The sequence below is a fragment of the Delphinus delphis genome, chromosome 15 (genome assembly GCF_949987515.2).
Source record: "Delphinus delphis chromosome 15, mDelDel1.2, whole genome shotgun sequence".
NCBI classification, from domain to species: domain Eukaryota; kingdom Metazoa; phylum Chordata; class Mammalia; order Artiodactyla; family Delphinidae; genus Delphinus; species Delphinus delphis.
In genome coordinates this window covers 66552386-66673291 of record NC_082697.1, presented here as the reverse complement: position 1 = coordinate 66673291, position 120906 = coordinate 66552386, and the positions used below count along the sequence as shown (strand labels likewise).

Sequence of the window (120906 nt, the reverse complement as noted above, 5' to 3'; positions counted from 1 at the left end):
TCTGTATGACAGACTCTAGGTCTATCCACCTCATTACAAATAGCTCAATTTCCTTTCTTTTTATGGCTGAGTAATATTCCATTGTATATATGTACCACATCTTCTTTATCCATTCATCCGATGATGGACACTTAGGTTGTTTCCATCTCTGGGCTATTGTAAATAGAGCTGCAATGAACATTTTGGTACATGACTCTTTTTGAATTATGGTTTTCTCAGGGTATACGCCCAGTAGTGGGATTGCTGGGTCATATGGTAGTTCTATTTGTAGTTTTTTAAGGAACCTCCGTACTGTTCTCCACAGTGGCTGTATCAATTTACATTCCCACCAACAGTGTAAGAGGGTTCCCTTTTCTCCACACCCTCTCCAGCATTTATTGTTTCTAGATTTTTTGATGATGGCCATTCTGACTGGTGTGAGATGATATCTCATTGTAGTTTTGATTTGCATTTCTCTAATGATTAGTGATGTTGAGCATTCTTTCATGTGTTTGTTGGCAGTCTGTATATCTTCTTTGGAGAAATGTCTATTTAGATCTTCTGCCCATTTTTGGATTGGGTTGTTTGTTTTTTTGTTATTAAGCTGCATGAGCTGCTTATAAATTTTGGAGATTAATCCTTTGTCAGTTGCTTCATTTGCAAATATTTTCTCCCATTCTGATGGTTGTCTTTTGGTCTTCCTCATGGTTTCCTTTGCTGCGCAAAAGCTTTTAAGTTTCATTAGGTCCCATTTGTTTACTTTTGTTTTTATTTCCATTTCTCTAGGAGGTGGGTCAAAAAGGACCTTGCTGTGATTTATGTCATAGAGTGTCCTGCCCATGTTTTCCTCTAAGAGTTTGATAGTTTCTGGCCTTACATTTAGGTCTTTAATCCATTTTGAGCTTATTTTTGTGTATGGTGTTAGGGAGTGATCTAATCTCATACTTTTACATGTAGCTGTCCAGTTTTCCCAGCACCACTTATTGAATAGGCTATCCTTTCTCCACTGTACATTCCTGCCTCCTTTGTCAAAGATAAGGTGACCATATGTGCGTGGGTTTATCTCTGGGCTTTCTATCCTGTTCCATTGATCTATATTTCTGTTTTTGTGCCAGTACCATACTGTCTTGATTACTGTAGCTTTGTAGTATAGTCTGAAGTCAGGGAGCCTGCTTCCTCCAGCTCCGTTTTTCGTTCTCAAGATTGCTTTGGCTATTCGGGGTCTTTTGTGTTTCCATACAAATTGTGAAATTTTTTGTTCTAGTTCTGTGAAAAATGCCAGTGGTAATTTGATAGGGATTGCATTGAATCTGTAGATTGCTTTGGGTAGTATAGTCATTTTCACAATGTTGATTCTGCCAATCCAAGAACATGGTATATCTCTCCATCTATTTGTATCATCTTTAATTTCTTTCATAGTGTCTTATAATTTTCTGTATACAGGTCTTTTGTCTCCTTAGGTAGGTTTATTCCTAGATATTTTATTCTTTTTGTTGCAATGGTAAATGGGAGTGTTTTCTTGATTTCACTTTCAGATTTTTCATCCTTAGTGTATAGGAATGCCAGAGATTTTTGTGCATTAATTTTGTACCCTGCTACTTTACCAAATTCATTGATTAGCTCTAGTAGTTTTCTGGTAGCATCTTTAGGATTCTCTATGTATAGTATCATGTCATCTGCAAACAGTGACAGCTTTACTTCTTCTTTTCCTATTTGGATTCCTTTTATTTCCTTTTCTTCTCTGATTGCTGTCGCTAAAACTTCCAAAACTATGTTGAATAAGAGTGGTGAGAGTGGGCAACCTTGTGTTGTTCCTGATCTTAGTGGAAATGCTTTCAGTTTTTCACCATTGAGGACGATGTTGGCTGTGGGTTTGTCATATATGTCCTTTATTATGTTGAGGAAAGTTCCCTCTATGCCTACTTTCTGCAGGGTTTTTATCATAAATGGGTGTTGAATTTTGTCAAAAGCTTTCTCTGCATCTATTGAGATGATCATATGGTTTTTCTCCTTTAATTTGTTAATGTGGTGTATCACGTTGATTGATTTGCATATATTGAAGAATCCTTGCATTCCTGGAATAAACCTTACTTGATCGTGGTGTATGATCCGTTTAATGTGCTGTTGGATTCTGTTTGCTAGTATTTTGTTGAGGATTTTTGCATCTATGTTCATCAGTGATATTGGCCTGTAGTTTTCTTTCTTTGTGACATCCTTGTCTGGTTTTGGTATCAGGGTGATGGTGGCCTCATAGAAGGAATTTGGGAGTGTTCCTCCCTCTGCTATATTTTGGAAGAGTTTGAGAAGCATAGGTGTTAGCTCTTCTCTAAATGTTTGATAGCATTCGCCTGTGAAGCCATCTGGCCCTGGGCTTTTGTTTGTTGGAAGATTTTTAATCACAGTTTCAATTTCAGTGCTTGTGATTGGTCTGTTCATATTTTCTATTTCTTCCTGATTCAGTCTTGGCAGGTTGTGCCTTTCTAAGAATTTGTCCATTTCTTCCAGGTTGTCCATTTTATTGGCATAGAGTTGCTTGTAGTAATCTCTCATGATCTTTTGTATTTCTGCAGTGTCAGTTGTTACTTCTCCTTTTTCATTTCTAATTCTATTGATTTGAGTCTTCTCCCTTTTTTTCTTGATGAGTCTGGCTAATGGTTTATCAATTTTGTTTATCCTTTCAAAGAACCAGCTTTTAGTTTTATTGATCTTTGCTATCGTTTCCTTCATTTCTTTTTCATTTATTTCTGATCTGATTTTTATGATTTCTTTCCTTCTGCTAACTTCGTGGTTTTTTTGTTCTTCTTTCTCTAATTGCTTTAGGTGCAAGGTTAGGTTGTTTATTCGAGATGTTTCCTGTTTCTTAAGGTAGGATTGTATTGCTATAAACTTCCCTCTTAGAACTGCTTTTGCTGCATCCCATAGATTTTGAGTCGTCGTGTCTCCGTTGTCATTTGTTTCTAGGTATTTTTTGATTTCCTCTTTGATTTCTTCAGTGATCACTTCGTTATTAAGTAGTGTATTGTTTAGCCTCCATGTGTTTGTATTTTTTACAGATCTTTTCCTGTAATTGATATCTAGTCTCATAGCGTTGTGGTCGGAAAAGATACTTGATACAATTTCAATTTTCTTAAATTTACCAAGGCTTGATTTGTGACCCAAGATATGATCTATCCTGGAGAATGTTCCATGAGCACTTGAGAAAAATGTGTATTTTGTTGTTTTTGGATGGAATGTCCTATAAATATCAACTATCTCTATCTCGTTTAATGTATCATTTAAAGCTTGTGTTTCCTTATTTATTTTCATTTTGGATGATCTGTCCTTTGGTGAAAGTGAGGTGTTTAAGTCCCCTACTATGATGGTGTTACTGTCGATTTCCCCTTTTATGGCTGTCAGTATTTGCCTTATGTATTGAGGTGCTCCTATGTTGGGTGCATAAATATTTACAATTGTTATATCTTCTTCTTGGATCGATCCCTTGATCATTATGTAGTGTCCTTCTTTGTCTCTTCTAATAGTCTTTGTTTTAAAGTCTATTTTGTCTGATATGAGAATTGCTACTCCAGCTGTCTTTTGGTTTCCATTTGCATGAAACACCTTTTTCCATCCCCTTACTTTCAGTCTGTATGTGTCTCTAGGTCTGAAGTGGGTCTCTTGTAGACAGCAAATATATGCGTCTTGTTTTTGTATCCATTCAGCCAATCTGTGTCTTTTGGTGGGAGCATTTAGTCCATTTACATTTAAGGTAATTATCGATATGTGTGTTCCCATTCCCATTTTCTTAATTGTTTTGGGTTCGTTATTGTAGGTCTTTTCCTTCTTTTGTGTTTCTTGCCTAGAGAAGTGCCTTTAGCAGTTGTTGTAGAGCTGGTTTGGTGGTGCCGAACTCTCTCAGCTTTTGCTTGTCTGTAAAGGTTTTAATTTCTCCATCAAATCTGAATGAGATCCTTGCTGGGTAGAGTAATCTTGGTTGCAGGTTTTTCTCCTTCAACACTTTCAATATGTCCTGCCACTCCCTTCTGGCTTGCAGAGTTTCTGCTGAAAGATCAGCTGTTAACCTTATGGGGATTCCCTTGTGTGTTATTTGTTGTTTTTCCCTTGCTGCTTTTAATATGTTTTCTTTGTATTTAATTTTTGACAGTTTGATTAATATGTGTCTTGGCGTATTTCTCCTTGGATTTATCCTGTATGGGACTCTCTGTGCTTCCTGGACTTGATTAACTATTTCCTTTCCCATATTAGGGAAGTTTTCAACTATAATCTCTTCAAATATTTTCTCAGTCCCTTTCTTTTTCTCCTCTTCTTCTGGAACCCCTATAATTCGAATGTTGGTGCGTTTAATGTTGTCCCAGAGGTCTCTGAGACTGTCCTCAGTTCTTTTCATTCTTTTTTCTTTATTCTGCTCTGCAGTAGTTATTTCCACTATTTTATCTTCCAGGTCACTTATCCGTTCTTCTGCCTCAGTTATTCTGCTATTGATCCCATCTAGAGTATTTTTCATTTCATTTATTGTGTTGTTCATCATTGTTTGTTTCATCTTTAGTTCTTCTAGGTCCTTGTTAACTGATTCTTGCATTTTGTCTATTCTATTTCCAAGATTTTGGATCATCTTTACTATCATTATTCTGAATTCTTTTTCAGGTATACTGCCTATTTCCTCTTCATTTTTTAGGTCTGGTGGGTTTTTATCTTGCTCCTTCATCTGCTGTGTGTTTTTCTGTCTTTTCATTTTGCTTATCTTACTGTGTTTGGGGTCTCCTTTTTGCAGGCTGAAGGTTCGTAGTTCCTGTTGTTTTTTGTGTCTGTCCCCAGTGGCTAAGGTTGGTTCAGTGGGTTGTGTAGGCTTCCTGGTGGAGGGTACTAGTGCCTGTGTTCTGGTGGATGAGGCTGGATCTTGTCTTTCTGGTGGGCAGGTCCACGTCTGGTGGTGTGTTTTGGGGTGTCTGTAGACTTATTATGATTTTGGGCAGCCTCTCTGCTACTGGGTGGGGTTGTGTTCCTGTCTTGCTAGTTGTTTGGCATAGGATGTCCAGCACTGTAGCTTGCTGGTCGTTGAGTGAAGCTGGGTGCTGGCATTGAGATGGAGATCTCTGGGAGATTTTCGCTGTTTGATATTATGTGCAGCTGGGAGGCCTCTTGTGGACCAGTGTCCTGAAGTTGGCTCTCCCACCTCAGAGGCACAGCTCTGACTCCTGGCTGCAGCACCAAGAGCCTTTCATCCACAGGGCTCCTTAATTTGGGATGATTCATTGTCTATTCAGGTATGTCACAGATGCAGGGTATATCAAGTTGATTGTGGAGCTTTAATCCGCTGCTTCTGAGGCTGCTGGGAGAGATTTCCCTTTCTCTTCTTTGTTCTCACAGCTCCCAGGGGCTCATCTTTGGATTTGGCCCCGCCTGTGCGTGTAGGTTGCCGGAGGGCGTCTGTTCTTTGCTCAGACAGGACGGGGTTAAAGGAGCCGCTGATTCGGAGGCTCTGGCTCACTCATGGGGTGGGGGGGGAGGTGGCGGGGGGGTAGGGAGGGTCACAGAGCGTGGGGCGTGATGTTGCTAGCCTGAGGCGCGCCGTGCGTTCTCCCGGGGCAGTTGTCCCTGGATCGCGGGACCCTTGCAGTGGCGGGCTGCACAGGCTCCCCGGAAGGGGGTGTGGATAGTGACCTGTGTTCGCACACAGGCTTCTTGGTGGCGGCAGCAGCGGCCTTAGCGTCTCATGTCTGTCTCTGGGCTCCGCACTTTTAGCCGCGGCTCGTGCCCGTCTCTGGAGCTCTCTTAAGCAGCGTTCTTAATCCCCTCTCCTCGTGCACCAGGAAACAAAGAGGGAAGAAAAAGTCTCTTGCCTCTTTGGCAGGTCCAGACTTTTCCCCGGACTCCCTCCCGGCCAGCCGCGGCACACTAACGCCCTGCAGGCTGTGTTCACGCCGCCAACCTCAGTCCTCTCCCGGTGCTCCGACAGAAGCCGGAGCCTCAGCTCCCAGCCCCACCCGCCCCGGCAGGCGAGCAGACAAGCCTCTCGGCTGGTGAGTGCCGGTCGGCCCTGATCCTCTGCGCTGGAATCTCTCCGCTTTCCCCCCCGCACCCCTGTTGCTGTGCTCTGCTCCGCGGCTCCCAAGCTCCCCTACTCCGCCACCCGAAGTCTCCGCCCGCGAAGGGGCTTCCTAGTGTGTAGACACTTTTCCTCCTTCACAGCTCTCTCCCGCTGGTACAGAACCCGTCCCTATCCTTTTGTCTCTGTTTATTTTTTTCTTTTGCCCTAACCAGGTACGTGGGGGGTTTCTTGCCTTTTGGGAGGTCTGAGGTCTTCTGCCAGCGTTCAGTAGGTGCTCCGTAGGAGTTGTTCCACATGTAGATGTATCGGCAGGCGGATTCTTAACCACCGTGCCACCAGGTAAGTCCCACCCCATATTTTAAAATAGGAGTATACTATATCTTCCATTTTTACTGAACCATGTATCTTTTGTTTTGAACCATGTATTTTTTAAAACATTTTATTAAAGTATAGTTAATTTACAATGTTGTGTTAGCTTCTGGTGTACAGCAAAGTGATTTCCGTTGTACCTATATTTTTCATATTCTTTTCCATTATGGTTTATCACAGGATATTGAATATAGTTCCCTGTGCTATACAATAGGACTTTGTTGTTTATTCATTCTGTATATAATAGTTTGCATCTGCTAATCCCAAACTCCCAATCCATTCTCCCCCACCCCCTTCCTCCTTGGCAACCACAAGTCTGTTCTCTATGTCTGTGAATCTGTTTCGTAGATAAGTTCATTTGTGTTATATTTTAAATTCCAATATAAGTGGTATCAAATGGTATTTGTTTTTTTGTGACCTAACTTCATTTAGTATGATAATCTCTGGGTCCATCCATGTTGCTGCAAATGGTACGATCTCATTCTTTTTTATGGCTGGGTAGTATTCTATTATATATATATACCACACCTTCTTTACCCATTCATTTCTTGATGGACATTTAGGTTGTTTCCACGTCTTGGCTATCGTACATAGTGCTGCTGTGAACACAGGGGTACATGTATCTTTTTGAATTAGTTTGCTCCAGATACATGCCCAGGAATGGGACTGCTGGATCATACGGCAACTCTATTTTTAGTTTTTTGAGGAACCTCCATACTGTTCTCCATAGTGACTGCACCACTTTACTTTCCCACCAAGAGTATAGGAGGGTTCCCTTTTCTCCACACCCTCTCCAGCATTTATTTGTAGGCTTTTTAATTACGGCCGTTCTGACTGGTGTGAGGTGGTACCTCAGTGTAGTTTTGATGTGCATTTCTCTAGTAATTACCAATGCTGAGCATCTTTTCATGTGCCTGTTGCCATGCCAATAAACTTTATGACCCTTGTCAAACTAATAGAAGAAAAAATGGTGTTTCCTTTTAATTTTGTATTTTTTATTAATAAGGTTGAATAGATTTTAATCTGTTAAAAGCCATTTTCGTATTGTCCTTTGCCTCCTACTTTTCTTATTTAAGAGCTCTAGTATTTAGGAAATTCACTTTTGCAATGAGAAATTACAAATATTCTATTTATCTTAATTTTTACCTTGTTACTGGCATTTTGCCAAGCAATACTTTTATGTAGTTATATTAATCTTTAAACACTTTTCTTTTTGTGCTTGACGATTGTTTGGGGCATCTGAACTTCAAGTTTTTTGTTTTTGTTTTTATTGTGGTAGAAATACACAATTACCATCTGGACCATTTTTAAGTGTACAGTTCAGAGGTATTAAGTACATTCATGTTGTTGTGCAACCATCACCACCACCGTCCATCCCCATAACACTTCCTCTTTAAAACTGAAACTATACCCATTAAACACTAACTCTGGGAGGCGGGATCAAGATGGTGGAGTAGGACCCTGGGCTCGCCTCCCCCCACAAACACATCAAAACTACAACCACATAGAGTTCTCGTTGAGCCATCTGAAGACTAGCAGTGTGGCTCTCCTACAACCAAGGCTGTAAAAAAAGAACCACACAGAGTCTGACAGGGAGAAGTGATGTAGTCCAGGCCTGCACCCATAGCGGGTGACCCAGAAGAGGGGACGTCACAGGGCAGGCTCAGGGATCCGCCCTGGGGAGCAAGGTGCTCAAGCCACATACTAGGCACCCCAGCCCTGGGGTCGGACACTGAGATGAGCCCCATTAGCTGGCTTGAAAACCGGTGGGTCTCACCCGACGGCTGTAAGTAACCAGGATTCTGCTCTTGAACAGTATGCACACTTGCTTGCTCCCAGTCCCAGCGTGGGGGCCACAGATTGAAGACCACCTAGTGCTCTGGCTGGCCCGCCAGGACCACCTCAGGGCACCCCCGGCTCGTACCAGGCTTTGAATAAATGTCTGCTCCAGTCCTTTACCCATTTTTGAATTGGGTTATCTTGTGGAGTTTTAGTTCTCTATATAATCTGGATATTAATCTCATTAGATGATATCATTTGCAAGTATTTCCTCCCATTCTGCGGGTTGCCTTTTTACTCTGTTGAATCTTACGATGCATAAAAGTTTTAAATTTTCACCAAGTCCAATTTGTCTATTTTTTGTTACCTGTGGCTTTGGTGTCATAGCAAGAAATGACTGCCAAATCCGGTGTAGTAATGCTTTAGTTGTTTTCTTCTAACAGTTTTGTTTTAGATCTTCCATCAAGGTCCTTGATCCATTTTGAGTCACCTTTTCCTATGATGTTAGGTCAGGGTCCAAACTTACTCTTTAGCATGTGGATGTCTAGTTTTCCCAGCACCGTTTGTTGAAGACTGCCCTTTCCCATTTGACAATATATATGAAGGTTTATTTCAGGGCTCTCTATTCCATTGGTCTATTTGCCTTTATGATCACTGTAGCTTTGCAGTAAGTTTTGAAATCAGAAGTGTGAGTCCTCCAGTTTTGTTCTTTTTCAAGATTGTTTTGACTATCTGGTGTCCCTTGAGATTCCATATGACTATTAGGATGGGTTTTTCTATTCCTGCAAAAAACATCATTGGGATTTTGATAGGAATTGCATTGAATCTGTTGACATTTTAACAATATTGACTCTTCCAATCCATGAACGTGTTTCCGTTTGTCTTAATTTCTTCCAGCAATGTTTTGTAGTTCTCATTATACAAATCTACCTCCTTGGTCAATTACTAAATATTTTATTTTTTTTATGCCATTGTAAATGGAATTGTTTTTGTAATTTCCTTTCTAGATTGTTCCTTGTTAGTGTGTCGAAATGCAACTGATTTTTGTGTTGACTTTGTTTCCTGCTACTTTGCTGAACTCATCGGAACAGACTTTTTGTGAAATCTTTAATAGTTTTCTACGTATAAGATCATACCATCTGCAAACATAATTTTACTTCTTCATTTCCAATTTTTTTCTTCTTCTTGCCTAGTTGGTCTTGCTAGGATTTCCAACACTATGTTAAACAGAAGTAGTTATGGTAGGCATCCTTGCCTCGTGCCTGATCTTAGAGGAAATGCCCGGATATCACCCTTGTATAGACGTTTTATGGTTGACTGACTGACTTACTTCTTTAACATGCCATTGGAATCCACTACTTAGGATTTTTATTCATATCATGCTATCTTTGTCAGGTTTTTAAATTAACCCTTTGATAAGAATTTGGGGGCCTATTACATGCTGAAGTTTAACCCTTGTGTTACCTCATAAAGATGTGATATAATTCAACTATGATAATCCCTGGCCCTTTTCTTCTCTAATAATTGCTCTACTGCAATTTCTTTCCAACCACTTTTAGTAATTTATATTTTCCTTATAAATCATCTAATTCCTCTAACTTTTCCCATCTCACTATCTATACAAGCTTGTGCCATTTTCCTTCACTGGTAACTATTGAGATATCTTACTTTACATTCATTTTTTACCTCATTTTGTTTTTCAGCATTTCCTATGTTATCATTTTCCTAGCTATTGGAATTCAGTGTTTAACTCATCTCTCTTTATTAGTGTTCAAGGCTTTGACTCCCTACTGAGCCTGACTCCCCCAACCCCTGCCAGTTCTGCTCTGCTCAGTCTCTGCTGTACCACAAGGGGCCTCCCCTTGGAAGTATTATATGATAGCTGGACACACTCCAGAAAAATTTTGGAAGATATTTTACTCTTTTCAGACTCATATATGTTAACAGTTAGAACCAAGAACATAATATACAATCAGCCTGCTAAACTACATTCCCAAATAATAGATGTTCCTTTTTTTTTTTTTTTTTTTTTGGTGGTTGTGGGGGGTGTGTACGTACACATAGACCATCATCTAAACCTTCAGATAGTAGTGGCTCTATTGCCCAAAATAGACCAGGGCAAACGTCTTAACTGTAGCAAAATTTCACATCTAGCCCAATCCGGCTTACCCTTATTTTTTCATAATCCTCTAAGGGCTGCACTGTCCAGCAGTCACTATGAGCCACATGTGCCAAGTACTTAAACTGTAGCTAGTCCAATTGTGCGTGTTATAAGATACCAGATCTTGAAAACTTTGTACCAAGAAAATATTAATATTTTTTATTACAAGTTGATGTTTTAGTTATATTAGGCTAAATCAAATATATTAAAACTTAACCAGTTTCTTTTTACTATCTTAATGTGTCCACCAGAAAATTTTACAATTACATATGTGACTGCACAGCACTACCGTGCAGTGCTGCTGGCTCTCTTCCCTCTGGTGTACATACAAGGCTTTGAAACCACAGAGAGCATTGCCTTCTCGTAACCATTTGAAGACAACAGCACCATGATGCCACGTTAGTGTTAGCATTTATTTTAAAAATACACAAAATATAAATTCTTTACATCAAAGTGTGATGACCTCACTTATACATTGTTCCATACTTACCTGGTTTTGCTTGCATCCTTATGCAAACATTAAGAATAAATGGATTTGATTCTGATTTTTTGCTATGGTTCATGTAAACAGTTGAGACTGCTACATAAAGTAGGTTGTTTTAAAAGGTAAAATGGCCACAGGAACCCAACAGTAAAACAATTCAATTTGGATTGTTTAACGAAATTGGCAGAAGTCTTAGCAGATAGATAATTGAAGACTTAATATTGGCTTCTAGGCATTTAAAATATTAAAAACCTTGAGGTTTTCTTGTAAACATAACCTAGACCTTGTTGGCATGAAGTTTGAAAGTAAAATATTAAACCATGATTTTCATCATCCTGCCCATGTCAGTATACACTCTCTTTATTATGAGAATGAAACCAAATAATAAACAAAATACATCAGGAATTTCAAACCGTACTGCAGAGAAGGTCCCAGCTGCTCTCTTCTGGGAGCGGTCGAACTTAAGCTGACCCTGCCACTGGCCGAGTATGATCCCCTCTGTCCTCTGGACAGTGCAATGCCACAGGCCACGAGTTGGTCAGTTCCTCTTGCTCCAAGTCTTCTGAAGCAGTCGAGACTCTACTTCCACCTCTGCTGGCTCTGCCGTCCTTCCTTGGGCTTGAATTCACTGGGTTAGTGGTTTGCAACTATTGTCAAGACTGTACTGTCCCTTTAAGGTACCACATGCCACCATAGCTTACACAGCAGTCCTATGAATAGAGAAACATGTCAAGGGCAGACTTTAGCAGGAAAAGGAGCTACTTACATTCTGTGTAGAATATCAAAACTTGATTTATGATTAATGGAGAGAACACAAATGGGAGATCAAAATCTGCCTGACCACATCACTGTGGTCACCGCCCAGCCTCCTCCACGTGTGGGCCTCAAGCCCCTCCTCTCCTCAGGGGTTATCTTAAGAGTGAGGGACTATAAATGAATGTGCTCTATAAACACAAAATACGAGAACTGAATAACCTGACCAGAACAAAAGTGCTTCACAAATAGCATCAGCATCTATGGACCTGGAATATAAGGATACTAGAATATAGGGGATTTGTCATCAGCTGTCAGTGTTCCAATGCTTCCGCAAGTATGATATTTGTACCACAGAGTCAATCCATAAAGGCATTATAGGTAATGCTTAACAGGAATTAAGTATTTTCATATACTAGACAAATGATATATTCCTTTTTAAACTAAATTTTATTTAAAAATTGTTCTACTAAAAGCAAGTAGCACAAGAGTGAGTATGTGGCTATGGCAAAAACCACGAAAGTGGTACACGATTCAAACAAGCGGGGTAAGGATTCTAACCTAGGCCCTGGCACTGGAAAGGATGACTGTATTTTTTTAAGAACGAGTGGGGTAAGGATTCTAACCTAGGCCCTGGCACTGTAAAGGATGACTATATTTTTTTAAGATGGAGCTTACGTCTTATTCAATTTAGTCCTTTTGCATATACCAACCACACCGATGCCAATTATCTGTTGCTGAAGACCCGACCGGCTGGGGAGGAGTCCAGAGGAAGCCTGATTTATAAACACAGCAGTAGGAAACGCACGAGACTAGGTCCCTTTCCACACACTGTCAGCCTCTATCTAAGACAGGGAGGAGGCAGCTGTGGGCGCCCTGGTCTTAAGCTCAGTCAGCAAAAGCCTGGCGCCTCCAGATATTATTATACACAAAATGGATGTACCTTTAGCACTTTATCCACCTCCTGTTTACTCAGATCTTCTCCACACTCTTGAGTCAGCCGAGACTGGATCATGTTCCGGCGTACCCGGTAATTTTTGGAAAAAATTTCAAGCAAAACCTGTCGATGCTTTAGTAGCAAAAACATGTTATTATGGGAAATAATCACCTAAAAGAGAAACATCCCCAAACAAGAAACCCAAAGGCTTTGGACCTAACTCCATGCTGCAGTCTTTGATCAACGTCCTTGCTCAGGACTTCTGGTTAAAGACAAACACGTTTGGCCAATTTGTCACCTCTTAAGACCCCAATAAAATGAAGAAATAAAGGTATATGCCCACAAGAACAAAAACCCAGTGAAGCATCGGCAGAGGATGAGTGATTCAGACATAGTTTTTCGTGATTAAAAAACGAGTGGAGGGCTTCCCTGGTGGCGCAGTGGTTGAGAGTCCGCCTGCCGATGCAGGGAACATGGGTTCGTGCCCCGGTCCGGGAAGATCCCACATGCTGCAGAGCGGCTGGGCCCGTGAGCCATGGCCGCTGAGCCTGCGCGTCCAGAGCCTGTGCTCCGCGACAGGAGAGGCCACAGCAGTGAGAGGCCTGCGTACCGGGGGGAAAAAAAAAAAAACAGGAGTGGTAACTGATTCAGTAGGCAGGTGAAGCCACCATCTAAACTGCGTGAAGACAGAACAGGATGAGGAGTGAGTGGCTTAAAGTCCTGGCCCACAAACAAGACAGGATGCCATGAAAAGCATTACGTCCCAAAGAAAAACTAAACAGGGAGGATAGAAGATAGTCAAAATCTCCACCCCCTGCAAAGTACAAAAGGTGTTAAATGAGAGAAAAAAGATTTGATCCTCTAGTTCCAACATATGACCTAAGAATTCCGGAAGAACAGAATAAAACAGGCACAGGAATTACAAATCTATCACAGAACTTCGTAAGAATGACTCAACTGTCCAGTACAGTAATAATCCACACCAGGGTGCCTCTGGAATTGCACTGATGTGCTATATGTGGAGTGAGGAAAACCGTAGTTTGGTTTAAGGGAAGGGTGTGGATCAAACTGAAAAGACCAAGGAACAGAGTGTCAGTGCACGAAAACCCTGAAAGCTTGAATACAATGGAAAATGATCTTAAATTCAGAGGAAAATGATTTGCCCTCCAAAATCCTAGTCCCAGACAAATAATAAAACCGGAGGACAAAAGAAAGCCATTTTAAGACATGGAAGAATGCAGACAACTCCTATGGGCCCTTAGAAGCTAAAATTAAGCAAGAAGGAAGACAAAAGATTGCAAGCCAGCAAGAGACATGGAGCTGGTTCTGCGGGAGAGGCATCCAGGGAATCAGACTCAAGAATGGTACTACTCTTGGTATCTATGTGTTCAGAAAACCATGTAAGTGAGAATAGGAAGTAGTATAAAGAAGAAATGATGTCAATTATATTTCAATAAAGCTGGAAAAAAGTGAAAAAAAAAAAGAATATAATCGTAGATACTACTGGCATTTGGCTCTACAATGAACAAATTTCCAGTCATGATGCTATAAGCATTGATACATGATTTAACAAAAAAATTGTCATAACACATCCCACACCTGTCTACATTCTCCCATAGCTGAGAACTAAATCCTCATCCACCACAACAGGAAGCCCATTGATAACATCAAGTTGAGACATCAGAGAGCAGTATAAGCACATTTTGCATATATATAATAATTTTTAATAATGGAGGAACTCTTTTGGTGGTATCTCGTAGTTAAAAAGTGACTGCCTCTGAAGAGTGGGAATCAGGTCAGGCAGGGCAGGAGATGGTTTCCCATACAGCTTCAGTCTTACTTATTTTTAAGAACATGCGCTTATACTTTTTTCCTTTTAATTATTGGAGTACTTCAGGAGTAGGAAACCCAGATGCCACCTATTCTGGCCAAAAGCACACAGAGACTGTTCCAGTTTGCTCTCCATCTACGGCACCATCACAGAAGGCCCTGCCCCTTTGGTATTCTCAGCCTGCCTGTCAGTCCCCTTCCAAGAGGCAAAAGGGGACAGAGAACTCAGTGGGGGCCTTTGCTCACTCCCCTTCTCCCCACCCCTGAGGGACAGGACCTGGAAAAGGACAGATCAATTGGAGTTTAGCAATTAAATCTTAATCTTTAAAACTCAGGCAAGCTCATGATTTAAGGAAAACTTCTGGACCTCAGGTGCTGCTGGCTGCATTCATATTCTGTTCACTGGACACCCGTGACCCTTCCTGTCTGGGTGTGACTAGAGGCAAGATGACCAATTTCTCTAACCTGAGATCTGATAAGGAATCCTTTTAATTCCTACCGCCATCAGCCACCTGAAAAATGTGGTCTGTCACAGGTTCACAAGCCTGCCGGGGCATCAGAATCATCTAGAAAGCTTTGCAGAAACTTAAATACCTAGGACCCTACCCCATTCCTATGGAACTGAACTGAATCTCTGAGGTCAGTCCTGGGAATCTCTGTATTTTTTAAAAGGCGATTTTGATGCCGATGGTTCAGACTGGCATTTGGAAACCACTGGTTTTGGCCCACACTACCAGCACATCCAGCATGTCTGAAGTACACAGAGACACAGAGCCAGAATATTTAAAATTGGGAGCGGCTGGAAAATCTGAAGTGGACACAACCGCACTTTGGGTCTCCCCGAAGGTCTAACCCTCTTTAGGACACCGACCTGCTCCTGGGAGGACGGCAGCAAAGGTCACCTCACCTGGTCACTCATGTCTCCAGACTCCCAGAGGGCGAACACCTTCTGCTCATCCGGGGAAGCAGCCGTCTGTGGGGGAAACTGACCAAGGCCCAGGTGTGAGCTGGCTGATCTCGTGTTCACCACTTGGACCCTCCCTCCCCCGGGGCCCTCAGTCTGCACCGGCCCATTTCCGGGAACAGAGTTCCAGTCCCAGCTCCTGCCTCCCACCAGCCGTGGACCGTGGCACACCTGCCTCTGCGTCCTTCTCCTCGCCAGCCAGTCCCCACGCGGAGAGGCTCCTGTGAGGAGCCGGATGCACTGGCCCGCGGCCCGCGGCCGTGCTCGGTAAGGCGGGGAGGAGGCTGCTCCTGTTTTCCTATCAGCCTGGCATTAGCTCTCCTCTCTGCTTTAACATCCTGTGTCCTCCCACCCTAAATATCAACCCTCCGACGTGTCCTGAGAAGCACTCCCGCCCCTGTAACTCCTTAGGAATATCCTGGGGATTCCTTTCAATCCCTCCCACAAGGGCCGTGCTCGTACGGGTTAGAGGGGCTGCCCGACCCTAAGCGGCCCGTGCCTCGCAGCTCAGCAGCGTCCGAAGGTGGGCCGAGGCAAGGGTGGCCCGGGCTCCTGGTTCCTGGAGAAGGGGGATGGAGGAAGGGGCGCCTGGTGGAGTGGCACCGCAACACAAGCAATAGTAACAGTTCCTACCACGTAAAGTCCCAGGTGGGGCTCTAAATATACAGTCTCGTTTGCTGCCACAGAGGAAGCGAGGTGCTGCTGCCTCCACTCTCCATGAGAAAAGCCCGGCTCGGAGAGTTCACTCAATGTCTGTGGTCACACAGCTAATAGGTGGCAGAACCAGGAGTTAAACTCAAGTCTTTGCGAGTGTACTTGCTCTCCCGGGGCCTCAGCTCCCTTACATAAAGAAAAACAAGGCTGGACAGGTCTAGGAACATTCCACCTTGGACATGACTATGATACAGGATCACGGGTCCCGAGGGTGGCCCACTCCATGCCCCTCGCCCTCTATCCACTCCAACAGCACAAGATGGCCTGGCCAACATCAGGCAGGCGCCTTCCCCTTGCCTCGCTCAGTCAGTCAGCAAAAGGCAAGTCTGCAGATAACCGGACCTGTTTGCTACGTGGACAAGGGTGGCTCCGAACAGGGCAGGGCCCCCAAACCCCAGTACCTTCTGTAGAGAGCTCACCAAGGAGGCTCCTTGCCACGAGGGCCAGATCCCCCGGGACACCCCAGCCAGCCTGGGACCCAGGGCCTCTTGTCCTAGTTTCTGCTCCTCACGTACACAGGGATGGGCCTTTGCCTCACATCACCCAAGGCTGCAGGTGCCTCTGACCTTAGACTGCAGACGTCAGCGCTCCCTTGTTAAGAGGCAGACACAGCCCCACCTCACCCCACGTGCTGCCAGGTCTGGACAGAGCCTGGGAGAGAGAATGACGAGCACAGCCTCCCTGGGACCACAGCCTGGCACGCTTCACCCTCAGCGCAGGGAGATGGTCTCCAAGGGTCCCTCTGCTCTTGCACTTCCACCCCTCTAGGGCCCCTTCCAATGACAGGACGAGAAGCCCAAAAGCCTGGGGGGAGGGGGGGTGGCCCGCCCCTGCACCTGCAGGCTTGGCACCAGAAATGCTAATGGAAAGGCCACAGAGCCACGCTAGTCAGCCAGCCTCCAGGGCAGGGAGGCCCACTGGCAGGAGCCCAGGCATAGCTGGGGGCTCTGATGAGCAGCTCTGGCCAGCTCATCTCAGCTGAAGCAAAAGGATTTAAGACTTGGAGCCACTGTAGAGGTTCAACTTCCAGCTCTATCACTTCCTGGGTACGTGACCTTTAAACAAGTTCATTCTACTTCTTTGAAACTTGGGTTTCTTCATCTACCGTTGCAAGAAGATCAAATAATACTAGAAGTGAAATCATCTTGAAAAACGGCAAAGTTGACAGGAATGAGGGAGGTGCCGGCACAGGAGGGGGCTAGACCCTGGGACGGGGGGCCGGCGTGACCAAGGAAGGCCCTGCTGTGTGCCAAGCCAACAGGTGATGGCCTCAGGCTCCCACTCAGCCCTCACCAAAGCCCCGTGACACAAAAACTAACATTCACCCACTTGAGATGAGGGTGCAGAGCCGAGAGGCTGACCGGCCCGCGGTAAACCCGGCAACCACGTGGGAGCCGAGATTCACACCGAGGCCAACAGTCTCCCGAGTGCCCCTGCCCCGTGCACCCTACAAACAGCTGTTTCCCCAAAGCCGGCAGGGCTCAGGCCGCTCTGCTACCAGGTTCTCTCCACAGCCACTTTCAGCCAGGAAAGATGCTGCCGACCCAGGAGCCCTCCGAGGGGGCGTGTGCTGCCCACCCAGCAGGCGCTACTTACAGGCACCAGTATCTGCTTGCAGCCGGCGGCCAGCACCGTGTCCTGCAGCATGCGGTCCGAGATGCCGCTGAAGAGCATGTGGCCGGGGGGCAGGCTGGCCAAGTGCAGGTTGAAGAGGCGCTTGAGTTCGCTCAGCGTGAGCACAAACTGTCTCTGAAAGGTGGCTTCCACGAAGGCCCTCAGTTCCCGGGCCACGGGGGTACCGGCAGAGCCTGAGGGCGGGTGCCCGTTGAAGCTGTCCCCGCCTGCCGCCCGCGCAGCAGGCAGCCCGTTGGCCAGCCTGCTGTGGAGGCCACCGCCGGGCGAGGTGTCCATGGGCTGCTCATCCTCTGCTCCCCGCTCTTCCTCTTCCTCCCCCTCCTCACTCACGGGCTCCTCCTTGATCCGCACAGCGGGCAGGACCGAGGACGCCCGCAGCTGCTCCTTCCTCCGCTGCAGCTCCCGCTCCAGCAGCGCATGGTTCTGCTGGGCCTGTCTTTTGGCGACTTGGACCCGCTGGTCCCCAGAGACTAGCCCGACAGGCCCTGCGGAGAGACACAGGGCTGCTCAGGACAGTAGGGACCGTGCAGGGAAGGGCCTGAGATGAAGGGCCCCGGTCCCTCTGCCCCACAGACGTTCCCTTCCATCCTGATGGGGACACCCTGCTGACCAGAGGAAGGGGACAGGGAAAATGCAAGCCAGCTGGCACAGAAGCCAGGGGCCCAGCTTGCCTTTCGCCCCCACCTCACCCAGAAGGAATGTGGCTACCCCAACAATGAGGGAAGAAATAGAACCAGGAAAAGCAGATTCCCACATGCAGAGACCCAAGCCAGGGTGGGTTACTGCTGAGTCCCTGCCACCAGCATCCCTGCCAACCCAAGAGGGCGAGAAATCTCAGAGGCCTGGAACCCAGACACAGCCCTGGAACCCAGAAGCCTCAGTCCCTGAGGCCAAGGCTCTGCCACTGGACAAGCCTCCAGCTGAGGGAAGAGGGCACAGAAGGGCAGCCAACAATGAGCCACGCCCCCTCATTTCCCCCCACAGGCTGAGCCCTGACAAGTTCCAGAAAGTAGCCCTTCTGGAGCCAGTGTCAGGGTTAGGGGCCCACCCAGCCGACACCCCTCCACACCTGATTGTCCATCCGGCTTCTTTGGCATGGTTTCCTTCACAAGATTATAAACTTTTTCTAATCTGAAAAGAAGAGTGAACCCTCTTAACTTTACACCGTGTCCCCTTCTGCTGGGAGAGATTTCTGTCTCTCCCAGCAGAAATACCCCCTTAAGCCCTGGACATCCTAGTCCCTGAAGACGCCGCACGCCTGGAGCTTCCACGGTCTCTCCCCGCGGCTCGGAGCCCCACAGCGGGGGCGCAGAGCGCTGGCCCGCCCTCCCTTCCCCAGCTGCTCTCCCGCCAGCCTGCCTGGGGCCACACAAGCCCCCGCTCCTGCTGCTGAGTGCTTCCCCCTCCTTCCCGACCCCTCAGAACAGACGCGGGTCAGTTCGAGTCAGCTTGGATCAGCAGGCGTGTCTGTGCCAGGTCTCTGCCGGGGGGATTCTGGGACCGAGCAGCAAAGTCCACCTGAGTGGGGGAGGGGTGCACACAGCCCCAAATTTGCATTCCCGCCCCAGATGCAGCCAGGCTGTGCTCCCCGCTGGAAGCAGGTGGCTGGGGACAACCTGCTGTTCCTCTGCCTGGCTCCCCCTCATCCCGCCCAGCAAGCTCTTACTTGGCCTGGATGCCCGTCCACAGCATGTGCTGCCGCTGGACCACATCTGGATGTTTCTTGATGAACTCCCCGTCATACGGCAGGATGAACTCCCAGCCCTTGTTGATCCTCACTACGGCCATGTGCTCTAGAAAGTCCTTCACGTCTTCCGCGCAGAGCTGGGGAGAAGGGGGCAAAGGTGAGGCACGCCCAGCCCCCACTCCTCCAGTAGTGGGGCTGGGCCTCTCGGATCAAGAAGAACTTCACTTACTTTAGTCACCGCTGCCACCTCTTTCCTTACCACCCACCGGCTCTGCGTGAACTTCCACATCTAAGGGAGAAAAAGAAGCCTGTTTCTAGGAGGCAGGGATCCTACCAGGATTGTCCCCCAAACCCCTGCTCTTGTCCTGGGGGCCTGGGATGAGGGCACAAAGTGGCGGCTCTGAGCCGGCCTGGGTGTCAGGCAGACTGGGCCTGGGGCCTGGCTGAGGGCAGTCACTTCAACTCTGAGCCTCCTTCTCCTCCTCTGTAAGGGACCTCCTGGGCCACCTCTTCCAGGAGGGCAGGTGGACCCACTCCACACCACATAAGCTCCCTGGGATGGGGGATACCTTGCCCGTATGTCACCTACAACAACTCAGATTTGACCAGACCCTCTCCCAGACCCCCAGATGTGACGGTGCCTGCGCGAACAGAGGAGGGCTGACAGGCAGCTGAGGGTGAGTGGCACACATGTGGAAGGCGAACCTGGGAGTTGAAGCCACTGCACCCTGACCCCCAGAGACGAAAATAAACCACACAGGCATCTAGACGCTAAGTACCCACAGGAGCTGGGACACCCAGCTGGGAAAAGAAAAAACAGAGGCACTCTCTGAAACAGCTTAAGGGCTGCCTGGTGTGATTAGGTCTGCACATGAGCTCACCAAGGTCACCACGGACAGCTCCAAGGAGACAGACTGCAGCAAACTCAAAGCACACTGCCAAGGTCAAGGGAGGCAGCACAGGTCCCAGCAGCTCAGGGGTCAGGCATTTGGGAGGGATGCCTTGGCTGGGACTTAAGCTCTGGATAAGGGCTGGGGGGCAGATAGGGTGACGGGGTGGAGGCATGAGCCAGCTCAGGAGCTGCAAAAAGCCCACAGCAACAGTGCAGGAAACACGCACGAGGAAAGCGGTTGTGAACTGGGGAGCATGAGCCCCACTCAAAGAGGGTGCTGTTCGGGGGTGCGGGTCCAGTGGTACCAGACTGTCCAATTATTCATGACAAGACAGAAATCTAGTTTGAATCATGACTGTGATTTGTAAAAACAGACAACTAAGTCAACATTTTAAAAACACCACTCAGGTCAAACGGCTCCTTGGCCAGAATCTACCTATGGGACTCCAGTGTGCAACCTCCGGGCTAGGAACTCAAAGGTTCTTATGAAGCTCAAGACTCCAGGGTCTGAGAGGAAGGAGAAGAAAGGCACAGAGTCCAGAGCCCTCCACTGCCCCCAGCCCCACCCTGGCCACACATACCTGCCCTTTGCCCGCTGCCTGGACACTCAGTGCTGCCCCAGTCCTCCGCCCATAATGCCCCAACCCGGAAGGCCAGAGAGCCTGGGCACTTACAACAAAGTCTCGGCCCCTGCAGAGCACCTCAGCAGGCACGCCGCTGTGAGGGCTAGAAGAGTCCTTGGGGTACAGGATGTCACTGCCAATGAGACAGGGTGGCAGGTCAGTCCCTGTCCTCAGCCCCTCTGCCCCCCACTCCCTCAGGCTCCGAGTGGAAGCTCAGGCCTCTTTACAACACGGGCGAGGGCCGGCCTGGGCCCCAACCGCTCCCCTCAGACCCTCCCCTTTTCCCCGGGAGCCTGGCTCCAAGAGTTCTTCCCCCTACCCCTTTCCCAACGCCCCCCTCACACACTGGCCCAGCCCCAAGGCCCCTGACATAGTTGGAGGGGCCAGGGGCTCAGAGACAGACAAGGTGAGCCCAGGACTCTGGCAGACAGCAAGTCGCACCTGTAAAGCAACACACAAGGCCTTACCACTGGTTGAAAGGGAGCGGGGAGCAGTGTGAGCTGAGGCAGGAGGGGTCAGGGACTGGGGTCCAGACAGACCCCAAGCACGGGCGAGGCTGAAGCCTTTGGAGAGAATGGGACCCGCACTCAAGGCTCAGGGACCTTCAAGGGCAAACGAGCAGGCACCACGGCTTAAAGGCGTCTCCTGACCCCAAGTCCAGACGCAGACCCCGTCGCCCAGGAAAACACACACGTCCCCGGCCATCCGTGCCCAGGGCACCTTTGCTCTCCCCGCCCCACTCGCCTCCTCAATCCCACCTGGCAGCCAACTACTACTTTCCTTCAAGGTTGAGCTCTGTGTCCACCCTTCCTGTAAGCTCTACGGGACAGGGCCCTGGCCCCATCTCTGCCACACGGAGAGGAGGTACCCACTAAGTACACAGTGTGGTCCGTGCACTGGGCTGTAACGGTGCCTGCCCCACCCATCCCCCCGGCACACTTTCCTGAGGACAGGGACAGCACTGAATGAGAGCACAGTGCAGGGCACAGAACAAGCCGTCCAGACACATTTACTCAACAGATGGGAGCATCCTGTATCGCCTCCTCAGGGCATGGAAGGACCACTGCCCACAGGTGTGGCAGAACACACAGGGCCCAGGAGGGCCTACCTTCAAGTCACAGGGACAGGCAGACCATAAGCTGAATGCGGCAGCAGCACCAGGGCATGCGCGGTGCTGGGGGAGCTCAAACCCCAGCTCTGTGGCTGCCCGGCTGCCAGACATTTGGCAAGTCTCCGTGCCTCTGGGCGAGCATCCTCAGGGGGCTAATGGGATGCGCCCTCCTGGATTTCATCCATCCGCAGCATAAATACACATAAGTGTCCCATTTAACAAGTGATGTGCCATCATGAAGGTCCTCGTACTTAAACACTTGTGTCACATAAGACAATAGCTGCAAGGACCCACAAGGCATGTTGGGCATCGTTTCCCAGGGAAAGGCCGTCACCACGTGGCAGTGACATGACTTTGCAGTTTACCTGGCCAACCAACTGTGAAATGACGGACTTTTTGCAATGAATAACTTTTTTAAAAATTTGGAACAATTTACATTTTGACAGATTGTTCACTTGACATCACACTTTCTAAAAAGTGAGTATTCAAGCATTTTATATTATACAATTTAGAAGTAATATAATTCAAGTGTGCGTAAAACATAGCCACACCGTATTTACCAAGGGTCTACCATTTGCCAGGCATTATACTGAGTACCACGGATAAAGGGAGAGTCAAAACAGACAGTCCCTACCCCTGACAGTCTAGGGAGGAGGCAGGGTCTAGAGGAGGAATCACAGGAGGAGAGAAACTACTGAAGGACAGCAAGCCACAGATTCAGGACCTATGAACCCCAACAGGATACATAAAAAGAAATTCCCACTTAGGCCCATCTTAATGAGCCCTGGGAAGCCAAAGCAAGAGAAAATCTTAAATGCAGCCAGAGGGAAACGAAGGAACATGTATTAGACAGACAACAAAAACAATGGAAGTCAAACTGCAATGAAATTACATCAGTGTGTGGAAAGAAAATAATCAACCTAGAATTCTATACTCAGTAAAAAATACCCTTAACACAATATTGTAAATCAGCCATACTTCAATAAAATTAAAAACAAACAAAAGTATCCTTCAAGAACAGAGGTGAAATCGACATTTCCAGATTAAAAAAACCAAAGAAATTCATCACCTGAAGACCTTCACTTTAGCAGAAGGAAATTATCTCAGTTAGGAACTCAGAGATGCAGAAAGGAATGATGAGCAAAATAAAAAGGCAAATACGTCGGTAGATCTCAAAAATATTGACTGAACAGTATAATGTCTTATGGGGTTTAAAACAGAATTAAAATATATAAATACAATGACACATGAGTTGAGAGGAAGATAAATATAAAATATTCTAAAGGTCGTTGAATCGTCATGGATGAGGGTAAAAAGCGGCAACTAATATTAAACTGTGAAACCTGCAGGGTAATCACTAAGTCAAGAAAGGATAACTTCCAAGTTAGTGAGGGAAACGGAATAACAAGAAAAGAAAGTAAAAATGAATATAAAATGCAATGTAAGCTGGACAAATAAAAAGCACTAAGGTAGACTTAAATCCAAAACATCAGTACTTAACATTCAATTTAAATGGGTTAAGCGCTCCCAACTAAGGGACTAAAATGAACTTACCTCTTCACCACCCAGTTTCCTTGGACTAACATCGCCACCTTCTGGATGCCACGCAGAACAGCCACAGAGTCGATGGAGGGGCCCAGGAGGCTCATCAAGTTGGCAAAAGGCATGACCTTCACTGAGGAGGGCACAGGAGCCATCAGACAAGGCAAGAGGGGCCTGGGCTCACATAACAATCCCAGCATGACAGTGCTAACAGTAACAGCTGGCATTCACTGGCTGCTTACTCTGGGCAGGCACCCGCCTCTCACTGAGCCCTGGAGGAAACACCCACTGGAAGACCGAGGCGTGCCTCATGAGGAAGACTCAGCCCAGGAAGGTTTCAAAATTCACCCATGATCACTTGGCTAGTAAGTGGCATGGCCAGGACTTGAACCCAGGCCATCTGGGTCCAAAGTTCATGCACTTCATCACCGTGCTCTGCTCTCCCCCACACGAGCCCCTAGCCCAAGTGAGAAGGGGCAGGGCCTGGGGAGGCCTCGTGTCTTCTGCAGCAAGGCCAGCGGCCTGGCTCTCCCCGGGAGCACCCCTCTCCACTCAGACCCCGGAGCCCCTGGTGCTGGCATCTCAGAAGAGCCCAGGGCCTGGGACTCCGCTCTGAGGTTCAAGGCTCACGTCCACTCTAAAGGTTCTGGCCTTCAGCATCCCCACGGTGCAGAGCCTGGCGAGGGCACCACAAAGCAGTGCAAGTGAACGCACTTCGCTGTGAAAATGAACACAGCTCACGTTCACATGCAAGGCTCTGTACAGTCCCTTTAGGGGCCTCACCTCTGAGGCCTCCCCTCAGCCCCAGAAGCTGTCTTAGTTCCTTTTTATAGATGAACAATCTAAGGCTCAGGAAGGCCAGTGGGCTGCCCAGGCTCACACAGCAGGTGAGTGGCAAAGGCGGCAGGGACCCGCAGCCCATCTGAGGTAGCCTGCCACCAGCTCTAGTGCGCCTTCCAGACAAGGTCAGAGGTGTAAAGCTGGGCGGGCTCTGGGTAGTGGGGCCTCTGGTCTCGCCCCTTGGTCCTTAACTCTTTCCTAACTCCACTTCCCCAGGAGGTGGCAGGGCTGGGGCCCCCCAGAAGGCAGGGAAGGGCTGCCCACCCACCATTCTTCATCAGGATCTTGATCTGATCAGCTAGGGGCAGGGTGCGCAGCTGAGCCATGGACAGGACATTGCTGGGGGCCACGGGTTTGTCTCTGTTGAAAACAAATGCAAAGGGTTAGGGGGCCGGGGCGCGTTAGGGGGTGGGAAGGGGAAGGGGGGTGAAGGCGTTCAGCCCCTCTACTCACTTCTCCTCCTCCTGGCTGGGAGGCATCAGCATCATGAGGTACTCACTGTGGCAGGAGAGAACGGGGTCAGCAGCTCCCAGGGCTCTGTCCTTGGCCCACCCAGCCCCCAACCAGGCTGTATCCAAGCCCCCCCAAACTCCCACACCCCCTCCTGGCCCTCTCCAGAGGATGATGGGCTACTCCACATCCCTCCCCCATGTTACAGAAGGGGCCACAGTCCCAAGGGAGGACCCACAACAGAGGGATCCTCCTGGGGCCAGTGTCGGGCTCGGTAGCCCTTAGCAGCCCTGGGCTGGCCAGTCTCACCTGGGTGACTTGACAAGCTCTGTGTTCTCAACCCCACTGGAGCCCTGGCACAGCAGGTACTGGCGCTCATGCTCAGAGCGGCTGTCCTGTTGGGGGGGAATAGGGTGTGAGAGGAACCTCAGCCAACATTCCAGGCCTCCCTCTGTGATCCAGTTCTCACCCCTGCATCACCTTCTGCTCCAGACACCCACTGTCCTGCTCTGAGGCCAACCACAGGATCAATCCAACCTCCTGAGCATGGCACTCAAGGCCTCTGCGATGTGGCCTCAACCAACTACCCTCCTGCCTTTATGACTACACAGCCCCAGCACCCGCGCCTCAGTGCCCTGTCTGATACAGGAACACTGAAAGCAATGATAAAAATAACAACTAACATTCACTGAGCATCTATGTGCCAGGCCCTGCTCCAATGGCTGTATACATACTCTAACTCATCTCATCCCCAAAATAACTATGAAATTAGGTACTCTTATTATTATTCCCATTTTACAGATAAGGAAACTGAGCCTCAGAGAGATTAAGTAATTTGCCTAAGGTTACACACTAGGAAATAGCAGAGCTTCTGGAAGTCTGACTGACCCAAAGCGTAAGGCTCTGTCAACACAAATCTCTTTCAGGAAGGTTTCAGAATAATCAGGGGTTGCTCCTCCCCCAGAAAAACGCTGGGGAGCCCTTGTCTATGGTGTCTTTGTGAGCTAATATTCAATTGCTTCCCTTACTCAACACAGTTTCGAGGACTGCGCTCTAAGTACAGTAAAAATCACCCTTGGCAGGTGCACAGTGAACTCAGCCATGGGACAGATGGCTGATTCTCCACAGAGCAGCCGATGAAGCGTCTAGCCTTCATTCAGGGCCCACGATACTTAAAAGTACGTAACCAGGGCTTCCCTGGTGGCGCAGTGGTTGAGAGTCCACCTGCCGATGCAGGGGACGCGGATTCGTGCCCCAGTCCGGGAAGATCCCACATGCCGCGGAGCGGCTGGACCCGTGACCCATGGCCACTGAGCCTGCGCGTCCGGAGCCTGTGCTCCGCAACGGGAGAGGCCACAACAGTGAGAGGCCCGCATACGGCAAAAAAAAAAAAAAAAAAAAAAAGTACATAACCAAACAGCCTCACTGAGCCCGCAAGATGCTCACACTCAGGGAGTGCCCGGGGGGCCACAACCCCCACCAGTGATGTGGCAGACTCACTCCCTTGGGGCACACAGTAGGTGGGAAGGGAGGACAAACTGCTCACAGGGCTTAACCTCTCTCCCTGTGGCACTACCAAGTGGCTACGACTGAATCTGAAAGAAGTTAAATGTGAGACAATGAGGCCACCAGGTAACACTTCCCAGGCACTGGGGCTTTTCTCCCAGGACCCCACCCTGGCCAGTGTCAGCACCGCCCAGGGACCCCAGCTCACCCTCAGGCCATAGTAGTGCAGGTGGACCCAGGGCTCCTCAGCATGCTTCTTCTGCAGGAACTCGTAGGACTGCACGCGGCGCTGGCGGGCCTGCTCCGACTCAGGCCGGGAGAACCGCACCTGGTTGGGGGGCGGGGAGGGGCGGGTCCACAACCTCAGGCCTGGGGCGTTTCCAGGCTGCTGCCCCAGCACCCACCAGGAGGCCAGAGAACCTCACATCTGGGGCATTTCCCACTGCCACCCAATTCAGGCTGGGCAGAGGGTAGGTTATCCCTCCAGGTAGCCCAGCAAGGAGGCTCTACGGCATGGACTCTGTTTCTGTATGTTTCACCCCAGAGCCCATGTTCTCTGCAGACCCTCCCACCCCTTGCTGCTTCCAGGAAGCTGAGCTACAAAGCTGGCCCTGCTGCCTCCCAGGCAGCACTCTCTCTCAGGGCCAGAGCTCACCGTGATCTGTTTCACATCTTCTTCTGCCTCGTCCTGTGAAGAGTCTCCCGCTGCAAAAGAAAAGGCCTTGCTTGCAGCTTCTGTTGGAGGCTCTGCACCCCACCCACCAGGCAGGTCTCAAGCAGCGAAGCCTGTGAATTCTCCTTCTGGACCGACGTAGCTGCCTAAGTCAGTGGTTTTCAATTAGGGGCAATTTTGCCCCCCAGGAGACATGTGGAAATTCAGAGACATTTTTGGTTGTCGTAATTGTGGGGGTGGGTGCTCCTGGCATCCAGTGGGTAGCAGCCAGGGATGCTGCCAAGGATCCTATAATCCATCCCTTTAATACTTCTTGCCATGACCAACCTATCCTGCTAACGTATACAGACAGACAGACAGACAGCAGGGCTGGGGGTCCAGAGCTCACCCTCGTTGGCTGCCTCCCTCTCACGGTGCTTGGCATCTGCCTTATCCAGGTAGGAGAAGCTGGGCCGCAGCTGCAGGATGCCATGTAAAGGTGTCAGGTGGAGCTCACCTGGCAGAGGAAGAAGGGCTTGGACCTGACTCTAGGAGCTGAGGCTGACCCACACAGCTTGGCTCAAGGGAGATACCAAGGGCCCCAGACTCCCCTAAAGGCCTCGGCTCACTGCCAAACCACCTCCCACCTCTGCTCTAGCCCCCAGTCCTAGAGCCTTGGGACCACCAGGCCGATGGCCATTCCCAACCCGATCTGGCTGTGCCGGACACAGGAAGTACACAAACCAGATGAAGACATGAACGCAGACTCTTCCACCCAATGTCACTTCCTTAAGGCTTGCCTGCAAAGCCTCCTGCTCCAGTATTCAAGGGCCTCCCAACCCCGGTCCCCAATGCCCTCCCACACTCGCTTGTTCCAGCCACGCCGGGCCACTCATCCACACCAAACACGCCCTGCTCTTCCCCCGCCAGGCCTCTGCCAGACCACCCTCAGCGCCTCCCTAACCCCACACAAGCCCAGACCTCTCCTCCTCATCCTCCCACCTCTTCCTGTCAAAATCCCACCCGTCCTGTTAAGAAGTTGGCTAGTGCAAACGGGGCTGGAGAGGAGGCCTGGCGGAGCCCGGTGGAGGAGTGTCTACGCCGTCTCTGGCAAAGATCGTGACTTTCTCTTGTGAATCAGACCTGTGCACTGGGAGGCAGTGCAAAGGTAATCAATTTCAATCAAGCCAATGCAGCCTTGAAAGAAAAGAAATCAGACAGACACTAAGGCTCTGTGGAAGCTCTCTGGGACTCCAGAGGGAGCAGAATGCTTGAGACGAGAAGTAAGTAAGTGACTAGGCCTGGCTGCAAGGAATGTGGCTTTAAAGAGCTCTATCCTTGAGACTGGGGTTCAAAATAGAAGAGTATAGTTATTTGACATTACCTTTATTCTATCACAGTTTATTTCCTAAGTGCTCAAATTTCATTTATTGCTTTATAAACTCTAAATACTTATAGAAACCTTGTACTTTTTAATTGCTTTACTGAGATATAATTCACATACCATATAATTTACCCATTTCAAGCATACAATTCAATGTATTTTAACATATTCACAAACTAGTAAACCAGCACCACAATCAACTTTAGAACATTTTCACCACCCCAGAAAGAAACCCTGTACCCATCATCAGCAGTCGCTCCCCATCTACTCTCCTCCCAGCCTCTGAAACCAATAAGCTACTTTCTGCCTCTACGGGTTCGCCTATTCTGGACATTTCATATGAATGGAATCACGTAACACATGGTCCTTTGCGCCTGGCTTCTTTCACTTAGCCTAAAGTTTTCAAGGCTCACCCATGCTGGAGTGCTTATCAGTACTTCTTTCCTTATTATGGCTAAATAATATTCTAACGTGTGGCTATACCATATTTTGTTATCCGTGCATCAGCTGATGGAATTTGGATCATTTCCACTTTTCACTACCATGAATAATGCTGCTATGAACACCTACATACAAGTTTTTGTGTGGAGACGTGTTTTCATTTCTCTTGCGTAGATGGTTTCTAGGAATGGAATTACTGGGTCCTAAGTACCTCGTATTTAAGACAAAATTCTACCCCATCCAAAAGGTTATGCTGTGTGTGTCTGTGTCGCAGGAGGACAATGACCTTTGACCTCCACCCCATCGGGCATGGTAGTGTCAAGCTAAAAGTCCCTTGAGGTGCCAAATTCCATTCCCCTGACAATCTGTCATTTCTACAACCTGTCTGGCCTCTGTGGGTATCTAGCATTCGGGGTGTCCTCTTCCTGTCCCAGTCCCCATTCTGCTTCCCTCCCACCCACTCAGCCCTCACAAGCCATGGCAGTCAGGGATGTCCAGCGCGGGTACCTTGCCTGTAGAGCGCGGCAGCATAACGGGATGTGTTACTGGTGGTCTGGGAAGAGCAGAACGTCTGCTTGTCCATCAGCTTCCTACAAGCACAGGGAGGACAGACGTCAAGGGGAAGGAAGCTCCAGGCCTGGGCCTGTAGGCGGAGCCCCCTCCACCCCAGACACCTAAAATCCAACTGCCAGAGACCAAGGCCACAGGACAGGCCACAGGTGCCGCAGGAGGGGAGCTGGGGATGAGGAAACCTCATGTGCAGCCCAAGAAACAAGCAGTGGGTGGGAGCTCCCTCTCCCGTTGAGGGGCCAGCTTGCCTCTCAGCCCAGGAAGAACTTGGTCAGAGGAGCCATCTCGGGAGGGAAGACGTTTCCCACGGGGACGAGTCTGCGCCAGGCCCAGCCATGCAAAGACGGGACGCTGGTGGGAAGCTTAGCTGTAGAGCACAAGGCCTAGGTATCTCTGAGGGCTCTGGAAGGCTCGTATTTGAAAAACGTGAAGCTCGGAGGCCTTGGGGAACTCACGAGGAGTATGTGCTGGTCTCGTCAGTGCAGGCCCCGTCCACGTTCAGCGCGATCTGCTCCCCTTTGCTGCGGCAATAGTTGGGATTCAGCGTGTCGATGGCCATCTCAAGCTCCACCTGGAGGCACCAAACACCCCCAGCATCTATGAGGACCCCAAGGCACAGCCCTCAGGGGATCCCCTCAAACCCACCATGCCTATCTCCCTAACCCCAGTCCCTGCCCAGAAGCAGGACTGACACCATCCCTCTCCGAGGGCCCCTAGGCTTCAGTCTACACAAAAGCCACAAAGCCAAATTCCAATAGAAAAGCCAGAGTGCTTTCTTTGGGAGGGGGTTCATGTAGTTTTGCTTGCCCGCACCCACAATTCCACTCCCCCAAATCTAAATTAGGTGCCAACGTTTAAAAATCAAGAGCTTTTCTCTTTTATCCTTATTTCCAACTTCTTTTGAAAAGTCAGCAGAATTGGCAATACTGGTACAGCTTTTTACATGGCAACAGGGCCTGGAGCGGCAGGTGCCCGAGGAAAGGCATGTCTCCTGTTCCGTCACCCTAGCCCTGAGAGGCACTAGATTCCCCATATCGTGCTCTCTTCGCATTGGCCCTGCCCTGTCCTGTGAACGTGGGTCCACCCACCCCATGTTCTAGTTCATCTCAAGCCTCACTCCTCCCTGGCCTCTCTGGAGCTGCCCACCCCCCTTCTTTCTGGAAGTTTTTCCTCCTGCAGCTTTCAAGGCCCTGCAAGCTGCTGGTTTTCTTCCTAACTCTCCAATCACTCCTCTGCGCTTCCACCCCCAAAAGGTCTGTCTCCTGGATTCTTTCAGCTCCCACCCTACCACCCCTCCCCTCCCTCCACCTCCACCCAAGAGGGTAGCCCCACCTTCTGCTGCTTGGGCTTGATCCTGGCTGAGAGGTGCGGAATGTCATCATAGGTCATCGAGACTGGACGCACAGGGTACTGGGGAAGGGAAGGGAGTCGTCAGTCCACCCTGCCCAGCCCCAGTGAGAGCTGAGCTTCAGAGGCGCTGGCCAAGAATCAATAGCCACCCTCCACGCCCACCCCAGACCAGAGGCCCTCGCTGGTCTCTGCCTGCATCCCTGCATCCCATTCTCACTGGCTCCACCTGGTTTCCTTCCAAAGAGCAATTTTCAAATGTCCAAGGGACATGCCTAAGCATCAGACAGGCCCCAGCATGCATAGCCCCATGGGCCCTAGGACGTCAAGTGCACCGCCATGGGAGTCAAGAGGAAGGGTCCGAAGTCTAACTGCTAGTTTACAGGTCAACCAGGTGGAGAAGGACAAGGGAAACGAGACCACAGGAAGCAAAGAGGGAAAACAAAACTGGCGAACACTGCTCACTGCTAAAGCCTGACGATGGATCTGTGGACAAAGGATATCACCTGCCACAAAGGATGTTGTGGCCTTCAAACCCTCTGCCTTGCAGCCACTCCCCCTACAGTGCACCCTAAGGGGACTCAGGATGGAGAAAACAGGAGACTGGCCCTAGATAGTTAAGGTGCATAACAAAGGAATGATTTCAATTAGCCCAGACTCCTGCCACTTCCCATACATAGAAAAGTGCTAAATTCATTAACTCGGAGAGTCTGGATTTCTTTAACAAACAGTAATCCGATGTTCTGACTCCCTGGGGTTTTGTTGTTGTTTTGCAAAAACTCCTGTAAGTCCTGACTCCTCTCTTACCTCTTCAGAATAGCTCCTCAGGGCTACCTGAGAGGCTATCTCCCGGACTTAAGTCCTCAGAACGACCGCCGAATAAAACATAATTCTCAACTGTTTGTGCTTTTTTTTTTTCAGCCGACAGATCTATGGGAATCACTATCCCATTCTCTCTCCTTTTGCTGATGTGTGGACTTTTCCATAATAAAAAGTTGATGACAGAGAAGGGAGCTGGTCTGCCAGTGACCTGCTCAGAGAGCTCTCTCTGGGCCCCAGTGTCATCAGGTGTGAAGTTATGTCACATCTGAGCATACTGCTCTGAAATCGCTTCTTTTCTCTGAACAAAGAAGGATGTAGAGACATCCTTCCCCACAGACGCACTCTTCCTTTCTTTCTCCCGTGCTTTACATATGCCACTGGGTGGATGGATGAGTCATGGTTTGGACTCACTTGCAAAAGGCTGTGACCATCGCTATGAATGAGCCTGGTGGAGGTGTGGCAGTGCATAAAGGAACCCTCCTTTGGAGGCCATTTGAGATCAGCTGCATTCTAGCCCAAGGAAATGGCTGTTTCCTAAAAGCTCACTTAAATAGCAATACAATGACTCCTCCCTGCTTCCTGGGCTGAAGCTTGGGGCAGGAACTTGGAACTTAGGTCCAGGAACGGCCTGGAGCACAGCTGGTCTGGGCTGAGCCCTGAGCTGGGACAGGCTAGCCCACGACAGCCCAGGAGGCCCCTGGTCTGCCAAGGTCCAGGCAGCTCTGTGATCTCCTGATGGCCGGGAAGCGTGGTGGGGAAGGGTGCCAGTTCTAGAATCAGACGGTCCTAACTCTGCCACTTGCTCCCTGTGTACTCAGGCAAGCTCCTCGCCTCCCAGACCATTCGGAGCAGGGAATGAGGCAGGTGGAGCCGACACCCGGCACTGGGCCTGGCACACTATGAACACACGTGGGTCACTGTCACCACCATCCGTTCCATCCCTCTGCAGTCAGTCAAGGAAGCAGGTGCAGACAACAGCCCCCAGTGCCACGGCCTGTAAAGGCAGATGCCAGGGGCCCAACACCGGGCCTCTTCCCAGCACATGCTTGGAGGGTGCTGCCACCCTGTTCCAGGCCCCTTGTGCAAGTTACTAGCCTCCCTGGGCCTCTTTTTCTTATATGCAACGTGGGGACAAAAATACTTAACAACCTTACTGCTAGGAATGTAAAGTGGTTCAAAACAGTCTGTCATTTCCTCAAAATATTAAACATAGTTTCTATAGGACCCAGCAATTCCACTCCCAGGTATATACTCAAGAGCAATGAAAAACTCTCCACACAAACACTTGGACGGGAATGTTCATAGCAGCATTGTGCATAATAGCCAAAACATGGCAACAACCCAAATACCCATCAACTGATGCATGGAGAAATAAAATGTGGCATATAGGTCCATACAGTGAAGTATATTCATCCATAAAAAGAAATGAGGTGCTGATACATGCTATTACACGGAAGAGCCTTGGAGATGAGGTGCCGATACATGCTATTACATGGAAAAGCCTTGGAAACGCCACGTTAAACAAAAGAGCCAGACACAAAAGGCCACATATTACATGACTCCATTTGTATGAAATGTCCAGAACAGGCAAATCCATGGACAGAAAATAGGTTAACGGTTGCCTAGGACTGCAGGGAGCGAGGGCAGAGCAGCAGCAAACACTTCCTAAAATAGACTGGGCCGCTGGCTGCACAACCCTGTGGACAGACTAAAATCCACTGCATCTACACTTAAACAGGGAAGCTGCATGGGTGTGAATTAGATCTCAATAAAGCTGTTATAAAATTACAATAGTAACCACCACAGGGATGTTGTGGGAGGAGATGAGTTAACATATGTAAAATGCTTTGAATGGTGCCTGCAGACAGTCTAGGGTTAACACCTGTGAGTGACTATGATTAAACTCAGCCCAGCTAAGAGGGGAGGGGGCAGGAATAACAACTGGGGGGACTCACAGCTAGCAGACAGAGGCGCACCCTGCTGGCGGGAGCTGCCCCAGAAAGCTGCTCCCCGAGTCTCAGTTACAGCGGTGGGGATCACTCTTGGCGCTAACCCTGCACCAGGCAGGTGGTGTTCTAAGCACTTTAATACGGACTCACCTGATCCCCGTGGGGACCCTATCAGGCAGATATTATTACTATCACCACTTTGCAAATAAAGAAACTGAGGCACAGAGAGATTTTTTTTTTTTTTTTTTAAAGGAACTTGCCCAAGGCCTCACAGCCACGCCTCAAGGCCGGGAGACTGTCCCCAGGGCCCAAGCTTTATCCACTACACTGTTCTGCCTCTTAGGGTTGCCTTGGTTTTCCCATCTTCAAAATGAGAGATTACTATTGACCTGCCCATAAAAGCAAAGAAACTGTCTTACAAAACACCCTCTGTTGCCAAGAATTCTAAGCAACGTGGAGGTTTCAAATTGTTCCTGGCCTACCACTTACTGTGTCTCCACCACCCACCAACACTTGCTTTTTTTTCCCCCTTTACCTTTATGTCCTATAATTACCTGAAACAGATAGAGCTTCTCTGCCAGACTTTTGGCCAAGTACACGTCGATCTGGGAACAAGGGAAGAAGACTTAACCAGGAGACAGAACCCAATTCCCAACCTGCCCCGGGCACAAGCATGCTCCTCAAATTTCAGGGATAATGGCTCTGAGGTCATTTGGGGAAGACGAAATAGCTCAGCTGATGCTAAAAATAAAGGGAACCAAATCTCCAACCTGGGTATGTCCAGAGCCCCCTGCCCAGGTCCACCATAACCCAATAAAAACATACTCCGAGGCTGCCCAGATCAGGATGCATCCCAGAGGGCCCGATTAAACGCTTTTCTGATGAGGATGGGGCAGGGGAGGACTTCCTCCCTGTGCCCTCCATCACCTGTCCTGGATTGGCCTGTCTTCAGGTGGTGTGACTTGGCTCGCTCTTCTCAACCCTCACCGCCCCTGCCCCACCTGCAGTTTACCTTCCTGCTTCCTAGCTCTTCCTATGAACCATGTTCTCGCCCACCTCCAGGCCTTAAGGATGAATGGAGGCTCATCAGGCACAGGGGAGGCATATGTGACGGAAAGAGCATGTGCAAAGGCCCAGGGCCTCTAAGATATGTCTTGGTCTGGGCTGACTCTGGAACCACCGTCTGCATCTTGAGACCCCTTCCTTGTCAGTCTCGCCTCACAGATCCTAAGCTTCCCAAGGGCAGAACACTGCCTGGCTCCCTGCTGTCACAGCCCCCAGCACATCATGGATTCAGTGAACAACTGCTGAATGACCGAATCTGCATAAGAGCGTGAAGAAGAGGGAGCTGTCAAACCCATTCATTCATTCAACAAATAGTCACTGAGTATCTATTAATTGCCAGGCACTGGACTTGGCTTTGCAGACACAGCGGTGAACAGGACAAAATCCCTGCCCTCATGAGGCTTACACTTTAGTGGAAGGAAACTTATGTGTAGGGGCTGAGAGGTGTTGTGGCCAAACGCAAGGTATGGCCAAGGTAAGGGGCTAGGGAGGGTGTGCAGGAGAACGTCACATGAGGCAGGAGGGTCAGGGAATCCTCTCTGACAAGGTGATGCTGGATCAGACACCTGAAAGAAGTGAGGGGTCGGCCAGGCAGGTATGAGGAAGAGAGGACGCCAACAGGTCCCAGGCTGGCCTGAGGATGGATGGAAGGGACCCCATCCCGGCAGAGGGTGGGGAACAGCAGTTACCTCTTGTATGACTGGGTCATCCTCTTCATTGGCCATACTAGGGGGGAGCCAGCCGCGCGGTCCTTGGACTCGATCTGCAAGGAGAGCAAGAGGCCTGGACCGTGAGTCAGTTATTCAACCAACACACCTAGGTACCCATTCTGCAAGCAGCCCTCCTCTGGGAGGGAGGAGCCTGAAGCAAACAGAAACTGATCTTATTTCTACATCTATCGTAGAGTCAAAAATGGACAGCCCATTATACACCCCATCGGCCAAAAAACAAAAAGAAAGCAGGCAGAAACCACCAAGCAATGGGTGTAAACAGGTCACCACATGTCAGCTACACCCATGGGAAGGAATAAATGACCAGTTTTGGGAGTTTCTGACCACTCACAAAGAATTCACCACCAGGCAGGAGGATGGAGGCTGGCTGGTCCACAGCCGTGATGAAAACACTCGAGAAGTAATCGGGGGCCATGGGGAATCTTTAGAGAGCCTGATGCACAGCAGGAAGAGCAGACAGTCCCAAGACTTGGATTCCAGGGTGACTCCATCTCTGATATTTGATTTTCAAGCTGACTTTAAACCCAACCCCGAGTGAGATGACCTCCTTTCTGTGGTTTTTCTGTGTGTGTGTGTGCGCACGTCTAAAAATGACCCTCTTCACATACATACTCTTCTCTTAATTGTCCCCATTTCATAACGAGGAGACTGGAACTCAGAGATGCTTTTATGTGTTTTACCCAAAGCCACACAGGAAGCAAGGGGACCCACTGGACCTCAATGCCAGGCCATCCAGCTTCAGGTCGCAGTTACAGGTAGGGGAGTTCAGAGGAAGGAAGGGCCTTCCTGCTGGGGGAAGGGGCATTTGGGCTGGGCCTTGAAGGACAGAAGGATTTGGACAAGCCAGGATAGCAGAGGGGAAGAGGGACTCCAGGCAACAGGAAGCACTTCAAGTACCTGAAGGAGGGAAGGCGGCAGGTCGCCATGGTGGAGGGTGAGTACACTGTCCCTCGGTATCAGTGGGTAAGGGGGGATTGGTTCCAGGACCCTCAAGGATACCAAAATCTGTGGACGTTCAAGTCCCTTACATAAGATGGCACAGTATTTGCATATAACCTAAGCACATCGTATACTTTTCTTCAATAAAAAAATTTTTTTTTATTGGAGTATAATTGCTTTACAATGTTGAGTTAGTTTCTGCTGTACAATGAGGTGAATCAGCTATATGTATACCTATATCCCCTCTCCACTAGACCTCCCTCCCACCCCACGCCCCCCAACCCACCCATCTCGGTCATCACAGAGCACCGAGCTGAGCTTCTTGCGCTTTATTTATAGCATGTTCCCGCTAGTTAACTATTTTATGCATGGTAGTGTACATACGTCAATCCTGGTCTCCCAATTTGTCCCACCCTCCCCTTCCCCCCCACACGTCCACACGTCCGTTCTCTACCTCTACGTCTCTATTCCTGCTCTGCAAATAGGTTCATCCGTACCATTTTTCTAGATTCCACGTATATGCGTTAATATACAATATTTGTTTTTCTCTTTCTGGCTTACTTCACTCTATATGACAGACTCTAGGTCCATCCACGTCTCTACAAATGACCCAATTTCGTTCCTTTTTTTTTTTTTTTTAATTGGGGTATAGTTGTTTTACAATGTTGTGTTAGTTAGTTTCTACTGTACAGCGAAATGGAGTTCCCTGTGCTATACAGCAAGTCCTCATTAATTATCTATTTTATACATATTAGCGTATATATGTTAGTCCCAATCTCCCAATTCATCCCACTCCACCTTACCCCCTTGGTGTCCATATGTTTGTTCTCTACATCTGTGTCTCTATTTCTGCCTTGCAAACCAGTTCATCTGTACCATTTTTCTAGATTCCACAGATGTGCATTAATACACAATATTTATTTTTCTCTTTCTGACTTATTTCACTCTGTATGATAGTCTCTAAGTCCATCCACATCTCTATAAATGACCCAATTCCGTTCCTTTTTATGGCTGAGTAATATTCCATTGTATATATGTACCACATCTTCTGTATCCATTCATCTGTTGCTGGACGTTTAGATTGTTTCCACGTCCTGACTATTGTAAATAGTGCTGCAATGCACATTGGGGTACATGTGTCCTTTGAGTTATGGTTTTCTCAGGGTATATGCCCAGTAGTGGGATTGTTGGGTCATATGGTAGTTCTATTTTTAGTTTTTTAACCAACCTCCATACTGTTCTCCACAGTGGCTGTATCAATTTACATTCCCACCAACAGTGCAAGAGGGTTCCCTTTTCTCCACACCCTCTCCAGCATTTATTGTTTGTAGATTTTTTGATGATGCCCATTCCAAAGCAATCTACAGATTCAGTGCAATCCCTATCAAATTACCAATGGCATTTTTCACAGAACTAGAACAAAAAATTTTACAATTTGTATGGAAACACAAAAAGACCCCGAATAGCCAAAGCAATCTTGAGAAAGAAAAACAGAGCTGGAGGAATCAGGCTCCCAGAATTTAAACTATACTACAAAGCTACAGTAATCAAGACAGTATGGTACTGGCACAAAAACAGAAATATAGATCAATGGTACAGGACAGAAAGCCCAGAGATAAACCCACGCACATATGGTCACCTAATTTATGACAAAGGAGGAAAGAACATACAATGGAGAAAAGACAGCATCTTCAATAAGTGGTGCTGGGAAAACTGGACAGCTACCTGTAAAAGAATGATATTAGAGCACATGGTATATTTTAAATCATCTCTAGGTTAATTATAATACCTAATACAATGTAAATAGTTGCCAGGCGCAGGGCAAATTTAGTTTCTGAGGTTAGCTGAATCCATGAATGTGGAGGGCTGACTGTAATTCAGCTGGGATGACCCTTCATATTCCCAAAGGGAGGGGATGGGCACAGTTAGAAAGGCACCTGCGCACCCTCCAATCTCAGCAGTTCCCAGACCTCTACTTTTAGGTAAGACCAGCTCGATTCTTGTCTTATCTACCTAACATTTGAATGGTTTAATACTTAAAAGAACATAAATATTTTCACCATGGGATTCAATGGCATCTAAGCCCCCTGCCCCAGCCACCAAGCGGAGTCATCTCGCTTATTCCAGATATACATTCCAGGCGCTGAGAATGCTCAGGACAAAACAATGGCATCATCCTCAGTGCTTCTCTTCCTCTCGCCCCACACCAGCAAATCCTGTCAGCTGTGCCTTCTAAGTATGTCGGGAATCTGCCCACCCCCACTGCCACCTCCATCTCCTGCCCGCCTTAGAGCAGCAGCCTCCTAACTGGTCTCCCTGCTTCCACCTTTGCCTCCTACGGTCTTTGCTCACCCCACAGCCCACCCCACAGCCGGCAATCACATCACTCCTCCGCCCTCAAAGTCTTCCCATCTCACTCAGAAATAAAAGACAAAGTCTTTTTCATCCCATGTGAGGCCCTAGACAACTCCCTCCCTGACCCTTCTCCTTTCAGACCTCATCTCCCACAGGTCTCCTTCCCTCCCCCATCCCTCACCTCTGGGCTTTTGTAACTGCTCTACCAGCCCCCATAACCTCATGGCTCCCTCCTTCACCTCTTTCAGGTTTTTGCTCAGATCCTACCTCATAGCTAAGACTTTCCCCGTCCACCCAATTCAAAATCACAACACCCCGCCCCGCCAGCTCCTTCCCTGCTCTGGTTTTCTCCGTAGCACGTATCACCATGTGACAGTTTATAGCTCTGTATTTATTATCCATCCTCACCCCCACTGCCAATAAGTGGTAAACTACATGAAGGCAGAGATTTTCATCTATTTCGTCCCTTGCTGGCCCCCAGTGCCTAGCACACAGCAGGCACTCAATACGTACGTGTTGTCTGAATAAGTAAACCACAGGAATGCCATTTAATAGGGAGCTACCATAGGACTCTGAGCAGAGGAAGACAGTAGAGGGAAGCAGGCTACCTCAACAGTTCGATATTAGAAGACTAGAAGAAAGTCATAAACCCCAAATGCCTGTTACCGCCCGGACAGAGGGCAATGCATGGGAGAGCCTGAGACCCCACCTCACCTGCCAAGGATCATAAACGTATGCAAAGTACCTACCTTCTCTCCAGCTGGCTCTGTGGACAACTGAGAGATTGGGGACTTCTGGGTGAACCAGGGAACCGACGTAGGTACTAAAAGGGTACGGCCTGGGAGGATCCCAAAACAGGCTTTCTCAGCTCTTTCTCTATTGGCCTCTCCCCAGTCAAGGAGGAGCTGAGGAAGGATGGTGCTCCTCCCTCCAGATAGAATATATGATTCGGTTAATGCAGGGATTATCACCTCCCTTCATCCTCCCAGGCAACATCATCCAACTCAGGGGCTTTCAAGTTTTTCAGCCTAAGACCCACAGTAAGAAATCCATTTCATATAAACGACCCGGAATATACATACAATTACCTCACTAAAACAAGGTTTCACATAACCATTCATTGTCCCTACTATATCTGATGCAGTGATGATTTTTATCCTCACTCATTAAAATTAAAAATACTGGTTACAAACCCCCTAAGCTGATTTCACATCCCACTAATAAATCTTGATCTGCAATTTGAAAAGTACTGCTTCAACAAGTCTTTCCTACCTCCAATCCTCCCAGAAACACCCAGAGCTATCCTTGCGGAAAAACAGATCACATCATTCCCCTGCTCAAAACCCTTCAACTGTCACATAGAATAACATCCAAATTCCTTTCCATGGCCCCAGGGCCCCATACGATCTTGCTGGGCCTACAACAAGCTAAGCCCCAGCCTGTCTCAGGAGCTTTGCACACCACCTATTTTCCCCAGGTCTTTTCAAGGCTGGCTCCTTTGCACTAGTATCACCACCCCCACCCCCTCCAGGAACAGACAGGTTCCCGGACTATCCACCTTAAAGAGCCCCCCACCCATTTCCAGTCACTACCACATCCCCATTTTATTTCCTTCATGGTTCTTATCACAATCTGGAACTACCTAGTCTATTTGCTTATGTGTGTCTGTCTTCTGCACTAGAACGTAAGCTCCATGAAAGCCTCTCAGTGCTTCAACCATAAAATGGAGATGATTATATTTACTTCATCAAGTTGATATGGGGATTATTATCTTTTTAAAAAACTGAACAATGCCTGGCATGGAGTAAACACTCAGTATAGTACAAAGAATGATGGAGTGAATGAGTGCATGAAATCAGGCAGTTACAGACCTTTTACCCAGTGAGCCTAACTCAGCCCCATCCAGAGACGAGTGGCCTCAGGGTTTGGGCCTTGTGGACACTTGAGGATAGAGGTGTGGCCTATCCTCTCAGGCCACAAGACAAGCTTCCCCAGCAGCAGTGACCACCTTGGCCTCAACAGGGTGTCCTGTGGCCACAAGGGTACTCCCTGGTAGTGGCTCCACGCCATTGAGCACAGAAAACATCCCCTGCCAGGGGCTGCTCAACAAACGGAAAGGGGACAAGAACATCAGGTGAATCTAAGGAAGGGTCCAGAGCAGACGAGGTGCCTGAAAACCACAGCTGGGTGCATCAGTGCTGCACCCAGCAATCCAACCTGTCCGCCAATCAGAAAAGCAGAGGCAACTCCAAATAATCTCCAGTTACTAGAGGGAGGGAGACAAGGTGAGGACAATATACAATGTGAATTAAGAGGAAAGGGCCCCGGGGCAAATAGTCTCAAGGTCTGGATTCTTATTGGCTGTGTGCCCCTCGCACAAGGCATCTCCCTCTTTGGGTCACCCCAGTTTCCACCCCTGTTAAAAGGAGAGATGGCCTAGGGGCAGGAAGAATGAACTCAACTGAGTCGGACCCTCCCTTCTCTAAGGACTTAATACTCAATCTCATTTAATCTGCTCAATAGCCCTTATAGGGCTGTACCATCCCCAATTAAGAAAGAAGGAAACTAAAGTTCAGAGAGTAAGTAACCTACCCAAGGTCACAGGGCTGGAGAATGGCGGACTTAGGACACAAACCTGAGTCTAGCTGATGTCAAAGAGCCTTATTCTCATTCTTAACGACTATGCTGAACACTTTTTTTAAGAGGAGGCAGGATGGCATAGTGGGTAAGAGCCTGGACTCTGGAGCGGAACTGTGCAAGTTCAAATCCCAGGTCCGCTGTTTGCTACCCGTGGTCCACCCGGAGCAGTAGTACTGCTCACTATTTTCATCCCTAAAATGGGGATAACAAAATTACCGACCTCAGAGGAATGTGGTATAAATAACCTATGGGAAGGTTTGTTACTACGTGGCCCAATGTTTTCTTCCAATATAAAAAGGCAGGAAACACAGCCACGAAACTAACTGCAACCTGGGGCTTCTCCCGTCTTACCCTATTGGGCCCTCACCACAAACCTATGAGGTAGGTAATTCTATTATCCCCACTTCACAGATAAAGAAACTGTGGCGACTGCTAAGATCTCCTCTTTCTGCCCCCAAGCCCAACGATTCTAAAGGTAACACAACAGAACGACCTTTTTTATTTACTGGTTTACGTGCTTACTGACACCTCCTCTGATCAAATGATCAAGGCCCTATCCGCCGCACGTAGCTGGCTCCCAGTTAGCCCTGAATGGTGGCCGGAATAAATGAATGAAGAATTCCGGGCCTAGCCGGACGGAAGCTAATCTGGGGCGAGGAGGGGGCCCGGGCACCCTTCCCCTGCCCATCAGGGCGGGCCGCCAGCCCCGAGCCACACTGTCCAATGGGTTTCGCCTCCCTCGCGGGTGGTCAGGCCCCCTTCTCACGCCCACCAAGCAGCCACTGCCACGAGCCGCCACGCCGGCAGGACATCGGCTGCCTTCGGACAGGTGCTCCCGTAGGAGGCCCGTCTGAGCCGGGCGGGGCAAGGTGGCTGGACCCTGAGTCACCGCCGGCAGCCTCGGCCGCGGCCTCACCGACTGCCGGGCCGAGGCGAGGTCGGAGCCTGCGGCCAGCCCTGGTCTACTGGGCCAGGCTGCCCGTCCTTCCCGCCCGAGTCCCGGGAGGCCGCCGGCCCCTTGGCACCGGGTGGCGCGGGCCTCCGGGCCTACGCGGCAGCCCCGCCCAGGTCCACCTCGAGAGTGCGGCCCGGCTCCAGCCTGGGCGGGCGCTGCCACATCGGCACTCACCTCTCCGACGGGCCCGCGCGCGGGCGGCGGCAACGGCCCAGGTACCCGCGGGCTACACAGGCGGCGGCGGCCCGGCTCTCCTCTCAGGCAGCGGCCATGTTGCTGGTGGAGAAACTCGGCGGACACGTGGGGGGAGCTAGCGGGGAGGGCCCTCGCGCTTCCTTTTACCCACAATGCCCCGCCCAGGCGCGCGCGGGCCCGCCCCCTCCGCCGCTCCATTCATGCGGGCAGCCAGCCGCGCCTGGCAGCAGGGGGCGTCGTTGCAGCCGCGGAACAGAGATGAACACAGAACCAGACACGGAGGCAGCAGCAACAAAAAAAAACTCACTTTGGCAGCGGTGGGATTCGAACCCACGCCCCCGAAGAGACTGGAGCCTTAATCCAGCGCCTTAGACCGCTCGGCCACGCTACCCAGCTGTGATTAGGCTCTTCTAGGAAACTACTTAATACATTTATTTGCAATTGCAGTTCATTTCTGTGGGAGTTTGTTTCATATGTGCTTTACCTTATCCCTATAGAACTATTTTAGAACATGCCAGGTACTAAAAAGAAAAATATTTGCTCAAATATTTAGACCCACACTTCTGAACAGGTCTTAGACCCACACTTCTGAACAGGTCTTAGAATGAAAAGCACTTTAAGAATCTGTATTCTGGGTAGGACGTTTAACTCGGAGACGTCAAGTTAACTCACATGGGAGAAATGATGGATTTCAGCAGCAACCCGCACCAGGGGCTTCAGAAGCCAAACCACGGGAACTGGTGGGGCAGTTTTCTCTAAAAAATTATGTGTTTTAATTTTTAGTTACACAAATACTATGTGAATTGTTGCAAATATGAAAACTTTGCAGATACAATACAAATGTTCTTTTACCTTTGGCGTCTATCGTAAGTCCGCAGAGGTAACCATTATACAGCTTAGCATACTGTATATCCTTCTGGATCTTCTACTGTGAATTTATATGGATATATATGGATATATTCATAATAGATATATCCATAGAAAATAGATGTTTTGGTTTTATTGTTATGGGTTTTTACATAAATATAAATATTATCATGCTGTTAGTATTTATCTGCAACTGTTTTTTCACCCGACTATGTTTTTTAAATATCTATTCATGTTGATATATAGATATTTAAAAATACAGAAAAAGTACAAAGAAAAAATAATCATCCACATTCCCACTACCTAATATTGGTGGCATTTCACTTCCAATTCTTTTCCTATGTATATGCTTTTTATTAAAAGTGTGAATACGTTGTCCTTTTAAAAATCTATTAAAAATATTAGACAATTACAAACAAAAAGAATTAGACTATTACAAATGAAAATATAACCCCTTCCCAAACATCTCCCTTGGCTATAACTATTATGAATTTGATGTGTATCCTTCCAATTCATTCTTATACTTTCATATCTATCTATCTATCTATCCTTGTGTGTGTGTGTGTGTGTGTGTGTGTGTGCATACACCCATGAACAATACATAGTATGATCTTCTTTTTTTGCTTTTCATTTACATAAACCTTACTACGTTGTACCAATATCATTCTGCAACTTGCTTTTCTCCTCCAACATTATGTTTTTGATTTATTGTGACACATTTAGATCTAATTTATTCCATACTATGAATATGGACATTTAAGTTGTTTATATTAAGTTGTTATATTCAAGTTTCTGGTTAATATCCAGTTGGCAGACACCTTGATATTTGGGCATTCCATATTCCTCCTCTGCAGTTCCTCCTTAACCCATTTTTTTCTCCAGCTACCTTTAAAATAAGTATTGATATGCAAAGACTTCATTGTACTGGGAGAGTTTGTTACTTTTAAAGAAATCTTTAAAAAAATACAGAAGCAGCCATCTCTCTAGGCCAGGCATTGTTGGGGGATCTATAGTTCTTGAGATCAATAGAAGCACTGATCTACTCACAGTGTTTCAGTACCAAGAGGCACTGTGTTTGTGAGTTATGTGGCGGGTTTTCCAAAAGGAAATATCCCCATGGTGGAAAATAATTGCTGGAATCTCCGCCTAATCCCACTTTTCTAGGAATTGCCTGACCAGCCGAGAGGGTGGGTCCACCCTCTGGGTAGCCACCATCCCCAAACCATGGCCAGTGGGCTCTATAGTAAACATAGGACAGAGGTTGGACCAATCAGATTCTCTTTTGAGAATCTGAACTGAGACATGGTGAGTTCCTGGCTTGTTATTTTCACTGTGTTAAGTGTTGGAGTTAGTCTCTGAGATTGACTGACTGGAACTAGGGAGAACGTGGGATTTGGGGTGGTCATATTCTGTGAGATGGACTGGAGAAGTAGAGAAAAATAATGATAAAATGAGAAGAAGAGCAGAAAGTCATAGAGAAATTCTGATGGTTTTGTGGCTCCCAACTCAAGACTCTTCCCGGGGCCCAGTGGAATTCACATTCTTGGAGACATCCCTTTATCATTGTAATAAATTCCTCTTTTCTGCTAAAGATAGGGTTACCTGGTAGCTGTAACAAATGAACTATCCTTGCGTGGTAAGGGCTCAAACAGAGCTAAAGGTATTTCTGCCAGAACATTTGCAGCAATTCAGGTCTGTCCCTACCAGAATGCTTAACAGGGATGCAGGCTGATCCTGGAAGACAGAGCCCAGGGCCTCCTTTTGGGCATTTCTTGCAGACCTGCAGTCCCATTACATAGCTGGCTTATGAAAATCAGATGTGAAACTAATAAGCAGGAGAAGCAGAATGTTGCATCAGAACTCCTGAACTCACTGGTTCCCAGCAGCTTTATGTAAAAGGAGAGAGGGAAGGGCTGAAACCCTGACTGTCCCTTGGCATGTCTGCTCTGTCCCTTGAGGTGGAGGGGGGGAAGGACAAGCACCACAGATCAAACACTGCCCCTGTCACCCACCCTCAATTTAGAGGCTGTCAGGTGAAGAGTGTCTGTCTCCAGATCATAAACCCTCAGCTGTGGGCAGTGGGGATGGACATGGAGGCTCTGTCCTGGATCCCCTCCAATCTTCACTCCCTTGGCCCTGCAAAAGGAAAATCACCCCAAACCCGGTCTGAGACCAAACTGCACTGCATGAATCTCCTTCTGGAAAGAAATTAACATTCCTGATCAAATGCTTAACGATTTTTCTTATGAAATTTACTAGCATTAAGATTTATACTGAGAAACTTGTTTTCTACCCATCAACCAGCTGACTGTTGTTTGTCAGTCAAGAGAGTAGTGAACTTTAATGGAACGTTCCCTCTCTCTCTCTCTCTCCCTCTCTCTCTCTCTCCCTCATCTAACAATGATGATTTAATCATTCTCTCGTCCTATAAAGTGTCTCTACCAAAATAGAGGTCAGAAGAATGGTCACCCTTGTTGGAGGTGGGGAGGGGGGCTGAGGGAGCTTTCTAGAGTTCTGCAAATGTTCTAAAATTCAGCAAGCTCTACACTTAAGATTGTACAGTTTACTCTATGTAGGTGATACTGTAATAAAAGGTAATTTTTTAAAAATGTCCCTACCAAGTGTGGATCTGTGAACTAGCCTCCATGAGGAGTTACACTGGCAGGAAGGCTATAATAAAATTTTGGCATAGGCTTGCAAAAAAACCATTTGAAAAGTTTTCCTTAACACTTGCCTCTAATCTTCAGGGCCCTTTTCCTCTTCCTCCCCAAAGGGAATACTCTCTGAGTGGGAATCTGTTGTTTTTGTCTTCCCAGGATCCATCCCCCACTTTTCTGGTTCCAATGCTGATTTTCCTTTGAGGAAACACTCCTCCCTGTCTTTTTTTTTTTTTTAATTTTTATTGGAGTATAGCTGGTTGTCAATGTTGTGTTAGCTTCTGCTGTACAGCAAAGTGAATCAGTTATAAATACATATATCCACTCTTTTTTAGATTCTTTTCCTATATAGGTCATTACAGAGTATTGAGTAGAGTTCCCTGTGCTATACAGTACGTTCTTATTAGTGATCTATTTTATGTATAGTAGTGTGTATGTGTCAATCCCAGTCTCCCAGTTTATCCCTCCCCACCCCACCACAACCCCCCTGTGGTCTTCAAGGAACTGCCAATCAAAGTACAGAGTGGGCAGGCACAAGATCCAAATTAGGCCATTCGGAGGCTTTATCCTGGAAATCTGAATCTGGACACCAGATACAAGGATTTTTAGCTCACTAGTGGGGCTGGGAAGGAAACTTCCAGACTCTTACCTTCTGCTAGATCCCCACATTTGCCCTGGGACCGCCCTTTCTGAGGCCTATTTCCCTTTTACCTTCCAGTATATAAACTACCTCCTTCTCAAAAAAATTGCTTCTTCGCTGATGTTGGCTAGCGTTCATTTCTGTTACCTGCAACCAAGGAAACCCCCTGATCACCTAGGCCTCCCCAAAAGGAACCTTGTTTTTGCAGAGGAGACAGTTTAGTTGCTTTTGCAGAGCACACCCCCTCAACAAGGTGACCAGGCCACTTCTGTCAGGAACAAATGCTTAATTAGAAGGAGAACTGGGACCCTGGAGTGAACCAGGACCCTCCCTGGTGGACCACATGCAGTCATCTTACACCTTGACCACTTAAAAGTCCACAGAAATGGACAGACCTGAGTGAGATCTGTCAAGTTAAGCTGAAGGCTCCACTACTGCTGTCACCCTTCCTTCGATACCTTTAAGTTTCAGCTGTTCAAACACACTCCTGTGTCCTGTGCTGGAGGATCATGGGAATAATGCAGCAGCAGCCACAGTTGGCATCATTTATGTTGAAACTATGATGGTGTTTGAGCTTCAAACCTCCACCCTTCCTTCTTGATGAATAAAAACATTCTTATCAAATACTTTCGCTATGGGATACCTTTAAGCCTCATTTTTCTCATCTGTAAAATGGTCACAATAATACTGAGGTTTGTTGCAGGGTTAGAAGGTGACTGTGTACGTCCAGCCCAATGTCTGGCATGCCCTATATCATTATTTCTAAGACATTTTTTTCCACATTTTAATATCTCTAAAATTGACCTGCATCTTATGATCGATGGCATACAGTTTATTTTCAGTGGTTTTTTTCTTATTAATACAGAAAATAACGGTGCATCTTAACATCAGTGGTGTCTTAGATTCAACAAAGCATAGTAGCAGATGCTCAATCTATGAATTACCATAATGAATTTTTAACTTAGCAAATTTAATTTAGTATTTTTAGCTTAGTAAACATTTAAAATTCTTACTTTGAGCTCTGCAAGCTGTCAATCTCTAGAGAGGAAACAGAGCCTCCTGCCAATTTGCCCCCCGCAAATTTCTCTTGCGGTTTCTTCTCTAGCTGGACATACTGGCAAGGGAATTCTTGAAAATGAGGTTCAGCTTAGCCAAGCTGACGTCTAGAACCACCACAGGCTATCACTGAAAGCCTAGCGAATGCTGGCACTAGCCTATGGAGTCAGGCTTTATGAGATGGAGGTCAAGATAACTGAGAGATTGTACCAATTTTCTAGGAGCCTGGCAGCAAGAGGACCAGACATAAAATGTAACAGGAGGCTGTGTTACTCCAAAAATATCGCAGGATCGGATGATGTGAAAACCTTCACGGAACATTGGACCATGACACCATTCGCATCGGGATGAGCTGCAATGAAGGAAACATCAAATCTACTAAAGGAAAGACAGTTTGCTTGATTCTATGTAAGACTCAAAGTAGTATAAAACATGGCCCTCTCGTTATGGATCTTACCATCTCACTGAGGAGCTAAGACATATGCAAGTGAAAAATTAAATGCTGAAAAATAAACGTGTATACAAAGTAATAATAAATAAAATTCTTACTTTGATAATTTTATCAAAGTGCTTCATGTGTATATCAATTCTACAAGGCTTGTTATCAAAATAAACAGTACGCCTACTCCTTCCACTCCAGGCAACCACTTTCAACTTTTAGCTGATCCTTCTTGTGTTTCTCTCCATGTGTCTAAACAACATATTGCTGCTTTTTTTGTTTCCTCCCTCCCTCCCTCCCTCCCTCTCTCTCCCTCTCTCTTTCAACTTTAGGCCTTTCCTATTGACTTCCTGCTAAGGAAGATAAGAATTTAACCTTAATCATCCCACCTCTGCCATCACAAACACCTCAACCCTCCTAAAAGTGTTGTCTTGTAATTTCATTTGAACAATAATTAGTAAATGCTACTCACTAAGTTTGAGCTTAGCTATGTACTCAACTATGATTATTCTTCCTTTTCTGGAAAATATTTTTACCTTATTCTTTACTTAATAATTACCTTTAAAAACATGTACCTACTTTCTATGAATTCATCCCTAATTCAACTTCAAACTGTCCATCCTTGCCACACAGACACATGAGGTGTTCTATCGCTTCAACTTTTTGAAGACGTGTCTCCCACAGCATCCTGACAGGGGCCCTAGACTCTAGGTTTATGGTAAGACCACCATGTTGAGATGGCCCTTCACCCTCACCTGGGCACTGACTTTTCCTCACTCTTATGCTGGACCTCACACATTTCTTGTTATTCCCCCAACACTGGCCTTCCTTTGATAGAGCAACTCTTCCAGTGGCTTCCGGAGGAACAGTATTTGAGAGGTTACTTTCTTGAGAATTTACATGTCTGAAATTGTCTTTATTTCACCCTTATGCTTCATTAATAGTTTGGGCATATGATTCTAGGTTAAAGTGTATTTTCCCCAGAATTCAGAAGCCATCAGCTTCCAACTTCCAGTGTTACTGTTGAGTTGTCTGATATTATTCTGATTCTCAGTTATTTGTATGAAACTTGTTCTTTCCCTCTGAAAGCTTCCGGGATCTTTTCCCTGTCCTCAATGTTCTGAAATTTCATGAAGATGAATCTTGGCATAGGTCTAATTTTATCAGTTGTGCTAGATACTTAATGGGCCCTATTGTTCTGGAGACACACATCTTTCAGTCCCAAGAAATGTTCTCAACATTTTTTAAAGACTCTCTTGGGGAACTTCCCTGGTGGTCCAGTGGTTAAGACTCTGCACTTCCATTGCAGGGGGCATGGGTTTGATCCATGCTAGGGGAACTAAGACCCCTGCATGCTGCGCAAAAAAAAAAAAAGATTCTCTCCCCTCTACTTTCTCTAAGTTAGGTTCCTAGACTTATAAAACATTTTTTTCTTTTATTTTAATTAAGACTACTACATTTATTTTTTTCCAATAGATACTACTTAGTATTAAGAGCTCTATTTCTTTGGAACTAATTTCCTTTATAATTGGAAAAACTAAAATTGTTCATGAAGTCAGAAAGAAATATATGTAGGAAGAAAAACAAATGGATACCTCAAACGGCTCATAAAAGGAAAAAAAACAAACTCAGTCGTAACCAGACTTATGAATTCCTTTTGGTGATCTTAAATACTGATAAGTATGTCAAGGTAGGAGAAAAGAAAGCAAACCTTTCTGGAACCTTCATTGTAGTACAATGAAAGCATTTGCTTACTTCTAAATGATTTGCATACTGGTAGGACTGAGTTACACTTCTTTACATTTTAATCTATATGCTAAATATAATTCAGTAAAAATGTTATCTATATCTACATGCACGCTTACTTTCTAGTAAAAGGCTATATGAAAATTTTGGCTTTGAAACTAGGATCGTAGAATTCTGGTCCTAAATTTTAAAAAGCCAAGGAAAGACCATTAAAAACTACACATACATAATCTTAGGCTGTTCTTAGCTAATTTCTCCACAAAGCAAAAATGGTAACGATTATAATGGTTCCATCGTGGAACAGTTGTACAGCCCAGAATGCGTGCTCCTCTAGCTCCTAAATTTCCTCTCCAATTCTTTAGCTTTTTTGTTCTTTTGTTCCACTTCCTGGGAGATTTCCTCAACTTCATTTTCCAACCCTTCTATTAAGTTGCTCATTTTTGTAAGGGTATATTCGATTTACAAGAGCTCTTTGCTGTGTGATTTTTTTTTTTAAAAAAACATCTTTATAATTGCTTTACAATGGTGTGTTAGTTTCTGCTGTATAACAAAGTGAATCAGCTATACATATATATATATATATCCCCATATCCCCTCCCTCTTGTGTCTCCCTCTCACCCTCCCTAAGCCACCCCTCTAGGTGGTCACAAAGCACTGAGCTGATCTCCCTGTACTATGTGGCTGCTTCCCACTAGCTATTTTACATTTGATAGTGTATATATGTCCATGCCACTCTCTCACTTTGTCCCAGCTTACCCTTCCCCCTCCTCATGTCCTCAAGTCCATTCTCTATGTCTGTGTCTTTATTCTTGTCCTGCCTCTAGGTTCATCAGAACCGTTTTCTTTAGATTCCATATATGTGCATTAGCATACGGTATTTGTTTTCTCTTTCTGACTTACTTCACTCTGTATGACAGACTCTAGCAAGACCTGTATGCAGAAAGCTATAAGACACTGATGAAAGAAATTAAAGACGATACAAACAGGTGGAGAGATATACCATGTTCTTGGATTGGAAGAATCAACATTGTGAAAATGACTATACTACCCAAAGCAATCTACAGATTCAATGCAATCCCTATCAAATTACCAATGGCATTTTTCACAGAATTAGAACAAAAAATTTTACAATTTGTATGGAAACACAAAAAGACCCCGAATAGCCAAAGCAATCTTGAGAAAGAAAAATAGAGTTGGATGAATCGGGCCCCCTGACTTCAGACTATACTACAAAGCTACAGTAATCAAGACAGTATGGTACTGGCACAAAAACAGAAATATAAATCAATAGAACAGGATAGAAAGCCCAGAAATGAACCCATGCACATATGGTCACCTTATCTTTGATAAAGGAGTTAAGAATATACACTGGAGAAAAGACAGCCTCTTCAATAAGTGGTGCTGAGAAAACTGTGTGAATTCTTAGAATCGCATCTTGATCCTTTTTTCATGGACACGTTATTTTATCTTAGGATATTGATAGTTTTTTATTACTTGAAGTTTTCTTCTCCAGGCATATTGTTTCCTCCCAGATGCTGTCTGCTCTTGGTTCTATTTGTCTGTTATATGAAATGCCTTCCTTACATATGGATCTTTGGGTGCCTGTTCAAGTTTAAGAACAGGGCTCTAATGTTATCTGGGAATTTCTGTAGGTGTGGGTGGGACTTGGTGGGTGAGGCTTTTTTTGTGAGGTGCTCTGGCCAGCCTGTTTCATTAGGGGGAAGTACCTTAAGTCTTTTATTTTAGGCTAGTCAGATTCCCAAGAAATTTCTTCAATTGTCTGCCTTCCGCCAGAAGGGACAAAGTCAGCTGCCAGTGTCTGGGAGCACAGGGGGAAAGAAGGCTGGTGGACACTCTACGGCCAATACAGAAACTTCCACCAACCTTCCTTTCAGTACAGTAGCCTCACTCTCTACTGTGCCTGGTGTCCTAGCCTTCTGCAGGGTGATGGAGGGGCAGCTGGCTGGCTACACAGGGGAGCTGAGTGGGTCTAGAAGTCTGATGCTTTGTCTTTCAACTGAACCTACATTTTTAGCCCCATTTCACTCCCCCTTCCAGAGGTTCCTTGTGCCAATTCTTCAGCCTTTGGCGGGGGTGGGGGTGTCTTCAATGATGAAAACTGGGTTCTTAGATTTTCCTACTGCTGACCTAGGATCCAGCCTTCTTGGGTCTGCTAACTCAATCACAGTCTATCTGCTTTCCAGCATCCACAATTTTGTTACTGTTGATGACTCTTCCTTTTCACCCTCATGGGCTTATGCCATTAAGAAAATCTCTTTCCTGTCATTTTAGTGGAGACTTCGGAGCAAATGCACCTAAATATGTGTTCAATATACCATGTAGTTACGGTATATTGTTCAAATTTCTAAAAATTATTAAAATTTTTAAAGAAATTCTCATACCAGTAACGAAGATTTTCTTAAGTTTTAGATCACAAAGCATCTTTAACATGCATTTTCTTTGAAACTGATGACAACTATGTAATGGTAAAGATTTGTTTTATAGATAAGAAAAACAAGAAAAACGAGAGGTACACATCCTTTATTTAAAGCAAACAGAAAACGTATGTGCCAAATCTAGACTTTTTTTATAAGAATTTATTAGAAATGTTAAAAATCAAGAAATCTTGCATAAAAAAATCCAATTTTCAGCAGCTTGAAAAATTGGAAAATGGGGCAACACTGGGCCCACACTCCCCATGGGGACAACCATTTGGAGCTGAATCTGGGCTGCCTCTTTCAGGTGGGGCTGAGCCCTCCAATTCACCCCACCTCCACCCAGCTACTTCACTCATGTGTTACCAGGAGACATTTGTTTTGTTTTGTTTTGTTTTGCGGTACGCGAGCCTCTCACTGTTGTGGCCTCTCCCATTGCGGAGCACAGGCTCCGGACGCGCAGGCTCAGCCGCCATGGCTCACGGGCCCAGCCGCTCCGCGGCACATGGGATCTTCCCAGACCGGGGCACGAACCCGTGTCCCCTGCATCGGCAGGCGGACTCTCAACCACTGCGCCACCAGGGAAGCCCACCAGGAGACATTTGAATTTGAGGCCAGAAAGAAAGAAACCACTTTATTTGGAAAGGCAAAATGGAACTCAATATATATGCAAAAATAAATCTATAATGCAAGCCACTTCTCTGGGTCCACCCAGCGTCCACCTTGTCTAGGTTAAAGGGGTACCTCAGAGATGAGAAAAGTGAGTAACAGGCACAAATGCAGAGAATATGCATATTTTGTCTCCTTTCCCCCACACAAGCTGCATATACTCGTGTAAACATTTTTGATTTGTAAAACATGTCTAGTACTGCAGACAAATGTGCTGGGACGAAAGGAAATGAAGTCACTAAAACAGCAACAACAGTAATTTACCTGGCTTGGTTCATCAAGGTCGCATTTGATGATAAATTCCCACAGGGCCTCAGGTGAGGAGGAGGGGATAAGGATATCCAGGTGCACAGGGGTTACGGATTTTTTCCTACTTACATCCATAAAGGCTGCTCTTTTTCTTTTTAAACCTACAGCAAAACTGAAAGAGACATTACACTCCAGTTTAACTTTAAATTTTATTCCCAGGATCCTCTAAATAAAAGCAGCTCTCAAATCCTAGCTCCAGTTTAGCCTCTAACCAGCAGGGTACTTGGAAAGAGTCTACCTTTCAGAATCGTGGATTCTCTATCTGTGATTGAAGATGCAAATTACATCCCCGACTCTGCTAATCTCCTGGACCTCTTCCCCTGTTTCTTGCACCTGAAAAGAGTCTCTGATGGCTCCCCAGTTGGGCTGGAATATCCTGGGGTTTTTTTGCTTTTTTTTTTGGCATGCCTAGCATTTGTGGAAAAAGAAGATGCCCTAACCAGCTTCAGAAGGCACAGAACTAGCTTTTTAAAGTGGAGTAAGTTCTGCTGGCTCAGAAGGATCTCAGTATTTTGCAGATCATTTTGCTCTCAATGGTCCTTAAAGAAGCATTTGCCTAGCTATCCCAGCCTCCTGCAGAAGGGGACTGCCCTGACATTAAGGCCATGTGAGTGGGTGGAATTACAGGGGTGACCGGTCAAGCCAATCCAGACAAGGAATCATTAACCGGTTGGAGGAACCAGAGCCACAAAGAGTGAGTGCTGTGACTAGGGCTGGTTCTCCATTGTTCATGAATTTACTGAGTGCCTACTCTGTGCTAAGGCACTGTTTTTAAGCACTGGAGACCAAAATAAAAATTGAGATGACTCTTGCCCTCAGGGTTTAATATAGTAGCTCTTAAGTCAGGATTAGAGCAGGGGTTGGCAAACTATAGCCCAGGCAGGCTGTTTTGTCAATAAAGTTTTATTGGAACGCCAGCCATGCTCATTCGTTTAGGTATCAGTCACCGATGTTTCTGCACTACAACAGCAGGGCTAAGTAGTTGCAACAGAGACCATATGGCCCGCAAAGCCTAAAATATTTACTATCTTGCCCTTTACAAAAAAGTTGCCGATACCTGCGTTAGAGGAAAGCACTGACATATAACTAAGAAATGAGACAGGTAGTCAGGGAACATAAATGATTTGCATAATAAAATCTCAAAGAGCAAGGAGGCTGGTCGAACTAACAAAAGCATGAATTTTATGAAGCTTGACACCTTTGAAGAGATAAGTCAAAATAAAGTTGCTTCTAAAATGCAAATTAACTATATGCACTGGTTTAAAACACACAAACAACTTAAGGCAAGCCAACCACTTGATCTGTGCAAATGGAAAAAGGGATCAGTTCCAACTTCTAAAGGAAACTGGTTGTGATGAGTCCAAATACAAAAGCAGGGATACTGTCATTTACAGGTGCTCTACAGGATTTTTCAAGGGTAATTTTGACTCTGCTTGATTTTTCCTTTAGGGCACACTCTGAACTTTGGAACCTAATGCATGCACAGGGTCATGACTTCACAGTACTTAACACTAACATGCTAAAGCACCTGTCTTAATGAACAGGTAAGAATGGTTTGTATGGAAATTTCCTGGATGCCCAGTGGTTAGGACCCTGAGCTTCCACTGCAGGAGGAACCGGATTCAATCCCTGGTCGGGGAACTAAGTTCCCACAAGCCGAGTGGTGCGGCCAAAAAAAAAAAAAAAAAAGAATGGTTTGTATGTTACGCTCTGTTTTTTTTATGTTTTCATTTTTAAACAAAGGAAGAGAGGCTGCTTTAGTAGCACTTGGGGTTGATCAAAGCAGTCTGTTTTCTTTGCTATTTGAAACACCAACCGGAATCAAACTGGTGTTAAATCTGAATTCCTTCTAAAGAGAACGCTCATTAAATACAGATAGCCATAGCCTGGCCCTGGGGAAACCACTGGAATTAATGAGTGTTTATAGTTCTTGACCTTTCATTCTCCAACAGCTTAGACAAATCTCAAGGGACCGCTGCTGAAAGCATCCTGCTGCAAAAAAGAAGAAAATCACCAAAAGCTTCAAGCAGAAAATGCCAAGAACAGGGGTTGGGGAGCGGGTTCTTCATAAGAACACCAGGTGCTAAGAAAATACGGAGGAATACGGTACAAAGGGTACTTCAGTATATTGTGGATGCTGCCGCTGAAATGCAGGGTACATGTCCGCTTGGAGGACAGGCTCCAACTTTCCAAGCCACTGTCCTTACATGTAAAAGCTCTGAGGTGCACCCGAAAAGGTGCACAGTAGCTGATGCAGGAGTTAGAGGTAGTAAAAGTGTGCATAGAAAAATCAAACCTGTTTTGTAAAGCCCACTGTAGACAGCATGCATCAGAATAGAATTTGGCTGTATTCCAGAAAATAAGCTTATTTTCAGGAAGGACATTAAACTAAAAGATTAGAAAACATGGGAATTCCCTGGCGGGCCAGTGGTTAGGACACGGCACTTTCACTGCTGAGGGCTGGGGTTCAATTCCTGATTGGGGAACTAAGATTCCCCCCCCCAAAAATAAAACAGTGTGCGGGTCTTCTCCCATGGTAGAAGGGGGCCTGGGTGATGTACAGTCTCACATCCACCAAAAAACGCCAGCACACTTCCAAATGCTCTAAGAAGGCTTTGCACTAAGTCACGACACTACATGCCCCATGGAAAGTTAACGTGCAGCTCTACTGTACCCCATTGCATCCTTACTCAGGAAACACAGGCTCTGTGGTCCTGAGATTTCAGCCCAGCCTGAAAAGGCTGATGAGCAAAGCCTTTGTATTTTCCATCCAGGAGAGAAAAGATACATTTTCTTACATCTCATGACAAAAACCAACAATAACAACAACAAAACACAGAAGAAGAACCTCAGAGAGATATGTTGGTTCATTAGGCTGCTTTTTCAATCCCCCTCCCCCAAAATGCTGCCCTAGGGGACAGCTGCAGTGTCTCCACTGGTAGCAAAGACATTTTCAAGAGTCAACAATAAAATACAAAAGTTGATTTACAACACACTAAAAATATTTGCCTCCTCCGGCCCCAAAACAACCCTAAATAAGTAAAGAAGTCTTTTTCTTTCCCCCACTCCTAGCCCTTTAGCTTGCGACTGGCTGGCAGTGATTTTTCCAGCAAGCTATTCCTCCATCTGTGCCCAGGCCTCCTCGGCTTTCTCGTAGTACTGGTTGGCCAGCCGGCCCTTCATGGCTTCCATTGCTGCCTCGGCTGCCTTGGTGTACAAGTCGCCTGAAAGAAAGTGAAGGGGTGAAGCACCTGTTATTTTTGCCACCCAGTGTCCCCGACCCCCTCTCTAGAAGATCGCCCTGAGGTTACCCTTTCTTGCCTCTCCCTCCACATAACCTGGTTGGGGCTCTGGGTGGGCATGTGATTCAAGCCTGGCCAATCAAAGCACTTTCTCATTCCCCACCAGGCCACAGGGAGTGGTCCACATTTAGGCACAGCCAATCAGAGTGAGCCATCTCAATAAGCACAGTGATTGGTTTAGGGATGGGTAGGTGATTCCAACTGAGCCAATGAGAATCAGGCTGAGGGCTTTTACAGGGCAAATTGGGAACATATGAAAGTAGAAAAGATAAAGTATAAGAAATAAAAATTATGAACAACCTCACGTCAGTTCTGGACAGGTTTTGCCACCAAATGAATTTGTGCAAAACATATAAAAACACTTAGTTTTCAGAGCTTTTTGGATTTAGAAGTTTCAAATAAAGGATTGTAGAGTTGCAGTATTATTTGCTTGATTTTGTTACACCACCTTAAAAAATAACTTTTAAACTTAGCCTCATCCTATACCTGTGAAATCAGGAGCTCAGTATGTCTATCATGTTATTTAAAAAAATACATATAGGGACTTCCCTAGTGGTGCAGTGGTTAAGAATCCACCTGCCAATGCAGGGGACACGGGTTCAATCCCTGGTCTGGGGAGATCCCACATGCCGCGGAGCAACTAAGCCCATGCACAACTACCGAGCCTGCACTCTAGAGTCCGCGAGCCACAACTACTGAGCCTGCACGCCACAACTACTGAAGTCCACGCACCCTAGAGCCCGCACACCACAACTACTGAGCCCGCGTGCTGCAACTACTGAAGCCCGCGTCCCTAGAGCCTGTGCTCTGCAACAAGAGAAGCCACCGCAACGAGAAGCCCACGCGCTGCAAGGAAGAGTAGCCCCCGCTCATCGTAACTAGAGAAAGCCCACATGCAGCAACAAAGACCCAATGCAGCCCCAAAATAAAAAAATTAAAAAATAAATACACATATATATATTTCATATATATATATGTGTGAATCAACTGATGAATGTATAAACAAAATGTAGTATCTATACAATGGAATATTATTCAGCAATAAAAAGGAATAAAGTACTGATACATGCTACAACATGAATGAACCTTGAAAGAAGCCAAGACACAAAAGGTCACCTATTATACGATCGCATTTATATGAAATGACCAGAATAAGTAAATCTATAAAGATGAAAAGTAGGTTAGTGGTTGCCAGGGATGGAGGGAGGGGGAAATAGGAAGTCGCTGCTAACAGGTACCAGGTTTTGTTCTGGCGTAATGGCAATGTTCTGGAATTAGGTAGTGCTGATGATGGCATCATACTGTGAATATACTAAAACCCACTGAACTTTACACTTTAAAATGTTGAATTTTATGTTATGAAAATGTCAGCTCAATTTGTGAATTAAAAACAAACCTCCCAAACTCCTAATATTTGACTATTAAAATATAAAAATGTTCGTCTGCATACCAACTGCATAAAGCCCTCTTCTAAGCCAGCATTATATGGGTATCCAGCCTGGCAAAAATACAGGGCCAGTACAAATCTTTCTCCCAACCAGAACTGAAAGAAGAGACTCAGTCTTGCATGTTGTTGTAACTCCCAGCGAGACAGGAATTACGTCTCTCACTGTCTAGCACCGTCCCACCCCAGGGGCAGGTCTGCCAGGCCCTACCTGATCTCTGCGGGTTCTTCTCCAGCCCGCAGCCGCCTGTGAACAGCATCTCTGCTTCCCTGGCCAGCAGCAGGTACCGGGGCTCATCGTGCATCCCATCATACTCCCCACCTTCATCACAGTCAGTCGTCTCCAGGGCAGTGTTGTACCAGAGTAGAGCCTCTGGCCAGCTTTGGGACCTTGCCAAGAGACACAGAGGAAAAGAGGGAAGTTACCATAGCAGCAAGGCAGGAAGGAGGAGGCCCATCAGCAGGCAGGGTAAGTCAGGAATCCCTATGGGGTCACCACCTCTGACTCAGGACCCATAGGACCCAATGCCACCACATCTAAAGGGTGTCATGATTGTAGATTTACATATTTATTACAATAGTGGTCAAGCAGTTTTCCCTAAAAAAATTGGGATAGTACAACAATTTTCCAACAGATGGAAGTAGAGCATCTTGAAGAAGGGGAACATTTTCCTCATTTGTACAAAATCACCCTATGGGAATTCCCTGGTGGTCCAGTGATTAGGACTCAGTGCTTTCACTGCCGTGGCCCAGGTTCAGTCTCTGGTCGTGTAACTAAGGTCCTGAAAGCCGCATGGTGAGGCAAAAAAAAAAAAAAAAAATCACCGTATGGGTGATTTTTGCATTAGCAGTGGCTGGTATCCCAGCCAATTTGCCCTGTGACTCACACAGGAGAGAAGGTGGGTGGGGGACTCTTTGTCGAGGCCTCCAGAACCTTCTCACAGCAGTCATTCAGCCCCATCTTCTGCTCTGCCTCTTCCGGCCAGCTCTAGCTCTACTCCAGCAAATGCAGAGTTTACCCGGAAGAGCTGACTTCCCTCTTCTGGCTCTGCCCTCTACCCTCAACCCTTTCTCCTACTGCAGCACATGAATGGCCAAACCACCAAGGGCGTATGCTGAATTCAAGTTCCAGCTGAATCTGAACAATACAGAATAAAGAGCAAACAGGGCAGTGGGCTCTTTTCCTTGGGGTGTACTACTGCATATTACCAAACATGTGAGGAACTATTTAGAGTGCATCAGAAAGGAGCAAAGAGAGACACAGAGAAGAAGGTCTATGGGCCTCATGAAACGTTCCAGGAGCGACAGCTATATATATATATATATGGACCTGGCTCTACCCTCCAGTCTTAGCTCCTGTCAACCTCCTCCCGTGCCCGGCTCGTTGGGTCACGTTCTCCTCCCCAAACGCGCCAGCTCCTGTCGGCTTTTGCACCTGCTGCTCCCTCTGCTTAGAACGTCCTTCCTTCAACTCTTCCCATACCTGGCTCCTCACCTCTCCAACCTCAGCTCAACTTCTTCAGAGATGCTGTCCCCAAACACCCTATTTCTTATAATTACCTCAATCTGTTCATCTCCTGTTTACCTACTTAATTGCTTATTATGATTTCCCTGACTAGAACATAAGCCCCAAGAAGGTAGGGACCTTGTCTGTTCTATTCACTGCTGCATTCCCAGGGCCTGGCAAACAGCACAGCCTCTCTAAATGTCTGTTGAAGTGGCTGGCTAGGATGGTGTCAGGAGATAACCCTGACTCCATTTTATTTTATAAAAAAGGGAAGTTATTTGAAAATTACTGGTGACACACCCAAAAAACCAGGGTTTTAACAGTGGATTGGAAGCCACTGAACTACATGATCTCACTTCTTTCAGCTTTGACCCTCCCCAGTCTTGAAGGGCAAGGCAGAATCCCCCCAACACATTAAATGTAAAAGGAGGGAAAGGGCCTACTCTCTCCCCACCCACCCCTACCCAGCTCTGCACCCAGTGGTTATTAGCATGTCTACCCTGCCTTGCAATTTCCAATGACTTTTCCTTGTCCTATTAGATGGTAACTTCTAAGGGTATCAAAACCCCTTAAAATGCAAATAGCTGACCCTCAATTAATGCTCCCTGAATGGAAGAGGCTGGAGCTGGTTGGAATGAGGAAGAAGAGTAAGAAAAAGACTATAGCAGAAGCTATAGAAGAAAATCTTGATAGATTTAACTACAAAATATTAAAAACCAGCATGTCCCCAGACCCAATAAACAATGGTCGTTGTGTGGCACATGTGCCATCCCCTGCCCCCCCAAATCTATGATAGCCAGCTCTCTTTTTTTTTTGGCCACACCTTGCGGCATGCGGAACTTCCCACACCGAGGATCGAACCCATGCTCCCTGCAGTGGAAGCGCGGAGTCTTAACCAAAGGACCACCAGGGAAGCCTTTTTTTTCTTTTTTTTAAAAAATTTAACACTATTTTTTTTTTTTTTTTGGTAGCCATCTCAGAAAATTTTTTAAAAGCCAACTCATATACCAGAGTTAACAGTCTTAATATATTAAAATTTTTAACAGGGAATTCCCTGGTGGTCCAGTGGTTAGGACTCCACGCTTCCACTGCAGGGGGGGCATGGGTTCAATCCCTGGTTGGGGAACTAAGATCCTGCATGCCACATGGTGGTGGTGGTGGGGGGAATACATATATATATATATATATATATAAAATTCTTACAAATCAAAACCAAAAATCCTATTGTCTCAAATTAAAAAGAGAAAGTAGACAGAGGACATAAAGAGAAAACACATACAGCAAAGATTTTTTTTTAAGGGCCTCAGATACAGATATTCAATGCCCAGCTCCAGCTCCCCACACCCATGCGGTGGTGCTTCCCCACTGCACTCAATGGGCACCACAGATGTTGGCATTTGATCGGACACAATTGTGTCGTGTCTGTTTTGTTTACCTCCCCTCCACGCCAGTGTAATTCTGAGTCCCTAAGAAGCAGGCTAATGTACAGTCCGCTGGAGGAGAGGTGAAAAGACCTACGTTGTGGCTCCACTACTTGCTGGCTACTGGACTATGGACAAGGCCCTTCACTTCTCAGAACTACAGTTTACTCATCCATAACATAAGCCCCCAAACGCCTGCCCTGTCTGCGTCAAAGAGATGTGTTGATTCATTCATTCAAACAACTACTGAGCCGGGCCCTGCACTAAGCACTGGGCCTGAAGAGATGCAGGAGACCCAATTCTAGTTCTCGGTGAAATAAAATCACAGATATGAAAGTGCATCCAAATATAGGGGAGCATTACTGTTACAACACAGTAGGTAGCCGACAAATGTTTGCATGACATGTAATTCAGGCAGGATGTCATGTATCCGGACGTTTTAGACCCTGAGAGCTTGAGATGACAGACCCACAGCCCTGACTTTCCTTCTAAACCCAGTGAGAGGGACATGAAAACTTGACCCACAGAGGAGGGAACTGCCAAACCGCCCCCATCCTGGAGGTTTAGACAATGAATGTGCCCACCCTGCTCCCTGCACCTGAGGACAACAGGGGGAAGCTGAGATCCACTGGGAGCCACAGAGGGTGAGCAATGGGTCCCGCTAAGAGTTCAATTCCCCCAACCGTCCTCTGCTCCTGGACTTCTGGGACCTCCCACTGGCCAAGCCAAAGAGCCGAGATGAAGCTGCCATTCTCCTCTCTTCCCACCGCCGAGTCCAGTCCTGGCACCCCTGCCAGAGGGATAACCGAAAAGCTGTTGACACCTGCAGGGCTGTAGCCATCAGGAGTCTTAAAACCGCTCTGGAAAACTCACACCAGGCTTGAACTCCCCTAGAGCTTGCTTCCTTCCCTCCCCTCCCTCTCAGAAGTGAAAAATAGTAAGAATAAAAATAAAAGTAGGAAGAATCAATTAAAATCACCCCTAATTCTAACATCTAAGGACCACCACTCTGGACCTGATGCTACATATCCTTTCAAACTCTTTCTCAGGCAAATCTTTACATGAAATGGCTAAGATGCCATTTATCTCTCACTGTATGTGCCAGGCACAGTGAGGATTAAAGGCAGCATCTCATTTAACCCTCATACAATGAGACACAACCACCCTAGGATGCAGGTTCTATAATCGTTTCCATTTTACACAGTGAAGAAACTGAGGCCAAGGAGGTAAAACTACTTGCCCATGGTCACTGGGCTGGTACTCAGGGGAGCCACATCTGGAACTCAGGTCTGTCCTAACACCGGAGGGGAAGCTCCCACCTGCAGCCCAGGTTCCCACCAGTGTCACCTGAGCCATGGCCACAGTACCTGTCTGGGCTGAGGTTCTGGCCAGTGTCAAAGGCTCGTGCCACCAAGATCATGGACTGTCTGTCGCCAGCTTCAGCTGCCTTCAGTAAGTAATTAAATCCTTTGGTTTTATTCTCTTCTGTCTCCTGTTAACACAAACCAAAGACAGGGAGAGAAAAGGAAATGAGGCTTACACGGGAGGGGCTGCCAGGATCTCACTCATCAATCTTTTCCCTGTTTCTTGAATTGTTTTGAGAGCTCCAGGCTGGGGCTGCTGTAGAATTGCGCATCGTGAGAAAGAGAACAGGGCTTCCCCTGCTGCAAAGAGCTCCTGGGGGTTCCCATCAGGCAGGGAGAAATGGAAGCTTAGCTCACTCCCGCTCGCTCTCCTCTATCTGCTCTGATTCCTCCAGAGACCACATCATCTCTCGCCTCCAGCAGGGGCTCCCTGCTTCCAATTCTTTTTACATTTTTTAGCACCTTTATTGAGATATAATTCACATAACATACAACTCACTCATTTAAAGTGTACAACTCGATAGTTCTTAGTATAATCACAGATTGCGCAACCAACACCATAATCAATTTCAGCATATTTTCATCAAGCCAAGAAGGATTCAAAACACCATACCCCCTACCATTACCTCCCAATTGTTCCATCCCACCCAGCCCTAGGCAACCACTACTCTACATGCTGTTTCTAGAGATTTCCCTACTCTGGACATTTTATATAAATGTAATCATATAACATGTGGTCTATGGACTTCCCTGGCAGTTCAGGGGTTAAGAATCTGCGCTCCCCTTGCAAGGGGCGCAGGTCCGATCCCTGGTCAGGGAACTAGGATCTCACGTGCCGCTTGGCTCAGCCAAAAAACAAAACAAAACAAAAAGCATGTTGTTTAGTGTGACTGGCTTTTTTCACTTGGCGTAAATTTTTTTTTAATAAATTTATTTATTTTATTTATTTTTGGCTGCATTGGGTCTTCGCTGCTGCGCGCGGGCTTCCTCTAGTTGCAGCAAGCGGGGGCTACTCTTTGTTGCGGTTCGTGGGCTTCTCATTGCAGTGGCTTCTCTTGTTGCAGAGCACGGGCTCTACTAGGCGCGCAGGCTTCAGTAGTTGTGGCTCGCGGGCTCTAGAGCGCAGGCTCAGTAGTTGCCGCGCACAGGCTTAGTTGCTCTGTGGCATGTGAGAATCTTCCCAGACAAGGGCACGAACCCGTGTCCCCTGCATTGGCAGGCGGATTCTTAACCACTGTGCCACCAGGGAAGCCCTGGGATAAAGTTTTCAAGGTTCATTCATACAGCTTCTATCAGTGTTTCATTCTCTTTCATGGCCAAATAACATTCCATTGTGTGAATGTCTCACAATTTGTTTATCTGTTCATCAGTCATCAGGTGACGGATATCTGGGTTGTTTCCACCGTTTGGCTATTATGAATAATGCTGCTATGAACATCTGTGTGCATAGTTTTTGTATGGATGTATGTTTTTCTTTTGGGGGGATATATATACCTAGGAGTAGAATTGCTGGGTAACTCTATGTTTAGCCTTTTGAGGAGCTGTTTCCCACAGTGGCTGCACTACTCTACATTCCCACCTGCTTCCATCCTGCTTCTCCGATATCCATCCAGAGAGATGCTTTAAGCCCAGGTCAGGTCATGTTACTCTACCAAAGCTGCTCTAAGACTTCCTATCTCACTCGGAGACAAATCCAAAGCCCTCCTATCAGCCTATGAGGCCCTTCTCGACCTTCAGGATTCAAGGAGTGTGGCTGGGACTACCAGTTGTCTGCCATATCCGTTCTCCTCTGCCATATTTTTGCTGGCACATGGCTAACCAGCTAAAAACTACATTTCCCAGCCTCTCTTGCAGCTGGAATCAGCGTCCTAATAACAAGAGGCCTATCCACTCTTTTTTCTTAAATTTATTTGTTTTTATTTTTGGCTGTGTTGGGTCTTCCTTGCGGTGCGCGGGCTTCTCATTGTGGTGGCTTCACTTGTCGTGGAGCATGGGCTCCAGGCACGTGGGCTTCAGTAGTTGTGGTGCACGGGCTTAGCAGTTGCGGCTCGCGGGCTCTAGAGCGCAGGCTCAGTCGTTGTGGCACAGGGGCTTAGTTGCTCCATGGCACGTGGGATCTTGCCGGACCAGGGCTCGAACCCGTGTCCCCTGCACTGGCAGGCAGACTCTTAACCCCTGCGCCACCAGGGAAGCCCGTATCCAGTCCCTCCTGATCTCACTCTCTGTCACAATTTCCCCCCAGCACTTAAGAACAATGCTTGGCACAGGCAGTGCTCAATAAAGGTCAGTTATTTTTACTTCTGTTGGAAATATTTTCATTTGTTAATTATTATCTGTATTACAACCTTATCTGCCTGAAAAGTTTGCTGTTGTGAATAAGAACCTAGGACGGTGCCCAGAGTGTAGGAGATACTCAAAAAGCATGTGCTGGATAAACAAATGTCTTAGCAAGACAACAGGAAAAGGTCCTAAGAATGGGGGCTTTGGGGAAAGCGGGAGATGGGCCAGCAGCCTTTCAGGGCATGTGGCCATGGTTTTCTTTGCTGCCAGATTCTGTCCTGGAGGGAAAGGAGTTTGGGACACCTGCAGATGAGAAAACCGAAATAGCTTCTACATCCCTTTACAAAGGTGCTCGGGTGCAGCTGGTGCAAACAGCCTGAGATCACAGGGAGAGTTACCAGGGAGTCTCAGCGAGAGTGGTCTCCCCAGTCCTGGCCCCTAACCACTCATCCTGGACGCTGGCATTCCTTTATTCAGGCCTCAAACCCTTCTGAGTGTCCTCTCTGTGCCAGATGCTGGGAGAACAGGCCAAACGCAGTGGGTACGCTGGAGCCGGCTCTGCAGGCTTGTGAGAACCGATGTGAAAGCAAGCCAGTCGTAAAACACAGCCATTATTAGAAATTAAATTACGTAAACTTACAATTAAATGAAAGGTAACAAATACCCAAAGCTCATCACTTCCTAACTATTTTACTATGTTTTACTGTTGTCTGTCCTCTTGAGGTTATTTATATCTATTGCAGGGCTTCTCAACCCTGGCACTACTGGCATTTTAGATGATATAATTCTGTGTTGCAGGGACTGTCCTGTGCGTTGTAGATGTTTGGCAGCATGCCTGCCCTCTACCCACTAGATGCCAGTTGCGCTCCCAGAGCTGTGACAACCAAAGATGTCTCCAGACACTGCCAAGTGTCCCCTGGAGAAGGGGGAGGCAAAATGACTGGTGGAGAACCACCAGTCTGTGGAATCTTCATGATGGAAATGCTATGTGGAAACGGTGTGCTGTGGTGCATTTCCTCCAACTCCGTGCTCGGCGATGTCATCTTAGTGCTTGCACGTTGGCCATGGTAGAAGCAGTTATACCACGAGATGGCAAAAAATATTAATAATGCAGACTAATTTGCAAGTGTGCCGTGTCTGTAGCCATTACATTGTGACTAGCACAAGAAACTGGAGAAACATTCTTCAGTATTTAAAACTATCGTCTGATTCAGCAAAGAAGTTGCTCGTATCAGCAGCAAATAAATGAAGTTCCAACTCTGACAAAGGACTTGCTTATTTCACTTTCATCTTACTCACTAAAGTAAGTGAAAGTATCAACCAGTATCTAACGTCAGAACTTCACGCCTCCATCAGCTGCAACCAAAGCTGGGCTACAGACATGAGTTCCACAAAAATTAGCAACGGAAGTCTGTGAGGATCTATCGACTATATAGAATTCACAATAGTTTTATGATTTGTAAACTGTATGCTCCACATTCCTTATATCAGTAAATGTATAATAAACTTACAAGTAGATGTATAATAAACGTACATACATATATGTGCAAACATTCCCTCCCCACCTGCAAGAGCCAGTTGTTAAGCATTTATCAGCGCACCACCGGCTAAATGAGATATATTCAGTCCACTCCTCAGGGAGCACGGAGACGAGAGAAAGAGGAACAAATCATCTGCCTGTCAAAATCCCCTCCCCCAACCAAGCCTGCCCTTCACCATCTAAAACAGGAAATAAAAATGGCTGTAAGTTATCCCTGACCGCACGCCAAAGGATGTATCTGACTGAACCATATGAAACTGCCAATATTCTACCCTCATGACCTATAAAAACGGTTCAACTTAATATGTCCAAGTCTGGTCACTGCAGCAATTTTTGAGATATCATAAGAATGGAACCAACCCAAGTGTCCATCAACAGGGCACAGGTTAAATAAAGTACCTGTACAATGGAATGTTACTCAGCTGTCAGAAAGAATGAGGAAGCTGTCTCTACAGCACTGAGGGGAAAAGTCTGCAGGACACTGCAGAAATAGGGCCTTTCCAAACAGACAGACGTAACTAGTTAAGATGAGGGCAGACTGGAGTAGGGTGGACCCTAAACTCCATAGGACTGGTGTCTTCGTAAGAAAAGAGACACAGAGACACACACACAGAAAAAAGGCCATGTGAAGATGGAAACAGAGATTGGAGTGATGTACCTACAGACCAAGGAACACCCAAGATTGCCTCCAGTCACTAGAAGCTAGAAGATCATGGCCTGTCAACACACTGATTTTGGACTTCTAGCCTCTAGAACCGTGAGAATGAATTTCTGTCGTTTTAAGCCCCCCAGTTTGTGGTTCTTAGTTATGGCAGCCCTAGGAAATGAATACCCTCTTGGAATTACATGTGAGAAACTAATAATGATGGTTACCTGTTAGCAGGAGAATGAGAAGGTGGAGGAAAAGGTGGGAGGGAGATTTTTCACTGTAAACCTTTTCACATTAAAAAAACGTTTCGTCACATGACTGTATTAACTATTTTAAAAAAATCAAGGACTTTTGGGTGCCTTCCCACACTCTCTTCCAGTCTGAGACCCCCCAACCTGCTGGGCCATGGTGAGGCTCACAGAGCAGGGCTGGTGCCCTGTGCCCACACCAAGCCCAGCCTCGTCTGGCTGCAAGCCTGGCCCACGTGACAGAGAGCTGGAGACTTTTATGCTGGGAGCATGTGCACACCAGGGGCCTCTCAACTTCTCTAAGGAAAGGATCACACTCCCTAGGCCACGTCAGGTCCTGTCCACTGTGCCCACGGACCAGGGGAGTGATGAGGGAGCAGACACCCTCACGGATTCCCATCACACCCATCCTGCCCGGGCCCCTCTCCAGCCTCATCTCCTGCACCTTGTCTTCACGCTCCACACTCCAGCCGCACTGATCGCCTCCTGTCTCCCCAGGGCCTGGGCCCGCGCTGTCCCCTCTGCCCACACTCCCCCTCCCACACTCTGCCTGGCTGACTCCACTGGGCCCGCAGGTCTACCTTAGGGATCACTTGATTCATTCGTTCCACAAACGAATGCTGATTATCTAGTGTGTGCCAGGTCTGTTCTAGCCACTAGGGACAGAGCTGCAACTGCCAATCAAGAAACCCCAGCTGCGGCCCTTCCTCATTTATCTGCAGTAGCATCTTCTGCTTCTCCCGCCGCACCACGTCGCAATTGCCTGGGAATGTGACTGTCACCTTCCACTCAGTCCCCAAGGCCGGAGACCAATTCTATCAGCGTCAACTAACTTGGAAGTGCCTGGTCCCAAACTGATGCTCGGGAAATTTCTGAGGCGTAAACCCAGGGAGCGAAGGGTGATGGGTTGCCTGAGCCCCCGCCCCCCCTCACCTTCAGAGAGACGTCCGCCAGGATGTGGTGGGGCAGCTGCGAGTACATGAGTCCCAGGCCCGCGATGGCCTCCAGCTCGCCGAGGTCGGCCGCCTGCTCCAGGTGGAAGATCGCCGACGCCCGGTCCCACTCCTCGTCCTTCTTGCAGAAGCGCCCGCCCTCATGGTAGCGCACCATGGCCAGATGGACCTGCCACACAGACGGCACGTGGGCCTGGCTGCCTGGAGGCCACAGCCGCGGCCGAGGGCCTCCCAGCCAGCCTGGGGGAGGGAGCGACTCTTGGGGGAGGCGCCGGGTTAATGCAGAGAGGGCATCACCATACCTTCCCCAAAATGGACTTCCCGATTCTCTTCTCAAGGTCCAGAGCGTTGAGCCTCTGCACTTCCAGGGCCACGGCTGAAGGCCTCGACAGGTGGAGACGGGAGGAGTTGAGGAGATTCCACTTCTCCACACAGACCTGAAGGGAGGACCGGGCATTTACAGGCCAGAGAAGCGAGGGGCTGGGGATGGACGCACCCTCCCAGCTGTGAAAGTCGGCCTGGCGAGTTAAGGGGCGCGGACCTGTGCGGTGTCAAGTTTTCCTGGACAAACCCGGCTCCATTTCCAGTCACTTGAATTATGCCAGCTTGTGGGCACTGAGGGACACAAGCAACAGGTAGCAACAGGACACAAAGGCTAGCACACTGCACTGCAGCAGTTCAAAGAAGTGTCTCCTCACTTATCCATCTGACTTAGGTCGGGGAGTTTCAACCCTGAGCTGCTCCTCTGCCAGCTCCCCACACAAGGCACCAGAAGAGCCTCACTTCAGACCTGGCAGCAAATCCACAGTGCTTTCCCTGTGCATCCACAGGGTGCTTCAGGAGACGGGCTTAGAAAACACACCACGTCTCCCAGCTAAAAACACCCCTGTCCAAAGTTCTCGCAGGACAGAGCCAGGCTGCTGTGCGTGTATGTCTGTGTGTACGCACACTAAACAGCCTACCATGCACAGGGCATCCTCCACAAAAAAGAATGACCCAGCCCAGAATGTCAGTGGTGCTGGGATCGAACGACCCTGCCTCCGCACCACGCTGTGGCCTTGACCTGACTGAGAAATACCCTGTGGTAAGGAAATACTGCGTGATGAATAATCTGTGTTCTGGAAGCAGCAGGAGTCAAGCCTGCCCCGGGGATCAGGGAAGCCTCCTGGAGAAGGTGCCACTGGGGTCCAGCCTGGGAGAGCAGACAGGCCTGAGGAGGTATGACCACAGGGGAGGAAGGACCTTGCAGGCAGGAGAGAGACTCGCCTTAGCAAAGGCTGGAGGGTGAGAGGTTCAAAATGTGGTTCCGAGTCAGCTAGAGAAGAGCATTTAGGAGGGTGGTCTTTCCCACACCGGCCTGATGATAATCACCTGAGATACTTCTTCCAACTATTAGCCGGGTAACCTGGGGAGAGTCGCTTAAGACTCCCTTTTTCTCATACATCAAAAGAGGATGAATAACATTAGCCTGTCTCAGTGGGTGGCTGCAAAAATTAAATTTTGGGGGGCTGCACCACGCAGCTTGTGCGAACTTCCCCAACCAGGGATTGAACCCGGGCCACGGCAATGAAAGCCCGGAATTCTAACCACTAGGCCACCAGGGAACTCCCTAGACGTAAATTAACGTATACTGGAAGGCGCTGTGGGCTGAAGCCTCCAGGACAGGCCATCCTGATCTTCTCTAATTCTCCCCGCTGATCCCGCAGCGTCACACCCAGGAGCTCAAAAAGTATTTGCCGAGGGGATTGGCTCCTTTGCAAAATCGTCCTTTAGGAGACATGTGGAGCACCTGGGCAGGCAGAAGTGACATGACGTGAGGGGGAAGAAACAGAAACAGAGTCTGAAAAAGGCAAGCACGCAGCCACGATGAGGATTCCTGGGGGCACATTACCCGTCCGGAGCTGCCCAGGCTGTCTTCGTCCGACTCATACCTCCGGTTACCGTTTGAGTGGCCCTGATGGAGACATAGATTAGAGTGATCCAAAGAGCAGCCTTCCTCCCAAGAACCTCCTCCTGGGGAACTGGTCCAGCCCTCCCAGGGGACACTCCTCAGGGAACTGGCTCGGCGCCTCAGGAAGCTGACACCTCCGTCTGCCAGGCAGAGAGGATGCTGGGTAACAGGCAGGACTGATGTGCCGGGGCAGCCGCAGCCTCCCTCTCGCTCTCACCATGTGCACGGACGGAACCGACTCAAAGGCACAGGATCCCAGCAGACAGGCACCAAGAAAACTGAGCCAAGTGCTTCGCTTAGCCAAAGCCCCCATCGCCTGTCTCTATATATTCGCAGTAACAAAGCCGAGACCAAAAGCTCCCGGCAAGACTGCCTGTAATGCGCATGCGCCATTTTGGCACTTGGCAAAACCTCTCAATGGCTGATACTGCCTAAGACCACCCTCACCAGGATGCTGCTGAAAAGATACCGTAAGGCATCTTTCATCCTCTGGAGCCTTCCCGAGGGACTGCTGGAATCCCGTGCCTTTGAGCTGGGCCCTCCCACCTACCAGCACCATTCTGGCCCACTGCCCAGCATCCTCTCTGCTTAGCAACCAGAGGTCCAGCTTCACAGTTAAGATGCGTCCGCCATATTCAACCCTGTGTCTAATCCCCCATGCTTGTCCCCTTACTAAACTTACTACTCCACATTACCGTTTTATCTTCTGCCCTGCAATTATCTTTATCTGAAATGATTTATTTATTAATTTAATTTATGCTCTTACCACCCATTCACATTCCCCCCTCGGCCCCAGCTCTCTATCCTCCTGGACAACTAGGCAAGAGGGGACTCTGTTCTCATTTCCTTGGGGTTCCTTACATGTTCTCGGGGCTCTGGGTCGTCCAGCTCACTCCGCTTCTCACTGGGGTATCCGCTGTCTCCACTGTTCTCAGAGTCCTGTGGAGAAAAGATGGCCCTAGGGTCTCAGTGGTCCTCTGAGTACCTGGTGGTGGTGATATCTGGAATCCCAGCCATTTGCTTTCTCTCCTTTGTCCCATCATCCCACAACATTCTCTTCCTCCTACCCTTGCTGGTTGGGTGACAAGGGAGCGGTAAAAAAATAGTGGCGAAGAATGTGGGCTCTGGAGCCAGACTGCCTAGGCTCAAATCCGAGCTCTGTAACTCACCAGCTATGACTCTGGATAGCTGCTCAGCCTCTCTGAGCTTTGGTTTCCCTAGCTATGGGGATTCATTATAGCTACCTACATCAAGCGGCTGTGAGGATGCAATGAGATGTCACACTCAGAGTGTGGATCGTAGTAAGTGCCATTGTTAAGAGTGACTCACCCATTTCACAGGCAGAAAAACAAAGCCTGGCTTAAAGGATATGACCCATGGATAAAAATGCAGCATTGGAGACGCAGACCTACTAGAGAATGGACTTGAGGACACGGGGAGGGGGAAGGGTATGCTGGGACAAAGTGTGAGAGTGGCATGGACATATATACACTACCAAATGTAAAATAGATAGCTAGTGGGAAGCAGCCGCATAGCACAGGGAGATCAGCTCAGTGCTTTGTGACCACCTAGAGGAGTGGGATAGGGAGGGTGGGAGGGAGGGAGACGCAAGAAGGAGGAGATATGGGGACATATGTATATGTATGTATAGCTGATTCACTTTGTTATAAAGCAGAAACTAACACACCATTGTAAAGCAATTATACTCCAATAAAGATGTTTAAAAAAAAATGCAGCCCTGGGAACAATTATTTACTACAACTAAGCCCTCTGCCAAAACCGCACACATCACCTGGGCATATGTTTTATTCTTCTAGATCTGAGTTCTGTTGTGAAAAGGAACCTGGTATAATTTAGAATCTCTAAAACGTCAGTCATTTGTCTACCAACGTTGAGCTCTGGCCATATCCACATGTCACCTGCATCACTGTTCGGCTAAAACTTCTATTTTTTCCTCCTTCATTCCACTGAGAAACATTTCAAACACACAAATAAGAACAGAGAATCCTAAAATGAACTCCTGTGCACCTGTTGCCAAGTTTTGTCAACTCTTAACACTAGGCCTTAGTTACTTTAGATCTTTTATTTCTAAAAGTTAAAACACTGCTGTTAAAATTTAGACCTCTTATGAGTCCCCTCCGCATCCCATTCTCTTCCTCCTCCAGATAAAACTCTTCTCATGAATTCATACTTCTCTTTTATTATTTTTCTTTAAATAAACCACTTTATTTTACTTAAGACTTTAAATAAACCACTTTATTTTACTTAAGACTATATATATATATATATATATTTTTTTTTTTTTTTTTTTTTTTTTTTTTTTGCGGTACGCGGGCCTCTCACTGTTGTGGCCTCTCCCGTTGCAGAGCACAGGCTCTGGACGCGCAGGCTCAGTGGCCATGGGTCACGGGCCCAGCTGCTCCGCGGCATGTGGGATCTTCCCGGACCGGGGCACGAACCCGTGTCCCCTGCATCGGCAGGTGGACTCTCAACCACTGCGCCACCAGGGAAGCCCTTAAGTCAATATATTTTTAAAAGAAGCTTGGTATCACTACCATAAATGTAAAACCTCGATCAGTCTCCTAGACAGATGGGCACCATGGAACATACACAATGGAATCCTTGGCCTCTGGTCTGGCCAGGATCCACTCCACCCAAAGGAGATGCGTTATTCTAAAAAGGCCCCTGCCCTGGTTTCTAGAAGCACCACAGGCTTCCTACCGCCCTCTCCCAGGTCTTTGTTCTGTGTGAGCCAAATAGCTTAACTATTTCAATTTTTTAAATTGAGGTATAATTTACAGACAACCAAACTGAAGTGTTCAGTGTGCTGAGTGAAAGGCTTTTTTTGAAACTGGATTACAGGCTATACCTAAAAGCTCCGGGCAGCCCCCTCCTCGCACCCACTCTCTGCATGACCTTGGGCCCCGTGTCCCACCCTTGGGAACCACTCCCAAGCCGGGCAACAGAGAGCCTCACTGAAACCCCAGCTCTGCACTCCCCAGGTAGACCTTGAGCAACGCAGCTAACCTCTCCAAACTTCAGTGTCCTCATCTGAGAAATGGTGGAGAATAGAAGCAAAGGGCAGCAGTACAGAGGGTGGGTTCGAGGCCAGATGGCCTGGGTTTGAACACTGGCTCCATCACTGAGTGACCATGAGCAAGTGGCTTACCTTTCTGTGCCTCAGTTTCCCCGTCTCTAAATCAGGGATAATGAGGGCACTGTCTAAGCAGCTGCTAATGCTGGGGATAAGCAGGTGGCTGAGGGGACAGGTGGGAGGGAGACTTTTCACCTTGTAATTTTCTGAATCTTTTCCTTTTCAACCTACGCTGAAATTCTAAAATTCATCCTAGCTCTAGAGTAAAACATAAAACCTATTCTAAAAGGAATAAAAACTATTATCTACTTGTCTCATAAGTTGTTGTGAGGATTAGATGAGAATTATCTACCAAGCTCTTAAAACAGTGTCTGCCCGTAGTGATGATTCCATATGTGTCAGCTATTGCTGTTTTTTGTTCCCACTCAAGAACTCTGAAAAGCCGTCAGGAGCGAAGTTGAACCTTTGGAGCTGAGAGTGCAGCTTAAGATGCTGTGGCCTGTGCAAGTGTGATGTGTCTGTGAAGTCTGTTTAAAACATTCTAATGAATTTTTAATTTGACACCATAATATATGTTTGTCTGAATGCAAAGATGTCATCTACAGCTTCTTACTGCTAGTCACGCAGAGGCTGCAGGAAACCTGTTCTGCTTATCCAAGCTGTGAGCATCACAGCTACCTCTGCTATAAGTTACACATCGGAGACCCAACATAGCCCCCTGTCCCCCGAGATAGCTTGGCCGCACAACGTGTGGCCAAACCAAACCCAGGGCCAAGCCCAGCATGTACCGGAAGGTTGTGTTATTGCTGACTTGGATTCTCTCTGCTTTAACCACCTCCAGGAACTGGAATAGACCCAGCTCTTCCCAGACAAAATGCTGCCCTGGGCAGGAGGCTGGGATTCCCTCCCCCCTGTGCACCTGTATCCTGCTGCCAGTGTCCGGAGCAGACCTGGGTTACCCACCTCTGAATCTGAGGTCTCATCCTCAGTTCCTGGGGGAGGGAGGCCCCTCCTCCCCACCCTGGTCCTCCACCCGCTCTACTCACCCGGTGGTTGTCCAGAGGGTCGTGGTCTCGGGGTGCCAAGTTATCGAGGTCGCTGAACACAGGCCAATCTGAGCAGGGAGAAAATGGAGGAAGGCACCAGCTCCATCGCTGGAACAGTTCACAAGACCCACCTACAGCCTACAGCTGCCACCAAGCCTTTTTTATTTTAAATTTATAAAGTACAAAAATGGGTGAAGAATGTATGTGGTCAGCACCTGGGGGGACACAATTCTTCCTCGAGAACTTACCCAGAGTCTCTACTCGCCAGCTGTGGGGTCCTGAGCGAGCAGCTTAACAGGTGTGCCTCCTTGGGTTGTCGTAATGTAAACACAATTGTGTCATGTATTGACAAGCACCATGTGCTTGACCTACGGTCAAACCTCAGTGAGGTGCAGTTGTGAAGGAAGGAAAGCCATTTGTATATTTGGGGTCCCATGAGTAGCTACAAATGGGAGAAGCCTTAGATGGCTTAAAAACCAACCCTCCCAGGCTTTATCTCCTGTCCCAAGCTGCCACTAGCCAAATCTGGCTTGTCTCCTATTCGCATATGGTTTTTAAGAATGCTTTTTACATTTTTTAAATGGTTGAAAAAAGTCAAAAGGAGAACAATATTTTGTGATATGTGAAAATTATATGAAATTTAAAATTCAGTGTCCATAGAGTTTTACTGGAACACAGCCGCATCTATTTGTTTTAAGTACTGTCAGTGGCTGCGTTTATGCTGCAAGTGCAGAGACCACATGGCCTACAAAGTCTAAAATATTTATTACTCTCTGGCCTCTGAAGAAAAGGTTTGTCAACTCTTGCTTCAGACTATTCCCCAGGCCTTCCAGTGGTGATTTACAGGCTTCTTTAATATCTGACATTAAAATCCTCCTCTCCTGCTTCCCTGGGGCCTCCTCCGGCTGAATAAATGGCCCCATCATCCTGCCAGTTCTTCAGATCAAAACCGTGGAGCCAGCCTTGCCTCCCGTCTTTCCTGCAGACCCCGCGTCCATATCACGAGCAAACTCTGTCACTTCAACTTCGGAAATAATGATGCCCATTTTTCTCCTTTGACCTGTTCATATGATGTTAATTGGTTTCTGAACACTGAACAACTTTCAGATTCCTGCAAAAACCGTATTTGGCTGTGACAGACTATTCTTGTAAGGTACTAGTCTTTTTTTTCCCCCTGATCAGGGATTGAACCCACGCCCCCTACAGTGGAAGTGAGGAGTCCTAACCACTGGATCGCCAGGGAATTCCCTAATATACTAGTTTTTATTTGTTAATACTTTATTTAGAATTTTTGTCTTGTATATCTATTTATTTATTTATTTTTAAATTTTAAATTTATTTTTGCCTGCATTGGGTCCTCGTTGCTGTGTGCGGGCTCGCGGGTTCTAGAGCGCAGGCTCAGTAGTTGTGGCTCGCGGGCTCTAGAACGCAGGCTCAGTGGCGCACAGGCTTGGCTGCTCCACAGCATGTGGGATCTTCCCAGGCCAGGGCTCAAACCCGTGTCCCCTGCATTGGCAGGCGGACTCCCAACCACGACATCACCAGGGAAGCCCTGCCTTGTATATTTATACCTGAGGTTGGGATATGGTTTTCTTTTTTGGTGTTTTGTCAAATTTTGGTATAAAAGTTTTCGCTAATTTCATAAAACACTCTGAAAAATGTTACCTTGTTTTCTGCAACAAAGACTGTTTTTACAGCATTTGGATGACTGCATCTTGAAAGTTTATTAAAAAGAACTCACCCGTAAAACCATCTGGGCCCTCAATCTTTTTGGTTGGCATGTCTGATTTTCTAACATAAGTGAAAGCCAGTTTAGCCCTGTTTTACCTGTGCTCGTCCCCTCCAATCACAATGCCCAGGGGCCAAACCATCACTCACGAAGGTGGTCCAGTTTCTGGCTGTGCGGCGTGGCAGAAGATGGCGAGGAAGGGAGAGAGTCAAAGGTTATGTCACTCATGTTCTCATCTCCAGAGTTCTCTGAGAGGCGAAGGAGGAGTGGGGGCCGGCTCCCCGAGAGGGTCCTCACCCGGGGGCTCCCGCACTTTTCCTCTGTCCCCCTCAAGATGGTCTGCGCTGATTGCTGGAGAAATAACAGGGACATGCACGTCACACAGGCACCCTCTGGGAAAGTGGGGCTCTTCCTGTTGCCTATTGTTCCCTCAAAACCTGAGGCCCTTTCAGCCACAGCACCCACCTGTGCCTATTAAGGGACTGGCAGAAAACCTGAAACGAATCAGTGGGGGCTTAACCCAAAGGCCTCTGAGAAGGGGCAACCGGAACAGGAGCTCAGAGGGCCAGCATTCCCAGAAGCGCTGCCCACGCTTTACAGCCCTGAGCTGGGGGATACATTCCAGAATCCCAAGCTGCTCTTTGACAATATTGTCTTATATCTGGTCCATGCAGTGGGGGTGGGGATGGGGGTACATCCTGGACACGGCGAGGTACTCAGTGAGCCAGGTCCGAGTCTAGTCCAGCCGTTTGTCAACACACCACACGAACCACATTCCACACACCCCACTCACTATCTGTACATACCTGGTCCCCTCACTCTGGGCAAAAATGGGCCTATATCAAGCAGACCCCAGTTCCTCTGTTAGTGGGGATATTCAGGAGGGCTGTGTGCACTGGCTCAAGAGGGACGAGGGACACAGGCAGGACTAAGAGTCTTCCGGCCCCAGTACTCTTGAATTAAGCATTGCAAGGCCTGAGCCACCAGCACACAGAAAACACAGTTTGCGGGTCCTGCCAGCAGAAGGGCCCTGCCAGTCCGAGCAGGTTCACGCTGGGTACCCACCAGTAGCTTGATGTTCTGAGTCACCGCGTCCCTCTCTCTTGGGGAGAGGTCGAAAGGAGTGAGGCCCATGCTCTTGCAAATCCGGTTGCAGGCATGAGAGTGGAAGAAGAGAGCCATCCCGCGGACACCTGCGGACACAACAGAGCAGGGGTTCTGGAGCACTGCTCTGCTTTGGGGTGGGGGCAGGACGGTACTGAGCACCCTAAATGCGGCAGGGGCAGGCGTAAAACATGCTAAACTGGCAGGAGCCAGAGGCCCCAGGCTCCCACCTCCACAATCTTGGGGCGCCCCATATATCACCTCGGCCTGCTTTCTTGGGTGAACAAAGAGCCCGGAGATTTTGTGGGGAGTGTGGTCTCCGTGGACATGCTGGCTTTCCCTGCCTACCTAGGTTGCCATCTCCAAAGTCAGTGCCCCTCTCGGTGTGGATCTGTGGGTCGGTGTAGAGGTCACCCACACCCTGGACGTCCACCACAATCAGCTGGTGGCCGGAACGCTCAAAAGTGAAGTGGCTGAAGGCCTGTGGGGTGACATGAAAGAAAAGGTGACCACAAGAGACCAGGCTATGGGTTGCACAAACGCTGGCAGGCAGTGCTCTGAGAGGTTTCAACACCCCACCTCTGCCCATGTTGGGGGCCTTTATCTGCAGGGAGGAGTTGTACAGAGGCAAAGACAAAGGAAGGTGCCCTGCCTAATTCGGAGGGACCCGAGGTCTGCTGAGATGGGGCACGGGCGTGTGCAGGGGCCTCACCTGCGGTGTCAGGCGCATGTTGTCATCACGGACGAAGCCTGAGTTGGAGTTGTACTTGATGTACTTGCCCTCGATGTAGTGCTCTAGGTGGAAGAGAGGCCGGCCCTGCCTTTCCTTCAGCTCTATGATGCACATCTGCATGATGTCCACCTGGCGGGAAGGTGGGAGGGGGGTCAGAGGGAGGGCCCAGCGGAACCCTCCTCTGATAAGAGGCTGGAGCAGAAAGGCTGAAACTGCTGACTGTCCCCAGAATCCACTCCCCTTTTCCTTTGAGAATGAAAACCCCTGCTACGGCCTCAATGTATCCCCCCAAATTTCATAGGTTGAAATCTCAACCCTCAAAGGTGATGGTATTAGGAGGTGGGGCCTTTGGGAGGTGATAAGGTCATGAGAGAGAAGCCCTCATGAATGGGATTAGTGCCCTTATAAAAGAGACCCCATAGGGCTTCCCTGGTGGCGCAGTGGTTGCGAGTCTGCCTGCCGATGCAGGGGACACGGGTTCGTCCCCCGGTCCAGGAAGATGCCACGTGCCGCGGAGTGGCTGGGCCCGTGAGCCATGGCCGCTGAGCCTGCGCGTCCGGAGCCTGTGCTCCGCAACGGGAGAGGCCACAACAGTGAGAGGCCCGCGTACCGCAAAAAAAAAAAAAAAAGAGAGAGAGAGAGACCCCATAGAGCTCCCTCACTCTGTCCACCATGTGAGGACACAGCAAGAAGATTCCAGTTATGAACGAGGAAGAGGGCCCTCACCAGAACGTGACCATGCTGGCACCTTGATCTTGGACTTAACAAGTTTCTGTGGTTTTTGAGTCACCCATTCTGTGGTGTTTTGTTACAGCAGCCCAAATGGGCTAAGACAGCCCCGCATCCCTGAGCTTTAACAGGATGCACAGCCATTCGGTAGGGATGGCATCGCTTGGCTTCCCTTGGATGCTAAGTGTGGCCATGTGACTAAGCCTGGCCAATAGGAAGCAAGCAGCAGTGATGATGCAACTCCAGCCTGCCCTCTCCTCCTCTGGCCTTCCTGAGGCTGTAAGGTGGACATCTGCCAGGGAGCCAGATCTGACCATGTAGTCCAGGGCAACTCCCGGCAGGTGGCAGAGCAACAAGACAGAAGGAACCAGGCCTCTGGATGCCTTGAGCAGGTAAAGCACCAGCCCACCCTGAGACCCCACCAAAGCGGGATTGTTAGATGAGACAAAAGGAAACCATTTCGAGTTAGCACACAACTGTGGGTCTGTCTGTTAAGCAACTCAACCTGTGCCTCATGCTAATACAGTGAATTTGCGCAAGTTATTTCACATTCTGTGCCTGAGTTTCTTCACCTGTGGAATGGGCAAGAGGATGAAATCTGTTGGCACAGGGAAGAGGCAGTCAACGTTTGCCGATGTCATTATTATCAGCAGACACAAGTCTAGAGTGATACATACCAAACCGTAAGAGTGGTTCTTTCCCTGCAAAGGGGACTTACAGGGAACCCAGACATTCCTTGCTAAATTTTGCACCAAGTATACGTTTAACTTTGTACTCAGAAGAAAACATGTAAGTACTGTGTATGTTTGTAAAGCAGAGCAGGGAAAACCTGAAACTCTAACTCGTTATCTATTACACAAGATCATAGCCACGGCACCCTGTTCCCTTGACGCCACCCATAACAGGAGCCAGGCCTGGGTTTCCCAAGGAAATGACCACCCAGGAAACTGCTTGGCTGAGTCACCAGACAGGCAGACAACAACTGCAGAGGCCAAAGGGGCCCAGAGCTGAGAGCTGAGAACCTCCCCAAACGTGGCCTCAGTTCTGAGAACCAGACAGGGGGGAAGGAGCGGCTGGTTCCCAGAGGGTTCCTGTTCCAAAAGTTGGCTCCATGTCTGCCAGGAAGCCTGCTGCAGGGCCACCTGCTTGAGCAGAAGGCAACTAGGTGAGGGTCAGTGGCGAGGATACATCCTCAAGGGGACAGCCAGGTCCTCCTCAAACAACCACATTCCTCTCCCTTCATCAATTCAACCACGTTATTATTCACTGAGCACCTAGGCACTCGGACAGAGTTGAACAAGACAGATAAAATCCCTGCCCTCGGGGGAGAGAAGCAACTGAAATATTAACTACATGAATAAGACCCTTTCAGACGGTGCCAACTGCTCTGAAAAAAAAGAAACCAAAACAAAGTGACATGACAGAGGGTGCAGCGGTGGGTCACTTCATTTAGGATGGGTTAGCACAGCCTAGCTGAGGAGGTGACATGAGCTGAGACCTGAACCGTGAGCAGGATTGAGGAGATGCAGTGATGCAGCCTTGCAGGAACAGTCAGTGCAAAGGTCCTGAGGCAGAAACAAGCTTAGGGAGGAAGGAAAAAGTGGCCAGGCCTGAGTGTACTGAATTACTAAAGAGGACACAACCCCCGAGGGTGGGAGTGTGGCTTTTTGTATCCACACCAAGGACACTTAATCAAGGGCTCTGCAAACAGTAGGCACTCAATAAGTTCTGCTGGCTACCTGGAAGTGTGGCTCTCCTAGGCACTCAGAAGATGGTACCTTATAGCTAGCAGGTGCACAAACAGTAGGAGAGCTGAGCTGTGAATTTAAGCAGGGCAGAGGCCCGGGGCGCTATTTCCTCAAATGCCTGCAGGCAACAGGAAGTTCTGCTTGGCTTCAGGTCACCAGTACCCTGGGGGCTCAAGTGAAGAAGCCAAGAGCAGGGGCTTGGAAAGCCTGGATTTGAGCCCTGGCTCCATCCCTGCCCATTTGGGCAAGACACTTAACCCCTTTGTGCCCTAGGTTCCCCAGGGGCAGATAAGGAAGGAATCCATTCCCCACTCCCTCTCCTGCTTTTCCTTGGGAGCCACCAATCTCAGTCCACCTAGTCTGGGTGGAAGAACCCATATTGCTGGTGGGTACAAGGCTCAGGCCTGCCTAATCTGCATATTCCCACACCCTGGCCATCGTGATTGGCTCAGTGATAGGCACCTGACCTAATCAAGCCAATGAAACCCATGGGACTTCCCTGACAGTCCAGTGGTTAAGACTCCGTGCTTCCAACAAAGGGAACGTGGGTTTGAACCCTGGTTGGGGAACTAAGACCCCACATGCCGTGCGGTATGGCCAAAAAAAGAAAAAGAAAAAAAAAAAAAGAAACCCAGTTTTGAGACTCATTGAAACTTGCGGGAAAACATGTCATTCCATCAAGGTTGCCGAGAAACGGAAAGGGAGCCTGCAGCTACTGGGACTAACATGTCACTACAAGCTGAAAAGCCGCCTGAGAGTGATGCCAACACAGAACACTGAGACTAGAGCTGGAGGAAGATTCCCAACAACTTCAATTTGGTCCTGGATCTAGCTACACCTGGAGCCAGCACTATTTCTCAGTTATAGGAGGCAATAAATTCCCTTTTTGGATTAAGCCCGTTTGAGTGGGTTTCTGTCATTTGCAAGCAAAAATCCTGACTAATGGATCCCATCTGTAAATGGAATAAAAACATTCCGACCTCAAACAACCTCAGACCTCTGTTTTCAGAAATCAATAACTCTTGGCATGTAGAGTACTTGACATATCAGGCTCAATACATGATGGTTGTTATCAGCGGCTGCTAAGATGGTGAAAAAGGAAGCCTGTGACAGGCACCTCCATCGTCCTCATCTCCAGATACGTCCTGGTGTTGGAGGGCGGCAGACAGGGGTGCCACACACCTGCTTAGGGGGCTTGTGCCGATTATACTCCTCTCCCCAGAGCTTGGCTTCCATCTGTAGACGCACATCCTCAAAGTACACATCCCTGTCCACGGACTCGATGTAGCGCTTTGCCACGTAGTTGGAGGCCCCCTTCCACTGCTGAGTGTGCAGGAAGTTGGAAAGCTTCTTCCTGAGGGGAGAGGCATCAGGGGGCCCGCCTGGGTGTTCTGGATCCCAGCCCTAGTCCCCAGGATGGGAAGACCCTGCCTGACCCGGCTGGCTAGAGCCAGGAACAAAATGCAAGAGGTGGGAGGGGCTTCCCCACCCCACAGCATCCTTCAAAGAGCTGCGAATGGGGCTTAAGGGACATACTTCCTGTTCTCCTCCAGCCCATCCCCACAGCCGGTCCCAACGTGTGGTCCAACGGAGACCAGATGGAGAGGAGCTTGGGCTACAAGAAGAGAAGCCACTGTCTCCATTTCTTGACTGGAAATGTCACAGTGCCCCTGCTCTCAGGAGCCTGAGGGAGTCTGGGCAGGGCCCCGAGAGGCAGGCTGAGTCACTTACGTCCTGAAGCACTCCCTCATTGCTCCCCGGCCGAAGGGCTGAAAGACATCACACAGCGGGTTATCAGTCCCCACACCCCACCCAGAGGCTACCCTGAGCCAGGAGGAGATTTTCCCCTTGGACGTCACCCACCAAATCGATGCCCTGGACCTCATCTCGACCCTAAAATCCCTGGGCCCTCCTTCCTTTACTGCAGCACCAAGCCCTCATAGAACTTCCAGCCTGGAGGCTGCAGGACTGATGAGACCACCCTATTCCCCGCCTAGCTGAGCAGAAGACTCTCAGGGGGTGAAGATATTATGGGGGTGACGGGGTGGGGGTAGAGACAGTACATGTCAAAGGATGTTTTTTGTAGCCCTGTCTGTAACAGAAAAAAAAGCAAAACCACCCAAATGTCCATCGACAGTATAATGGATCGATCAATCAGGTCTATTTGCTTGACAAAATATTATACAGCAATGAGAATGAACAAATTACAGTTCTAGAAAAAACATGTACAAAACCTCATGGACAAAATGTTGAGCTATACATATACGGTATGGTTCCACTTATAGGGAGTACAAAAAGGCAAAACCAATCTCGGGTGATAGAATTCAGGGTAGTGCTTACCCTTGGGGGTAAAGGAGGAGTAAGTGGGGCTGAGAGGGGCTTCTGGGGGTGCCGGTGATATTCTGTGTCTTGATCTGGGTGCTGGTTATACACATGTTCACTTGGTGAAACTCATCAAGCTACACACTTTTCTGAGTGTGTGATACACTACAAAATGTTTCACAGATCGATCCTGCCCCTTACTAGGCAGGAAGTTCTCTATTTTCTAGTTGATCCCTTTTTCTTGCAACCCACTGAGTTCACCTTGTTAGATGAAAAGTAATAGGTGGTGACCTGTAAGTTTTGAAAACGGATATACACATTCACGGTCCACCGATTTTCAATAAGAGTGTCAAGAAGAATCTTTTGATATATATGATTAATACATGAAATGCCCAGAATAGGTAAATATACAGAGACAGAAGATAAATTAGCGGTTGCCCATGGCTGGGGCAGATAAGGGAATTGGAGACTGACTGCTAATGGGTAGGTACGGGGTTTCTTCTAGAGATGGTGAAAATGTTCTGGGACTGATCGTGGTGATGGTTGCATAACTCTGTGACTATACTAAAAACCACTGAACTGTACACTTTAAATGGGTGTGGGGTATGGTGTGTGAATTATATCTCAATAAAGCTGTTGTAAAAAATAAAATAAATATACAGTACTATAAAGAATCCCCCAAAGTTAAAAAAATAAAATAAAGTGGGTGTGGAGGAGAGGAAGCAATCCCTGATTACACTGGGCTCGAGGCTCTGCTCACCTGAGACGCCATCTTGATCAGAACTTCATCCTCCAGCCACTCCCCGGTGACAGCGTTGTACCTGCAGAGACCAGAACCCACCCCAGGGCGCAGCGTCCATTACCTGATCCTGTCACTCACTAGCTGAAGGCAGAAGACTTTTCTGGGCTGCCCAATGCCCTCGGGATCAAATCTTCTCTCTACCCACAGGCCCACCTGACCTCCTGGGTTGGGTCTGTGGACACTCCCCCTCCCTCCCAGGTCCCCACCACACTGGCCTCCTGCCCCTTCGTCAAAGGCAGCTATTCCCTCTCCACCATGTCCCCCAGAGCTTACAGTTGTGCAGTGGGCGGGCTTGCTCCCTACCTATCTGGCTCCCCCACCGGACTGTAACTCCACAAAGGCAGGCCAGTGAACAGGACCTGGGACAGGGGAGGCTTAATAAACGCATGGTGGATGAACAGTTGAATAAGTAAATATCCTTGTTATAACTGGCCTAGATAATGAATGGCGTGTCCCAGGATGGGAGGTGGCAGCATCCTCGTTCTTGCCGGTGTGAGGCCCAGTGCAGGCAGGGCTGGGGGGAGGGTCCTGCCTCTGAGTCCAACCAGGAAAGGGGCTGCCGGATACACACCCAAGGCAGAGAGGGATGGAGAGGGTTCCAGAACATTTTCATCTCTCTTTTCCCAGGGATCCTCTTTTCCAGAGCAAATCTGCCCCTAGGCCTGGCTGGGCCTTAACAGGTTTGCCTGGTAGGAAGCTCCTTGGCTCAGTAAATCCCTAAAATCTTAAACCTCCCCCAGGGCTGAGGTGTTCTTAGCTCTAGCAGATGCCTCCCTGGCCCTCCCTCAGGGGCGACAGACTCCAGAACCTCCCAGCTCGTGGGAACAGCCTTTTCAGAGCCTGAGAAACAAGCAGAGGCCTGGCGGTTAACCCACCCCAGGCCCAGGGTGGGGAGGAAGGCTTGTCAGAGCCACACACCTGCTGGCACCAGCCCGTGGCAGTCCGGTGCCAATAAATAACAGCAATCATTGTTAGCACTACTACGTAGAGGCCAAGGTAAAGGAAGTCGTCTTCCCTCACTTCCAAACAGACTGAAAGCTGAGAGGCGCCCAGAAGTTGGGGGAGGGCAGAGACATGCAACACTGGAAGGGTCTTAACTGTCCTTCACAATCACTAACCTTACCGAGGACAGAGCTGCTCTGAGTTCACTGAGCATTCACCGTATGCTGAGAGCTTACACGGAACTCCTCCATCAACCGTCACTCAGCCCTGTGAGATCCGTACAAATATTGTGCCCACTTTCCAGATGGGGAAACCAAGGTTCAGAGAGGCGAAAAAACCTTCCTGAGAGCCAAGATTCAAACCCAGGTCGGTTTCAAACAGAACCTTGCTCTTAACCAGCCTGGGTACAACCCACGTGAACAGGAAATCTGTCCCAGTAAAGGGCTGGCTTGCAGCAGAGCTCTTTAAAAACCAGCAATAGAGGTGGAAGCCTCCAGTTTAGAAACCTCTGGACATTCTGGCCATCAGTGCCTGACCTCCCTCTGCTGGCAGCCAGGGCAGGTGAAATCAGCTACTATGGTTAAGAAATAAACACAATTCGGCGCAGCCCCTGGTCCCTGGCCCCCAAGGAGCTCAGGGACACACAGAACCAGCCCAGCACGTGAGTCCTGCTTTTCCAAGGGCCTCCCTGGTAGCCTGGTGTCCTCAGCCTGGAGGCCAGATGTCACCGACCAGCCACCACGCTGCGTTTATAGGCAGGAAGGAACAGAGTGCGCAACCTGGCCTTCTGGGGCCCCGACGATGCTGACCTCAGCTGCCGGCACAGACCCCAGAGCCCACTAGGAGGTCAGCCTCCGAAATGGGGAAAGGTGCACACTAGGTTCTAACCCATCTCCTCACAAGGTGGGAGCAGGAACACACTGCAGAAAGGTGGAGAGGGCTCCACTGTTTCTGCCTGCCTAGCAACTGCTCCCCTTTCTTCTGGTAACAGCACCCCAATTTTCCTTTGGAAAACCCCCATCCTCCATTTTCAGAACATATGGACTGGGTGAAGCTGATCCCCCAGCACCTTCTTGCTTGTGGTATGTGATCTAGACCTGGCCAGTGACAGCAAAGCGCCTGGCACAATGACTGGTTCAGTAACCGGCCTATAACCAAGGCCAGGCCAATGAGATTCAAATGTGGGACTTTTGTTTTAAAAAAAATCGAGAAAGAAAGATCCTTTCCCACTGAGTGAGATGACATGTGGGGCTCCTAGGAGCCGTGTGTGCCACTGATGTAAGACAGTCTATCTGGGGTCAGAGCCAAAAGCACCCTTGGAGCAGCTGGGACTAGCCATACGTGAAGCCCACGTAGATGAGTCAACCGTTCCTTTCTATGCTTAAGCCACTGCGAACTGGGTTTCTGTCACTTGCATTTGAAAAAGAGTCCTGACTAATTCACAGACACTGATCTGAGTCAGAAAGTTATCTTATTAACTACCTGGGTGACCCTGTTCAAACCTCTCTCTCCACTGGGGCAACTGAGGGAACTCACGGGGTTCACCTGGATGAGTCAGAGCTGGAGGGGTCTACAGAGGTCACAGGACACAGGACAGGCCCCAGGGCAGATCCATGAGTCTTCTAAAATTATGAGTCAAATAAGACATATGTGTGCAACTTTCTGAGATGGCTTCATCAGATCCTCAAAGGAGTGCCGAAGGCTTGACACAACGACTGCAGACTTTATTTAATGAGTAAATACATATAGAGTGCGTAAACAGTACCTCGCAGATGGAACATTCAGTAAACAAGGACCCCATCATCATCACCATAGTCCTCCTTATTATTATGTTGGTGGTAGCGTTCTGTTGTTTTTATTTTTCTTCCTGAAACCCCCTGAGAACACTCTTCCTTCCTCTGCCTTTTCAAATAGGAAATCTAGACCCTCCCAGCTCTGTTTTGTGAATCTTCCTGGGGCCAAGGCACTGAAAGGCTGGTCTGCTTTCTTTCCCTCTGATAGCAATTGTGGGGTCATGTGTTGAGATGATGCAGCCACAAGACAAAAGTAGCCTGGATCCCTGAGATGCCCTGAAGAGTTACTCAATTCTCACCCAACTTCGTACAGGCAAGAAATGCACCTCTGTTGCATAAAGCCCTTGGGGTATTTGTACTTGCAGCATAGCTCAGTCTAGCCTGTAGAATACACACTTTACAGGATTAAATACACACGGTAAGGATTAAATGAGATCATGCACAATGCCTTGAGCATGCGTAAATACTCAAATACTGGCTGATATTATTATTATTATATTCCCTTTTCCTTGATCTCCAAGGGTACTTAAGCCTCACTGATTTTAAGCAGAAGGAGGACCCAAACCCCAAGGACTCCTTGTGGACTGGGGTCATATAGTGTCTGTAGACGAGGTACTGACCTGTGACGTGTGGCGCATTCCGTGGCAATGTCCTCCAGGTGGAACTCGGCCCAGGGGTCAGGCATGTGCTTGGCCTTCTCGATTGCATGCTTCCAAGCTTCCTGCAGAAGCAAAGGGGAGTGTTAGGTCCAGACCAGGGGCTTCTGGGACAGTGCAGGGCAGCTCCTCTCACCCTGTGATTTCCCAGTGTCTCCAACCTCTGGGGAGGCAGACAGCATCAGTCGGAGAGAATCACTCCCATCTATTATCCTTGCAGGAACATAGTTCCCAAAAGACCTCACATGGGCCCAGCTCACATGGGCCCAGCTTTCCCACCGCCAGAAGTGACCTGTCTTAACTACAAAACCGAAGAAGAAACATAATATGTATAGAAAACACATACTGCTTCACTTGTTATCAAAAAGTTGAGAATGAAAATAAGATGATAGTCCCCCATCCCACCTTGTTCAGACTGGCAAACATTTTAACAGCTGGTAATGACGCATCTGACCAGGATGTAGGGAAACAGGTGTTCTCACGTACTGTCAGTGGGTATAAACCTCTTCTAAAGGCAATCTGGCAATGTACGAAAATGGAAAAACTGTATTCCTTTATTTTGACCCAGCAATTCTACATCTAGGAATGTATCCTCTAGAAATACAAACATAAGTGTGCAAACATACGTGTACAAGAGGTATCACTGTGATCGTGCAAAATGAATTCATCCCAGACGTCTGTGGGGAGTGGTTACTACGCTTTGACTCTATTCATTTAAAATGCTAAACCGCCTTATGGTGGGAATTCTGGACTCTATCAGGCCCAATGTCACCTTTTCATAAATATTGTATAAATCATAAATACACCCCATTTTACTGCCCTAAATGAAATTCACAGACAATTTAACCTTCTTAAACTCAAGAGTATATCAAACTATGCAAAAGATATGTTGCCTCTACATTAACAAAGTGCTAAGTTCTCAGTTAATTATGAACAGATTCCCATGAGATGTTCCAAGGTCCTGGGGGTGCAGGACAATTCCTTGTGCAGATCTGCTCTGCCCGTTGCAGGTTCAGCGTCCCTGCCTTCCACCCATTTGGTGCCTCAGTGCCTTCCATTGTTGTGCTGCCCGAAAACATGTCCCCAAACGTTCAAACCCTGTTAAGAACGGGGCTTCAAGGGTACTAACTGGGAAAGATGAGCAAGGCACGTTATGGAGAGAACATGCTGATTCTCAACAGCATCATAGTACGACCCCAGTTTTTTGTTTTAAGAAGCTCATTTGGGACTTCCCTGGTGGTCCAGTGGCTAAGACTCCACGCTCCCAATGCAGAAGGCCCAGGTTCGATCCCTAGTCAGGGAACTAGATCCCACATGCCACAACTAAGAGTTCACACGCCACAACAAAGATCCCGAGTGCCACAACAAAGATCCGCACAGCCAAATAAATAAATATTAAAAAAAAAAAGCAGCTCATTTTACTGTTTTTATAATCCCAAGGTGGACTCCTTTCTTGTCCCCTCCAAACAAACACTCCGACTCTCACACTGGGGAGCAATACCCTCTCCATCTTTTCCTGTAGAGCTTGAACCTTTGCCCGACAGCCTCTACAGAGGAATCAGTGAGACCAAACCTCCCTTCCAGGCCACAGGCCTGAGCCACAGGGAGGGTCTGGATCGTGGGCTGGCCACTGCCTGGGCCTGGCAGATTCCAGACCTCCCCACCCGACAATGGCATCCCTCAGCCTCCTGGACCAGCTCTTAGGAGCTCTTCCACGGACTTGGGTGCAAACAGGACAGCTCCCAGCGCATGCCCCCGGCCTAGGCTCCATCACTGAGAGCCTGCTCAGAGGAGATGAGGCGCACACACACATGCACGCACACGGCCCAGGGCTCCCTTACTGGGGCTTTCTAATCTCTGCAAAGTCTAAAAATGAAGCCCGTAATTTTTTGCTTCCTATTTGGAGGTAATTCATGCTTAATGAAAACACTTGGAAAATACAGAAGACAAAGAAAATTCAAATCTGCCACGTGCCGTCCACCAGACCAACTATCATCAATGCTTTGGACTAGTTATTTTCCAGATCCCTTACGTGCATTTTTAAATAAAATTGGAATCACACTGCAAATATAACTTACAGCTTTTCAGGAGAGTGGGTCAATGGGACTTGGTTCTTTATTTAGTGATCTTGATTTTTTTCCCTGATTCCAAATGTTTGATCTGCTTATTACAAAAAAGTACAAGTACTACAGAATTCTGAATTAGAAAGCAGCCGTCCTTTCTAACCTCTACTCCTCTGAAAACCTCAGCTGACAGTTGATTTAGATATTCTGCAGCTTTCCTCCTATGCATTTGTTAACATACACATGAATTTAAGAGCACTGGGACGGTATTGTGTTCTGCATCTTACGTTTCTCCACTTAACACAGGATCCTGGACCCAGCCTTTCCATGTCATACGTACAGACAGGCTGGATCGACCTCGTTTCCCTTCCATGGTTGTACGATACACAATTATATAAATGTACCTTAAGCTGTTTCTCAGACCTCAGTTGATGGTTATATAGATTCTCTCTAATAATCCCTCGTATAAACAGTGCTAAAGGGACCATCCTCTTATCTAATCTCTGTGCACCTGTGCAAGAGCTCAGTAGGACATACTTCTTGGAAGTGTAATCACTGGATCACAAAGTTGAGAAATTTGGAGTTCCCCTCCAAAAAGATTCTCCTAGGTTACACTCCAAGAAGCAAAGAACAAACCACTCAAATTTTTTGGCACAAACATCACATCATGAATTTACAAGTTAGCTGTAACAGCTGTGTAACAATCCACTGCATGGGTTAATCATTATTGATTTAACTGTTCACCTGTGGTTCTCCACAGTAAGACTCTGAGCTTGTCACTGCCTTTTCCCTGTTACACATAACCCTGCAGCAGACATGTTTACAACTAAAGCAGTTGTTGGATTTCTGTACTTTAAAAAAGTGCCACAGTCCCCTCTTGTATTCCAGCTGCTGCGAATGGCAGGGATGGCCTTCTGACCCCCACCTGTCAAGGAGCCCGCTGAGTTCTGAGTAGTCAGCAGGCCGCCCTTCTGAGCATGTCTGTACAAGCGCCCTCTTCTCTGCCTGAGACACATGACTTTCTCAGTGTACCTCTCTCAACCGGTGACTAAGACGTGCCCTAAGCAACCAAAGACAGGGCCCCCCATTCAATGAGAATTATCGACAGAAATTACCTGCTGGCTGGATGCTACGGCAGCAACCAGAAAAAACAGTCAAGGAAAAAAGTATTTCAGAATTAGAGGGCATGTTATTTCACAGGCTCAGAATTACCTTTTTTTACAAACCCAGAAAAAAAATCAAGCCACACCTTACTGGCAACAGGTGGGTTTAATGCAAGTGACTTTTTTTTTTTAAGCACAATATAAAAAGTCCTGTACTGGGCTTCCCTGGTGGCGCAGTGGTTGAGAGTCTGCCTGCCGATGCAAGGGACGCAGGTTTGTGCCCCGGTCCGGGAAGATCCCACATGCCACGGAGCGGCTGGGCCCGTGAGCCATGGCCACTGAGCCTGCGCGTCCGGAGCCTGTGCTCCGCAACGGGAGAGGCCACAACAGTGAGAGGCCCGCGTACCGCAAAAAAAAAGTCCTGTACTAAGATTCAGTTCCCTCAGCTCTGGTTCCGGCCCACTGCTGACGAACTTGGGGAACCTCTATTTCCTCATTTACAAAAGACAATGAAGAATATTTTGACTACTGGTGGTCAACTTCTTTCCTGTCCCCACCCGTGGGGCAGACATGCTCCCACTAGAAACAGTGGCTCACTGAGCACACAGTGCTCATTACGGTTGAACAACCTCAGCTAAACTTAAATCACTGGTACTATTTTATCCATCAGGTTAGGAAAAATAGGTGGTTACGGAGGACCTGGAAGTGAGTGCTCTCAGACACTGTGAGGAGAGTGGAAGCAGGTACTGCCACCTTTGAGGGCCATCTGGTTATGCCAGATGGTCGGCCAGTGGTTATGAACCTTCTTCACTGACTTCTGACCCAGCCATTCTGATCACCTACCCAGGTGTGCTCAGGTCGGTGCTCGTAACGCTATGTAACAGGCAAGCATTACAAACAACCTGCCAGTCCACAGGGGGATGATTTAGGTACACTTGGCATACTTGCATGCAGCCGTTAAAAACATGACGATGCTGATATGGGCAATCTCTAAGGCCTACTGTCTGGGGGTGAAAAGCAAGGTGCTGAAGAAAGCAAACGGCATGACACCATTTACTGGTGGAGGACACCCACAGATCAGTACTATAGATTTCTTAGACTCACAGACAGAGATCAGACCTGTGGTTGCCAAGGGGGATGGGGGGGTAGATGGGTGGAATGGGAGACTGGGGTTGGTAGATGCAAACTATTACATTTAGAATGGATAAACAACAAGGTCCTACTGTATAGCACAGGGAACTATATCCAATCTCCTGGGATAAACCATAATGGAAAAGAATATGAAAAAGAATGTCTCTATGTGTGTAACTGAGTCACTTTGCTGTATAGCAGACATTGGCACAGCACTGTCAATCAACTCTACTTCAATAAATATATATATGAAAAAAATACCACAGATTTCTAAGGATATGTGTGTCTGTAGATATATGCATAAATGTACATTTATATATAAATACATCTTAAAAGGTCTGAAAATTTTACAGCACAGGGAATAAAGCCAATATTTATAATGACTTAATTTTTTAAATAAATTTATTTATTTATTTTATTTTTGGCTGCATTGGGTCTTTGTTGCTGCGCGCAGGCCTTCTCTAGTTGCAGAGAGCGGGGGCTACTCTTCGTTGCGGTGTGCGGGCTTCTCATTGCGGTGGCTTCTCCTGTTGCAGAGCACGGGCTCTAGGTGTTCGGGCTTCAGTAATTGTGGCTCGTGGGCTCTAGAGTGCAGGCTCAGTAGTTGTGGCACCTGGGCTTAGTTACTCCGCGGCATGTGGGATCTTCCCAGACCAGGGCTTTAACCCGTGTCCCCTGCATTGCAGGAGGATTCCTAACCACTGCTCCACCAGAGAAGCCCCTATAATGATTTTAAATGGAGTATAATCCTTGAAAATACTGAATCACTATGTTCTACACCTGAAACTAATATAATGTTGTAAATCAGCTATACTTCAATAAAAATTAAAGATAAAAATAAATGTAAAAGGTCTGAAAAGTGATTATTCGAAACTGACACAATGGTTATCTCTGGGAATAGAAGAAGATAAGAGGCTGATCAAGGTGACTTCATCTTCATCTACATTCATTTTTTTACTATGAGAATGTGTTCAGGCATTGCATGTGTAAGTCAACGCTATTAAACAAAGATCACTGGGTTAGATGACCTTAAGGCCCTGACAGCTCTAACGTTCTCTAGCTTCAAAGAGCCTAAAACTCTGGTGAGTGGACTAATTATTCTTACATAAAACAGGCGGTTTCACAAAGAGGAAAACATAATCCTGGGAAGAGAACAGAATGGCTTTGGTTCCTCAGAGCCTGAGAGTATAAAATAAAACTAACTAAATAATTAATTAATAATAATAGTAAATTTCCTGAAATATGCCAGGAGTGAGACCAGATGTGTGGCTAATGTGTTTGCAATCTCTTTGGCACACATGATGTTATCAGCTACTGCTGCCGTTTTTATATCACTATTCTTATTACTACTATCACAGCAGTCAAAGCCTCTGGATCTTACATGAAGCATCCAGTAGCTCCTTGAAGCTTCCTTCTTTTTTAAAATTTATTTATTTTATTTATTTTTATTTTTGGCTGCGTTGGGTCTTCGTTGCTGCGCGCAGGCTTTCTCTGGTTGCAGTGAGCGGGGCCTACTCTTCATTGCAGTGCGCAGGCTTCTCATCACAGTGGCTTCTTATTGCGGAGCACGGGCTCTAGGCATGCAGGCTTCAGTAGTTGTGGCACACAGGCTCAGCAGCTGTGGCATGCGGGCTCTAGAGCGCAGGCTCAGTAGTTGCGGCACACGGGCTTAGTTGCTCCACGGCACATGGGATCTTCCCGGGCTAGGGCTCGAACCTGTGCCCCCTGCATTGGCAGGCAGATTCTTAACCCCTGCACCACCAAGGAAGCCCGAAGCTTCCTTCTTGAAACATCAACTGTTACATTCAGTAAGCAGATGTTATAAAATATGTTTTCCCCATCATCACTTCTGTAGAATTTAAGAACTACAGCCCTAAGTCAGCCCTACTTACCCCTCCTGACCGACAGTAAAGGGCTTAAACCACAGCCAAGGACAAGTAAAAGAAGTGGGAAGAAGTGGAGGTGCACATCACGCTCTGGGATGCAAAGAGGCCGCACCACTGTGTGGCTGCCCCACTCTGGGCCACACGCATTTAGAGGTTTCGTGCAATTTCCATGGAACCCAGCACGGAATATAATAGCAAAAACCTGGAAACTTCCTAAGGATCCCACAAAAGGAAATACTTAAAGAAACTGGGACGTATCTATACAACGGGCTGCCATGGGGCCACTAAAAAAATGATGGACTAGATCCACATTTACTGATGTGGAAAGATACGCACCATTTCTTTTTTCTATTTTTTTTTTTTTGCGGTACGCGGGCCTCTCACTGCTGTGGCCTCTCCCGCTGCGGAGCACAGCCTCCGGACGCGCAGGCTCAGCGGCCATGGCTCACGGGCCCAGCCGCTCCGCAGCATGTGGGATCTTCCCGGACCGGGGCACGAACCCGTGTCCCCTGCATCAGCAGGCGGACTCTCAACCACTGCGCCACCAGGGAAGCCCACCATTTCTTGATTGCTGAGGAAAAACTGGTTATTAGAGAACGTATATAGCAAAATCCTGTTATTGTAAGGAAAAGTCCCTGTTTATTTAGTCGTGTCTGTATTTATACGGAAATACACACCAAGACCTTAACAGCAATTATATCTGCACTTTCAAAGTTGTCTTCTGCAAGGAGCATACATTACTTCTATAAGCAATAAAATAATTATAAAGGAAACAAAGTTAAAAATCCTCAAGAAATCTCTCTCTGTTGAATACAGTAGCTGCAGGTCATCTTCCCTGACCAGTGGGATTCAGAGTCACGGCTAGAGAGGACAGGAGGAGAAGGATGGGAACAATAACCAGCAAAGCAATAACATTCCCTAGGATGACAAAGCGCCCTGTCTCCTGGAAGTCTTTCCTCAGACAGCATCCTGGCCGGCACCTCACGGTAACCTTGCCAAGGACGGACAAGCAAGTAGGATAGTTCCTAGTCCACTGACGAGGTACCCAAGGCTCAGAGAGTGAGGAGGTGATTTGCCTTCAGATCTACAGCAACCATGAAATGGAAGACCCAGGACTCAAGAATGTGGACCAAACAGAGAGTTACCATATGACCCAGCAATTCCACTCCCAAGTACCTACCTAAGAGAAAGGAAAACATGGTCACACAAAGACTTGTGTAGCATTATTCGAAACAGCCAAAATGGAGAAACAACCCAAACGTGCATCAACTGATGGATAAACGAAATTGGTACATCCGTCATCAGTAAAAAGGAATGGGGCTTCCCTGGTGGCGCAGTGGTTGAGAGTCCGCCTGCCGATGCAGGGGACACGGGTTCGTGCCCCGGTCCGGGAAGATCCCACATGCCGTGGGGCGGCTGGGCCCGTGAGCCATGGCCACTGAGCCTGCGCGTCCGGAGCCTGTGCTCCGCAACGGGAGAGGCCACAACAGTGAGAGGCCCGCGTACTGAAAAAAAATAAATAAATAGAAAATAAAAAGGAACGAAGTACTGGCACACACTTCCACATGGATGTGCCTTGAAAACACTGTGCTAAGTGAAAGAAGCCAGACACAAAAGGCCACATATTGTATGATTCTACTTACATGAACCGTCTGGAGGAGGCAAATCCATAGAGACTGAAAATAACGTTAGTGGCTGTTAGGGTCTGGGTGGGATGGGGATACTGGGGGTGATGGCTAAGAGGTATGGGCTTCTTTTAGGGTAATGAAAATGAGCTAAAATTGGCTGTGGTGACGCGGATGCATCATTTTATGAATACACTAAAAGCTACTGAATTGTACATTTTAAATGGCTAAATTGTATGGTATGTAAATTATATTTCAATAAAGCTGCTAAAAAATTTACAAATAAAATTAAAGAAGGGGAACCCCTGTTAATGAATATCCAGCATATTCCATAAAGGACCACGTGCTTCATAAAGATGAGTCCCTCCAGCCAGGCTTGACTCTCTTCAGTCTCCTCCTGTCTTCCAGACACCAGGTCACTGACGGCTTCCTGCCCAATGCCAGATGCAACATCTTTTTCCTTCATCCGCCCAGCAGGCCCTTATTTTGCTGGAGGTCCAAAGCGTTTTGGACCCAGGACACCTAAGCTTCTCTTTCCCACTCTGCATTCCCAGAGCACTGGGCAAAGTACCAAAATGGTCACCACCTCTGCGTATGCACAGAGTTTCCTGTGGTCAGTGGGCAGGGGCAGAAGCCCAAAGATGCGAGGCTGGGGTCTCCCCGGGCTCGGGTGGGCAGGGACGCCTCTTTTCCCAGTGAGTCATCAGACGCTCATCCACTTCATTCTGGGGCGATTGCTGTACTTTGACCAAGCTGTTAGAGCCACGCTGGGCGGGTTGAAAGTATCAGTCTAATCACCAAAGTCTACCAAGAAGGGCGTGGGAAGCAGGCATGCCCATGCGTCACGGGAGCACCAATGCCGGTGCAACCTCTTTGAAGGGCAATGGGCAATGCTTAGCCAAGTTTTAAACCCACAAACATTTTGCTCCAGCCATTCCACCTGTGGGGATTTACCTGGCAGGCGCACCCCCGAGTGGGCACCAGGACACACGCACATGTAAGAGACACACGTAAGAGATGCTTACGGAAGCGGTTTGTGGTAGCAAAAGACTGGAAACGACGTTCACACCCACCCAGGAGGGACTGGCTAAATGTATTACAGTGCTTCCAGATAATGCCATGATATTCGGCCATTAGAAAAACAAAACAAAATAAGCAAGACAACATTCTGCACTCAGGAAGCATCAAGCAATTAAGCTCTCAGAGCCTCAGTTTTACTATCTGTCAAAACACCGATCCTCACAGGACTGCTGTGCAGATTCAATGAGTTGATATGAGTAAAATATGTAAGGCGGGCCTGCCTGATCCACAGTGCCGGTTATGTAAGTTCTAGCTGATGTCAGTTCATATGTGCCAATATGGGAAGACAGAACAGGAGTGCAAAACAGGTTTGCGGTCAACTAACATTTCCGCGAAAAAGAAAAGGAAGAGAGTCACGTACGTACATATGCTTATACTCACAAGGAACATTTCTGGAAGGACATCCCCCAGGGAAACAGGGATCAGAGGTGGGAGGATTACTTTTCACTGTTTACCATTTGTACAGGTTGAATTCTTTCTACCGTGTAGGTATATTATTTACATATTATAAAATACATGTATTTTAAAGTTTGTTTAGATATGTGTATAGATTTATTACAGCACTGTTTGTAATAGGAAAAAAAGGAAACAACCCAAGTGTCCCTCAAGAGGAGGAACTGGCTAGGGATTTCCCTGGTGGTCCAGTGGTTAAGACTCCACGCTCCCAATGCAGGCGGCCCAGGTTCAATCCCTGGTCAGGGAACTAGATCCCACACGCCGCAACAAAGATCCCAGGTGCTGCAACTAAGACTCGGTACGGCCAAATAATTTTTTTTTTTTAAAAAGAGGGGGACTGGCCAGATAAACCCATGTACATCTTGTGATGGAATACAACTTAATTCACTTAAAAAACAGGTGATCTATATGTGCTAATTGGAATGATCCCCAAGATATTCTCAGACCAGGAAAACAATTCTTTTAAATAAAATTTTCCACTTTATTAAAAACTTGAAAACATATGCTTATTCTAGAAAATGTAGACATGGCACAGAAGTAGAAAAAAAATGATCCTATCCTAAGACAATCTCTGTTGGCGTGTTGATGTACTTCCTTTTAGGGTTTTGTTTTGTGTGTGTGTGTGTGTGTGTGTGTGCACGTGTGTGTGTTTACAGAACTAAATCATACTCTATATTTTGCTCTTTAAAATTAACTCCAGAACAGAAGCACTTTCCCACGTTATGAGAAACTGTATAAACATCCTCTGGTTGGCTGCCTGACATGCTACCCAGGGCGTGGCCCCCTAAACGATTCTGCCACCATCCCCCTGGGAACTCAGGCAAAACGCCCTGGCCTTGACAGTGACAAACTCAACAGTTCACAATACACGCCTGGTACCTGCCAGGGTGACGCCACCTTGGAGGAATGCCAGGTAGCCATTTTGGTTAAACAACTCAGTTGCCATGTCAACAGTAAATGAAAAAACACATTCAGTTTGTTGAGTGCCAGGGAGAGTGAGGTCTGGAAAACTGAGCTGCCATCTCCCTCTGAAGTCACCACTGGCAACAAGAACCCCATAGAGCCTCGCTTCGATCACCTAGGACGGTGGGCAGCCAAGAGCTACATCTCATCCTTAAACAGCCCTTCCTCTGAGTACTGGGGATGAAGTGCGATGGGACACAGCCCCTGGCCTTGAGGTCAGGGGCTGACTCATAAACAGAATGGCATTCAAGAATGACAGATGCACAGAAAGGTCTGCTACGAGCCCCAAGGAATGCCAAGGCGATAGCCAGGGCAGGGCGTCTAGGGAGGCTGAACAATCATTTTAACAGACCCAACTGAAAGAGGTTTCAGGAAGAGGCGTGAAAAGAGAAGCCTGGGGCTTCCCTGGTGGCGCAGTGGTTGAGAGTCCGCCTGCCAATGCAGGGGACACAGGTTTGTGCCTCGGTCCGGAAAGATCCCACATGCCGCGGAGCAGCTAGGCCGGTGAGCCATGGCCACTGGGCCTGCGCGTCCAGAGCCTGTGCTCCGCAACGGGAGAGGCCACAGCAGTGAGAGGTCCACGTACCGCAGAAAAAAACAGAGAAGCCAGCTGCAGGAGCAGGGAGAGGTGTGGGGCCCTGCGGACCATGAGCTACCATCGTCAGTGAGGATTTTGAACTTTCTCTTGCAGAATCGATGAGTTTTAAAGACAGCCAATTATTTTATAAATTCATTTATTTGTTTATTTTTGGCTGCGTTGGGTCTTCGTTGCAGTGCGCGGGCTTCTCACTGCGGCACCTTCTCTTGTTGCAGAGCACTGGCTCTAGGCATGTGGGCTCAGTAGTTGTGGCTTGTGGGCTCTAGAGCACAGGCTCAGTAGTTGTGGCTCACGGGCTCAGCTGCTCCACAGCATGTGGGATCGTCCCAGACCAAGGATTGAACCCGTGTCCCCTGAATTGGCAGGTGGATTCCCAACCACTGTGCCACCAGGCAAGCCCAAGGACAGCCAATTACTAATGTTTGTTTAGGGGAGGGGCGGTTACCTGGCTGTGCTGCTTTATTTTTCTTCTGCTAAAAACATCCTTTTGCACACAGAAGTAATACATACGTGTAGTTTTAAAAGTTCCAATGTTTAAAAATATATACCATGTAGATAATCAAAGTCCCCCTTAATGCCACCCTCTCCCCCAGAGAGAATCACCATTAACTGTTGGATGCAAATTCCTTCTTTTTCTCGTTAGTAATTTTTAAATTGTTTTATAACATTATATGAGTTTTTGCTATGCAAATACTAATATATGTATATCTATGTTTTTTGATACAAGTGGGATCATATTTCAACTTGCTTTTTACTTCACAGCACATAAAAATAACGAATTTTTGTTTGTCCTTATTATGGACCAGCACTTTCCCAAGAGCTTTTCATGGATTTTGTTTTCTCCCCACAAAAAATATATCTTGTGTATATCTTGGCACTGTTTTTTTTTTGTTTTGCGGCATGCGGGCCTCTCACTGCTGTGGCCTCTCCCGTTGCGGAGCACAGGCTCCGGACGCACAGGCTCAGCGGCCATGGCTCACGGGCCCAGCCGCTCCGCGGCATGTGGGATCTTCCCGGACCGGGGCACGAACCCGTGTCCCCTGCATCGGCAGGCGGACTCTCAACCACTGCGCCACCAGGGAAGCCCTGTACAAATGTTTTGTTACTTGTTCTCAACTGAGGGCAGTACCTCCTCATGCGAGCTTTGCAAATATATGGTGGGGAACGTTTTGGGTTGTCATGATGAGTAGGGGAGAATACGGCATTTAATGAGCAGGGGTCAGACATGCTGAATGTCCTACAATATAAGGGACAGTCCCACCAAATAAAGAATTGTCCCCACCTGAAACTAATGTAATAGTCTATGTTAATTATAACTCTGAGGTATAAGTATTTTTTACTTTAATAACTATTGTCAAATGGTCCACAGTGGTTTCTGTTTTATGTAAATACCGACTATCTGTCCCTATCTGTCCTTTAGCAAGATCGCACCCAGTGAAGTGAGCTCAGCACTCATCCCTCTCCTGATTCCGAATAAAGCACCTGCTGTGTGCACGGCACTGGGGATGAATGATGAGGCCACAGGGTCCTGCCCTCATGAAGCTCACGTCCTAAGCCAGACTTATAGACAAACTTCCCTTTGCTGGATCACTCCGTCTGTGTTTCCTTTAAAGGATTTACCATTCTGAGTTTTGTGGTCAGAGACTGTGTCCATCCCTCCCTGTCTGAGACCCTCCAGCTCCTGGACCCACTCAGTGTTTGCCAAAAGGCCAAACCACGCTCATGGCTCCTCTGAACAGGTAGCTGTGGGTGGAGCCCTTCTAAGGGGTCTGCCCCACTAGGAGGCCTCCAGGATCCTCCTTCTCTGGAAGCAGCCCCCGTTCTGTGATCCCCGGCACCCCACCATGCTGTGCCCTGGCCAGAGGTGACTGACTGGACCAGAGACAGAGGATGCCTGACTCGGGCTGGGCCAAGCAGATTAGATTTTTCTCCTCTTACAGCTGGGATGGAGGAAGGTCAGATCTGTCTTTGCATGTGGCTCCGTCTGTAATGAGGGGACCCTGGGGCTGGGGGGATCCATTTTCCCACTGTGTAGACTGAGGTGCAGAGAAGAATAAAGAATGGCAAAGAGAGTTGAGGAATGAGACAGAGAGAGACAGTCCTGTGGCCTTCCAGCTTCCTGCATCTGTCCCCTGAGAGGCCAGACATTGTTTCTGCCTGTGGGTCTCAAGAAACACTTCTTGACTGCTAGAATAAATTTCCCTTTTTTTTTTCACTTGAGTTAGCATGAGTTGGTTTGTGTTTCACAAGCTCTGACCCCTCCGGCCCCCTCTGGCACCTGGATCTCCTCACACGTGGTACACGAGGCTGCAGGAATCCACGTTTCCGTGAGCCTTCCTGACTTACTGGAACAGACAGGAGCGCCAGGCTGCTCCCCTGTCTTCCCACGCTGCCCTCTGAGGGGCAGAGTGTGTGTTTCAGAAGCCACCTTAGGACAGGAAAGCAGGGCAAGCCGCAACCTGACCCTTCAGGGGCCCCCCAACCTCAGAGGGGACCCACAGGCCTATTTTTGGAGCTGCCTGCCCGGGAGAGCTAAGCTAGAACTCTGACTTGAAAGGAAAAATATACAACTGTCTGAGAACTAGAATTATTAATTTTCTAAAAACAGATTAATTCTGCAGTTAGAGAAGAATGACTTCAATTTCAAATCCCAAAGTGGTAATAGGCATTTTCGTTACAGTACAAACGGATACTTACTGTTTGTGAGGATTAACTTAAATAAGGATAACATTACTGCATTAAAAATTTTTTTTCACCACCAGTTATTATACAAAAGTCCAATAACGTTCGCCTTTCTGCCTCTTCTCTTTACCAGCTTTGCCATGGTATGAACACAAATTCCTAACAAAATAAGTCCCCTCTTCCTCAATCCAGAAGAAGGATGCCCAACTCTAAGCAGTGGCTCTTTTGACCACAACCAACATGAAAAACTACATTTTACATCCTTTCTCTAGACCCTCATACACACAAATGCAGGGATGAAATAAAAATACTTCACAACCGCTCTGTCAGAGAACCTGGTCACCAACAACCAATTTGGTCACTGCATGTGAGTGTGTAAACGTGTGTGTACGTGTCCCTAAAATATCTTTACGACTGTCAGTGCTCTCTGATATTTTTCCCCCCTCCCACCTCCCTCTCCAATATTTTCTAATCTATTCTGTTCTGTTCTGGGTCTTAAAAAACTGGCCAAGGTTTCCACAACCCACTAGTGGGTACAGAGCAGCTATTTGTAAAACACTGCTCTAAAGTAATGAAACTTATATTAAAACAACCAAATCTTCCCAGGTTAATAGGCATAGCCTCAGATCCAGGATTTACGCACTGGCAAGAGTTTGGAAACAACCTCAACCAGCGACCCCAACCTCCCATCCCTATGGCAGGTGAGCTGGGCAGGGGGAGTGGGGGGAGGGGGGGACCACTCACCTTGAAATGGAAGGAGATGGCCGGGGACCCGCTGGAGCCGTAGCGCTCGCTTTTGGCTAGGTTGCTGTAGTAGTTATTAACCTTGGAATTAACATTCTGGTGTGCCCCCGGATCATCAGTGATGGGGCAGATGAAGTAACCCTCCTCACCATCGCTGTCTGCATCTGAATCACCAGCCCGGGAGGTCGGGCCGCCATCCACGCCTTCCAGGCGGAAGATGAGGTCTTCCTCTGCCATGTTCCCGGGACGCCCGTCTTACCCAAGGGCTGGGCGGCACAGCCAGAGTTACTGGGCAAATGCAGCAGTGAGGGTCCTGCAAGGAAGAAAGAGAATGGGTGCTGGGGTCCAGGGGCTGAGAGCTTGCAGGGCACCTCACCCCGAATGCCCCTGGCACGGAAGGAGCGAGTACCCTCAGAGTGAAAACTACTTCCACCTTTAGAGGAGACACTGGAAGGCAGTGTCTAGGAACATTTTAAATGTACAAACCCCTCCACCCGGTAATTCCACTTTGAAGAACTCAGCACTTGAAACAGAAAATAAATGCTTCTTAAGCCACAAGGCTGATGTTTTTAGAACATAAATTAGATCAAATCATTTCTCTGCTTGACACTCTCCAGCAGCTTCTCTTCACATTCTTAACAAAATCCAAACGCCTTTTAAGGCTACCAGGCCTGTGTTAGTCTGGCCCCTGTCCACCTCTCCTCCGGCCTTGGCAGCTCTCCAGGCCCATGGGCTTTCTTTGTGTTCCGTGAACACTGGGGGCCCATTTTCCACCTCGGGGCCTTTGTACTTGTTGTGTTCCCTGTGCCTGGAACAACCTTCCCAATCTCCCAACAGTGGGTCCTTCTCATCATTTGGATCCCAGCTCAAAAGTCACCTCTCCAGAGAAATCTTCTCTGATTCAATTCAAAGAACCCCTCTCAAACACACACCCAGTCACTCCCTAGCACATCACCCTGTTTTATTTTCTTCAAAGAGATTTTCCCAAGCAAGCCAAAATCACCTCATTTAACTTTATCATCTGTAGCCCTGTTGCCTTAAGAATGCCTGGCATAGAGCAGGCACTCAACACACGTCCCCGGAATGGGTGAGTGGCCTGAAGAGCGTTCTCTGTAGCACAATCAGTAACAGTAAAAAGAGGGAAGAGCCCACAAGGACCATCAATGGAGGCCTGTTATATAAACTACAGTTTTTCTACACCATGAAATACTGTGTGACTCTTACAAAGAAAAAGGAAGCTCTAGATACACAAAGACATGCAAAGATAGTCAAGAAAGAGTTCAGCAACATTGTAGGATACAAAAATCAATAGTATTTCCATATACTATCAATGAAAAAATCCAAAAATGAAATTAAGAAAACAATTTTATCTATAATAGCATCAAAAAGAATAAAAAACTTGGCTAGGGGGCTTCCCTGGTGGCGCAGTGGTGGAGAGTCCGCCTGCCGATGCAGGGGACACGGGTTCGTGCCCCGGTCGGGGAGGATCCCACATGTCGCGGAGCGGCTGGGTCCGTGAGCCATGGCCGCTGGGCCTGCGCGTCCAGAGCCTGTGCTCTGCAGCGGGAGAGGCCACAGCGGTGAGAGGCCCGTGTACCGCAAAAAAAAAAAAAAAAAAAAAAACTTGGCTAGGGAATTCCATGGAGGTCCAGTGGTTAGGACTCCACGCCTCCATGGCAGGGGACACGGGTTCAATCCCTGATCGGAGAACTAAGATCCCACAAATCATGCGGCCAAAAAAAATAAAATAAAATATCTTGGCTAACAAAAGAAGTGCTTGACTTGTACAGCGAGAAACAAAACGTGTCAGAAGAAGTGAAAGAAGACCGAAATAAGTGTAAAGATATCCCGTGTTCATAGATCAGAAAATTTAACATAGCTAAGGTGGCAATACTCCCAAAACTGATCTACAGAGTCAACCCAATCACTATCAGAATCCCAGTGGCTTCACTGAAAAATTAACAAACTGGTCCTAAAGTTCACATGGAAATTCAAGGGACCCAGCATAGCCGAAAGAATCTCGTAAAAGTTACAAGAATCACACTTTCTGAATTCAAAACTTACTACAAAGCTAAAGTAATTAAGACAGGTGATAGTGGCATGAGGATAGACACAGAACTGAGAGTCCAAAAATGAACCCTCACATTTACAGCCAATTGACTTCTGAAAGGGGTACCAAGACAATTCAATGTGGAAAGAATACTCTTTTCAATAAATGGTGCCAGGACAAGTGAATATACACACGCAAAAGGATGAAGTTGAACACCTTCCTACATTATATACAAAGATTAACTCAAAATGGGGACTTCCCTGGAGGTCTGGTGGTTAAGAATCCGAGCTTCCACTGCAGGGGTCACGGGTTTGATCCCTGGTTGGGGAACTAAGCTGCGCAGTGTGACCAAAAAAACTAACTCAAAATGGATCAAAGGTTTAAATATAAGAGTAAAACTCTAACACTCTCAGAAGAAAATATAAGAGAAAATCTTTGTGACACTGAATTAGGCAAAGCCTTAGATAGGACACCAAAAACACAAGCAACAAAATAGATACACTGGACATCATCAAAATTAAAAACTTTTGTGCTTCAAAGGACACCACCATGAGAGTGGAGAGATAGCTCACAGAATGGGAGAAAATTTTTGCAAATCATGTCTGATAAGGGACTATGTAACGGACTCATACTACTTAACAATAAAAAGACAAATAACCCAAATAAAAAATGGGCAAAGGGGGACTTCCCTGGCAGTCCAGTGGTTAAGACACCACGCTTCCACTGCAGGGGCACGGGTTTGATCCCTGGTCGGGGATCTAACACCCCACATGCCACGCAGCACAGCCAAAAAAAAAAAGGCAAAGGATTTGGACAGACGTTTCTCTAAAGAAGATACACATGGCCAGTAAACACATGAAAAGATACTCAACATCATTAGACATTAGGGAAATACAAACCAAAGCCACACCCACTAGGATAGAATTTTAAAAGTGGAAAATGACAAGTGTTGGTGAGGATGGGGAGACACTGGAAACCCTTATACACTTTTTTTTTTTTTTTTTTTTTTTTTTTGCGATACGCGGGCCTCTCACTGTTGTGGCCTCTCACGTTGAGGAGCACAGGCTCCAGACTCGCAGGCTCAGCAGCCATGGCTCACGGGCCCAGCCACTCCGCGGCATGTGGGATCTTCCTGGACCGGGGCACGAACCCGCGTCCCCTGCATCAGCAGGCGGACTCTCAACCACTGCGCCACCAGGGAAGCCCCCTCATACACTATTAATGGAAATGTAAAATGGTGCAGTCACTTTGGAAAACAGCCTGGCAGTTTCTCAAAAAGTTAAACACAGAATTACTATATGATCCAGCAACTATACTCTTAGGTATATACCCAAACATGTCCACAACAAAAACTTGTGACATATGGTTCATAGTAGTATTACACGCAATAGCCAAAAGGGGAAACATCCAAACACCCGTTAACTGATGAATGGATAAGCAAAATGTGGTCTATATATACAACGGAATGCTCTTCAGCCACAAAAAGGAATGAAGTACTGATGCTAAGTGAAAGAAGACAGTTCAAAAAAGACCATATATTGAACGATTCCATTTATATGAAAAGTCCAGAGAAGGCAACTCTATAAGAAAGTACGTGAGTGGTTGTAGGGATGGGGGAGGGGAGAGTCGGGGGGAAATGGGGAACAATCACTAAAGGGTTTCTTCTGAATAGATGAAAATGTTCTAAAACCGACTGTGTTGGTTGCATGACTCTGTTAATACATTAAAAAACCACTGACTATATTAAATCCACTTTAAATAAGTTTGGTAGGTTTGTGAATATACTTCAATAATCTAATGTTTAAAAAAATAAAAGACATGGGACTTCCCTGGTGGCACAGTGGTTAAGAATCCACCTGACAATGCAAGGGACACGGGTTCGATCACTGGTCTGGGAAGATCCCACCTGTGGTGGAGCAACTAAGCCCATGTGCCACAACTACTGAACCTGCGCTCTAGAGCCCACAAGCCACAACTACTGAGCCCACCTGCCACAGCTACTGAAGCCCGCACACCTAGAGCCCGTGCTCCGCAACAAGAGAAGCCACCACAATGAGAAGCCCGTGCACCACAATGAAGAGTAGCCCCGGCTCGCTGCAACTAGAGAAAGCCTGAAGGCAGCAACAGAGACCCCATGCAGTCAAAAATAAAATAAATAAATGTTTTTTAAAAAGATTAAAAATAATAATTAAAAAAAGAAAGAAAGAAAAGGAAAGGAAAAACCGTTACATTTAAAAAGCAAGTTCGGGCTTCCCTGGTGGCGCAGTGGTTGAGAGTCCGCCTGCCAATGCAGGGGACACGGGTTCGTGCCCCGGTCCGGGAAGATCCCACATGCTGCGGAGCAGCTGGGTCCATGAGCCATGGCCGCTGGGCCTGCGCATCCGGAGCCTGTGCTCCGCAGTGGGAGAGGCCACAATAGTGAGAGGCCCCCGTACAGCAAAAAAAAAAATAATAATAATTAAAAATAATAATTAAAAAATAAATAAATAAAAAGCAAGTTGCACAAGAGCAGTTACATTATGGTGATCCTATCTGTGCTAAAAGAAAAGGTACGTCCCTGAAGGGCCCACAAGAGCGCTGCCAGCACTGCGATGGGCAGTGCGACTGGGAGCTGGCGGGTGGAGGGAAGTTTTTAACATTTTGTACACTTCTGTACTGTTTTAAGTGTTTTTTTTTTAATTTATTCATTTATTTTTGGCTGCATTGGGTCTCCATTGCTGCGCACTGGCCCTCTCTGGTTGCAGCGAGCGGGGGCTACTCTTCGCTGCGGTGCGCGGGCCTCCCATGGCGGTGGCCTCTCTTGTTGCAGAGCACAGGCTCTAGGCACGCAGGCTTCAGTACTTGTGGCGCACGGGCTTAGTTGCTCCGCGGCATGCGGTATCTTCCCAGACCGGGGCTCGAACCCGTATCCCCCGCATTGGCAGGCGGACTCTCAACCACTGTGCCACCAGGGAAGCCCTGTTTTAAGTTTTTACAAAGCTGGTTGCTTTCAATATAAAAAAAAATTTTTAAGTGAAAAAACTTTAAAAATTTTTAAATCAACTAATTCCAATTATTCTTAACAGCTGTTTCCATTGGGAGGCAGTTTTCTAGACCTGAGGCTTCAGCACTTTCTTGACAGTCATCAGAGCAAGAAATATATTTATATCCTAACCCAGTACCCACCTACAAAATGTAAGTGAAAATTTCAGGAAACTGTACTTAGCCTTACTTTGTACAATGCCCTCTGCTATTTTTGATTCCACTTGTTTTTCTTTCTTTTTTACTCTTTATCTTTAATGCACCACCCACACTGATTATTCAACTCAGTGTGAAAATTGCTGCTCTGGGTGTCAACCTCCGAGTTTGCTTCTGACCCTCTGGGCAATACAGTCATCGCCTGGATCCGATGCCAAAGCCACCTGATCTTGCTTGTTACCAAAATCGTCCCCGGGCCCTGTGCCCACTTCTCCCCACTCTCGGCCGCTCCCAGCCCCAATGCCTACTCTGCCCTGGTCAGCCCCTGGCCAGAGTCCCTGCTGACCAAGAGACACGGTTGCCTGGAGCTGCCAGCAGCCCAGCCAGGTTACTGGCCTCTGGGGCTGCGCTGGTGCCAGGAGAGGGGCCGGAGCCACAGCCTCAGCTACGGAGCTCCAGGCAGTGTTGCCCAGCAGTTAAGAGCCCGGGCTCAGGAGCCAGGCTGCCAAAGGGTGCAAATCCTAGCTGTGCTACTGGTGACCTTGACTAAATTAGTTCATCTCGCCAACTTCCCCATTTGTGAGGGAAGCTGAGCGGGAAAGTGGCCTGACTGAGGCTCCACAGGAGTTCACAGGGGAATTAGGACCAGAATCCCAGCCCTTGGCCACATCCCACCACAGACCTGACATTTTCCTGGGCCCTGGGAAACAAAATGAGCTGCAGACAAGCAGCTGTGACCCTAGTTGGCACAGTGCCTTGTACCCAGCAGGCACTTGATACGTTTTCCAGAACTGAGTGAGGGGGATCTGTTTCATGGCTTTTCAGTTGTCATACATTTGCTTTGAAAAGGCAGCTGTGGCAACGCCTGCTAACTGTCCCCCGACAGCTATTCTCTCCTTATTAATAACAGAACCACTGCTTTTTAGCTAAGCATGCGGCCACTCATAATAAGGTCTACGTTTCCCAGATTACTTTGCAATTAGGCGTGACCATGTGACCAAGTTCTGGCCAAGGGGATATGAGCAGAAGGGTTCTATGCAACTTTAGGAAGGGTTTTTTTTTTTTTCAATTTATTTTACTCAAGTGTAGTTGATTTACAATGTTGTGTTAATTTCTGCTGTACAGCAAAGTGATTCAGTTATACATACATTCTTTTTCATATTCTTTTCCATTATGGCTTATCACAGGATATTGAATATAGTTCCCTGTGCTATACGGTAGGACCTTGTTTATCTAGGGAATGGTTTTTAAAAAGAGGGAGTGTACCCTTCTGCTCTCTCTCCTTCCTGCTGGCTGGAATGCTGGTGTGATGGCTGGAGCTCAAGCAGCTAAATTTATTCATGAGAAGGAAGCCATGTGCCGAGGATGGCAGAGCCATGAAACAGAGAGAGCCTGGGGCAGCTTATCTTACATCATGGGGCACCATAATTATCCTGGACTCACAATCTTCAGAGTTTGCTATCTAAACTTACATAATAGACTATAATTTTCTTTTTTTCCTACTACTTGCTAATTCTATCTGGTCCAGTACCCCTTCTCTCCCATGTCATAAAAAGTCACATCATATCTCTTATGACAAGTTGATGCCTGGGCACGTCAGCCTAGGAAAACTGTGGTCTCAATCCAGAGACCTAACTTGTAGCTGCTTCCACATCTGCCCATAAAGACCGGACACCTGGAGGATGGTGGATTCCCCTAGACAGGCAAGGAGCCCTCACTGGCCCATAACTCAGCCCCATGATGCCTGTTCCAATACCAGCCTCTTAGGAATCTCCATCTAACCTGGGCTTTGCCCGGCCCACAGAGGGCCTCTCTGTGAGCAGAGAGACTGAGACCAGGAGCAGAACCCCAGTTCCCAAGACATCAGGATTCTCGAGAAGCTTTCCTCTGCCCTCACTCAGGCATCCGCATCTTCCCCTCCCAGGCTCTGACACATCCTGGGAAGATATTTCTATGGAGAGGCAGCTGAGCAGAGTTCTGAGTCAGACCCAAGTTCAAGCCCCAACTCTGCCACTTACTGGGTGTGTGACTTTACCTCTTGGCCTCGGGTTCCGCATTATAACCTGGGATGCAGAGTTGTACCCACCCCACTAACCTGACAGTGCTGGCACAGAACAAGCACTAAGACTATAATTATCATCATCATTTTTAGTACCATCAATAAAGGGGGCTGAATCCTGGGTCCCAGCCAGGTTGGTGACCTGGACGCCTGGTTAGTAGCCACGCCAAGCTTCTTCAGGGGTCCTCAGGGAACAGGCTGTCTTCGGCTCTGGCCACTGAACCCCTGCTCTCACTGCGTCTTGCTGTAAAGGGCTTCTCTGGCAGCCACTGGGGCAGGAAACAATGATTGCAGTGCCTAGGTCAAGGCCTGTGGGCCAAGCCACAGTGACCACCGGCCCTCCTTGGGGCTCCCCTCACCCCCAGGAGCTGCCTTCCTGATGCAGAAATGATCTGGAATCTCCCACCCACCACTCCTGGGAGCCAGCACCCCAGAGCCAACACGGGCTGTGCTGGGCCACCAGTACACACACTAGTATATGGCCAGCACGGCAGAACTCAATGGTCTTCAACTGCAACCACAATGGACCGGGTGACTTATGGACCACCTCGTGTCACGCACCTGTTTCTGTTTGGGGATCTGCTTCTCCCCCACTCTCCAGTCATGGGGTTGGGGATCCACCCCCAGGTAATGGGGTGTGTCACATGACCCCACTAAGCCAATCACAGCACTGGGCACCTGGCCATAGTGATTGGCTCAGAGATGGGCATGTGACTCAAGTCAAACCACTATGGCCTAATCTCAGGTAAGCCTGGGGCTTTAGCGTGAGCAACTGGAAGAGAAGGTCAGTCCTTTCCTGCAGGCTGTTAATCTGAGACAGGGGCTGAGGCCACCAGAGAACAAAGCTGACTTTTGGTGAAGAGCAGAACAAGAGATGAAGAGAAAAATGAACAGTGATGACGTCATTTGAGATTCTGAATCCAAACATGCCTGGGACTCATAGATACAGAAACCAAAAGTAGTGTGGACAGGGATAAAGGGAGGGGCAAGTCAAGATATATGCGCTACTATGTATAAAATAAATAAGCAACAAGGATATATTTATAGAACAGGGAATTACAGCCATTATTTGTAATAACTTTTAATAGAGTATAATCTGTAAAAACACTGAATCACTATGCTGTACACCTGAACCTACTATAATATCGTAAATCAGTTATACATCAATTAAAAAAAAAGTTGGTGAAAATAAAAGAAACAAAAACCAAAGCTCAGCGTAGTGCCCGAGACAGTTTGAATCCTGGCTACCCAGCTAGGAGCCTGAAACAACAGACTCCATGTGGCAGGCTGGGACTTCCTTGAGTCTCTACCTGCACAGCGCCTGGCACTGAGCAGGGCTCATAAAGTGCTAATCAGATACCTTTCCAGGCTGAGTTTCATTAATTTGCTGCCGGTGGGGAGGGTAACAAGGTGTGACATCAGGAGTTACTAAGTCAAGCCTCCAGCTAAGAGTTCAGGTCAGTGACTTATTAACATATATACCCCCAGGATGTGGGGGTGCTCATGAATAAACATTTATTAAAACTATTTCAAGAAATAATACAGTTCATGTCAGAGAAAAAGGACTGATTCACAGATGTCCCCACCCAAGAACCAGTCCCCATTCACAACCAAGTTCTCACTTCCCTGCCCCTGCACCCTAAGGACACTCTTTCTGGCATGCCTCTCCCACCTGCTGCCAAACCCCTCTGTTCCCTTCAAAATCCAGCTCAAATTTTTACCCCCTCCGGAAAGCCTTCTCTGGGTGGTTTCCAGTCTGTAAAACAGGGGACAGCTAACCCCTGGAATTGGTAGTGAGATCAGGCCCATGAGGCCTGACAGGGAACTGTCCTCAAAAGCACCAGCTGCTATTACGCTCTGACCATACCCCACTCCCCAATTCCTAAGTCACTTCCCTCCTCCCAGGCCCTCCGTAAGCATTTCCATCATACCCAGAGACCCAACAGTCTATGTCACGGGCAGAATAATGCCGCTCCATAGATGCCCACATCGTAATTCCCAAAGCCTGTGAACATGTTCCCTTATGTGGCAAAAGCGACTTTGCAGGTGTGATTAAGGATCTTGAAATGGGACAGTATCCTCGATTATCCAGTGAGTCCTTATAAAAAGGAGGCAGGAGGGTCAGAGTCAGAGGAAGAGATGTGACAATGGAAGCAGGGGTCATAGAGAAATTTTGAAGATGCTATGCAGCTGGCCTGGAAGATGGAGGAAGGGGCCACGAGCTAAGGAATGCAGGTGGCCTACAGAAACTGGAAAAGCATGGCAACAGATTTTCCCTACAGCCTTCAGAAAGAACATGGCCCTGCTGACACCTTGGCTTTTGAACTTCTCATCTCCAGTACCATAAGAAAAGAAATTTGTGTTGTTTTAAGCCACTAAGTCTGTGGTAATTTGTTACAGTGGCAGTAGGAAACAAATAGAGTCCAGAACAGTGGGGTAATTTTGCCCCCTCAGGGGACACTTGGCAATGTCTGGAGACACCGTTCGTTGTCACACCTCTGGGAGTGCAACCGGCATCTAGTGGGTAGAGGCCAGGGATGCTGGCAGCATCCCACGATGCACAGCACAGCACCCCACGACAAAGAACTGTCCAGCCAAACTGTCAGTAGTGCTGAGAAACCCTGTTCTAGAATGACTCTGGTGGATTCCAAGGAGACTTCCCCCAATCCACCCTCCCTCATCTCCTCTTTAAAAACACATCCCCACGCATACCAGAGACAGAGGAATTAGCTTACTCGCTGATGAGAACAGCAACCCGCAGCTGGACCCAGAGAGACAAGTCAACATTGACTGCTAAAGCTCATCGTTGCCATTCACTGTCCTTCATTCATATAAAGCTGTTAAGGTGCAAAGGCTACTTTACTGTTTTAAAAATCAGAAAAATACATCTTAGAATACAAAGCACAATAATATAATTACAGCTTCAACTGACAAAATGCACAAGAGGGCTTGAATTTTAAGTTTTAATCGTTTGCACCCTTCTCATGTTCCCAGGATACTCTGTCCTCCTGGTGGGTCAGATCAGAGAGACAGTGTGGTTCACTTCTCAGGGCAACTCTGTGTTTATACAGCCTCTTGGTGGCCAGACCACGTGAGCGTCTGGAACAAAAGGGGCCGTGTCTTAGTCCTTCTAGCTACCAGCCCAGAGCACAATGCCTGGCACACACTAGGTTCCCTGTAAACGCAGGCTGCGTGAATGAATAACTGAACAAAAGTGGGCAATTTCTGCGGGTATAATGAGCATTGTAGGCATGGAGGAATGGAGGGACTATCGGGTTAGAATTACAAGGCATCTGGGGGTTACTTAGCCCAGAGACGCAGCTGAGATCCCGAGTGGGAAAGCCTGGGTCATGGGGAGGCCCTCAAAAAGCAGCCAAGACCAGGATCGGGCCCAACAAGTCTTTTGGGATGAACAGATCTGTGTTCAAGTCCCAGCTCTGCCACTAGCTGAGTGATGTTGGGCAAATTACCTAACCTCTCTGAACCTCAGTTTCCTCATCTATAAAATTCACTCATCCACCAAAGTGGGGCAGAGTGAGCAAGGCGAAGAAGAGGTGAGAGAACTGGTCTGTGGCACAGAAGCCAACTGTCCACTGTGGATCTGTTCTCCCCTGCCCAAATCCTTTTGCATCTAGGTGGGGCCATGCGACTACATTTGAGCCAATGGGATGTGGACAGAAGTAACCTGCACTGCTTTCAGGCCCTCCCATCCCCAGGCCCATTTGCCATGACCTGGTCAGCCTCCCCTCCACTGCAATCCGGCCCTGAGACATGTAGCCCAGAACAGATTCATGCCATTTCAGCACCACTTACAAAGCTCTTGCTCCATCACTCCTCTCAGCTCCTTGGAGGACAAGCGTTGCCTCCTCCCTTGGCTCGCCCACACTGTGCCATCTGCTTGGCACATGCTGTAGCCTGCTCTCCCTACCTGTCCCCTGGCCAACTCTGCTCATCCCTCAGGTCTCAGGTTAGATAGATGCCACCTCCTCTAGGAAGCCTCCCCTGAACCCCAGGAGGGACGCACCACTGGCTCCATCCTACAAATGAGGAAACTGAGGAACAGAGAAGTTAAGTGACTTGCCCCAAATCACATGGCTAGAAGGTGGGGGAGGTGGGTCTGAAGCCAGTGCAGGTCTATCCAGGGCTTCGCTCAGCCATCACTTGCTAAACCACTTTTTTTGGGTTTTTTTTTTTTTTTTTTTTGCAGTACGCGGGCCTCTCACTGCTGTGGCCTCTCCCGCTGCGGAGCACAGGCTCCGGACGCGCAGGCTCAGCAACCATGGCTCACGGGCCCAGCCGCTCCGCAACATGTGGGATCCTCCCAGACCGGGGCACGAACCCGCGTCCCCTGCATCGGCAGGCGGACTCTCAACCACTGCGCCACCAAGGAAGCCCTGCTAAACCACTTTTAAAGTGTGATCCTTGGACCACTAGCAGCAGGAGCAGCCTCACCTGAAAACTTGTCACAGGTGCAAATTCTGGGGCCTCACTCCAGTCCTGCTAAAGAAAACTCTGGGGGTGGGCCCAGCAAGCCATGGTTAAACAAGCCCTCCAGGTGGTACCAATGTTCACTAAAGTTCAAGAACCAATGGCGGACAGAACGTTCTCCAGCTGAGCCTCCTGCCTTTCAGCCACAGCCTGTGGGGTCCTTGCCAGGTCCAGAAAGCATCACAGCTGGAGAACGGAACAATGGCTGCCCTCTGACTTTCCAGCCCTCTGAAATGCTTCTCTGGGTGTTCCACAGCCCTGGGACTTTGGGGACCCAGAGAATGTCATCTTCTACTTCGTCATCAGCCTGTTAGTGACTCACTCCTTCCTTCATTTGAAGCCTTCTTCTTGTGCCCATCAGCCTTGCCTGCAAGAGTTTAATCCAAGCTACTTTTATCCTGTGGTGGTCACTATAACCACTTTCTTCTAGAACATTCTCAGTTCACGGGGATTAAGTCTGCAGTTTCTTGGTCAGCAAAACTGATCTCCCCAACACAGAAATGTTTATTTTTTAAGCAGTCCAGCCAGCCACTATTACTTTGAATGCAGTCCCGATCATCAACTTTTCCTGTATCAGCTTTGGGAACAGGGCCAGAAAGAGTAAATCCTAGAGAATGAGCTTGAACAAATCCAAGTTTCTGCTGGTGACCCTCAGCTTTCTTCCACGCTGCTCTCAGTGTCCTGGCAACTGGATGCCAATCCTGCCAAAGACTGGACAAGACTTCTTTGGGGAATCTGACCAGTGTGAGAAAAAAGGCCTAAAGATACCCTTCGCCTGTGGAACAGCCCAGTTAGATCACCCTGAGGGGAAGGCCACAGCCAGCCAGCCTCTTTCATACCCAAAGACCTTCCGAAGAGCTTCCTGGAGCCCCATACTCTTCAGTGGACAGCCACAGACCACCAGAGAGGGGGAAAGGAGAGGCTCTGCTCCACAGTCATTCAGAGGCCCAGGCTCCTTCCAGCTTGTGGCTCTGCCCTTCTCCAGGCCCTCAGAGTCCTCTCAACTCTGCTGGTAAATGAGGAAAGTGGGGAGGTTTTTAGGGTCCAAGCTTGACGGGGGCACACACTCTCTCTGCTCACATTCCATCAGCCAAAACTCAGTCATGTGGCCCACCAAACTGTAAGGGAGCCCAGGAAATATATCCAGGTGATACCCCAAGAAGAAGAGGACATGGGTGACCAACAGCCATCTCTGCCACATAATTCATTAAAAATGTTTTAAAATCATATCAGTGATATATCCTTAGTAGTCGGCCAGAAAGTACTGTTCTGTCACCAAAAGCACACACACACACACACACACACACACACACACACACACACAATACCCACCCACCGCAAATCACAGAACATACACAAGTGATCATATGTAAACTGAAACTATTTCAAGGGATGGTCAGGCCCTGACTTCCTGCTTCCCCGCCCCCTGCAAAAGATAAGAACTTGGGATCCCAGCCGACACACCCTCTTTAAGAACAGGAGAGGAGGGAGGATGGCAATCTCCACCATGTTACATCTAATTTCCCATCATCAAGCAGCTTTATTGTATTTGCTGAATAAATGCATCGACCAAACAATGACCGTAAGGCGCTGTGGAGGCCACAGAGAAGGATGACGCCTGCCAAACTCTATCTCCTAAACCCTACCTCCTACCACTGGCATCCTTTCCATCACCTCCTCCAGGAAGCCTTCTCCAATAACCCTCCGTCCCCCCCCACCCCCCACCCCCGAGTGGGCATTATCAGCTCCACCTGCTTGCTCCGTAGTCCCAGACTTAGTCCATCTTGCTTATTAGTATCTGCCGGTAGACCACTCTGGATCTGTCTCCTCCTCTGTAAAATCAGAGGGGTAGACAATTTCCTGGCTGAGCTGCCCCAAGGCAGGCAGCTTCCAGGGCCGAGGACCCAGAAGTCAGGCTCCCATAGAGCGTCCCCACAAGGCAGACGGAGCAGCGCCCCCCTGCCAGCAGCCCATCTGTCTCACGCGGGGCGCAGCTGGGCCGCTTTCCCGCAATCCCCCAGGCGGGTGCGGCGAATCTAGGCCGGGACTCACCCGGTAGGCCCCAGCCCCGCCACACGCATATTAACGCCCGGCCCCTTGGCGCACAGGTCCACGGAGCCTGCCAACACCCGAACTCCTGCAGTCAACAATGCAGCAAGGGCGCGTCTACACGGTCCTCGAGGTTCCCGGAACTTGGGCCTCTCGTTCAGGGGCCGGGGTGGGGGATGCCGGCCCTGCAGGGGAAGAAAGGCAGCGCTGCCCCCACCCTCTGCGGGCCTCCGGGAGCCGCGGGCGGAGGCCCCAAGCTGCCTCTCCCCGACCGTCACGTGCCAAGTATTTTACCAATAGACACTGCCGATATTCGCCACGACTCCCCCATTTTACAGAAGCAAACACTGAAACCCGAGGAGCTTAACCCCCACGCTCTCCTTCCGCCTGCGGCCCCACGTTTAAGCCCCAGACTCTCCGCGCTCCGGGCGCCGGCTGCACCGGGGAGCACAGGCTTGCAGCGCCGGATCCCGGCCCCCCAGGCCAACCGCCGCCCTACCTACCTGTCTCGGGCGGAGAGGCACGGCAGCCGCTGCCCACGGCCGCGAGGATCCAGAGGAGCTGGCAGAGGCTCGAGGCCCGGTGCTCCAGGGTGCAGGGCGGGCGGGCCCCCCGAGAGTGCCGGGGAGCGGCGAGCGGGGAGCGCGGGCTGGCGCTCCGGGGAGGCAGGGGCGGCCGCCGGAACGATCCCGGGGCGCGAGGGGCGCACGGAGCCGCTAGAACGATTCCGGGGCGCTGGGGGCGCGTTCCAAGGGCAAGGGCGCCGGCGACCGTCGGCTGGCCTGGGGCAGCTGCAGCGCGCGGCGTTCGGACGGCGTATCCGGACACTCGCCGAGCTGGGGCTGTGGCTGGGGCAGGAGACTGCGGGCAGGGGCGGAGCCGCGGGCGGGCGTAAGCCCGGCGCGGCGCTCACGTGGCCGCGGGCAATGACTATCACCGCTCCTGCAGCCGCCGCTTGGATCTCCCGGCGCTGCGTCTGCGACTCCCCAGCCGGCTGAATACACAGCGTCCGGATCTAACGCGTGGGGCCGGCCTGGCACCTACCAGCGACGGGGCCGCCCTCCCAGCGGGTAATTTAAAAGGGGGCAGCTAACCCGTCCCTCGCCCACCGCACCTTCCCATTCTCCCTCCGATGCCCGCCTAGTTCCTGTATTCGAGTCCTTTCCAAAATCAGTAGTGATCGGATCTCATTGTACGTCTCTATGCATAACCTTGCAATATTTTAATCAGAAATTGCTTTTTTTTTTCCCTCCGGATTTCTGCTTTGTGAAAACAGGCACTTATGACTGTGGCAATTCTTATTTGTGTAATACGTTGCTGTATTCCTAACTCAGCGCACAGCCTGGCACATAGTAAGTGCTTTAATAAATACCTGTAAAATGAATGACTAAATATGGAAGGTATAAAGAAGAAAAGGAAATAAAACTAATGATAACTACTGTGAACATGTTCATAGTATATTCTTCCAGATATTTTTTCTAGTGAAATTTTAAAAATTTCACAACTCTTATTTTAGAAATAAAAGTAAGGGACTTACCTGGCAGTCAGTGCGGTGTGGCCAAAAAATAAATAAATAAAAGATATAAGTAATAACAGTAATATTTATCAAGCTATTTATCGCATTCCATCTTCACACCAACGCTAGTACCGCTACTTCGCAGATCATAAAACTGAGGCTTATAGAGATACGCTTGCCCAGAAGATTTACAAGGTGGCTTCTTCCTCTTGGCAAAGGGCATCTGCTGGTTTGGGGTCTGCTGAGTCACTCTGTGTAGTAAAAAAGGGGAGAGGAATTTGAAGGACCCCCGCAGGTGAGAGGAGTGCAGGAGCCAGGCAGGGGCTGCCAGGGCCTGTGGGAAGGATGAGGAAAGGAAAGGCTTCCAGTAGGGCGATGTCTAGTGGGGGCTGTTTAAATAGTTCGTGGTGGGGTTTGTGACCTAACCACTTACCTCTGCCCCAAAGAGTTCTTCAGTCAAAGCCTCCTTGGACTGGAATGGTGTATGTGACCAAGTTCTCCCATGGAACTGGAGGGAGGGCTGAGTGTCCAGGTGAGCCCCAGGCAAACACAGAGAAACAGGTGTGTGCAGGCAGGCCAGAGACAGACACGGTTATCTGGTTATGCATATGGGAATACATACATTTTTCCTAACAAGAGTCGACTCATCTATTTCTCCTTTCTACTCAACACTAGGTTGTAAACATGTTGACCACCCCTGTGGTCAAGGGCAACCTGTCACTTGTAATGCCTTCTTTGATGAGCCTTTTTTGGGGTTGTGGTAAAAGCTGATATTTACGGGGCATTTATTTTTGTCAGGTACTGTGGTAACTGCTTTACAGACATTATCTCTTTTAATTCTCATCCCAACCCTCTTACTCTCCTCACTTCATACACAGAAAGAAGGAGGCCGGTTAAGTGACTCTCCCAAGTTTACGTAGTAAGTTGCAGAATTTGACCCAGGTCTAGGTATATACTGACCCCTTTAATGTCCTGTCTATAAGCCTTGCCTCTTCAGTTTTTGTGGCCCCTAAAAATTCAGATCCCGTTGGGAGAGTGAAGTCCTTCAGCTTACCAGCTGCAACGGCCCCTGCAGGGAGAAGGTTCAAGTTTATGAGGCTTGGGGAGTGGGTGACATTCAGGCAGCATCTCATAAGGTGGTGAGGGGAATGAAAAAAAAGAAACAGTCCTGAAACCCATCATTGAGTGTTTTAACTTTTTGGCCTCTGTACTACAAGTTTCAGAAAATATCAATACAAGATCTAGAAGATATAATCATTTTGGTTTGAAGTATTGGCTCCTTTAGTCACCTTGAGAAAACTCCTCTGGCTTTCGGCAAAAAACAAAATTGCACCTGAAATTTTGACCGTGGGAAAGTTGGGCAAGGACAAAGAGTCTGAGCTAGTCTGTCCAAGCCCAAAGCCAGATAAAAAAAAAAAAAAAAAACCGACTGTTCTACTTATAGCTCTGTGACCCTGCGCAAGTTATTTAGCTTCTCTTTTCCTCTTTAATCTCTTCCGTGCATAAGCATCTTGATTTGTCTTCAAGGAGCCAGTCCACCCTATTCTCAGTTCATGAAAACTGCCCTCCACACTCTTCCTGCTCTAAGATTGGACATATGATTAGACCTGGCCAATCAGCATATTCCATCCCTTTTGCCCCATTCATTGGTGCTGGGATGAGTATGTAACCAAAGCCAAGCCAATGAGATACTAATCTGGTTCTTTTATAGAAACCATTTAAAAAGAGAATCTCTTGGAAGCAACCTAAATGTCTATCAGCAGATGAATGGATAAAGAAGATGTGGTATACATATATGCATATATGTGTGTGTGTGTGTGTGTGTGTGTGTGTGTGTGTGTGTGTGTATATATATATATATATATATATATATAAAATGGAATATTACTCAGCCATAAAAAATAATGAAATAACACCATTTGCAGTAATATGGATGGACCTAGAGATTATAATACTAAGTGAAGTAAGTCAGACAAAGACAAACATCATATGATATCACTTATATGTGGAATGTAAAAAGAAATGATAGAAATGAACTTATTTACAAAACAGAAATATACTCACAGACATAGAAAACAAACTTAAGGTTACCAAAGGGGAAAGGGGGGGAAGGGAAAAATTAGGAATTTGGGATTAAAAGATACACACTACTATATATAAAATAGATAAACAGCAAGGACCTACTGTATAGCACACAGAACTCTATTCAGCATCTTGTAATAACCTATAATGGAAAAGAATCAGAAAAATAATATATATGTATATGTATAACTGAATCACTTTGTGTGCACTTTCTGTAACAGTTGTGTTAGTTTCGGGTGTGCAGCAAAGATGTATATATATATTCTTTCTCACATTCTTTTCCATTTTAATATTTACAAAATATAGAGAGCTCTTATAACTCAAATAATAAAAAGATAACTCAGTTTCAAAATGGGCTAAAGATTTGAACAGACAGTTCTCCAAAGAAGATATATAAATGGCCAATAAGCACATGAAAAGATACTCAACATTATTAGTCATTAGAAAAATGCAAATCAAAACTACATCCACTAGGATGGCTATGATCAAAAGTCAGATAATAACAAGTATTGGCAAGAGTGTGGAGAAATTGGAACACTCATACACTGCAAGCAGGAATGGAAAATGGAAAACAGTTTGGTGGTTTCTCAAAAACTTAAACATGGGGTTACCATACAACCTAGCAATCCCACTCCCAGGTATATATCCAAGAGGAATGAAAACATGTCTGCACAAAAACATATGCACAAATGTTCATAGCAGCATTATTCATAATAGGCAAAAGGTGAAAAAAAACCAAATATCCATCAACAGATAAATGGATAATTAAAATGTGTTATACCCATACAATGGAATATTACTCAGCAATAAAAAGGAATGAGGCACTGATAAATGCTAAAACATGGATAAACCTTAAAAACAGTATGTTAAGTGAAAGGAGCCAGACACAAAAGGCAGCAGATTATATGATTTCATTTATATGAAATGTCCAGAATAGGGAAATCCTTAGAGACAGAGAGTAGATTAGTGGTGGCCCACAGCTAGGAAGGGAGTCTGGGGGTAATGGAGAGTGACTACTAAAGGTATGGTATTCCTTTTTGGGGGGATGAAGATATTCTAAAATTGATTGTGAGGAGGGCTGCACAATTCTGTGAAGATACTAAAAAACAATGAACTATACACTTTAAAGGGGTGTCTTGTATGGTATGTGAATTAAATCACGATAAAGCTGTTACCCTCAGAAGAGGGCTCCTGGTATCCTCACGGTGCTTCAGGGTGTGGCAGCAGAAGAGAGGTCACCAGGAATGGTGCTCTAGCCCAGTCTAGGTATGTGGCCGCTCCCAGCTTCAAGGGATGGGTGCAATCCTTCCGCGGGCTCAGAGAGGGTTGGAGAACTGCTCTAGACACATATGCCATGGGAGTGAAATGCTTCTCAAGTGCTACCTGCTCAGATTCCCTGTCCACAGGAAGCCGTGTCCATGGGAGCTTAAGGCAGTTTTAGGTTCACAGCAGAGTTGAGTGGAAGGTTTGGCGATTTCCCATATCCTTCCTGCCTCCACACAAGAACAGCCTCCCCCATGACCAACATCTCCCACCAGAGTAGTGCGTGTGTTACAATTAACAAACCTACACTGACACATCATAATCACCTAGAGTCCACAGTTTATAGTAAAGTTCACTCTTGGGCTTCCCTGGTGGCGCAGTGGTTGAGAGTCCGCCTGCCGATACAGCGGACACGGGTTCGTGCCCCGGTCCAGGAGGATCCCACATGCCGCGGAGCGGCTGGGCCCGTGAGCCATGGCCGCTGAGGCTGCGCGTCCGGAGCCTGTGCTCCGCAACGGGAGAGGCCGCAATAGTGAGAGGCCCGCGTACAGCAAAATAAAAAAAAAAAAAGTTCACTCTTGGTGGTGTACATTCTGTGGGTTTGACCTAACTTATAATAATATGCATCAACTGTTACAGTAACATGCACAGCAGTCCCACTACCCTAAAAATCCTGTGTTTCACCTATTCATCCGCTGCATCCCCCTCGATCCCTGGGAATCACAGTGGGATGTCTTTAAGCAGAAGCTTTAAAAGAAGTCCTTGTATGGGAACGTGTGTATGTGCATAGCTGATTCACTTTTTTATAGAGCAGAAACTAACACACTATTGTAAAGCAATTATACTGCAATAAAGATGTTTAAAAAAAAAAAAAAAAGTCCTTGAAAGTCCTCCTTGGCTCCCTGGCTCAGGAGGTCCAGGGCCTACTGGGCACAAAGCCATCACAGGGCCATTCAATGACCCACCTGTAGCTACAGAAAGACTCATAGAAGCAATGAAATGACCACTCTTCTGTCTTTTGGATAGTGTCTTTCTTCCTTCTCTTGCACAAGGCAAACCCCAGGATTAGGGTGGGGTATGTGTGGGCCTCTAGTTGCCCCTACGTCTGCATAGGGAAAGATCTGGAAGGATACAGCTAAACTGTTACTCATTATAATGAGTTGTGGGATTCAGCTGTGAAGGAGGAAGGTGGTGAGGAAGAGAACTTCCCTTTAACTTTATACAGAAGGTTTGACATTTGAAAAAAAAATGTACAATGAGCATGCATTACATTATATTTCAAATCTAAAAAGACAAAGAAGCAGCTTCCTTTACCAAAGTGTTGACAGAGCTTAACTGGGTGGAGAAATTAAAGGTGATTTTATTCTCT

The 120906-nt window shown here is 47.7% G+C and overlaps 2 protein-coding genes and 1 non-coding gene across 4 annotated transcripts; all 3 read right to left on the bottom strand.

Annotated features, from left to right (window-relative positions):
- Window positions 1–10186: 10186 nt before the first annotated feature.
- Window positions 10187–42455, bottom strand: POLR3E (RNA polymerase III subunit E). Of its 2 annotated transcripts, XM_060031884.1 has the most exons (21): window positions 42327–42455; window positions 35222–35295; window positions 34022–34072; window positions 30682–30759; window positions 29805–29920; window positions 29287–29369; window positions 27364–27471; window positions 26958–27007; window positions 26511–26630; window positions 25106–25191; window positions 24800–24844; window positions 24615–24706; window positions 23519–23639; window positions 20905–20986; window positions 19568–19627; window positions 19318–19475; window positions 18721–18782; window positions 17613–18136; window positions 15246–15323; window positions 12515–12640; window positions 10187–11528 (listed from the first exon to the last, which is right to left on the bottom strand). In XM_060031884.1, exons 2-21 carry the CDS (start codon window positions 35255–35257, stop codon window positions 11472–11474), a joined length of 2133 nt encoding a protein of 710 aa, XP_059887867.1. In that variant the 5' UTR covers window positions 35258–35295; window positions 42327–42455; the 3' UTR covers window positions 10187–11471. The 2 variants fall into 2 exon arrangements, with proteins under 2 accessions (XP_059887867.1, XP_059887868.1); XM_060031885.1 differs by lacking the exons at window positions 29805–29920; window positions 30682–30759; window positions 34022–34072; window positions 35222–35295; window positions 42327–42455 and adding an exon at window positions 29598–29710.
- A 201-nt stretch (window positions 42456–42656) lies between these two features.
- On the bottom strand, window positions 42657–42738 carry TRNAL-AAG (transfer RNA leucine (anticodon AAG)). Its single transcript has one exon. It is a non-coding gene; the product is annotated as a tRNA-Leu (tRNA).
- A 9507-nt stretch (window positions 42739–52245) lies between these two features.
- EEF2K (eukaryotic elongation factor 2 kinase) lies at window positions 52246–116020 on the bottom strand. Its single transcript, XM_060031883.2, has 18 exons — window positions 115180–116020; window positions 100854–101166; window positions 86487–86587; window positions 83090–83150; window positions 81739–81776; window positions 81190–81361; window positions 77510–77659; window positions 77146–77278; window positions 76759–76886; window positions 75843–76044; window positions 73965–74032; window positions 70686–70763; window positions 69765–69827; window positions 68176–68310; window positions 67854–68042; window positions 62207–62331; window positions 58123–58301; window positions 52246–56389 (listed from the first exon to the last, which is right to left on the bottom strand). The coding sequence occupies exons 2-18, from the start codon at window positions 101088–101090 to the stop codon at window positions 56280–56282; spliced, it is 2169 nt and encodes a 722-aa protein (XP_059887866.1). The 5' UTR covers window positions 101091–101166; window positions 115180–116020; the 3' UTR covers window positions 52246–56279.
- Between the last annotated feature and the right edge of the window lie 4886 nt (window positions 116021–120906).

Bases quoted from the DNA above. Each gene is read 5' to 3' on its own strand.
- POLR3E (XM_060031884.1), bottom strand. From the start codon at position 35,257: ATGGCCAATGAAGAGGATGACCCAGTCATACAAGAG. The intron at 25,192-26,510 runs GTGAGCTGGGGT...CCCCCCCAACAG, and splicing joins TGCACTACTATGGCCTGAGG to GACAGCCGCTCTGAGCATGA. The intron at 20,987-23,518 runs GTAAGTTCATTT...TCTCATTGGCAG, and splicing joins GGAAACTGGGTGGTGAAGAG to TGACATCCTGTACCCCAAGG.
- EEF2K (XM_060031883.2), bottom strand. From the start codon at position 101,090: ATGGCAGAGGAAGACCTCATCTTCCGCCTGGAAGGCGTGGATGGCGGC. The intron at 77,279-77,509 runs GTGAGGCCCCTG...GTCACCCCACAG, and splicing joins ACATGCGCCTGACACCGCAG to GCCTTCAGCCACTTCACTTT. The intron at 68,043-68,175 runs GTATGGTGATGC...TCTGTGTGGCAG, and splicing joins GGAAGTCCATTTTGGGGAAG to GTCCATCTGGCCATGGTGCG.